This window comes from Pelophylax lessonae (genome assembly GCF_965119305.1).
Source record: "Pelophylax lessonae genome assembly, chromosome: 7".
Taxonomy (NCBI): Eukaryota; Metazoa; Chordata; class Amphibia; order Anura; family Ranidae; genus Pelophylax; species Pelophylax lessonae.
Window position 1 is genome coordinate 194,715,737 of NC_138774.1, and position 105,665 is coordinate 194,821,401.

The 105,665-nt window shown below is 43.3% G+C and overlaps 2 protein-coding genes across 2 annotated transcripts; one reads left to right on the top strand and one right to left on the bottom strand.

The window, feature by feature from the left end:
- The first annotated feature begins 9,282 nt into the window (after positions 1-9,282).
- LOC309560756 (vacuolar fusion protein MON1 homolog B-like) lies at positions 9,283-44,573 on the top strand. The gene is made up of 6 exons (XM_082264406.1): positions 9,283-9,418; positions 27,226-27,309; positions 33,543-34,592; positions 36,812-37,610; positions 39,194-39,341; positions 44,024-44,573. The coding sequence occupies exons 1-6, from the start codon at positions 9,412-9,414 to the stop codon at positions 44,249-44,251; spliced, it is 2,316 nt and encodes a 771-aa protein (XP_082120532.1). The 5' UTR covers positions 9,283-9,411; the 3' UTR covers positions 44,252-44,573.
- Positions 44,574-45,895: 1,322 nt separating this feature from the next.
- On the bottom strand, positions 45,896-83,912 carry LOC309559822 (uncharacterized protein). Its single transcript, XM_082263256.1, has 6 exons — positions 83,782-83,912; positions 78,915-79,015; positions 70,394-70,553; positions 65,837-65,929; positions 49,200-49,300; positions 45,896-46,041 (listed from the first exon to the last, which is right to left on the bottom strand). The coding sequence occupies exons 1-6, from the start codon at positions 83,909-83,911 to the stop codon at positions 45,964-45,966; spliced, it is 663 nt and encodes a 220-aa protein (XP_082119382.1). The 5' UTR covers position 83,912; the 3' UTR covers positions 45,896-45,963.
- Between the last annotated feature and the right edge of the window lie 21,753 nt (positions 83,913-105,665).

Here is a 105,665-nt window from a genome sequence, read left to right on the forward strand (position 1 = left end):
TCAAAAATGTCAGTTAGGGGTCTGATCTGTCTGCTGCAATGTCACAGTCCCGCAAAAAATCACAGATCGCCGCCATTACTAGTAGAAAAAAAAAAAAAAAACAATAAAAATTACAAATCTTTCCCGTAGTTAGTAGACACAATAACTTTTGTGCAAACCAATCAAAATACGCTTATTGCGATTTTTTTTTACCAAAAATATGTAGCAGAAAGCAAATTGGCCTAAAATGTTAAAAAATGTTGATGTTTAAATTTTTTTTTTGGGAATGTCATATAGCAGAATGTGAAAAAAAATTTTTTTTTTTTTTCAAAATTGTCGCTCTTTTTTTGTTTATAGCGCAAAAATTAAAAATTGCACAGGTGATCAAATACCACCAAAATAAAGCTCTTTTTGTGGGAAAAAAGGACGTAAATTTCATTTGGGTACAGCGTCGCACGACTACGCAATTGTCCATTAAAGTAATGCAGTGCCGAATGACAAAATAGGGCCTGGTCAAAAGGGGGCAAATCCTTCCGGGGCTGAAGTGGTTAAAGAGGAATTTCACCAAGGTTTGTAAAAAATTAAAGGACAAATACTGTAGCTGCTAACGTTTATTAAACTTAGCAGACTATGTAATGACATCAAGCTCTCCTAGGTGAGGATTGAGGAAGCGGGAGCAGGTACCTGTAAAAAAAAAGGAACCCACTCTCAAAAAAACAAGAAAAAAAGCTGCAAACTAGTTAGAGGCTGGGGGAGGAAGAAGATGAGTGATACTTTGATTTTAGGTGAAGATCCACTTTAAGTTGATACTACTTAAATAAAAGCTAACCAGACATTAAAAAAATAACCTCAGTGGTGTCTGCCTTTTTTTCTTGTTTATTACTACAGTGTATTAATACTCTACACTCTGACAAAAGAGTTCCTGAAAATTGAAGCAGGAAGTACAGTTAAACCTTGGATTGCGAACATAATTGGTTCCGGAAACATGCTTGTAATCCAAAGCACTCTTTTATCAAAGCGAATTTTCCCATAACAAATAATGGAAACTAGTGATGGACCAGTATCATTTTTTCATTGCCGATACCGATATTTTGGCGATCACATATCGGTATCGGCCGATATTTTTGTACATTTCAAAACTTTGCAAAATAAACACAAATTTCGACACAAATATGTTTCTGAACATGTAAAACTTTATTTATTAACAATTTTAACATTAAAGGCACGTTCTTCACACCTTAACTGCATGAGAACTGATAGGAAAACTTAAATTGCAGGGACATTTAGTTTCACATCATTCTGATTGTCCATTAATGCATAACAAACTGCTGCAGTAGTGCACTCACTCACTGCAATCATTTTAAATCACTACTGCAGTGCAGTCAGTGCAAAACTGCTAGAAAAAAAGCTAGACAACAGCTAGACAGTGGATTGGAGTCAGTGGACTACCTCTGCAGTAGGGCACTCACTGCAACTACTGCAGTCAGTGCTAAACTGCTAGAAAAAGCTAGGCAACAGCTACACAGCGGATTGGATTGGAGTCAGTGGACTACCTCTGCAATAGGGCACTCACTGCAACTACTGCAGTCAGTGCTCAACTGCTGGAAAAAAAGCATGGCAACAGCTACACAGTGGATTGGATTGGAGTCAGTGGACTACCTCTGCAGTAGGGCACTCACTGCAACTACTGCAGTCAGTGCAAAACTGCTAGAAAAAAAAGCATGGCAACAGCTACACAGTGGATTGGATTGGAGTCAGTGGACTGCCTCTGCAGTAGGGCACTCACTGCAACTACTGCAGTCAATGCTAAACTGCTAGAAAAAAGCTAGGCAACAGCTAGACAGTGCATTGGATTGGATTCAGTGGACTACCTCTGCAGTAGGGCACTCACTGCAACTACTGCAGTCAGTGCAAAACTGCTAGAAAAAAGCTAGACAGCAGCAAGACAGTGGATTGGAGTTGGACTGGAGTCAGTGGACTACTGCTGCAGTAGTGCACTCACTGCAATGATTTACTGCAGTCGGTGCAAAACTCCTAGAAAAAAAGCTAGGCAACAGCTAGACAGTGGATTTGAGTGGACACTACTCTTTTCAATACTCCCAGTTAAGTAGAACAATATTATACTGCAGAAAGCAGAACATTTCAGGATGTCCATGGTCACCTGTTAAAGGGCTTCTCTTTTGTTCATATAATGCTGCCACTTCATAAACATGCTCAGGAGGAGAGGTGGACAGAGGAGCAGAGAGAGAGAGGTATCTTCTAGCATGGGAAGCAAGTCTTTTGCCTCATTTTCTTTCCACCACTGAAGAGGATCACTTCTTCTTGCTGGTTCCTTCAAATAGAGATGAAGTTCATCATCCAGGCTCATTATTGCAGATTCAGAAGAAATTTAATCCTCCGCATGAGGCCCCAATAAAACACTGAAAATGTCCTGATCAATTCGACCACAATGATTAAAATTCTCTTCTGTTTGTTGTTGTATTTTTGGAAATGTTTCCGTTTTTGCAGCATGTTTCTCTTTCATATTATAAAAATAGTGATCTAGACTTGTCTTTTCGGCAGGAACCTCCTGCACCTCCTGTTGAATATCTTCTGTCAGCCATTGTTTTGCCTTTGCCAATACATCATCAGAAGAGAAAGCATTGTTCTTGTATTGAGGATTCAAAAAACTTGCAAGCATAACATTTTTAATCTGTTCATGCTTCTCAAAACATATATCAATCAAAGCTCTTTGGCTTAACAGACCATCATTTGAAAGTTGGAGGGTGTTGTGTGCCATGACACTGAGGTATGACATATCATCAAGACTCATTCCTTTCCGCAGGTTTGCTCCACTGTCTCGAAGTTGCACAAGCATCACTCGGTCTTTGTTAATTCCCCAGTCTTCAAGCATGCCTAGAAACATTTCTCTACTGTACTCAGTGTGGGATCCTTGCATCACTTTTGTATTCAACACAAATTGCCTTTTTGTCCATCCGCTGTCAATGAAGTGGCATGTAAGAATCATTAGTGACTCTGCCTCTGCTTGTCCTGACCAGCAAGCAGTCAGTTGTGAATGAGAGTGAGTTGCCAGCATTCTCTGGTTGCAGCATAGCCTTTACTTTGTCATCAACCTTTTGATGAATCTTTCCCAGCATTTCTGTTCGATAATACTTCTCACTCTTCAGTGTGTAGCTTGGCTCAAGTATGGAAATCAACAGTCAGACACCTGAGTCAGACACCATTGTAAATAACTGATTATCAGTGACAATCATCTCTTTGATTACTCTGTCCAGCAGTTGGGATCTTCCATCTGAATCTAGACAGTGACACCTGTTTTTTTTTTCCAGAAACATATCTGTTATTGTGTCCTGGGATAGTGGAGGAGGTATTTCAAAATCACATTGATATTCATTTTGTTTTTTCTGTGCTGCATGATATAATTCAATATGATGAACTCTTAGATGGGCCCAAAGATTTTACGTATTTTTGTTTTTTGCAGTTACTGATCCCATGCTTATGTTGTTTGTACATGTGTTGCACAGTGCTGCTTTTCCTGGAGAAGGTTGAGACGAAAAATAGTCCCAGACCACACTTTTACTTTTTCTCTCCTCATCCATCTCCATTTCAATTTAAAAGACACAAAAAAGATTTAAAAAATGGCTTGCTGAAGTTGCTGGCACCCTGTTGTGGGTTGGTGGCTGACGTCTGGCAGTGTGGATTGCTTGCTGGCACCCTGTTGTGGGTCGGTGGCTGACGCCTGGCAGTGTGGGTTGCTTGCTGGCACCCTGTTGTGGGGTGGCTGGCTGCTGGCACCCTGTTGTGGGTCGGTGGCTGACGCCTGGCAGTGTGGGTGGCTTGCTGAGTTGCTGGCACCCTTGTGGGTCGGTGGCTGATACCTAGCAGTTTGGGTGGCTGGCTGGCACCCTGTTGTGGGTCGGTGGCTGACGCCTGGCAGTGTGGGTGGCTTGCTTGCTGGCACCCTGTTGTGGGGTGGCTGGCTGCTGGCAACCTGTTGTGGGTTGGTGGCTGACGCCTGGCAGTGTGGGTGGCTTGCTGAGTTGCTGGCCCCCTTGTGGGTCGGTGGCTGATGCCTAGCAGTTTGGGTAGCTGGCTGACACCCTGTTGTGGGTCGGTGGCTGACGCCTGGCAGTGTGGGTGGCTGCCTGCCTGCAACCTGTTGTGGGTTGGTGGCTGATGCCTGGCAGTGTGGGTGGCTTGCTTGCTGGCACCCTGTTGTGGGTGGCTGGCTGCTGTCATCCTGTTGTGGGTTGGTGGCTGGCGCCTATCAGTGTGGGTGGCTTGCTTGCTGGCACCTTGTTGTGGGGGGCTGGCTGGCATGCTGGAACAATGTGGTGGGTGGCTGGCTTGGTATCACCCTGTTGTGGGTGTCTGGCTGGCAGAAACAATGTGGTGAGTGTCTGGCTTGGTGTCACCCTGTTCTGGGTGGCTGGCTTGCAGGAACACTGTGGTGGGTGGCTGGCTTGGTGTCATCCTGTTCTGGGTGGCTGGCTTGCTGGAACACTGTGGTGGGTGGCTGGCTTGGTGTCACCCTGTTGTGGGTGGCTTGCTTGCTGGAACACTGTGGTGGGTGGGTGGCTGGCTTGGTGTCACCCTGTTGTGGGTGGCTAGCTTGCAGGAACACTGTGGTGGGTGGCTGGCTTGGTATCACCCTGTTGTGGGTGGCTGGCTAGCAGGAACACTGTGGTGGGTGGCTGGCTTGGTGTCACCCTGTTGTGGGTGGCTGGCTTGCAGGAACAATGTGGTGGGTGGCTGTCTTGGTGTCACCCTGTTGTGGGTGGCTGGCTTGCTGGAACACTGTGGTGGGTGGCTGGCTTGGGGTCATCCTGTTGTGTGGGTGGCTGGTTTGGTGTCACTCACTCACCCTGGCCTGTTGTGGGTAGCTGGCTTGCTGGAACACTGTGTGGTCACTGGTCATGGTGGCGGGTGGCTGGCTTGGTGTCATCTGGGTGGCTAGTTTGCTTGCTCGCTGGAACCCTGTTGTGGGGTGGTTGGATGCTGGCCGGCTGGCACCCTGTTCTGTTGTGGGTCGGGTAGCTGGCACCCTGTGGTGGGTGGCTGAGGCCAGGGCCTGTGGGTGGATAGCTGACACCTTGAGCACCGTGACCGGAACGGACTGCAGCTGGCTGCCCACGAGGCTGTCCGAGGCGGTCTTAAGGCCTAAAACGTGTGCAGCGCGGTGAAATGACGTCACGTATGGGCCGCGCAGGCGTGGGAGGTGGTGTTAGAAGGCAGAACGTGTGCACGCTACATACGCAATGACGTCACGAAAATATCGGCAATATCGGTAAATCTAATGGTCAATTCCGATATATCGGGGAAAGTGCATATCGGCCCCCGATATATATCGGTGTTGCCGAAAATCGGTCGATCTCTAATGGAAACTCAGATGATTCATTCCACAACCAATTTATTTATAAGTCCTTCAGTTTATAGTCCATACAAAAAGATTATAGCAATGTGATAGGTTGTGTAACCACAAAATGTCCATCCACAAATGGCAGCCTCCGCAAAGGGGATTAAAAGCAAAATCCAGCAGGAACTACCGTGTATAAAAGAGAAGAGAGGCTCCTCTAAGTGTAGTAATATGGTTACATTTAATAAGGGTTCAACATTTAGAAACTCACATGGTTGATGATTAAAAGAGGCACATCTAAGTATGCAGGCATCCGGATAAAGCTGTCCACATAGACCATCCTCCTCACTGCCGACTCTCACCACTGTCAGTCTGCAATCGTACATGGGAAGGTACATTCTATAGGGTCTCTGTTATAAAAAATATATATATAATGTTTGGGGGTTCTAAGTAGTTTTCTAGCAAAAAAAAAAGTAGATTTTTACATGTAGGAGCGAAGTTTCAGAATAGGCCTGGGAAGGAGGTGGTTAAAGGATTACCTCCCCTTTACCAAAATACTGCCTATGCCGGTAAGCGTCTATAGATAAAAATAAATTGTGCAGCTTTGACTTAAGTTGAATAATGCTTGCAATGGTACTCACCGTCATTTGGAGTGGAAGCCAGATACATAATGGTTTGGATTGCTTCAAATGGGTTCTGTGTTTCATTTTTATGATAATGTGTATTGAACTTCAATGTCAGAGACAGGCTCTCCCTATTGTCTATGTATTGAGGTGTGATGTGTATTCTGTTAAGCCTGTCTGTTCCATTGTTAAATGTTAATTAACTCACATTGTTTCTGTCCAGATGGCTAGATAATTAGTTCAGGTTAATTCTATTTCTGTATACAATTTCATCTGCATATGATAATGTAATCAGGCAACCCCTGACCTGTGTGTGGTAATCTGATCAGGAGGGGGATGTGCTCATGTGTGTATAAAATGAGTGTTAAACTGTTCAATAAAGTTGAAGATTCCAGTACAAGCTAAGTTGTCGGCTAGCTTTGTATGGGGGCGGCTGGAAAATCTGATATCTATGTTCATGACTGGGAGGAAGCGGTATACTGACATAAGTCCACAAGTACAGTGTGGGTTGTGGTTCAGTTACAATGCCCTTGTTATAGGTTTAGGCCATTTACTAACCTCATGAAGCCTGACTGGAAAACTCCAAGGACACTGGTATAAGGTGCCCAGGAGTTACTGTTCACCTTCACCATCACAGGAACAAGTTCTCAACCTTGATCAGAGGAGAAGAAAGCACATGTGAGGGGGTTTGAACCAGAGAAAGAACTCACTCCTGTGATGGTGAAAGTGAAAAAATTTACAAACAAAAGAAAAGGCTACAGAAAAGTGCCTCGTCCATATATATCGCTACAGAAGACAAAATTGTGGTTTTGGACTTTACTGGTACCAAAGGAGGAATGGCCACATCCCGTTAGTATAAAATATCAACGTTTATTACAAAAGTTAAAAAAATCCATAAAAACAAGAAAAATTGCTATCATGATATACATAGTACGATATAACATTTAAACCATCTTTGCTAATTATCCAAGAGGTCGATGCGTTTCACATTTAGTCGCTTCCTCAGGACCTTATACCTTGGCAGCAAAGAAATGTACCATATCAACTCAATAGCGATGGCGGAAAAACTTGCGATGCACAACGAGTGAAATGCAAGAATATAATATGCTTTGGCGTAAAACAGATGGGCCCTTTAACCATGAAGTGGCAAAAAAAAGATATCAAAGCAACTACAATGATTAATGACCATGATTAAAGATAAATCCCCAAGAAGAAATTAAGCCAGCCCGTAATAATGTAACTAGGGATAGATCAATATGTTTCTTTCGGTGCCGATAATGATATTTTGGTCACAATATATCGGTATCAGCCGGTATTTTGTATTTTTAAAGTTTTGAAGAACAAAAACACATTTTTGACACAAATCTGGTACTGAACATGTTAATGTTTGTTTAATGCTTAATGGCTGGCTGGCTTGCTGGCACCCTGTGGTGGGTGGCTGGCTTTCTGGCACCCTGTGGTGGGTGGGTGGCTGGCTTGCTGGCACCCTGTGGTGGGTGGCTGGCTTGCTGGCACCCTGTGGTGGGTGGGTGGCTGGCTTGCTGGCACCCTGTGGTGGGTGGCTAGCTGTCTGGCACCCTGTGGTGGGTGGCTGGCTGGCACAGGGGCTGTGGGTGACTGGCTGGTACAGTGCCTGTGGCTGGCTGGTACAGGGCCTGTGAGTGGCTGGCTGTCTGGCACCCTGTCTGTGGGTGGGTGGGTGGCTGTCGAGCACCCTTGGGTGTGTGGCTGGCTGTCTGGCACCCTGTGGTGGGTGGCTGGAACAGGGGCTGTGGGTGGCTGGCTGGTACAGGGCCTGTTGGTGGCTGACTGGTACAGTGCCTGTGGGTGGCTAGCTGGTATGGTGCCTGTGGGTGGCAGGTACAGGGCCTGTGGGTGGCTGGCTGGTACAGGGCTTGTGGGTGGGTGGCTGGCAGGTACAGGGCCTGTGGGTGGCTGGCTCACTGGTACAGTGCCTGTGGGTGGCTGGCTGGCTCGCTGGTACAGTGCCTGTGGGTGGCTGGCTGGCTCGCTGGTACATGGCCTGTGGGTGGCTGGCTGGTAAAGTGTGTTGGCTGGCAGGTACAGGGCCTGTGGGTGGCTGGCTGGCTCGCTGGTACAGTGCCTGTGGGTGGCTGGCTGGCTCGCTGGTACATGGCCTGTGGGTAGCTGGCTGGCTCGCTGGTATATGGCCTGTGGGTGGCTGGCTGGTAAAGTGTGTTGGCTGGCAGGTACAGGGCCTGTGGGTGGCTGGCTGGCTCGCTGGTACAGTGCCTGTGGGTGGCTGGCTGGCTCGCTGGTACAGAGCCTGTGGGTGGCTGGCTGGCTCGCTGGTACAGGGCTTGTGGGTGGCTGGCTGGCTCGCTGGTACAGGGCCTGTGGGTGGTTGGCTGGCTCGCTGGTACAGTGCCTGTGGGTGGCTGGTACAGGGCCTGTGGATGTGGGTGGCTGGCTGGCACTGGGCTGCTGTGGGTGGGTGTATGGCTGTCATACACTCCTGCGAGACTAGACCCGAACCGAGATGAGGCTGTCCAAGGCGAGGGAGGCGGCCTAAGAAGGCAGAATGACATCACAAAAATATTGGCAATATCGGCCAGTTCCTGGGCCGATTCCGATATATCGGGGAAAGTGCATATCGGTCTATCTCTAAATGTAACACATCTATCAGCGTCCCAAAGGAGGCAATGTGGTAGATTTAATTGCAAAGCAAACACATTACTCCCATATGCCATAAATACTACACCAGGCAGCCTCCAACAAACATCTTCCTGCCAATGGGATGTGGCCTTTCCTGCTTTGGTACCAGTAAAGTCTAAAACCACAATTTTTTCATCTGTGGTGAAAGTTAAGAGTAACTCCTAGGCATCTCTTAGTAATGTCCTAGGAGTTTTCCAGTCAGGCTTCATGAGGTAAGTATATGGTCTACTGTCTATAGCATGGATAATATTCAACTTCGGTGAAAGCCGAACAGTCGTTTTTTTAATCTACAGACCCCTCTTATCTGCATAAGCAGTTTCAATATAATTTCAGAATGAAGACACAGACTCTTGTAAAGCTGTGACTGGTTTCCTATAAAGAGAACCTGTCAGGTGCATTAGATACCTATACGTATACATTCTTCTTCCTCATAACGCTGCGCTCAGATCTATACTTCCCTAAACAAGTTCTCTTATTACAGGAAGCCTCAGAACCCAGCACTCCTCCCTTCCTGTGCTTTCATTTAGTCTCCAACAAAATGGCTGCTTTCGTAGACCTTCTGTTGTTGTTTTCTCATAACACGATTATCCCCCAGAGCGCCAGTATCCGCTCTGACCATCGGCGTGTTTACATTGGATGGGTACTCAGCGTCATCCGAGGTCTTGGTTTCTGGTTGGCTGGTTATGTTACCTCCCCTCAGCTGGCTGCTTCGGGTTCTGTGGGTGTTGCGCGTGCCCGGGGCAGAGCTGAGCGGCGGAGCGCGTGCACGGAGGGCCCATGTCTGGTATGAGTAGGGATAGGAGGGTGTGCGGGGGCTCTTCTGGGTTATAGAACTGCAACTCCCAGTATTAATGCTAGGCAGGAACTACAACTCCCGCCGAGACTGCTAGACAGGGGCTGTTCAGGGACTACAACTCCTAGCTAGAAACTGTGTAGGAAATACATCTGACGTCATTGCTTCTAGTCAGGAACTCGCACTGCCAGTCAGGGACCAACAACCATTACTGGGATAGTGCTGGGACTACCAGCCACGGCCATGGTTTCCAGGGACTACAACTCCCAGCATTACTGCTAGGCAGGTCCACCTAGAGATTTGTGCAAGGACTACAACTCCCATCATTACTGCTAGGCAGGTCTAGACAGAGATTATGCAAGGACTACAACTCCCAGCATTGCTGCTAGGCAGGTCCACCTAGAGATTTGTGCAAGGACTACAACTCCCATCATTACTGCTAGGCAGGTCTAGACAGAGATTATGCAAGGACTACAACTCCCAGCATTGCTGCTAGGCAGGTCCACCTAGAGATTTGTGCAAGGACTACAACTCCCATCATTACTGCTAGGCAGGTCTAGACAGAGATTATGCAAGGACTACAACTCCCAGCATTGCTGCTAGGCAGGTCCAGCCAGAGATTGTGCAAGGACTACAACTTCTAGTATTACAGCTATGCAGGTCCAGCTAGAGATTTTTGCAAGGACTACAACTCCCAGCATTACTGCTAGGCAGGTCCAGCTAGAGATTTGTGCAAGGACTACAACTCCCAGCATTACTGTTAGGCAGGTCTAGACAGATTATTCATGGACTACAACTCCCAGCATTGCTGCTAGGCAGGTCTAGACAGAGATTATGCAAAGACTACAACTCCCATCATTACTGCTAGGCAGGTCCAGACAGAGATTGTGCAAGGACTACAACTCACATCATTACAGCTATGCAGGTCCAGACAGAGATTGTGCAAGGACTACAACTCCCAGCATTACTTCTAGGCAGGTCCAGACAGAGATTGTGCAAGGACTACAACTCACATCATTACAGCTATGCAGGTCCAGACAGAGATTGTGCAAGGACTACAACTCCCAGCATTACTTCTAGGCAGGTCCAGACAGAGATTGTGCAAGGACTACAACTCACATCATTACAGCTATGCAGGTCCAGACAGAGATTGTGCAAGGACTACAACTTCCAACATTACTGCTAGGCAGGTCTAGCCAGAGATTGTGCGAGGACTACAACTCCCAGCATTACAGCTAGGCAGGTCCAGCCAGAGGGTGTGCGGGGACTACAACTCCCAGCATTACAGCTAGGCAGGTCCAGCCAGAGGGTGTGCAAGGACTACAATTTCCAGCAGTACTGCTAGGCAAGTCCAGCCAGAGGGTGTGCAAGGACTACAACTCCCTGCATTACAGCTAGGCAGGTCCAGCCAGAGATTGTGCAAGGACTACAACTCCCAGCATTACTCCTTGGTAAGTCTAGCCAGAGATTGTGCAAGGACTACAACTCCCAGCATTACTCCTTGGTAGGTCTAGCAAGAGATTGTGCAAGGACTGCAACTCCCAGCATTACTCCTTGGTAGGTCTAGCAAGAGATTGTGCAAGGACTGCAACTCCCAGCATTACTCCTTGGTAGGTCTAGCAAGAGATTGTGCAAGGACTACAACTTCTAGTATTACAGCTATGCAGGTCCAGCTAGAGATTTGTGCAAGGACTACAACTCCCAGCATTACTGCTAGGCAGGTCCAGCTAGAGATTTGTGCAAGGACTACAACTCCCAGCATTGCTGCTAGGCAGGTCTAGACAGAGATTATTCAAGGACTACAACTCCCAGCATTGCTGCTAGGCAGGTCTAGACAGAGATTGTGCAAGGACTACAACTCCCAGCATTACTCCTTGGTAGGTCTAGCCAGAGATTGTGCAAGGACTACAACTCCCAGCATTACTGCTAGGCAGGTCTAGCCAGAGGTTGTGCAAGGACTACAACTCCCAGCATTACAGCTAGGCAAGTCCAGCTAGAGGTTGTTCGAGGACTACAACTCCCAGTTTCCCAGTTGCTGATCCACAGAGATGAATGAAGAGTGATTGTTGCTGCCGATTTGGCCCATAACCTGAAACGCTATTAAATCTTAGTAGGCATTGCATTAAAAATGTAAGAGTTTGAATTTCCTAGTTAGAACGCAGCCGCTCATGTTGCGGTAGGATGACAGCTATGCGGATACATTGCTTCCTGTGCTTCACTGATTTATTATTTTAATGCAAACTGTATCACACTGTCACAAGTTGAGGTTGTATTAAGTTCTTTTGACCATAGTGTAGTGTGAGGAGGTGGATTGCATGCCATACTTTAAGGGCGCACAACAGCAATGTTTTGGTGTGAACTGGCCTGATTGCTCAGTCTTGCTGCGCAGTCCCAATACATCTGGTGTGAATGATCCCTAAAACAATACAGGATGGGGAGAGAGATAATAGTTGTAATAGATCATCCATGTGACATCTGCTGTACTGAAACAAATAAACAAATGCCAGTCAACATTCCAGTTCAAATATATTTATTGTGTTTGTAAATAGAAGTGTTCCCTGCATACAGGATGACAGTTAAATGTTTCCAAATATCATTACTCCACTATCTCTCTCTAGAAAAAAATGGGATTCTGGACAGTCTGATGTTGGTGTGGACAACTATCCATCTGTGGGGAAATACAGTATCTCACAAAAGTGAGTACACCCCTCACATTTGTGTAAATATTTTATTATATCTTTTCATATGACAACACTGAAGAAATGACACTTTGCTACAATGTAAAGTAGTGAGTGTACAGCTTGTATAACAGTGTAAATTTGCCACCCCCTCAAAATAACTCAACACACAGCCATTAAAGCGGTAGTATCATGCTTTTTTTAAGGCTTACCTGTAGGTACAATAATAAGGCTTACCTGTAGGTACAATTAATATCTCCTAAACCGGCACGGTTTAGGAGATATTTGCAGTGCATGCAGCCGCTCACGAGAGCGGCACATGCGCTCTGAAGGTCCGGGGGGACCTTCAGTTTTGCTTGCCGGGAGCTTGCCGGAAAATCACTCCCGCGCGCATGCGCAGGAGTGACGTCAGCGCGGCTCCGGCCAATCACAGCGCCGGAGCCGCCGAACCCGGAAGAGACGCCGAGGGATCATGGCAGCGCCCGCAGCCATGTCCGGGGGTCTATGTCGGGGCTTCGTTCTAAGGTAAGTAATACATAATGAGCTAGTATGCGATGCATGCTAGCTCATTATGCCTTTGTCTTGCAGGTTTCTTTTTTCTTTTGCTAGCGTTTTTTGGGTTTACAACCGCTTTAATGTCTAAACCGCTAGCAACAAAAGTGAGTACACCCCTAAGTGAAAATGTCCAAGTTGGTCCCAAATTGTCAATATTTTGTGTGGCCACCATTAATTTCCAGCACTGCCTTAACCCTCTTGGGCATGGAGTTCACCAGAGCTTCACAGGTTGCCACTGGAGTCCTCTTCCACTCCTCCATGACGACTTCACAGAGCTGGTGGATGTTAGAGACCTTGCGCTTCTCCACCTTGCATTTGAGGATGACCCACAAAAGCTCAATAGGGTTTAGGTCTGGAGACATGCTTGGCCAGTCCATCACCTTTACCCTCAGCTTCTTTAGCAAAGCAGTGATCGTCTTGGAGGTGTGTTTTGGGGTTATCATGTTGTAATACTGCCCTGCGGCCCAGTCTGCGAAGGGAGGGGATCATGCTCTCCTTCAGTATGTCACAGTGCATGTTGGCATTCATGGTTCCCTCAATGAACTGTGCCAGCAGCACTCATGCGGCCCCAGACCATGACACTCCCACCACCATGCTTGACTTTAGGCAAGGTACACTTGTCTTTGTACTCTCACCTGGTTGCCGCCACACACGCTTGACACCATCTGAACCAAATAAATTTATCTTGGTCTTATCAGACCACAGGACACGGTTTCAGTAATTCATGTCCTTAGTCTGCTTGTCTTCAGTAAACTGTTTGCAGGTTTTCTTGTGCATCATCTTTAGAAGAGACTACCTTTCTGGGATGACAGCCATGCAGACCAATTTGATGCAGTGTGCGGAATATGGTCTAAGCACTGACAGGCTGACCCCCCACCCCTTCAACCTCTGCAGCAATGCTGGCAGCACTCATACGTCTATTTCCCAAAGACAACCTCTTGATATGACGGTGAGCATGTGCATTCAACTTTTTTGGTCTACCGTGGCGAGGCCTGTTCTGAGTGGAACCTGTCCTGTTAAACTGCTGTATGGTGTTGGCCACCGTGCTGCAGCTCAGTTTCAGGGTCTTGGCAATCTTCTTAAAGCCTAGGCCATCTTTATGTAGAGCAACATTTCTTTTTTTTTTTTTTTGATTCTCAGAGTTCATTGTATGAGGTGACATGTTGAACTTGCAGTGACCAGTATGAGAGAGTGAGAACAATAACACCATATTTAACACACCTGTTCCCCATTCACACCTGATACCTTGTAACACGAACGAGTCACATGACCGCGGGGAAGGAAAATAGCTAATTGGGCCCAATTTGGACATTTTCACTTAGGGGTGTACTCACTTTTGTTGCCAGCGGTTTAGACATTAATGGCTGTGTGCTTAGTTATTTTAAGGGGGACAGCAAAGTTACACTATTATACAAGCTGTACACTCACTACTTTACATTGTAGCAAAGTCGTTTTTTCAGTGTTGTCACATGAAAAGATATAAAATGTTTACAAAAATGTGAGGGGGTGTACTCACTTTTGTGAGATACTATGTGTGTGTGTGTGTGTGTGTATATATATATATATATATATATATATATATATATATATATATATATAATGTATGTATATATATGTGTGTATGTGTGTGTGTGTGTGTGTGTGTGTGTGTGTGTGTATGTATGTATGGATGGATGTATGTGTGTGTGTGTGTGTGTGTGTGTAAAAACACATATATACATTTTGGTTTTTTGGTACTGCCTCCAGGGTGCCCTCATACCATTGGGTAGGTGCTTTTTTTTTTTTCTAGTCACTGACTTATGATGTGTGTGTTTCATTCGGGATTTTGCAGTACAATCTAACTGATTATTTAACATTTTTGTTTAGGTTATGTACACTAAGTATAGGCACAGTGAAGAACTAAGATAACCATTCTTTATTCACTATGTACATTGTCTGGTAAGCATATTATGTAGTAAGTTAGATTTTGATCTGCAGGTCAGTATGCCATTTTGCTGGTACCCGGACGTGTCACTGTGCCTGTCCTGGGCCCTGAAGGTGTCATCGTGTTGGGACCCCTAGATGTTAGCGTGTATTTTTTATGTTTCCCCCAAACATCTGTACATAATTCTAAATAATACACAGTGCAGCGCAGTAAATAAAAGTATATTTTTCTTTCTTTAAAACTGTTATGGACCGTCATGAGCACCAATAAGAGTAAAGCCACAGTAGATGACGTCACGTGATGCTATCCCGTTCTGCTGACAGAGGATCGGCGCTGTACTGTATTGATTGGTGTGCTGCTATTCAAGAGGATCGTTGTGTGAGTGTATATTTAATAAACGGTTTAAGTTCTTAATTAACAGTGAGCACTTAGATCCTTTTGTCTATTTAAGTCCCTGGTATCTCTTACAATATCCCACTGATGAGGGTAGGAGGTACCGTTTTCCCGTTTATACAGGGAGCTCCTACCTAAAGAGTCTGGGATTGAGTTGAGGTCCAAGATTTCATCACCGCTGCCCTTCCTGTGTATTCCTTTATCGGGACAAAGCGTTTAAGACCTGCTAGAAATACAGAGGTCATTGAAGAGAGGTGAACACAAAATTTGCCCTGTGATTATCACCTGAAGTAGATCTTTCTAGTTTTCCTTAACAGATTGTATGGATCTGTACCTGCTCAACAAGGGACATTTGGGCTTTACCCTTATTAGTGCTCACGACGGTCCATAACAGTTTTAAAGAAATAAAAATACACTTTTATTTATTGCGCTGCACTGTGTGTTGTTTAGATTTGTAGGTGGGGCTTAGTGATGTACTTTTTAGTGTTCAGCTTGCAATTTGATCCTTTGTATGGGGAATTGTATGCCGCAGATTGTATTTTTGTATCTGTACATAATTGCCTGGCACCCTCAAGGGTCTGCATGTCAATGTCCAGGCACCCTTTATCAATGCTTCATTGTGTTGAGGCTTCAAACGTCAGCCTTGTCCTGGTACTCTTTACTTACAATTATGCAGGTCTGTTTGTAAGATTCCTAAAAAGGTCCTTTTTCAAATGTGTGTCTGTTTCACCAACAAAATAATGTGCCATATTCTAATCCTCTTTTCCACTGAAGAGAAGGAATAAAAGCAACGGACTCTCTGCGAGTGAGTGCTTCTTATTCGGCAGATTGACTGAAAACCTGCTGGAGTCCCCTTAGGAGTGGAGGGCACATATTTTATGTTTTTATTTTATTATTCTATGCACTGAGAAGTGTCACTATCGGAGGATGACTTTAATTTTTAACCACTGCAATAATCATACACCTTGTGGATTCTTTGATTTGCATGGGATTCCTTTTTATAGACCCTGTGTGATCATGTTTGAGGTTTATTAAAGGAGTTGTAAAGTCAAAAGTTTTCTTTACTTAATTCATTCTATGCATTAAGATGAAAAGCCTTCTGTGTGCAGCAGCCCCCTAATACTTACCTGAGCCCCAGCGACTTCCATGAGTGTCTAAGCCACCCGAGACTCTCACTCCTTATTGGCTGAGACACAGCAGCGGCGCCATTGGCTCCCACTGCTGTTAGCCAATCAGAGGAGAAAGGGGGCGGGGGCAGGCGGTCACAGCTCCGTGTCTGAAGGACACAGGGAGCTGTGACTCGGTTCAGGTGCCCCTATAGCAAGCTGCTTGCTGTGGGGGCACTTGACAGGAGGGGGAGGGGCCAGGAGCACAGAAGTAACCAGAGAAGGGGAGAATCCGGGCTGCTCTGTGCAAATCCACTGTAACAGAGCAGGTAAGTATGTTTGTTATTTTTATTGGAAAATAAAGAACGAGACTTTACAATCACTTTAATTCATTTATTTATATTTTTTAATTATTATTTTTTTTTTATGAAGTTTTGTAGAAGCAAACCGTAAGAAATACATAAAACGATTAAGTGACAGCCCAACCGTAGGCCTCACACTAGAAGCATAACAAGACCTCAGCACTAGACTCTCGGTATAAATGCAAGGCTGGGACCTGAACATAGTAATAACAACTTACACTGCATATATATATATATATATATATATATATATATATATATATATATATATATATATATATATATATTTAATGTAAGTCCTTACATAATGACAAATATTGGCTCCACCTATTACCAATCAAGTGTCATCAAATACATCAACAGACCCAGATAAACAGTGTATAGGCCTACACTCATCCCCATGGAAGTTCAATGCCTAATCTCCCCATCTCCAGTACTGGCTTCATACATAAAAAATATTACATACCATATGTATCAAATAGGGCTGGGCGATAAATCGATTTTTTAGTTTGAAACTATTTTTTTTTTAAAACTCGAGTTTTTTTATACAATTATTTTCTCCTCCTTTTTCCGCTTGCCCCCGCGTATACACACACCTGGGCTCAGCCAGCTACTAGTCCGCCGCACATGAACCGAAATCTCCCCAGTATCGGACCACCTGGATGTGACGTCGGCTGCGGGCGGTGCGTCGGCTGCGGCGCGCTGTGATGGGTACACAGAGAACTCCCCGGCCTGGATGTGACGTCAGCTGCCGGGAGAGGAAGGGGGCGGTGCGTCTGTACAGGCCAGGGGCTGTGATAGGATAGGTACCCCTGGCCTGTACAGACGCACCGCCCCCTTCCTCTCCCGGCAGCTGACGTCACTAGTGAGTGAACAGATCCAGAACCGTACACACATAGCAGCCTTGGAGGGGGAGGGGGGTGACTCACAGTAGCAGAGGAGGAGGAAGAAATCCCTTCAGATAGCTCCGATGCCTGTGATGAAGCTCTGAGCAAGCTGTCACTGCTGCTTCTACTCCTTGCTCTGTCCTCCACACTGCTGAAGCTACTCTATATTCACTCACTGTACCAGGACAGCCAATCCAATCTCATGCTCTGCACAAGGGGGAGGGTGGAGGAGCAAGAGTGGAGGTGGGAAGAAGCATGTACAGTGAGTTAAAGCGCCCCCTGCAATATCACAGCGCGCCACAGCTAGTTCTGCAGCGCTCTGCATTCTAGTTCTGGGTCAGTGACACAACATACTAAAATCACTGGAACAGCAAATAGCATTTCCAAAAAGAGGTCTGCAATGGCACCCCTTGTATGTCTCAAGAATTTTCACTTAAAATTAATAATCTGAAAATTACGCGACGCCCGCAGCTGACGTCACATCCAGGCGCGGCGCGGCGGCCCGTTACTGGGGAGAGTTTGGTTCCTGTGTGGTGGACTAGTAGCTGGCTGAGCCCAGGAGTGTGTAGTTATGCGGGGGCAGGCGGAAAAAGGAGGAAAAAGGCGGAAAGAAGCAGAAAAAAAAAATTGTAGAAAAAACTCGTTTGAAAAAAAAAATCGTTTCAAACTAAAAAAAGCTGGCTGAGCCCAGGTGTGTGTAGTTACGCGGGGGCAGGCGGAAAAAAAACAATTGTAGAAAAAAATCGGTTCAAACTAAAAAAGGTGGCCGGTTACTGGGGAGTTCTCTGGCAGCGTGTACTTTTTGTTTTGGGATTCTATGCATTTTAACTCTTGAGTTAAAATAGCAATAAAGTTGCACTTTTGACACTATATCTGATGTCTGCAGTCATTTTTTAAGTGCATTGGAAAAAAAATCGAATCGAAACTCGAATTTTTCTTTAAAAATCGAAGATTTATTTTTTTAGGCAAAATCGCCCAGCCCTAGATCATAATACAAAAGTTCAATTGGACACGTGGATACTTTATTGAACTTATAAGGGATTCCCCTACTGGCATATGTAGCTTTATGTAAGGGGAGGGCTTTAATGAGTGCCTTCCATGCAGCCAGGGGTAGACTTTTTCCAGGAAGGCACTAATAACTTTCTAGCATAAAAAAGTCAAGAGTATGTATTACTTTCTTAGGGGCTAGGGCATCAACAAGTCCTAGGAGATACACCTCAACTGCTGGCCATACACAGATTGTAGTGACCTCCTCCACACACTCAACGACAACCCCCCCCCCCCCCCACCAGAAACTTTGAATAGCCACACAGTGCCAAATACGATTTTTTCACTTTTCTTATGCTTACAGTTCTTATATGAATTTTCACGTTTCGTTCCAGTTGTGCAAGGTTCTACCACAAAATTAGGCAATTAGGCTTGTCCAGCAATACACATTCATACCAGCTAGTTGTACCCTTTTCTTTCACTGGGTAGCCACGACTCTTCTATTTCATGGTGGCAATATCTTCTCCTGTGTCAGCAAAACTCAGAATATTACATAGCAAGTTAGTCTTCAGTCCACAGGTGTCACTGTGCCATTGTGCTGGCACCCAGAGGTGTCACTCTGCCTGTCCTGGAACCTGCAAGTGTTGCTGTGCCATTGTGTTGGGACCCCTAATTGTTAGCATGTCATTTTTATGTTGTTCCCAAACATCTGCAGGTAATCTGGCGCCCTCAGGGGTCTGCCTGTCAACGTTCTGGCGCCCTCAGGGGTCTGCCTGTCAACGTCCTGGTGCCCTCAGGGGTCTGCCTGTCAACGTCCTGGTGCCCTCAGGGGTCTACCTGTCAACGTCCTCTGCCTGTCAATGTCCTGGTGCCCTCAGGGGTCTACCTGTCAATGTCCTGGTGCCCTCAGGGGTCTACCTGTCAATGTCCTGGTGCCCTCAGGGGTCTGCCTGTCAATGTCCTGGTGCCCTCAGGGGTCTGCCTGTCAATGTCCTGGCAGCCTTGAGGGTACAGTGTGTCATGGTCCTGGCACCTTCAAGGTTTCAGCTCTTGATTGTCCTCCCTCCCCTAGGCATCAGTGCATCATTGTGCTGGGGCTTTAAACATTAGCAAGTATCAGCATTGTCCTGGACTTAGTGTTACTAAACCCAGGAGCCTGCATTCACTATATCTGGTCTCCCACAGTACACAGAACATGGAAATGCAATTCTTTAGTAAATATAAACTGCTAAATCCCATTTCTCCTCAGCAGTATATAGCAGTTTTGTCACTTCTATCAGTGTCTGCTTAAGCCTAGGTTCACACTGAATGTGGGTTTGAAATTGTGCAAATTTAGCTGAACTCGCACGATTTTAAACCGGCATTTCAGTCCGACTTTGGGGGCGATTTGAGAGAAACCTGTGCAGGTTCATGCACAGATGTCTATTGAAATCGCCCCAGAAGTCGCCAAATGTTGTGCAGGAACTACTTTTGGGAATCGGGGCAGCGGTGCTGTTGCCGGCAATAGGCGGCGATGTGACATGTCAAATTGCCCCGATGTGAACGGGGGCTATAGCTTGTACAGCCGGGGCAAAACGTTTTGAGAATGACAAAAATTTATTTTTACAAAGTCTGCTGCTTCAGTGTTTTTTTAGGGTGGATAAATCAATGATTTAAAACAAAAAACTGATTTTTTTTTTTTTTTTTGATTTTTTTATCAAATTTATTTAATAAAATGCTTTTGGAGTAAAAATCTAAAGATAGTTTTCTATTTAAGATACATTAATAATTTATTATTCAGCATGAAATGGAGCTTAGGTATGTAGCATAAGGGTGTATATTCTGAAATATTTACATTTACATTTTTGGTAAACACATTTAATGAATCTAAGCTCTGCAAGCTGAGATAACATGCGCTGCATTGACGCATTCACACAATTTCACAGTAACCATGAAATAAAATAAAGTTCAGAAATATTCCTTTATCTCATTGTTTTGCAAATCTATGTACACTACAAACTGTATGATTGAATTGGTTCTGATATCGCTGTTTTACTAACATGACAGCTTATTATTCTAAATAGGAAACCTTCATTTTGTTTGCAAATATTAAATACTCTACTAGCAAGAATAAGTCCTTACATTTAACCACTTAAGCCCCAGAGGATTTTCCTGCTAAACGACCAGGGGGTATTTTGCGATTCGGCACTGCGTGACTTTAACGGACAATTGCGCGGTCGTGCACCGCTGTACCTAAACGAATTTGACGTCCTTTTTTTCCCACAAACAGAGCTTTCTTTTGGTGGTATTTGATCACCTGTGCGATTTTTACTTTTTGCGCTATAAGCAAAAATAACAATATTTTTCACATTTTTTTTATATGAAATTCTCCCCAAAAAAAATGTAAAAATCAAAATTTTTTAACATTTTCGGCCAATTTGTTTTATCCTACCTATGTTTGGTAAAAAAAATCGCAAAAAGCGTATTTTTATTGGTTTGCGCAAAAGTTATCGCGTTTACTAACAAAGGGAAAGATTTTTGTCACTTTTGTTGTTTTTTTTTTTAACGCGTAATGGCGGCGATCTGCGATTTTTTTTTTTTTTTTGCGGTACTGCGACATTGCGGCGGACAGATCGGACCCTTGACTGAAATTTTTGACACTTTTGGGGTTACCAGTGACATTTCTACAGTAATCAGTGCTATATATATATACACTGTTACTGTAAAAATACACTGGTAGTGAAGGGGTTAACTTTATTTGGGAGGGAGGGGCTGTGTGTGTCCCTAGGGGCGTGCTTTCTACTGTGATTGGCTGTGGCTTGAGGTGAAAGGACACTGATCAACAGATCTACATAGTAGATCTGTCTGATCAGTGTTTTAACACCGAGGAGAATGACAGGCAGCTTGTTTACACTAGCTGCCTGACTTTCTCCCTCTCCCCCGACGATCGCCGAGTGAGCGGCGGACATCGTGACCGCGCGGGAGCGCGCCTCCGGCGGCGCGCGCTCGCTCCCCAGACCCTCCCAGGCAAGTGACGTTAATTAACGTCCCTCTGCCTGGCAGGGGCTGACCGCCGCAGTAAATTTACTTGCGGCGGTCGGCAAGCGGTTAAAGAGCACCTGTCATTTCAGATTCATCATAGCATCGCCTGTTGGTGGGCATTCACTCACCTGCTGCCGCCACATCCCTCACCTTGTTGTGTCACTGCCGCATCAGCAGCTGTCCCATTAAAGTGAATGGGACTGTCGGTGAATCAACAGCAGGTCGGAGAAGGAGCCACTGCGGGACAGAGTTGCTTAAAAAATATGTATTAAATCGAGTTGATTTAAATCAAGCCTTTTTACTAGTGATTTAAATTGGCTTAATTTTATATCAAATCCACCTTGGTGTTTTTAGATCTTTTTGTCAGATGTTACTATTTAATACTGAAGTATAATAAGGCCTCTTTCACACGGGCGTTCCGTATGTCCGTATATCACCCCATCCGTTTGCAGGTGATATACGGACATAATGCATGTCAATGGGATTGTGGATGTCAGCGGATGACCATCCGCTGACATCTGATTTGCGTCCTTTCAGTTCTGTTCCGTTTTTGGGAACAGAAGAGAACTCTATTTTTCTTCCGTTTTAAAAAACGTAAAGGACTCAAAATCGGATGTCAGCGGTGTCATCCGCGGACATCCGCAATCCCATAGACATACATTATGCCCGTATATCATCCGCAAACGGATGGGATGATATGCGGACATACAGACTGGATGACACATCCGTGGCCGTAAAAAAAAAAAAGTGCCGGAGCGGATCGAAATGCGGTCCGCTCCGTGTGAAAAAGAGGGCTTACAAGCATTTCATAAGTGTCAAAAGCTTTTATTGACAATTGCATGAAGTTTATGCAAAGAGTCAATATTTGCAGTGCTGACCCTTCTTTTTCAAGACCTCTGCAATTCCCCCTGGTATGCTGTCAATCAACTTCTGGGCCACATCCTGACTAATAGCAGCCATTCTTGCATAATCAATCCTTGGAGTTTGTCAGAACTCATGTTGTTTTTTTTTGTTCACCCACCTCTTGAGGACTTACCACAAGTTCTCAATGGAATAAAGGTCTGGAGAGTTTCCTGGCCATGGACCCAAAATTTTGGTGTTTTGTTCCCCAAGCCACTTAGTTATCACTTTTGCTTGATGCCAAGGTGCTTCATCATGCTGGAAAAGGCATTGTTCCTCACCAAATTGTTCTTGGATGGTTGGGAGAAGTTGCACTCGGATGATGTTTTTGTACCATTCTTTTTTCATGGCTGTGTTGTGTTTTTAGGCAAAATTGTGAGTGAGCCCACTCCCTTGGCTGAGAAGCAACCCCACACATAAATGGTCTCAGAATGCTTTACTGTTGGCATGACACGGGACTGATGGTAGCACTCACCTATTCTTTTCTCATCAGAGAGAAAGACTCTAACTCAGTCCTCGGCAGTCCAATCTCTGTACCTTTTGCAGAATATCAGTATGTCCCTAAAGTTTTTCTTAGAGAGAAGTGGCTTCTTTGCTGCCCTTCTTGATAGGGGCAATCCTCCAAAAGTCTCACTGTGCATGCAGATTTACTCACACCTGCCTGCTGTCATTCCTGAGCAAGCTCTGCACTGGTGGTGCCCCGATCCCGCAGCTGTTGCAACTGTAGGAGACGGTCCTGGCGATTGCTGGACTTTCTTGGGCACCCTGATGCCTTCTTCACAAATGCCGTAGAAATTTTTTTTATGGGATTGAGTTAATTATCATGGCAAAAAGGGACTTTGCAGTTAATTGTAATTCATCTGATTACTCTTCATAACATTCTGGAGTATATGCAAATAGCAAATCGCCATCATAAAAACTGAGGCAGCAGACTTTGTAAAAATTAATATTTGTGTCATTCTCAAAACTTTTGGTCACGGCTATAGGAGTTTTTATTCTGCACTGACTGTCCTATGAGGCTGCAGGACCCCTGACCCTTTTCCTGGACAGCGCTGATTGGCCCTGTGCTGATCACATGGACCCTCCTAAGAGAAATCTGAGCATGGACAGCTTGTCCTCTATTATCAGAAAACGCACTGCTCAAAGAAAATTAAAGGAACACTTATTAATCAGAGTATATAATCAAGTCAATTAAACTCCTGGGATATTGATCTGGTCAGTTAAGTAGCAGATGGGGTTGTTAATCAGTTTCAGCTGCTTTGGTGTTAATGAAATTAACATGTGCACTAGATGGGCAACAATGAGACTATTTCCAAAACAGAAATGGCTTTACAGGTGGAGGCCACAGATTTTTATCCCTGCTCATTTTTTCTGACTGTGTTTCACTAGTTTTGCATTTGGCTAAGGTCAGTGTCACTAATGGTAGCATGAGGTGATACCTGGCTCCTATAGTTGTACAGGCAGTCCAACTCCTCCATGATGGCACATCAATACGTGCCATTGCCAAGGTTTGCTGTGGCTCCTAGCACAGCCTTAGGAGCATAGTGGAGATTCCTGGAGACAGGCAGTTACTCTAGAACAGCTGGAAACGGCCGTAGAAAGTCCTTTACTCATCAGCAGGACCGACTTCTGATCCTTTGTGCAAAGAGGAACAGGATAAGCACTGCCAGAGCCCTACAAAATGTCCTCCAACAGGCTATTGGTGTGAATGTCTCTGACCAAACAATCAGAAACCGACTTCATGAGGGTGGCCTGAGGGCCTGACATCCTCTAGTGGGCCCTGTGCTTACTGCCTGGCACCGTGGAGCTCAATTGGTATTTGCCATTGAACACCAGAATTGGCAGGTCTGCCACTGGCACCCTGTGCTTTTACAGATGAGAGCAGGATCACCCTGAGCACATGTGACAGACTTGAAAGGGTCTGGAGAAGACATGGAGAACTTTATGCTGCCTGTAACATCGTTCAGCATGACTGGTTTGGTGGTGGGTCAGTGATGGTCTGGGGTGGCATATCTGTGGAGTGACGCACAGACCTCTACAGGCTATACAATGGCACTCTGACTGCCATTAGGTATTGGGAGGAAATTCTTGGACCCATTGTCCGAGCCTACGCTGATGCTGTGGCCCTGGGTTCCTTCTTGTGCACAACAATATCCGGCCTAATGTGGTACGCTGCCAGTTCCTAGAGGGTGAAGGAATTTAAACCATTGAATGCCCCCCCATGCTCGCCTGACCTAAATCCAATAGAACCCTTTAGGGACGTTTTCTCGGTCCATCCGATGCCGCCAGGTTGCACTTGTTAAGGAGCTCAGTGATGCCCTGGTCCATATCTGGGAGGAAATACCCCAGGACACCATCCGTTCGTCTCATTAGGAGCATGCCCCGATGTCAGGTACGCATACAAGCACATAGGGAGCATACAAACTACTGAGTACCATTTTGAGTTGCTGCAATGAAATTTCAGCAAAATGAACTAGTCTGCTGCATCATTTTTTCACTTTGGGGTGTCTTTGAATTCAGCCACACTCTGTAGGTTGATGTTTTTCATTTCCATCAAATGATGTGGCATCCTTTTATTCCTAACAAATTACCCAGTCCATATCAGTATAGATATCCAGCATGAGGTTTTTCCCCATTGAGGTCTAAAGTGTTTTCAAAGTGTTCCTTTAATTTTTTTGAGCAGTGTATATTGGGGACAGTGGAAGGAGGAGAGGATCAGAGAAGACAGGATCAAACAGCCTTTTTACACAATGCGGAGCATTAACCCCTTAGATTCCACAATGAGTATACCAAGCATGCTTTACTGCATATACACACTGATTTTACTGTTGTAGATTTAGTAACACTTTAACTCACAATGCTACAGGTCTGTTGTCAAGATTCCTTCCAGTTGTGCAACTTTATACCACAATATTAGGCAACCATGCATGTCGAGCAGTACAACCTTCATGCCAGCTAGCCGTACCCAGTTTTTTCGCTGGCTGCGGCGCTTCTGCTATTTCAGATTGCCATTGTCTGAACCCCCCCCCCGTGTCAGCAAAACTAATTTGGGGACTGTAAAAGGGTTTGTTTTACCAAGCTATGTCTAGTGTAGTTACTGGTAACATCTTGCCATCCCACTGTGTTATTGGAACATGAGTCATATTGGCAGCACAAGCCAGGGAATATCAGATAGAAGGGTTTCTTGTTGCCCAGAGCAAGTGGCAAGCCTCACATGACCCCTGTGTATGGCTGTAAGTGGAGGAAGCTGACAAACTCTCATGTGGCTTCTATTACCTCCAGGGACCCATTTCCTGTTTTTGAATATTAAATCATTGTTTGCTTTGAAAATGGGCTGTTACCATGATCTCATTTTATCTCCTTCAGTAGTTTATTAAAATATTGTTTTCTTTGTGAATGTGATCGCCCAAATGATCTTATCAGTGCTATTTAAAAAACTTTATTCTGTGTGTACTTTTTGAATGTATATACAGTTGTGCTCATAAGTTTACATACCCTGGCAAAATGTATGATTTCTTGGCCATTTTTCAGAGAATATGAATAACACACAACCTTTTCTTTCACTCATGGTTAGTGTTTGGCTGAAGCCATTTATTAGCAATCAACTGTGTTTACTCTTTTTAAATCATAATGACAACAGAAACTACCCAAATTACCCTGATCAAAAGTTTACACACCCCAGTTCTTTATACCGTGTATTGTCCCCTTCAACATTAATGACAGCTTGAAGTCTTTTTGCTGTTTGTGGATGAGGCTATTTTTCTCAGATGGTAAAGCTCCCATTCTTCCTGGCAAAAAGCCTCCAGTTCCTGTAAATTCTTGGGCTGTCTTGCATGAACGGCACGTTTGACATCTCCCCAGAGTGGCTCAGTGATATTGAGGTCAGGAGACTGAGATGAAGCCAATGACAGGTCGACTTGGCCTTGTGTTTAGGATCTTTGTCATGTTGGAATGTTCAAGTACGTCCCGTGCGCAGATTCCGGGCTGATGAATGCAAATTTTCCTCCAGTATTTTTTGATAACATACTGCATTCATCTTGCCATCAATTCTGACCAAATTCCCTGTGCCGTTTGTAGCTCACACATCCCCAAAACATCAGCGATTCACCTCCATGTTTCACAGTAGGAATGGTGTACCTTTCAATATAGGCCTTGTTGACTCTCCAAATGTAGCATTTGGTTGTGGCCTAAAAGCTCATTTTTGGTCTCATCACTCCAAATCACTTTTGTGCCAGAAGGTCTGAGGATTGTCTCTGTGCTGTTTGGCTTATTGTAAGTGGGATACTTTGTGACATTTGCGTAGTAATGGCTTTCTTCTGGCGGCTCGACCATGCAGCCCATCTTTCTTCAAGTGCCTCCTTATTGTGCATCTTGAAACATCCACACCACATGTTTTCAAGTGGGAGTACTCAGCAACTTAATTTATTTACCTGCTGTTTATAATTTGGATTTCCCTTCTGTCTGACATTAAGAGTGCAGCAGGTGTGAGATTCCCAAAAAATGTAAAGGCTTAGGCCAGGTTCACATTTGTGAGAATTGGATACGAGATTCCCTGCATCCAATTTGCATGACATCGGAATGTGACTGCCTCTCAATAAAACCGGTTCCCACGGGTCCGGGGCAGCCGCAGTCTGCATTCCAAAAGGGTCCTGGGCGTGTTTGGGTCTGGTTCAGGTGCGAATTCAGACAAAAATTCTGACCTGATTCGCTCCTAAACTGATGAACAGGAATGCACAGGACCCCATGCTGGGAACCGCAGCCACGCATATGTGAGCCCGGCCTTTAGGCTCAGCAAGGGGTTGCTATCACTGGAGTTCTTTAAAAATTTCAAACAATGGATGCTATAACCTACCAACATAAGTGAAATTTAAGTTTTGACTGGAATCTGGATTGACCCTGTGATCCTCCCTACATATGTGGTGAAACCTGAACTAATCAGTGGATGCTATTTCTAACCTTGTGTTTTTATCGGTTTATTTCTTCAGGAGGCACCAGAGATGTGGGGATGATGGCTGAAGAATCGGAATTGCCAAGTCTGGAGCAGCTTAGAGAAGAGGAGCAGCAGAGAGGTGAAGGATCAGAAGTTAAAGGTAAAGCCAACCTTTTTTCTTTTTTAGTTTTGGATGGAGTTGAATGGTTAAAATCCATCGGGATTATTGTATGCTGTCTGTGTCCCCATTACAGTGATTCTCCTTCACTTTTATGCTTCAGTAACATAACAGGAAGCCCTGCTTGCATTAAAAAAAAATAACAAATTGCTCCTTTCCTACCTGAATTCCTCACGCTTACACAATTCTTCACACAAATGAATGTGACAAAAAAAATTACAACTTTAAAAAACTCGCCAAGCCTCTTACTAAATACCTTGAACTGTCTACTTTCCGAAAAACTGTCATTTGAGTAGTATTTGTACTGTCTTGGCATCTAGGGCCTCAAGAATTGAGATAGGCAGCCAGTGCATCAGGACTGATCAATTTTCAAATATATACAGTACGTTCCTAAAGTATTCAGACCCCTTCCTTTTTGTCAATTTTGTTATGTTGCCGCCTGATATTACAGTTGTTTAAATTTATTCTCATTATTCTCCGCTCAGTACCACATAATGACCAATGTTTGCAAATGTATGAAAAAGGAAAAACTGAAATATGTCATTGGCAAAGGTATTTAGACCCTTTGCATCGACACTTGAAATGTAGCTCAGGTGCCTCTCATTTCTCTTGATTGCTGCAATGTTTCTACACCTTGATTGGGAGAAGGGCATTAGTAAGAGAGGTGACCAAGAACCCGATGGTCACTCTGACTGAACTCCAGAGATACTGTGTGGAGATGGGACAAAGTTCTAGAAGGATAATACCATCCTAACAATAAACCATGGTGGCGGCAGCATCATGCTGTGAGGGTGATTTTCAGCAGCAGTGCCTGGGAGACTCTTCAGGGTTGAGGGAAAGCTGATTTTAGTAAAGTGTAGGCTCAATAAAAACCTGTTCCACGGCACTCACAACTTCAGACTGGCCGAAGGTTTACCTTCCAACATGACAACAATACTAAGCACACAACCAAGACAACACAGGAGTGGTTTGGGGACAACTCTGTAAATGTCCTTAGCCAGAGCCCTGACTTGAACCCTATTGAACATCTCTGGAGACCTCAAAATGGCTGTCCATTAATGGTCCCCATCCAACCTTACTGAGCTTGAGAGAATTTGCAAAGGAGGACAGAAAATCCCCAAATCCAGATGCGCAAAGCTTGAGGCTGTAATTGCTGCCAAGTACTGAGTACAGGCTCTGAATACTTGAATACAGTATTTCCTTTTTAATAAATTCAGAAATTTCTAAAATTCTGTTTTCACTCATTTAAAATAAATTAAAAAAATAAACAACTGTACTATCAGGCTGCAGCATTACAAAATTAAAAAAAGTGAAGGGGGTCTAAATACTTTAGGAATACACTGTATACTATAGTTTAAAGACTATACGTTCACACAGACTGAATAATATATACTGATTTTGGTTCTTTTAATCCAAAGAAATGTAGCACAACATACTTGGTCTCAAAGTTTTGAAGAAAGATTATTTGCTAAATTTTAAAACTAAGAAAACCGACCTCTAGAAGATTTACCCCCCCCCCCCTCTTCATGACCAGGCCATTTTTTGCGATTTGGCACTGCCAATTGCGCAGTCATTTGGCACTGTACCCATATAAAATGTCCCCCCCCCCCCCCCATACAAGTAGAGCTTTCTTTTAATGGTATTTGATCACCTCTGCGGTTCTATTTTTTGCGATATAAACAAAAAAAAAAATACAATACTTTTACTTTCTGCTATAAAACACATCCAATAAGAAAATGGAAAAAATCTAATTTCTTCATCGATTTAGGCCAATATGTATTCTGCTACATAATTTTGGTAAAAAAAATAATCCCAATAAGCGTAAATTGGTTTGCGCAAAAGTTAGTGTCTACAAACCTATGGTATATTTTTATTTATTTTTAGTTTTTTATACTAGTAATGGTGGCAATCAGCAGGTTTTAGTGGGACAGCAATAATACTGAGGACAGTCGGACAATACCTAACACTTTTTACACTTTTTTGGGGACCAGTGACACTAATACAGTGATCAGTGTTAAAAATATGCACTGTCACTGTACTAATGACACTGGCTGGGAAGGAGTTAATATCAGGGGCGATCAAAGGGATAAATGTGTGCTTTGTGAGCTAGTGTTTTTATTATACTGTGGGAGGTGCTCTTACTAGGGGAAGGGTCTTGATCCATGTTCCTGCTTTGCAGGAACACAGGATCAATGCATTCTCTACTGACAGAACGGCAATCTGCATTGTTTACGTAGGCAGACTGCAGTTCTGCCTGTGTAACTAATATTCACTGGGTGTCGGTGGACATAGAATCCGCAGTACCCACCAATTAGCTCCCGCTGTGTACAATCAAAGTGGGAGCCTCCGCGCCCCAACCCGGAAGTGCTGGATCACGTACTATAGGTACCTGATCCAAAGCAGAAGAGTCGCCTTGTCGCCGTATATCTAAGTAATACAGTCGGCAAGCAGTTAAAAAAAAATTTCTATATAGCAAAAAACCCAGTGGTAAATAAATACCACTAAAATAAAACTCATCCGTTTAAAAAAAATTATAACTTTCATTAGTGTTGCACGAGTAATTGTCATTCAAAGTATATCAGTGCTGAAAAATGGCCCGGACTAGAAGGGGTGAAAGTGTCCATACTTGACGTAGTTAAAGCCAGCATCAGTCAAAAAAGCTTTTGCCAGTTGCTGATTGTTCTGTCATGATGCTTTTTGCAAGGTTGCTATACAGCGAGGAGCGTGAGACTGTAGTAGCTAGTAAGAAGCACCGTTTGAAACACTTCTGTGTACCACAACATTTCTATGTAAAAATAAAAAAAAGCAGTATCGGCAAACTCTGTGTGGTGCAAACACTTCCTTCAATGTCTTGTGAGATGGTGAAACCACTTATGTTGCCTGCCAACAGTTAGCTTTGCAAAAAATGTGAAAGAAATGAAAATTAAAGATTACATCCGGACAGACAACTAACCAGTTACGTAACCCATGACATGCTTGCCATTTTGTTTCTCAACACACAGATGGCCAGAGCATTCAGAGTTGTAACCCTGATTTATGTCCGTATAGGTGAGATAAGCAGATCTTTTGCAGACATCTGTCCAAAAAATATGATATAATGTATCATATAAAATGGTGATCTTTTATTGTATGCGTTATTTTAGGCCTCTTATGTAAAACAGAATAAAAAAAAATACCTAGGTTCTGTATATAAATTGTAACTAGGTATGTACATGGGGGGCAGTCATATACTGGCTGTGTAACTTCTTTTTAGTGCTTCACAATGGTTGTGCTTTATTGGCCTCCTAATTAAAGTCTAAGTCAATCAATTCATTCAAACGTCCTCCCTATGTCTAAATTATCACAACAAGAGCACTGAAACCCAAAGAGCTCCCTTTAGGGACTAATCTGCAAAACTCTATATTTAATATTAAGAAAATGGAAGAGTAAAATTGTAAATCTGTGCATATGATATCTGAAATTAGATGAAGCAATAGCAACTCAAAATATGTACTCTCACCACTTGCTGACCGACTTAACTGTAAATATACGTAATTAGTTTGACATTAAATACTGGGGTTATGGCTGCAGCTAGACGCCATAACCCTGGTATCCTTCTTCTTCTTTTTTTTTTTTTTTTTTTTTTTTTTAAATAGGCGGCCAGCTTTCTGACAAAAGGGGTGGATTTGCCACGAGGTTACATTTACAAACCGCGGGAGAGGTGCCCCCCTCTTTTAGACACCAGATCTCTCCATAAAGAGGACCTGTGGACCTGTCATGCTGTATTGTTATCGCTAGGGATGTTTACATTCCTTGCGATAACAATAAAAGTGATCAAATTTTTTTCTTTTTAAAGGGATAGTGTAAAAATTATATAATAAAATAAAAAAAAAGTTTTAAAGCACCCATGTCCCTTTGCGCAGTAGTGAACGCATATGTAGGTCACGCCCACATAAGCAAACAGTGTTTGCACCACACATGAGGTATAGCTGCGAACATCTGAGCGAGAGCAATAATTCTAGCACTGGACCTCCTCTGTAACTCCAAACTGGTAACGTGTAGACATTTTTTAAAGTGCCACCTATGTAGATTAAGAACCGTAGTTTGGCGCCACTCCATGAGCGCTCACAATTTTAAAGCATGACATGTTGGGTATCCATTTACTCAGCGTAACATCTTTCATATTATACAAAATAATGGGGTATATAATGTTGTGTTTTTTTTTCTTTTTTTCTTTTCATGAAATCTTATTTTTCCCAAAAAATTGCGTTTAAAAAACTGCTGCGCAAAAAACGTGTGACTTAAAAAATTTCAACGACCGCCATATGTTTTTTTTTTTTTTTCTTTTTTAGTAAAGACCCTGGAGGATAATATATATACTGTATTTTCTGGCATATAAGACTACTTTTGAACCTCAAAAATGGGGGGTCGTCTTATACACCGAGTATAATATCTCCAAGGTAACCTATGTATAAGTATTACCGGTAGATGTAATCTCTCAAGACGCTGGCTGTGTGGGAATCCTGTACCGGTATACCGTATGTACCGTAGCTTCGGCTACATACAGTGTACCGCGCTGAGCCAATCAGGGGGAGCGATGTATTCTATTATTGAATGCAAAGCCTGCTCGGATTGGCGGAGTAACATCAGCCCACCTCTCTGACTCTGCCAATCTGAGCAGGCTTTGCATTCAATAATAGAATACATCGCTCTCCCTGATTGGCTCAGCGCAGTATACTGTATGTAGCCGAAGCTACGGTATACCGGTACAGGATTCCCACACAGCCAGCGTCTTGAGATTACATCTACTGGTAATACTTAGCGTACCTTGGAGATATTATGAGAGATTAAATGTATTACAGTACTAGGGTACCTTGGAGATCTATGAGAAATCTGATGTTTTTCAATGGTGTTGCCTTGCTTCGGAAGGGGGGTAGTCTTATACGGCGAGTATAGCCCAAAACCTATGTTTTAACTTGAAAATTAGGGGGGGTCGTCTTATACGCCCAGTCGTCTTATACGCTGGAAAATACGGTATATAAATATGTGTGTGTGTGTTTGGTGGTTCTAAGTAATTTTCTACCAAAAAATACAGAATTTTTACCTTGTAAGAAAAAAGTGTCAGAAAAAGGCCTGGTTAGCAAGTGGTTAATAGATATAGTGCCTTAAGCTGGATACACACTATCCAACTTTTGTGGTTTGATTTCCTTCAGATTTACCTTTTCTATGTAGTGCAAGGGCCTGCCTGATTGCATACAAATAGAAAGTGTTTAGCTTTGACCTCATATTAATTGGTTTTGGTAAGTCTAAAGGAAAAAGTCTTCAGAAAATCTTATAGTGTGTATGGCCCATTAGTAGTCAATTCTAAGTAGTCATGTGATTTAGCTAACAGGCTTTGCATATAGTGATGGGTTTGTTTAAAAACGTGAGGGGAATTTGGAGGTTTTTGCCCATTGGGCTTGAGCACTATATGGCCATATGGTGGCACCAAATCCCCATTTTTATTTATGGATTATCTTCAAATTTGGTAATTTCTTTTGCATGTGTGCGCTATTCTTTTTTAATATACATGTCTTTTGGTTCATAGCTGCACCAGCTTTAGAAATACATGGGTATGCTCCCCCAAATTTTTTGCTTGGTTATATTTTATATCTGTTGAGGAGAGAATGAAACCTAAATGATGTTAACTTCCACATATGCTTTTCTCTTATTTTTTAAAATTGCACCCAAAAGTTCCTGAAAATATCACCTCTATCCCCTGATTTTCTACACTGCTGGAGCATATCTAGATTAACAAACTCAATGGTTGCTGCTGGCATCTGTCTGTTCCTGAGTCCAAACAACATGACACAGATACAAAACAAAGATGTTTATAAGAATGTGGACTGTTGAGCACTTCTCACAGCTTTTCATTGCTGTCTGTGCCTTTCTGTCCTGGTGACAGCTGTACTCTCCATTTCTTGTACAGGACACAAGGAGAGAGAATTCCCCCCCCCCCCCATGGGGTTGTAGATAGAAAAAATGATTTAAAAAAAAAATGGTACATCTTATCCTCTACATCAAAAATAATGAAACATGCTTGGAGTTTAGCTTCAAGGCATTGGAGCCATTGGAATCCCATGCAGACCAGGCATCTAGTATTTGCAGAAGGATGAGTCTAATGAAAATCTCTGAATGCTGAGTTGTATAACTAACTGATTTTATTTTATTTCCAGCTCATCAAGAGGACAAGAGGACTCCAGTTAATTGTGTTGATCCACCTGTACCATCTCCCCTTGTCTGCACATTAAAGGAGGTGGTCCCTGATAGCCAACAAACAAGTTTTGCCCAAATTGAGGCCCAGAATTTAACTCTAGGTTCAGACAAGCAGTGTCAGACTGTAAATGCACAAGATGGGGCAGCTCCTCTGCCTCAGGGTGTCTCCGAAGAAGCACTCCACTGTTATTCTGTAGAGCATAGAGAAGACCCCAAAGCAGCAGGCATTACTTCTCAAGAACCTTTAGACTCTAGTAGCAATTTTACTGCAGATAAAGAGGAGCAGTTTGTAAACACTCTTGAGCAATGCACTTTATCGGAGAAATGCTTGAAGAAAACACCTGATGGTCTTATTTCAAAAGATCATGAGGTGGGCAGTGTAGACAGTGACTCAAGTAGGGCAGAAATACATGAGGAATTAGAGCACAACATCTCCTCAGTAATGGGTGATATGGACAAGGAAAATGGAAAGCCTAGTATCGTTTTTGAGGAGAACTTACCTCCACAGTCTGCACTAATTACCTCAGACAGGAATTCAGAACTGGATGACATGTCCTTAGCACATTATAACTTGAAACAGTCTTCTGACGTTTCCAGCGAGTGTTCTAGAGAAACATCAGTTGTGGATTCTGCTGATGTAAGATTTGTTGAGGATCAAGAAGCTGTAAATGTAAGTGCAGAATATGAGAGCGATCTCAAGGAATTAACTGATTCAGCTTCCACTGACATTATCTTGGCGGACTCTGTCGATTTCCCAGGCATTTCTTCAGTGGTCGAAACTGTCACTCCTGAGGTATCGCCACCTACCACCCCAGTTCAGCGCGAGGAGGATGTCACTGCAGAGAGCTGGCGAATCAAACGGAGGCATGTCTTTGTCCTGAGTGAGGCGGGAAAGCCTATTTATTCACGCTACGGTAACGAAGAGGCCCTGTCTTCCACCATGGGTGTCATGATGGCGCTGGTCAGTTTCGTCCAGAGTGGTGATAACTCAATCAGGTCTATCCATTCAGGTAGATGAAAACCTTGACCCTGTATTTTAATTGCCATTAAGGGAAACCTGTCAAGTATTTTGTGCTAAATATTGATCCTAGGACATCTCCTCTTACTATGAGTAATGAGTTTGTTGAGTGGATTAGGCAGTGGCTGAGTGACAGACAACAGAGGGTTGTAGTCAATGGAGAACATTCAGAACAAGGTCATGTTACCAGTGGGGTACCTCAGGGATCTGTACTGGGACCAATTCTGTTTAATATCTTCATAAGTGATATTGCAAAAGGCCTCAATGGTAAGGTTTGTCTTTTTGCTGATGACACAAAGATATGTAACAGGGTTGATGTTCCTGGAGGGAAACGCCAAATGGAAAAGGATTTAGGAAAACTAGAAGAATGGTCAGAACTCTGGCAACTGAAATTTAATGTGGATAAGTGCAAGATAATGCACCTGGGGCGTAAAAACCCAAGGGCAGAATATAGAATATTTGACACAGTCCTGACCTCAGTATCTGAGGAAAGGGATTTAGGAGTAATTATTTCAGAAGACTTAAAGGTGGGAAGACAATGTAATAGAGCAGCACGAAATACCAGCAGAATGCTTGGATGTATAGGGAGAGGTATAAGCAGTAGAAAGAGAGAAGTGCTTATGCCGCTGTACAGAACACTGGTGAGACCTCACTTGGAGTATTGTGCGCAGTACTGGAGGCCATATCTCCAGAAGGATATAGATACTCTAGAGAGAGTTCAGAGAAGAGCTACTAAACTAGTACATGGATTGCAGGAAAAAACTTACCAGGAAAGGTCAAAGGACCTTAACATGTATAGCTTGGAAGAAAGAAGAGACAGAGGGGATATGATAGAAACTTTTAAATACATAAAGGGAATCCGTTTTAAATTAGAGGGGCAAAGGTTTAAAAGTAATATGAGGAAGTATTACTTTACTGAGAGAGTAGTGGATGCATGAAATAACCTTCCTGCAGAAGTGGTAGCTGCAAATACAGTGAAGGAGTTTAAGCATGCATGGGATAGGCATAAGGCTATCCTTCATATAAGATAGGGCCAGGGACTATTCATAGGATTCAGATATATTGGGCAGACTAGATGGGCCAAATGGTTCTTATCTGCCGACACATGCTATGTTTCTATGGTTTGGTAGAGGCAGCAGTGGTGCCCCTTTTTGGGCATATTGACACTTTTTAGTTTGAAGTTTTGTCAGAAACCTTGCCTGATGACTGTTCATGAATGTCTGCCTCTTATGTACAACATTGCCTTGCCTCATTGATATAATAATAATTAAATATTCATGATGTTTGGCATTCTTTAGATTAAATAAATGTGAAGATGTTGCTTTCATCAGCCAAACAAATTTTGCCAGTGATTAGAGTGCACCTTATGATTTTTTTTCCTGCATGGACAAAGCAAAGATTTTCTATTTAAGGCAATGTGAATACGTATCCCACAATATTAAAAAATGAGCTCTCCTTGCTGTTAAATCTGCTTTTGTCCTATGCTTGCTAATGTGACCATTTATGAGACCATTGCTAGAGGATTTTGGGGGACCAGTGATAAGTCTTTGTTTGGCAAGTTCATGTGCCATGTGTCCATATTCAGGCTGTGCATGAAAAACCACTTGACTTTAAGATTATTCTCACCAAGGGGTCCATTCACAAAGTGTTAAATACTGCAAGAATTTTTGCCTTAAAATAGTTCATGAGGTATTCATCTCAAAAACAGTCAATTCACATTGATATGTCTCCTGTTTAATTCTAGTAAAGCCTGCACTGCAACCACGGGCATTGCAGCATAATTACAACCCTGTGCGGTTGCCTTTGCCCATAGTGTGCCTTCAGGCACTAAATGATCCCCATCTGGTACAATGTTACAAATTATTCAAATTATTCACATTACTGAGCTAACAGCATTGCGTCTTCACACTGATATATTGTTTTCTTGTCCCTTACTGGCCACTGTGGATTTTTCCGGGTTGTCATTTTCTACATTCCTAAAATATTGAATGCCTGTACCATGCAATAAAATAACTTTTTATACCTTTCTGTGATGTTTTAAAGAGGCATCTCATTTAAATTAATAGTGCTATAATAGCAATTTCAGAAGGAGAGGTCAGCAATGGCAGCTTTACATGTTTTACCCACTGTAAGTTTGTAAATATTGAGGGTAGAAAGGGGAATGTCTGTATGAAGCCACACGACTGACTCTCGTAATGTCTCTTTTCACAGAGAATCAGAAAGTTGTCTTCCTGCAGCAGGGGCCCCTGGTATTGGTGTCAGTATCCCGTTCCCCTCAGTCGGATGAGCAGCTAAGACGGGACCTCCTGTATGTTTACTACCAGATAATTAGCATGTTAACTCAGGCCAGCGTAACTCGAATCTTTGAAAAGAAGAAGAATTACGACCTGCGGCGTCTCCTTGCTGGCTCAGAGAAAATCCTGGACAGCTTGCTGGACTTGTTAGACACTGACCCTGGTTTTCTGTTGGGTGCTGTGCGATGCCTGGCCTTACCCAGCCACCTCCGTGATTCCTTGAGCTCCATACTGACTAAGGCCATCACCACCAATCTGGTGTTCTCCATATTGGTGGCTGACCATCAGCTGGTTACTGTAGTACAGGAACGGACTGTCATTGAGGACTGTCGCCTGGATCCCGCTGACCTTCATCTTCTACTGAACTTAATTGGGGCCTCCTCAGCCTTCCAAGCCGGTGAGATTTGGACTCCCATCTGCCTCCCACGCTTCAACCCTGATGGCTACTTTTACGCCTATATCTCCTACTTGGATCCCCAGTGCACAGTGTGTTTGGTGCTGCTGTCCACTGACAAAGAGTCCTTCTATGCTGTCTCTGGCTGCAAAGCAAAGATCCAGGAGGCCATGAAGGCCCAGAACTCTATGCAGGCTCTAGCTGGTGCGCTGCTGTGCTGCTCATATAGTGTCTCTCTTGTGGGTGTGCCAGAACTATTGCACTTTATCTATAAACCCCTGGACATCCCAGACACCTACCGACAACTTCCTCAGTTTACCAGGTATTCTATAAAGCAGCTGTGACATGACATGGAGAAAATAAGAAAAGTTAATATCCGTTCATGAGATAAATAATGATGTGCAACTTCTACTTGTTGGCTATAATGCTAATCCTAGTGGCTTCAATCCTTAAGTCTCTGACTTGGCTATTGATGTGGATATTTGTTCTGGGTCAGTGACTCAGAAATGTTATAAATATTGAGAATTAGCATGGTAGCCAGACAACTAGCATTTTCACAATGCACTCAGCAGTGGCAGACACTGTTTATTTAAAGGCTGTTTTTAGTGAGTGTTGGTTCAGATAGAAGGCAACTTGGCAATTTGTAGGAATTTTTACTTCTTTTATGATGCTGTTTGGGTCGTTGAGCTAATTGCACCAGGGAGGAGATTACTCGAGGTAAATTGTTTCTGATATTTTGGGAAACCAATATGTGTTTTCAGTGGTTATTCCTTCTAAATTTGGCTTTTAACATATGTTGTCTATAATGTTATATGCTTTTCTAGAAGCCGTACTGTCTTTTTGTTAGTATAGTCGGCTTCCCTTTCAAACCACTACCATGACAAAGGAAAGAATGATCCACCTGGAAACCGTATTGTTTTTTGTTACAAAGTATCCCTAACGCACCTTGAGCTCTCACCAATGGCACTTGTTTTGTGTATCTTTACCAAGCAAAGTAAATTGCGCCTATGAGACAGTAATGTATGAGGTTATCTGTAAAATATTCTCTATTGGTGGAGCTGGAGGACAGGTTTGGGAAACAGTAACAATATACTTGCACCAAAATGAGAGTACATTGGCATGAGCAGGGGGTTTGTATGGTCAGTGTCCTAATGTGCCAAATATTTCATGCTATAGGTATACATATCCCATATACATGTGAGTTACAAATATGTTTTGTCTAAATACAAATTTAAATAGCTTGCAAAGTGTTTCTCTACATATTTAAAGCTGATCATTTCAGCTGTGGGTTAAGCCTTTTGAATAACCCTTAGCTGTAGCTCACACCAGTGCAGCTTTGAAAACGTGCTACTTCAGCAGAATTTTAAAGCCGCACATCACTGAATTTTGCACTGCCGATTTCATTGTGGCTTGCAACTTCATTTAACAGAAGTCTATGCAAGTTGCAATGAAATCGGTAAAAAAGTAGTGCAGGAACCTTTTTCATCATTGCTGCGAGCGGTTCAATTGCTGGCAATGGGGTGCAACTTGTCATGCGATTTAGAACTATCAAATCACATGACAAGGTACACCAGCGTGAACGAGGGCTGGTGAGATTTCCCTGTTTTAGTTCTTAGCTCTGTTCTTGACCATCTCAGGTGTTCCCACACCTCCTGTTGCATTCTTCAAGCTAATATAAATGAAAACACCAAGAGAAAATTTGAGGGCACCAAATAATGGCTGAAGCAGAGCCAGGACCTCAGTTTTGTCATCTGAGTTGCTGGGAGAAGTAATAAGGTGTTGGATGTTCAATTCTACAACATCTTCTTGCAAAACCTGAAATATATGCCTTGTGTGAACGAGCTGTTGTGCTATCCAAGAACAACCTGCTGTATTTTACAAAATGCTTCCTTTGTCTCTCTACAGTCCTGAGCCTGATGGCCCATATTCCAGTGAGGCGGAGAAGCAGAGACTGTTTGACCTCTACCGTTATCTTCATTGCCGTATCCACAGCTCAGTAAGACCACTGCGCCTGATTTACCACGTGGCGGAGAAAGAAACCATGCTAGCATGGGTAAATAAATGTCTTATTATGGGGTGTCAATAGGAGGTTAAAAGGGTTGTAAACCCTCGTTGTTTTGTTTTTAATACAAATAACAAAAATGCCTATACTTGCCTGCTCTGTGCAATTGTTTTGCACAGAGCAGCCCCATCCTTCTTTTTCTGGGGTGCCCCGCTAGCGCTGCAGGCCCCTCCTCTTCATTGGTGCCCCCACAGAAAGCCGCTTTCCCTGGGGGCACCCATGCGGGCTCACTCCTGAGTCCCGCTGCTGCATCAGTTGACACAGGCAGTGGGACTTGGACCCCGTTCCCGTGTCACTGGATTTGAATTGCTATCACTTTGTCCAATGAGGAGAGAGACAGCGCCTGAAGCCGCTGAATTTGTGCACATCGCTGGATCGGATCAGGCTCAGGTAAGAAAAAGGGGTGGTCTGGGGGGGGGAAATACAGCAAAGAAGGTATTAGGGTGAAAAACCTTGAGGCTTTACAACCACTTTAAAGTGAACTATATTCAATTGCAAATGTTAATATAAAGCCACGTTTAGAATTTTGATGGGATCAGTGACCAAAAAATAGAAGGGCTGTAATACTTTTTCTTCTTCAACTGCTTCTTCAGACTCTCTTCGGGGGTTGTCCCATTACCAAAAACCTTGCTGTTAGTTTACATGATATCTGTGAGAGCATCATTCACTCTGAACTTTTATCTTCTCATTAACCACTTGGCATCCAAAGGCGATTTTTAAAGGATAAGTTTACCTTTGGGAACATGTTACATGTTCCACTCGATTTCCGGGTGTAACATGTTCCCAGTGCTGCGTAATTTTTATGCACAGCTTTGTGTGTCTGAAAGAACTTCAAGCCCTGACAACCTTAGCGGCTGTCGGCTTGTAGTTCTCAATAAACAACTACAGCGCTGTGGGTGGCTGTGGTGGTTCATTGAGTCTTCCTGTCAGCGAGTGTCTGCTTACCCGTATGGGATGGACAGGGAAGCAGATACCATGACAATGTGCAGGAAACCTGCATGGCATCAACAATCTGCTGGTCGCTGGTGCAATGCTTTATATGCTCCTACAAAAAGAAAAATGCATATTTTTTTACCTGCAAAAAAAATTGTGCATTTATTTGTTTTAAAGTGAACTTATCCTTTAAATTTCCTGGAACTCTGAGTTAAAATAAGCTCACAGCTGTAGTAGCAGATTGTTATTATTTTGTTTAGCCAGATCTTGGCTACCAAGGAAAAGGGATCTGGGCAGCTGTAGAGCTACCGAATCACTGTTATTGGGCTGTGAGGGGGCAGCCCACCCCACACCTGCTTTGGTTCCCAGGCTTTTCTGGTTCTCTTGTGAACTTAGGGCCATGGTAGTTGTTATCTGATCTACTGTGTTTAAAATGTGTTTGGAATTGTTCAACTATCAGCATTTCTGGGTTTAGAGTGTCAGATTCCTGGTTGAAATACCTGGTAAACAGCCCCGTTGTCTTATCTGCACAATACTTTTCAAATGCCACTATGGGCCACGATCAACCTCGTAGATTCTCACCCGATCCCTCTCTCCTCAATACCTTGGCTCCCTCCGAAGCACCGTCCGACGAACCTACGACCGTGCTTACTTTATTCTCTCCGTTTGTGTGACTCTGGTAAATATTCGGCCAATCTTATCTCCTCCCATCTGCCTCTACTGCGTCTCATCCCTTGCCCCATGTTCCAGCCTGGCTATGTTAACCCTCTGCAATTTTCTTGGTGGACGGACCACGGTTTCGTGTTTTCGTGAATTCACTATTCACCCCTACTAAAATACTTCCCTTTGGCGCTCTTAGATCTTCTCATGATATCCCCTTACGTGAACATTATAGCTATCTTCAGCTCCGACACTTCCTCCAACAACTTATCAAATCCAAACCTTTGCCCTACACGTTGACACCCTTTGAGAGCCTCTGTAGGGCGAGACCTCACTCGCCGGGACTTGTATCGCTCCTTTATGCCTCTATTATCTCTTGTGACAAACCTCTGGTTTCCACTTATCATTCGCAGTGGGAAACAGAGTTGGGGAGGCAGTTAGATAAGGAAGATTGGCAACATATGACAGCTGCTCTTTCGAATGTTCTCGGAATGTACTGATCTTGGAAAATGCCTATAAGGTGTTCTACAGATGGTATTACACCTCTGCTAGGTTGGCCAGGTTTATACCAACATATTCCCCCTTGTGCTTCTGGGGATGCTCCCAGGAGGGGACTATGGCCCATATTTGGTGGACATGCCCCACGGTTTGTAGACTATGGATCAGGGTCTACGCTCTGCTTCGCAATATTTTCCATATTAATTTGAAGAGAGACCCCTATGAGGACCTTTTATGTAAACCAATAATTGAACTGTCTGGTCAACAACACCAATTGGCTCAGCATCTGTTTACTGCTACAAAATTGACTATTGCCAGGTCTTGGAAGACCCCACTGCTCAGCTTCGAGGCAGTCAAAAACCATATGAATGACATTCTGACCAATGAAAAATTGACCACTATAGTTACTGATTCCCACAATAAATTCCTTAAAGTATTGGATCCCTGGACGTCGTACATTACTCCGTCCAGATTCCATGTGACACTCCTTTCCATTTAGCTGACCCCCGGGCGCTTACCCCGCAGGACTCACCCTTCCTTTTCCCCTTGCCCCCTCTTCTCACCCTCCTCTCTGCTCCTTCATTCTTTCTTTTTCCTTTCTCTTCCTTCTTCTCTGTGTCTCATCTGTGTTGACACGCATCTGCGTTCTATTCCGTATGAACATGTCCACCTACAATCAATGGAACCTATTCTAATATTGTTGCTTTTTCCCCTCTTTTTTTTTTATTGCTCTTTAAACCCATAGAAGGGAATGGGCACATTTATGCAATCTGCATATGGGAGACTGTTCGTCTCCATTCTATTGACTTTCTTTATACTTGTACACCTACTTACAATAACTCATGTATTGTTATGCATTCTTGTTTGTTCTTCTTTATGTTTTCTTGCTTATGTGTTCCATTTTTCATTGTATTCATTCGTATAGCCTTGTATACTTATGCTCGCTATACAATAAAAACCTTTGTAAAAGAAATACCTGGTAAACATCCAATCAAGCATAGTCCTGTGCTTGATTGGCTAGAGTTAAGGGAAGGAGTGAATTGCATTGATGACCGGTACTGTTGTGGAAACATTTAGTGCCAGTTGGTGCGATGCAGGAATCCTACGAATCCACTGCGGGTTCCCGCATCGCAACAAACTCACGGGCAGTTCATCACAGTCCGACAGGAATCGGATCGCATGGGTGTGAACGCCCATGCGATCCAATTCTGGTGCAGACCAAAAAAAGGGTGCTGGACGACTTTGGTCCAAATGCGATGTGAATTCAGCCATACAATCTGTATGGCTGAATTTGCATCACACAGACATGTGATTTGCAGAGCGGTGCAAATGCAATGTCTGACATCGCTATAGTGTGAACCGGCACTTAGGGTTCACACTAAACAGACAGCTTCTAAACTGCAGGAAGGTAAACTGCAGCTGTTTCTTCTGCAGTAGCCGTCCATTCTGACTGCAGAAGGCGGGCAGTGTTGTGCACATTTCAGCGCTACACAGCTCCTTTTCTTTTTTCTACACTGAACTTTATTTGAAGTGTACAAAACTACACTTCATTCATATCACTGTATAGCAGCACAATGCTTGATTCTAACAGTTTTCCCAAACCGTTACATTAAAGGAATGCCATGATAACTGTCACAGTTGATTGTAGTTTAAACTGAACTATCAAGTGACTGGTTTCATTGCCGGATCCCCTGTGCAGGACCAAGGCAACTGCAAAAAGATAAGAGACTAAGATGGCAGCTATGGGTGTTTTTAGTTCTGATTTAGCATTAACTTAATGACCCGTGTGCTCTTAAAGCAGTATTAAACCCAAAACCAAAAGTGTAATATATTGCAGTTAACCAATCATTAGATACGAGTTTTCTTTTCCTATGGTTTTTTTTTTCCCCCTCTGTTTTCACCTGGTGATCTTGCCAGTAACACACCTCCTGTATTGAGTGTCCCCACTCTGGATGAATGAACACAGGGGCACCTTTGGACAGCAGCATTGTCGGTCTGGGGGAAGGGGAGATGTCCTAGGAGATTTGAATACACTAACAAATTGAAGCAAAACTCCAGCTAATACTTTATAGGCAGTTACAGCAAAATGTGTTTTTTTTCCTTTTGGAATAAAGGCTTAACATGAATGAAAGCTGACTCCCTGCTCTCTGCTCACTGAACTGAGCGATAGGCGGTCTTTGATCGCTTGGATCTCAGTTTTAGATGAAGTGGAGGATAGATTCAGCGTCAGGCCAATGCTGCATCTATCTAGGTGAGTATAATTTTCTTTTACTTTTGTTATTTTACAGAACCCCATAATTCTCATTTAACATGTTAAAAATGTTTTAAAAAATGTGACCAGCCCTTTAGAGAGATTGGAGTAGCAAATTTTGTTGGGAAGTATTTCAGCCCTTCTTTCACTCTTTGTATGTATCCACCCTAGCACTGTGGGGTTCCAGAATAATGGGGGTGAATAAATGATTTTGCATGCTGGGATTTGTAGTTCCTTAACAAGTAGAAAACTGTAGATTTAACAAGATAGCTTTCTGTGGTTGGGACTAGTTAATATTGCATTTAGAGCTTGTGTTTGTTGCCACCTGCAGGTCACCAGCAAATTTGAACTATACACAACCTTCAGCTCTTTAGTGACTAAAGTGGGCGCCATTAATGTCATCACCAAACTCCTCCGTTGGATCAAGAGAGAGGAAGACCGCCTATTCATAAGATATCCGCCAAAATATTCCACGACTCCTCTACCCGGGAAAGGTGGGAAAGCAAGCCGAACAGATAGGACTGACCCTTCCCAGAATGGCTTCTTCACTGGTCTTTAGTGACTAAGAAACCATTTTTGTTTAGGTGCACCAGCAAGGATTGACCCCGGTTGTGCTATGTACAGTGTCACCTGACATGCACACTGAGACTCTCCCATTGTGGCACAGATGAACTGGGGTGCTCAGTATTTTTCTAGGTGGCCTAACTTTTGCAGCAGAAGGGTCACTTCATGCAAAACTAACCTATGGGTGAGGGTTGTAGTGTTGAACTCCACCCTCTGGATCTTATATCGCTTTGGGACTTTAGGATCCTGTTTCCAGCTTTGACTACTTTGCCCTATTCCCCCAAAGTCTTGCTCCCTAAATTACATCCTCCATAGATAAATAATTCAAACAGGTAGAGTGAGACAAAAAATACACAATGCCACTCTAGGTCTGCTCAGATACCAGGTGCTAGTCCAGCTCGTAACTGAAGGAATCGTGAAGAAAATTGTGGATGACTGCACTCCAGTTACAACAACTTCTTTAGTGTAATACATCCATAAAAACAAATACACTGAAGCAGGAGCTGTAAGACTTCTAACGCGTTGAATGCTGTAGAGCACTTAAAGTGTTGCTAAACCCAGGACCCTGCGTGCACTATATCTGGTCTTCCACAGTACACAGAACATGGAAATGCAATCATTTTAGTAAATCTAAACTGCTAAATACCTTTTCTCATCAGCATTATATAGCAGTCTTGTGACTTCTATCAGTGGCTGGTTAAAGCTTGTAGGAGGAGTTTTACTCTTGGCTGTCTGGCTGGCTTGTAGGAGGAGTTTTACTCTGGATGTCCTATGAGGCTGCAGGATCCTTGATCCTCTCCCTGGACAGTGCTGATCACATGCACACTCCCAAAAAAAAAAGGAAATCTAGCAATACACACCAAACTGAGCATGTACAGAGTAGCTCCAAAGGCTATGTCGTATAAGGAGATGGATTGGGGACTGTGGAAGAAGGGTAGGATCAAACAACCTTTTTACACAATGCGGAAGAATAACTCCTTAGGTTCCACAGTGAGTATAATAAGCATGCTTTACTGCATATACACACTGATTTTACTGTTGTGAGTTTAGTAACACTTTAATCACTCTGTTTAAGAGCGCTATAGCATGAAACGCGTTGTCTCACCTCTTCTGCTGTGATGTATTTGTTTTATGAATGTACTACAATAAATAATTTTTTCTCTTATCAGAGTGCAGTCATACACAATTTCTACAAAATAGAGTGACCTTCATTGTAATGGCAGCAACAGGTAGGCAAAGGAAAAAAGTTTTTTTTAACGTTTTTGGGTACTCCAGCAGTGAGACCTTCAAGCTGAAGATTCCGGGCCCCTACACTGCTTAGGATTGCAGCTTTATTCTATGTCATGTAAACTGAATAAAAATCCAGCAGAGAAAGCAGTAATGGCTGTGGCAGGATGGGCAGAAGCTAAAACTTGGATACAGAGATCTTGCTAATGGATCCCCTGAGAGATGTAAGAAGGTGTGGACTTATTCAACTAATCTGCATTCACCTAAAGCCAAAATAACAGTTTTACACAGACTGGCTTTTTAAACCAGGACATATAGGAGGTCAGTTATCCATTCTGCATTTACCACAATGTGTTTTCCTCTTATATAAGATAACTCTCAGAATAAAGCTGCTCCAGACACCACTATATCTTTTCTTGTTTTATTGACCTAATTTACAAGATGCATATAGTCAATTAGTCCATTCTGACACAATGGCTGTCATAACATGGCTGCCAGGTCTTTCCGTTTCTCTAGAAGTAGATCAAACAGCCGTCCAATGGTAGCGTCTTCCCTCACCTGCACGAAACAACATGAGAATACATTAAAGTGTAACTCAAGCCCTTTTTTAGGAAGAAGTGTGTGGGGGGGGGGGGGTCAGATACTTTTTAGAAAGGGTATTAGCGCCTCTGTCTGGGTTTATTCATGGTCTGGATTATTGATGGGGAGAGGTTTGCTTACTTCCTTTGCCTGTGATTCCTGTCACCAAACCAGTGAGGGGACAGACAGTAATTAAAGATTCACAGAGGTTCTAAACCTTTCCCACTATGGTAAAAAAAAAAAAAAACATGTTTTTATCACTAGATTCACAAGAATCTATGTCCATGCCTTTTTCTCTTACGTCCTCCGACAGTCGCCGCCTCCTCTAAGTCATCACTGTTGGGTATTGACTTCCGCTCCGCAGGAGTAGCTAGGCGGCGACTGTCGGAGGACTCAGAGAAAGGAATTTTACAGGTAAGATTTTACAAAAATTCATTTTTTTTCTATTTCTCTTTTACATGCTGCTTTGGTGAAGCATGACACCAGTCATTCAAATTGACATCAAAATAAAACCTAGCACCTCTCCAGTATCATGTGCTAAAATGTAAATAAATAACATTCTAATCCTTAACATGTATGTATGTATATTTAGCCCAGTATACAGGTTCAGCAGGAACAGGCTGATTTTCTGCCCGTGTGTATTAAAAAAGAATAGCGCGCAAATGCAAAAGAAATTACTACCAAATCTGAAGACAATCCATAAATAAAAATGGGGGTTTGGTCCCACCATATGGCCATATCGTGCTCAAGCCCACTACTGCGTCAAAGTACCCCATTATCAGTGGGTCCTACACTATCCATGAAAAAGAGATGAATCCAGCCTTTCTAACTCTTGGAGATAATACTCCTTGCTGGGAAAGCTGTGCAAATGCACTACAGGGGACTCCTCCTATATCCACTTGATGGTGGACACTGATTGAGTACAGGTGTGTGTGTGGGGATTTTCTGCCCGTGTGTACAGCCGGGACAACGGGTGGGAAAGAGGGGACAGCTGCCCTGGAGCGCAATTGCAGGGATGTGCGCGCCCTTACCCTAACCCTAAGGGAGGGGGGGGTGCAGTTTGGCATCTTTGCCCTGGGCGCTGGATTGCCTTGTCCCAGCACTGTGTACAGCTGCCTGTTCTACAGAAGCTGGTCTCACAACTGGTTTCTGTCGGATGGGCATGCTGGAAAATCGCCACCGGATCAGCGCTCAACAGCCATTGTGAGCGCTGATCATTGTATTGTGGCTGGGGAATCAAAATACAAAGACACAGCAGCAAAGATCACTGCATCAACTTATGTATACGATCTTGAGAAAGTTCACAAATAACAAAATGCTGTGATGAGGAGGGACTCAGCTGGGACAGCTGCAGCATCAGACCAATGCTGTAGCAGGGAGATAAGTAAGTATGTATGTTTTTTTTTTTAAACTATGCCTACATTTCTTCTATAATTCCATTTTGGCACCTGACTTTGAAGGAGATGTGCTAGTTTTTGTTTTATTGACGCCTGTGTCCCTATTAAGAGGATCTCCTGCCTTGGTAATTGTGGAAGAGCAGGTAAGCATAATCTCTGCAATAGTAAAGCAAATAAACTAATGTCATGTTACAACCAAAAATGTAATTGTATTTTTTTGGGATCTGATGTAATAGACAAACACAGTGGCACATATTTGTGCAGTGGGAGGAAAATGATAAATGGTTTACAAATATCTGAGAAGTGTGGCGTGCATTTGTATTCAGCCCCCCTGAGTCAATACTTTGTAGAACCACCTTTCACTTCAATTACAGCTGCAAGTCTTTTTGGGGATGTCTCTACCAGCTTTGCACATCTAGAATGAGATTTTTGCCCATTCTTCTTTGCAAAATAGCTCAAGCTCTGTCAGATTGAATGGAAAGCATCTATGAACTGCAATGTTTTAAGTCTTACCACAGATGAGAATTGGATTTCGGTCTGGACTTTGACTGGACCATTCTAACACATGAATATGCTTTGATCTAAACCATTCCATTGTAGCTCTGGCTGTATGTTTAGGGTCGTTGTCCTGCTGGAAGGTGAACCTCCGCCCCAGTCTCAAGTCTTTTGCAGACTCAGGTTTTCTTCTACAATTGCCATGTATTTGGCTCCATCCATCTTCCATCAACTCTGACCAGCTTCCCTGTCCCTGCTAAAGAAAAGCATCCCCACAACATGATGCAGCCACCACCATGTTTTACGGTGGGGTTGGTGTGTTCAGGGTAATGTGCAGTGTTAGTTTTCCACCACACATAGCGTTTTGCTTTTAGACCAAAAAGATCAATTTTGGTCTCATCTGAGCAGAGCACCTTCTTTCACATGTTTGCTGTGTCCCTCACATGGCCTCTCGCAAACGGAACTTCTGATGGCTTTTTTTTTTAACTAGCTTTCTTCTTGCCACCCGTCTATAAAGCCCAGATTTGTGGAGTGCACAACTAATAGTTGTCCTGTGGACAGATTCTCCCACCTGAGCTGTGGCTCTCCACAGCTCCTCCAGAGTTACCATGGGCCTCTTGGCTGCTTCTCTGATTAATGCTCTCCTTGCCCAGCCTGTCAGTTTAGGTGGACAGCCATGTCTTGGTAGGTTTGCAGTTGATCCATACTCTTTCCATTTTCAGGTGATGGATTGAACAGTGCTCAGTGAGATGTTTAAAGCTTGGGGTATTTTTTTATAACCTAACCCTGCTTTAAAATTCTCTGCAACGTTCTCCCCAACCTGTCTGGTGTGTTCCTTGGCCTTCATGATGCGGTTTGTTCACTAAGGTTCTCCTAACAAACCTGAGGGCTCCACAGAACAGCTGTATTTTATACTGAGACACACAGGCGGACTCTATTTACTAATTAGGTGACTTCTGAAGGCAATTGGTTCCACTAGATTTTAGTTAGGGGTATCGGAGTAAAGGGGGCTGAATACAAATGCACGCCACACTTTTCAGATATTTATTTGTAAAAGATTTTGAAAACCATTCATTGTTTTCCTTCCACTTCATAATTAAGTGCCACTTTGTGTTAGTCTATCACATAAAATTCCAATTAAAGACATTTATGTTTTTGGTAGTAACATGACAAAATGTGGAAAACTTAAAGGAGTATGAATACTTTTTGCACTGTATATGTGCTTTTTGGAGAACGCCCCCTTACCTTCCAGTATGTGAGCACCTCATCTGCTGGATTTTCTTTCTGTTGCCACGAGCTAATGTATAGAGGTGGAAGGTCTATCTCCCTCGCCAGCCACTTCCAGTCTGTAGAGGGAACATAAGTAGTGGTTCTGACATCCTTCTATTATTTGGGAGCAATATGTTCATGTTGTCAGAACTATCTTTAAAAGACTCGATATGTGAAAGGGACTAAAGCATAGGGTGCTCTCGTTGTCCCTAGCAACCAGACTTTGAGGGTTGCAGACATGTATTACTTTAGGCACATCAACATGAACAATTACAATTTAAGAAAAAAAAATATATATTTTAATTTAAATTAAAGTGGAATTTCAGGCAAAACCCAACTCCTTGTGTAAATGCGCCATCCCAACTCCAAACATCTATTTTAACCTGTGAACAAAAGATGTGTATACTTATCTGTTCTCAGTTTACTCCAGTCCAGTTGTGATCTCCCGTGTCAGCCAGTGCTCACTACAGGGGGGAGGAGAGAGCTCTTAATAGGTGCTCAGAATACCTGAGCGGTGACGTCATCCATAGGCTTACCGTGGTCCGGTTGATGTTGGTGCTCCCTCCTCTCCCCTGCAGATGCCACTGGCTGACACAGAGTCGCAGCATTCCTCCTGGCTGACAGCCCCCCTATTTCAATGGACAGCAGGATCTGTCTGAAGCGGTGCCCACCTGGTTCCTGGTATGTGAGTAGCTGTCCCCTCTGCCTCTGGACGTGGGCCTCTCTTTGGGATAGTCGGACCCCGGATTTCCCCTTCTTCCTGAAGGCACCCCCCCTCTGTTTTCCTGAGGCCCTCAGCCTGCCCCCCCCCTACATACACTGGGGCTGTTTGGGTGGTCTGGTCACTGGCCTGGGATGGGGGCAGGGCAATAACTGGTGATGGAGGCCCGGGGGGTTCACCACCGGCCTATGGACGATTGACTGTGCAGGAGTGGGGTTTGAATCTGGTGGGGGCTTCTGTCAGGGCCCCCTGTCCTGCCTGGATCTGTCCTTGAGGCCTGGCTCCCATTTCTGGGTCCCTGTATACCTCGTGGTGCTGCCATTTTGTTGTAGCCTGTGTTTGCCTATACAGGAAGTCCATGTTTGTGTAGTCCGGCGGCCATTTTCTTGTGGTTTGCATTGCAAATAGCGGCGGCCATGACAGCTGTGGGTGGCGATTTTGGCAGTGGGAGCCCCTCCTTATCCCCTGGTGTTGACTCTTGGATCATTTAGCTTCCTGATCGGCGCACGTGTAGTGCAGATTCTCCTGGTGGTTGCAGGTGCCTGTGTCGGCAGGGGGTGAGTCTAGTGGGGTCGTCTCCCTTTCTGCTGAGGATCGCTCTGTGCCTTGTGCTTAGTGACAGGGTGGTGCCAGTGTGGTGGGGGTCGTCCCTTAGCAGTGTGTTACATTTTTTTGTGGGGTCCCCCTAGTGACTCATGGAGTCTTTGGAGCACATTTCCACACCTGATCCCCTCTTTGAGGCTGCGGGGCTCTCTGGGTCCCAACCAACCATCCATGTACTAAAGGCTGTCCTGGAGTCCCTTGTGTCCTGCGTGGAGGCAGCTTGCGGTCAACGGGCTAGAAAAAAAGCACCCCCTGCCTCATCAGATCCTGAATCTGATTTGGCCGCCACAGACGTGGGTCAGCCTTCTGGGTCTGCAACCACGCGCCTGGAATCCTCTGATAATCAGGATGATTCCTCCATGTCTGCGTCCGCGCATGAAAAGGCGCTGGTGGATGCACTGATTGTATCTGTGCGTGAGACCCTGAAGATGGAGGATGCAACTGAAGCTGGGATGGAGGCGCAGGTACCCTTTGGCTCTCACAAGCCATCCAGAAGGTGTTTCCTTTCCCTGCTTGTTTTGACAGAATTGTCGCAAAAGAGTGGGGAGGACCAAAGCGTCCCCGTGGGGTTCCTAAGCGCTTTACTAGGCGTTACCCCTATGAGGAGTCCCTTTTTAAGAAGTGGACTGTCCCAGCGGTGGTGCACCCTCCGGTTTCCAGATTAAACAAGGCAAAAATTATTTTAGGTGAAGAGTCCCCGGCCTTTAGGACTGGAAGGCAGAGGCTGTGGCCCGCACTATGTACACCCTAGCTGGTTTGGCAATGAGGCTGGTATTTACCATTGCCTTGGTGTCGCAAACTCTGACCGAATGGGCTAAGCTCCTACGCCGTGACCTGGAGGGAGAACAGCTTCCTCCTGCCTTTGGTAAGCTGGCAGACCAGATGGTTGAGGTGCTGCAGTTTATTTGTGATGCCTCTTTTGGATGCGGCTCCCCTGATGTGGCTCGCCTCTCTGTTTTGGCAGTGGTCCTTCGGCATGTCTTTTGGCTTAAATGCTGGTCTGCGGACCGGAATTCTAAAAAGGCCTTGACTGATCTTCTCTTTCAAGGAGATCGCCTGTTTCGAGCTACCCTGGATGATCTAATTTAAGGTCTCACGGGGGGGGGGGGGGGGGGGGAGTGCCTTTCTTCCGCAGGCTACTAAGGGCAAGGAACCTCGTCGTAGCCGTGGACCTTCCTTCTCGGCTCATACATTTTTTTTCTTCCCTCAGGGGCGACTGACAAGCTCAAAGCCTTTCAGGACCTCCTCTGGCGGATCCAAATGACCCTGGTCTGGCAAGCCAAGAGCGGGCTTCTCCAGACCCACGGACAAGGCTCCTTCTGCATGAAGGTGCACCCTCACCCGTATCGGGGGTGGGGGGAGCATCTTCGCTGGTTTCCGGACCCATGGACTTCCCTGGTACAAGACAAGTGGGTCCACAAAGTCATTCAGTCCGGCTACAAGATCGAGTTTCCCCCAGCAAGGATTTTTCCTTCCAACCTGCGCTTGTCCCCAGACAGGTTACATGGTCTGTTTGGGCGGTACAAGACCTGTACCTTCAAGGGGTGATTGTTCCGGTTCCTACTTCATAACATTTCAGGGTTTTTACTCAAACCTGTTCACAGTCCCCATGAAGCAAGGCAAAGTGCGTCCAATCCTGGACCTCAAGGCGCTAAACTGCTTTGTGCGGGTACAGTATTTCAGAATGGAGTCAATTCGAACGGTGGTGGCATCCATGCTTCAGGGGGATTTCCTCGCCTCTATAGGTATCAAGCATGCCTATCTTCACATTCTAATGTTTGCCAATCACCAGCGTTTTCTCCGCTTTGCTTTGGGAGAGGAGCATTATCAGTTTGTGGCGTTACCCTTTGGTCTCCTTGGGTCTTCACAAAAGTGTTGGCTCCAGTGTTAGCCTTACTACGCCAATGTGGGGTCGCAGTACTGGGCTACTTGGACAATTTCCTTCTGCGAGTGGAGTCTCCCCCTGCTCTGGTGGAGAACCTGGGGATCACAATACGAACTCTGCAGGAGTTCGACTGCATTCTGAACTGATGAATGTGCTGGAACTCTGAGCGATCAGACGGTGTCTGGATCATTGGACGGATCGTCTTCAGGGATGCCCAGTGCGCATTCAATCGGATAATGCTGTGGCTTATGTCTCACTAGGGGGCACAAGAAGTGCTCTGGAGGAAGCCAAAATTCGAAGGTGGGCAGAACGGGCTTGTTCCAGCTCTCTCCGCCGTACACATTCTCGGGGTGGAAAATCGGCAGGCGTTGGACCACGGGGAGTGGTCCCTTCATCCGAAGGTGTTTCATCAGTTGTGTTTCTGGTGGAGCACTCCTGAGGTAGATCTGTTGGCGGCTCGGCTCAACAGAAAGGTGAAGAGATTTGTGGCTCTGTCAAGAGAGCCATTGGCAGATGCTACAGATGTGCTGGTGGCCCTGTGGGGTCAGTATCGTTTGATTTACACCTTCCCTCTCAAGCTTCTGCCCAGACTCCTACGCAGGATTGAGGCAGAAGGGATTCCAGTCTCCAGTGGCTCCAGACTGGCCTCGCTGGGCTTGGTACGCCGATCTGGTGCGGCTGGTCGCTGACGTTCTTGGAAGCTTCCTCTCAGGGAGGATCTGCTGTCCTAAGGACCGATCTTCCATCCTACTTTACGGTCGCTGGCTTTGACGGCTTGGCTGTTGAACGCCAGGTGCTAAAGGATAGAGGTTTGTCTGAGTCGGTGATTCCTACGTTGGTAAAAGCTAGGAAATCTACTTCAAAGAAGATCTACCATTGTGTGTGGAAGACGTATTGCGTGGTGTGAGTCTCTTTGGGTGCATCCTCGCTCCTTCTCGGTGGCTCGGAACTTACCTTTGCTTCAATGGGGGGTTGAACAGAAATTGGCCTTGAGTACCATCAAGGGCCAGGTATCGGCCCTGGCGGTCTTTTTCCAACAACCTTTGGCCACACACTCCCTGGTGCGTACTTTTCTTCAGGGTGTCCGACATTTTGGTTCCTCCAGTGCGGGCTTCATTGCCACCTTGGGATCTTAATTTGGTGCTTTCAGCTCTATGCAAGCCTACCTTTGAAAATATTTGGGAGATTCCCCTGCTTACGCTGTCCCAGAAGGTGGCGTTTTTGGTGGCTATTGCCTCTGCACACAGGGTGTCGGAACTGGTGGCGTTATCCTGTCGTTCACCTTATCTGGTGATTCACAAGAACAAGGCGGTGCTTCGTCCTTGTCTGACATTCTTTCCTAAGGTGGTCTCTGAATTTCATTTGAATGAAGACATTGTGTTGCCTTCCCTGTGTCCCAGGCCTAAACAGCTGAAGGAAATTGCCTTGCATGCCTTGGATGTGGTCCAGGCAATTAGGGTGAACCTGGCAGCTATGGAGCCTTTCAGGAAGTCAGACTCTCCATTTGTGCTCACAGATGGACCTCGCAAAGGGTTGTTCGCTTCCTCTGTGACCATTTCCAGATGGATCAGACAGACGGTGGTTCAGGCCTATTCCATCAGGGGTCAGGTTACTCCTTTCTCTGTCAAGGCGCACTCTACTAGGGCGCCTAGTGCCTCCTGGGCCTTCTGTCATCAAGCGTCAATGCACAGGTCTACAAGGCGGCCACCTGGTCGTCAGTGCACACTTTTACAAGGTTTTATAAAGTGGATGTGTTAGCATCTGTGGATGCTTCCTTTGGCCGCAAGGTTTTGCAGGCTGCTGTTTAAGAGGATCTGATCCTCTTTGAGGGTGTATTGTTTTTTTCAGGTGGGCTCCAGTTGTTTTGGTTGAGCCCTTGTTGCCTGGTTGGCTAATGTTTAGCCTTGGAAATTTTTTTTCTGTTTCCCACCCCTCATGTTTAACACTGCTTTGGGACGTCCCAATGGTCAAGAATGACAGGAGCTGTGTCCGTCAATGAATGAAAGAAAATGGGATTTTTGACTTACTGTAAAATCCATTTCTCTGATTTTGATTGACGGACACAGCACCCACCCCTCTGTGGAGTTATAATTCTTCTGACATTGCTTGTAACAAAAGTGAGTGACTATAGCAGGGAGAGACTGCCCATGGGTGTAGCCAGAAGTTTTTTCTGCCTAGTGTCCTACTCCTGTAGGGGGCAGTATAACCAAATGGTCAAGAATGACAGGAGCTGTGTCCATCGAACATCAGAGAAATGGATTTCACGGTAAGTCAAAAATCCTATTTTTTTTACTTCCTGCTCTTAAACACATCCTGTTAAACTTTCAGTGCAAAATAGAAATACATTTTTATTATTACAGGTCAAGAATTGTGAACTTTGAGGCCTCCATTGACCTTGCTACATATTGAGTCAAAACTCTTTCAGTTTGAAACACACATTGCGTCCATTGTTTGAGATGGTTTTGTTTGCCTGTACTTTGAGATGAGAAACTGTGTCATCTGCCCGAAAGGAAATTGTGTTTGTTAAACTTTGAATAAGAGAAACCAGAAAGATCATAAAACTATGTTCAGGCCATGGGACATTTTATCACACAATGGCCGAAACTCAATTTCAGGATAACACCTGTGTTCACCCATCCACAAGCAGGATAAGCTATTGTCTATATCATGAGGAGACAAACAAACGGAAACGGACAAAGGCTAGAATCTATCATTCATTTACCTATAAACCAACAAGGGGGTAGGGTTGTTGGAATCTACATGGAGTCAAATAAACATTGTTACTTAGAATGACGAGAACTGCAAATCTCAAAATGAATTTCAGAAAATCATAAATTGATATCTCTGCCCCATCATATACAAAAGGTGTTATGGAACTATGATGTTATGACAACCTCCTACTGAGAAGTACATTATATTCTATCATATAGTAGTGTCAAATGGTCAGAAATTTCACCCATATTTTATCATCCAGTCCAAATCATAAATGTACTGTTGTTAACATAATAATCCCTTAAATGGATAATACTCCAATTGGAAACAAACCATGTGTAGAAAAAGTTACATATACAAGCTGTTGTGTATCAATATATATAACTGTATGTATCTATATAATTCTTACTGCTACTAATTGAAGTCTTGGGTTAAAAAGTAAAATCCAATATATATGTATTACATAAGAGATATTAAATATGAGAATGGTGGTATCCAGATTAATCTTTATTCAGATACCTGGTGGATTAAATGGACGTCATAGATGAGAGCATGATTACATTTTATGTTTTTATAATAGTCTTAAATGGAGGAATCTTTATTTAATTTTAATATACTGGTTAACCAAGAGGTGTCACCCTATGACATCACCAGTTAATGAATAAGATGTTCCAACCAATAGGAATAATGTTCCTCCCACTGGGTTTGGCTTATGATAATTTTTACTGCCCTTTTGTTCAACACAAAATAAAAAGAAATGAGAGATGTAATAGGATACACAACAGACACACACAAGACACAAGACACATCACACTTACAACATACACACTACTAACAGCCATGCATAGACTCATCTACACAGACGCCATATTGGTCCACCATGTATCTGAACCTTTGAGGGACGCCAAAAGAAGCTCCTCCCTAATTGGCCACCATCTTGGAAATGCAGCCATCTTAAAGGAACCTGGTAACTACTATTCTAAGCTAAGCGGCCATTTTAAATATGGTAATTATGCCTTGCTGTTATTTGATTATTATTCAATATTGTTTATGTACTTCCTTAAATGTTTTACATTTCCTATTTAAAGGGTAACGAAAGTACAATCCCAGCCGTATAAACCATATGTAGATTTTTCTCTAAAGAGATGATTTTTGTTTTTATAACATTTTTTAATATCAGATTAAGCGCATTATTTGCAATTTTACGTCTTCCGTTTTGCATGGCTTATTCTCACTTCATCTGCAGTGGAATGACTTTCGGCCATGTGATTCGCAGACTATTGTGGTCTGATTATATAGAATATTAATGTATGGTTCATACTACACCTGGGAAAAACATAATCTTGTTTTATTTTACTTCATCGTTTAGCTAAATATCACATTGCATTTATCGTTTTAAGTTGGTATTTTATGTAAGGTTATCTCTTTGTGTCACTCAAGTATGATCATTTATGGTGAAAATATGTCTTGCGAATAAATATTCTTATATATATATTCCCTATTGTAGACTGTTTCACTAAGATTGGTATATGCTTTTAAAAAGAAATTAACTGATATAAAAAAAGAACTCGGGAAAATTACGTGGTATACTATGAGTGTCTGAACAAAATTGATTGGGTTTTGTTTTTAGTTATTAAATTATTTGCCGTAATCGGCTGGAGGCACTGCGTCATAAATTCTATTGATAGTTCAGACATCGCCTTTTAGTAATAAATTAAAAATAGTCAAATTTTATACCAAAACGCACAACATATTAAATGGAGGCACTGCTGAGATATCATTAATTTCTTACATATGCCAATCATAATTTTGATCATGGTGACATAATTAATAACTTTGCAAAAAAAAAAAAGGGAAATTTTTTTTTTATAATAATTTTTTTTTAATTATTTAATTGTGAATATTGATAGTAATGCCCTAAAATGTCTACATAAGGTAAGGTTCACGCTGCCAACTCTGGCTAGATGTCAATCCCACAGCCCCAGTAGATTCGGCACAGATCTAGAATATGTAGAGACACCTCTCTGAGTCTAAAATGGTGGTATATGTATAGGCTAGTTGGAGTCATACCAAAATCCTCAGTAAAAGTCGGGCCAAAAATGGGCACCAGACGTGGGTAGAGGAAAACCTGATGTATGAACTCACCGAAAGCTTCTCTAACCCCAAAGACGTCAGGAAGCGTGATCACATACTTTTAGAATCATGGCCAATCTTACTGTATCTCTGTGAGGAACTGCACCATAAGGCTCAGCAAAAAGGAATTTAGTAAAGTTCTAATCTCCACTCCAAATAATAAGAAGTGAGATAAGGAACCTCCTTGAGCAGGTGAAAGTGACCTCTATTGGGACACATAGGTTAAGAGAATGTAGCACGAAACTGTAGGAAAAAGTAGAACTGTGGCAGAAGTTGTATTCAGAAAGCTGTAATATAAGCAACCATTTGAAAGAGCAATGTAAACGATTAATGCAAGAAGTAGGAAGTTTTGAGCAAGGAAATGTTTTTTTTTATTAGTGGAAGTTGCCGAGTAACCAGCAGTTGAAAATTAAGTTGCCGAGTAACCAGCAGTGGAAAATGTATAAATAAATAAATAAAAATAAAAATGTAAAAGTTCCAGTAAGGACAGGAATTCATAAATAAATAAATAGGAAAGTTCAAAAAGGTTATGGTGTCCATACAAAAGGGTACTGCTTATCAGTCCTGCATTATAAATAAAATGAAGTAATTAATTAGACCCAGATATGACTCCCAGTCTGATGGTTATGACCCAGACAAGGGGGGGAGAGTCAGGCAAAGAGTCCACGTCCTACCCCAGCCATATTCCTAAGATAGGAGGGCAGAAATTGGGCAGCCATACATAACTAGGTATGAGTCATATCAGGTCACCGCAAAAAGACTAGCACCCCTAAAAAGATACCATACACCTCCAGAATTTAAAAAGTTTGTTTTAAAAGAGTACTGTCCCGATTTTTATTAAGACAGGGTCCTTAGATATTACTAATCATTTTGAGGCCTATGAAAACAGCCTTTCTGTGTTGTGCCTCAAGGATGTAATTTAAAAGTCGGCCCACACATAAAAAAAAAAAAAAATCCTTAACGCTGCTAGAGCTGCTATATATAATTTAAAATGTACACAGCACCAAAGCCCACTGAATTTTTGCTGTACTGTACTCAAAAGTGCCTAACACCCTTCAATGGAGGAGCCTGAGTACAACCATCCAGAATTTAAAACCCTGTGCTTTGAGGCATCGGCCAGGTACATAAAAATAAGTTTGGCCAGGGACTACAAGTTGGGGTGTTCACTGGAATGGTTGGCAAGAGAGCGACAATTTGCACTCCATCCAACAGACCAGTGAATACAAAGAAAGGCGTGAGCCTGTCACCAAAATTGTGGCAGGAACACACCTTTCTCCTCAACCTTAACACTAAAAATAAATAAATAAAAATAAAAAGGAGCAAGATTTTATACCGGATACCTCAAGGAGGACACCGGACACCCCACAAATAAGGAGGGGGGAACAGAGGCCATTTTAGGATTTCTTTCCAAGGGGACAGGACCCAAGGGTTCAAAGAATCTCCAGGGAGCATCCCCAAAGAGCCCAATTCACCCTTGAGGATGGAAATCCTCGCTATGCCAAATATCCTCAACAAAAGGGGGGACCCCACAAATAAATAGGGATTTGCCCCATCTTAGGGCTCCCCAAAATCCTCGGGAAGATGAAGAGACATTGAGGCCCAGACCCCGCCAGAACCGAGCAAATGGTTCTGATGGGGATCTGTCCCATCTGTCTGTACCCGAGAGACAAAGGCACCGCAGGAAGCGGAGCCAAATAAAAAAAAAAAAAAAAAGCCAATAATTCTATTTCTGAAAAGATTTTTCAGCAGAGTAGATGCCAAGATGGATCGGATGATCACTTGGTTCACTCAGGGCACTGTAGCCCGAACTAAAATAATTCCTCTTTAGGAACAAATCTTGTGGCCAGCCAAAGGCCACAAAATCCTTAAATGCCCAAATAGCAAGGGATCAGAGGGACACACTGAATGGATGCATAGGAGACAGAGGTTCTAACACCATTTTATCCCCAGGTCACAGTATTGAGGATCCTGAAAATCCCTGCCAGGGGGATCTTGGTTGTTAGATAATAACTACTCTCCTATTTTTCAGTGGTCACTTCATCCCTCTGACTCAAACAGGTCGCTCAAAGCGGGCACATTTCGAAAAATCGCCAATGGCGGTGATACAAGGAGGATCAAACCCTAATGACGTAATGAAGTCAAGAGGTTAAAGGTGGTATTACGGTAACCAAGAAGAATCCTCAATGTCAGGTAGTTTTGTTGCCTACCATGAATTGCATTGATGCCCCAAAGGGGGGATATTATATTTTTTTTTTCCTCCCAAGTAGAAGGTAAATTCTAACAAAATAGTATATCACTGTTCAATTGTTCAATGTGTGGTATCCATGGTGATGAATACGTCCCCATGTTAATGAGCCCCAGAAGTCAGTCTCCCCTGGGAAGGGTTGCATATATAGTCTCACCGCCCATGGTGGTCAGATAAAAGGCTGATCACACGATGGAATAAAGGAGGACTCTGAGGAAGCTCAGGATACTAACCTTACATTGAAATCCCAACTAAAAGTTATGGCTGAAAACTGTATGTATCATTTTCTCATGGAATCCATTTCCCTTTATAGGACTAAGAGATCCAGGAAGTAAGCAGGAAACCGAGAGTCTGATGTGTCTGAGACACCCAAAGGGGGGTACAGTGTGAAGGACCCGGGATACCCCTGATGGCCGGTCTACCAAGACGAACCCGTCAAGACAGCCAAAGGCAAAAGTGCCCGGAGAAATCCACATTCCACTGGCCAACAGATGATAACCCTTGGATCCACACCTCACTCGGAGTCACCATGCTTGTTTACTGAAGTCACTACACCTACTTGCAGGTGTCTACACCCCATTCAACTATTCCATACCTATCTACAAAGCTGTCAAAGTCCGATTTAAGCCCTATTTCTTCAAACGTTCTGCCTTGGAAAAATGTTTCAAACGGCTACGGCAATTTTCACAATTTTTCCAAGAGGGGGGATTTGTTAAACTTTCAGTGCAAAATAGAAATACATTTTTATTATTACAGGTCAAGAATTGTGAACTTTGAGGCCTCCATTGACCTTGCTACATATTGAGTCAAAACTCTTTCAGTTTGAAACACACGGAGGTAGGAGTCCAGGACAACCTGGGCTCTAGCGATCACAGGATGATCACATTTAGTATAAATAACAATATAAAAAGGCAAGTGGGGAACATAAGAACCCTAAACTTCAGAAGGGCAGACTTTCCAAAATTGTACTCATTGATGGAAAGGGTAAACTGGGACCAAACCCTGGGATCACTGACCACAGAGGAAAAATGGGAATGCTTTAGAACAATATTAAGCAAAGGCATCTTGCAGTGCATTCCTATGGGGAATAAATTTAGAAGAGACAAAGCCAAACCTGGCTGGCTAAACCGTAGCGTTAAAAAACTTATTAGGGGAAAAAAATTGGCCTTCAAGAAATATAAATCAGAGGGCACAGTATCGGCCTTCCAGCAATACAAGGAGGAAAATAAGAAGTGTAAACACGAAATCAAGATGGCTAAAATCAACTTTGAGAGACAAATAGCGGAGGATAGTAAAAAAAACCCAAAGAAATTCTTTAAATATATCAACAGCAAAAAAACTAGGGCAGTGCATATTGCACACATAATTAACGATGATGGGAGGATGGTTACAGAGGACACTGAAAAAGCAACCGTGCTGAATTCTTTTTTCTCGTCAGTTTTTACGCAGGAAAAGGAAGGGTACACTGACCATGACTGTATGGTTAGTAGTAATACACAGGACTTGCCACTATGGCTAACAGAGGGGGAAATCAGGGAAAGACTGGATAAACTTAACACAAACAAATCACCAGGCCCGGATGGCGTACATCCGAGAGTGCTCAAGGAACTCAGTATGGTTATATCTAGACCACTGTTCCTGATCTTTGCTGACAGTATTAGGACAGGAGATGTACCAGGGGATTGGAGGAAGGCTAACGTGATTCCGATATTCAAAAAGGGCCAGAGACATATCCCGGGAAATTATAGGCCTGTCAGTCTGACATCAATAATATGTAAACTTTTGGAGGGGATGATAAGGGACTATATCGTAGAGTATGCTAAAGACAACAACATCATCAGTAGTAACCAGCACGGGTTTACAAATGGGCGTTCTTGTCAAACCAATCTCTTAGCATTCTACGAGGAAGTGAGCTGTGAGCTAGATAGGGGGAGACCAGTGGATGTGGTGTACTTGGATTTCGCTAAGGCGTTTGATACAGTTCCCCACAAGCGCTTAATTTATAAAATAAGGTCTGCAGGTATCGACAGCAGGGTTTGCTCTTGGATACGGAATTGGCTAAAAGGCCGTGTCCAAAGGGTAGTAATAAACAGCGCATACTCAGACTGGTCTGAGGTAGTAAGCGGGGTGCCCCAGGGCTCAGTCCTGGGACCAACCTTGTTCAATTTATTCATAAACAGCATTGAGGAAGGGATCAGTAGTTCGTTATCAGTTTTTGCAGATGACACAAAATTGGCCAGGGCAATAACTGCACAGCATGAAGCAGATATCCTACAGAATGACCTGGACAAAATTACGGAGTGGGCAACGACATGGCAAATGAGGTTTAATGTGGAGAAGTGTAAGGTTTTGCACTTGGGGACCAAAAACATAAAAACACAATACACGTTAGGAGGGGAACCCTTGGGGGAATCAAAAATGGAGAAAGATTTGGGAGTCTTAGTTGATGATAGATTAGGCAACAGCATGCAATGCCAAGCGGCAGCTTCCAAAGCCAACAGAATATTAGCATGCATAAAGAAAGGGATGTATTCCAGAGATAAGACTATAATCCTTCCACTTTATAAAACTCTGGTCCGACCGCATCTGGAGTATTCTGTCCAGTTCTGGTCGCCAGTCCTCAGGAGGGATGTGTTGGAGCTGGAGAAAGTCCAGAGAAGGGCAACTAAACTGATTAGGGGGTTGGAGGACCTTACCTATGAAGAGCGGCTGCAATCGCTCGATTTATTTTCCCTGGAGAAAAGACGTCTGAGAGGGGACATGATAGCAATTTATAAATATCTTAATGGGGATCTCAGCTTAGAAGAAAAGCTGTTCATTCGAAGGAATTGCATGAGGACTCGAGGACATACAATGCGATTAGAGGAGAAGCGTTTTAACCTCAGGCAACGTGGGGGGTTCTTTACTGTTAGGGCTACAAGATTGTGGAATTGTCTACCACAAGAGGTGGTTTCTGCGGGTAGTATGGTGACTTTCAAAAGACTCTTAGACTTACATCTCAAGGATCAGGAGATTGAGGGCTATGTTAGATGATTACAGTCACACACACCTACACAGGTTGAACTGGATGGACTATTGTCTTTATTCAACCTCGCCTACTATGTAACTATGTAACATTGCGTCCATTGTTTGAGATGGTTTTGTTTGCCTGTACTTTGAGATGAGAAACTGTGTCATCTGCCCGAAAGGAAATTGTGTTTGTTAAACTTTGAATAAGAGAAACCAGAAAGATCATAAAACTATGTTCAGGCCATGGGACATTTTATCACACAATGGCCGAAACTCAATTTCAGGATAACACCTGTGTTCACACATCCACAAGCAGGATAAGCTATTGTCTATATCATGAGGAGACAAACAAACGGAAACGGACAAAGGCTAGAATCTATCATTCATTTACCTATAAACCAACAAGGGGGTAGGGTTGTTGGAATCTACATGGAGTCAAATAAACATTGTTACTTAGAATGACGAGAACTGCAAATCTCAAAATGAATTTCAGAAAATCATAAATTGATATCTCTGCCCCATCATATACAAAAGGTGTTATGGAACTATGATGTTATGACAACCTCCTACTGAGAAGTACATTATATTCTATCATATAGTAGTGTCAAATGGTCAGAAATTTCACCCATATTTTATCATCCAGTCCAAATCATAAATGTACTGTTGTTAACATAATAATCCCTTAAATGGATAATACTCCAATTGGAAACAAACCATGTGTAGAAAAAGTTACATATACAAGCTGTTGTGTATCAATATATATAACTGTATGTATCTATATAATTCTTACTGCTACTAATTGAAGTCTTGGGTTAAAAAGTAAAATCCAATATATATGTATTACATAAGAGATATTAAATATGAGAATGGTGGTATCCAGATTAATCTTTATTCAGATACCTGGTGGATTAAATGGACGTCATAGATGAGAGCATGATTACATTTTATGTTTTTATAATAGTCTTAAATGGAGGAATCTTTATTTAATTTTAATATACTGGTTAACCAAGAGGTGTCACCCTATGACATCACCAGTTAATGAATAAGATGTTCCAACCAATAGGAATAATGTTCCTCCCACTGGGTTTGGCTTATGATAATTTTTACTGCCCTTTTGTTCAACACAAAATAAAAAGAAATGAGAGATGTAATAGGATACACAACAGACACACACAAGACACAAGACACATCACACTTACAACATACACACTACTAACAGCCATGCATAGACTCATCTACACAGACGCCATATTGGTCCACCATGTATCTGAACCTTTGAGGGACGCCAAAAGAAGCTCCTCCCTAATTGGCCACCATCTTGGAAATGCAGCCATCTTAAAGGAACCTGGTAACTACTATTCTAAGCTAAGCGGCCATTTTAAATATGGTAATTATGCCTTGCTGTTATTTGATTATTATTCAATATTGTTTATGTACTTCCTTAAATGTTTTACATTTCCTATTTAAAGGGTAACGAAAGTACAATCCCAGCCGTATAAACCATATGTAGATTTTTCTCTAAAGAGATGATTTTTGTTTTTATAACATTTTTTAATATCAGATTAAGCGCATTATTTGCAATTTTACGTCTTCCGTTTTGCATGGCTTATTCTCACTTCATCTGCAGTGGAATGACTTTCGGCCATGTGATTCGCAGACTATTGTGGTCTGATTATATAGAATATTAATGTATGGTTCATACTACACCTGGGAAAAACATAATCTTGTTTTATTTTACTTCATCGTTTAGCTAAATATCACATTGCATTTATCGTTTTAAGTTGGTATTTTATGTAAGGTTATCTCTTTGTGTCACTCAAGTATGATCATTTATGGTGAAAATATGTCTTGCGAATAAATATTCTTATATATATATTCCCTATTGTAGACTGTTTCACTAAGATTGGTATATGCTTTTAAAAAGAAATTAACTGATATAAAAAAAGAACTCGGGAAAATTACGTGGTATACTATGAGTGTCTGAACAAAATTGATTGGGTTTTGTTTTTAGTTATTAAATTATTTGCCGTAATCGGCTGGAGGCACTGCGTCATAAATTCTATTGATAGTTCAGACATCGCCTTTTAGTAATAAATTAAAAATAGTCAAATTTTATACCAAAACGCACAACAATCCAATAGACAAAAAATTTAAAAATCGAGTTTCTTTATCAATTTATGCCAATATGTATTCTGCTATATATTTTTGGTTAAAGAAAATCCCAATAAGTGTATATTGGGCAAAAGTTACAGCGTATACAAACGATGGGATTTTTAAAACATTTTCTTTTTACTAGTAATGGCGGTATCAGCGACTTATAGCGGGACTGCAACATTGTGGCGAACAAATCTGACACCTAACTGACTTTTTGGGGGAGCACTGACACTAATACAGTGAATCATGCTAAAAATATGCACTGTCACTGTACTAATGGCACTGTTTGGGAAGGAGTTAACATCAGGGGCCATCATAGGGTTACATCTGTGCCTAGGGAATACTTACTAACTGTGGGGGAGGTGCTTTTCCTACTGGAAGATATAGATCAGTGTTTCTGTTTGACAGAAACACAGGCTCCATGTCTTCTGTACTCACAGAATGACAGTCTGCCTTGTTTACATAGGCAGACTGTTATTCTATCAGAATAACGAATGATCGCTGGGTCCCAGCAGACATCACGGGACCTGCTGATTTGCTCCCGCCCAAAACCCAGTAGTGCAGAATCGCGTATATATACACGTGATTCTGCACAGAGAGGCCACCCTGTGGTTAAATATGTATTAATGCTGTATATACAGAATTGCATTCATGTCGTGACATGTTGCCCTAATAAAGAAAGTAAATAATTACCTCTTCTGCCCCATGCATCTGTAAATGCCTCTCAGAAAGTGTGAGAGAGTGTGTGGATTGGTAACTCCCACCAACCCCAATGTCCCTATAGGATGTTGCAGTAACGTAGGGAGAGCTTTTATTGGTGCTTTGGGTTTGGTGACAGAGTTGCTTTAAGAAAACCTGTGCTTTGTCTATTCAGCATCACTACTGCTCCAGTATTTTCCAAGTCACAGACCCACAACAAATATGCAGATAAGACTTTCCAGGTCAGTGATACAAAAAGTATTGAAGCTTAAGAATGAACATGGCAGCCCCTGTCACTGGCTAAGAACAAGTATATACAAAATGACTTTTGAGTTCACTTTCCTGATCTGTGTGTTTGTTCCAGATCAGTGTAGTAAAAGAATAAAGCCAAGAGCAAGTTGCTTCCACTGGCCCCTGAAGTACAGGCTCTAGGTTTCCTTCACATATCTCACCTTGTACATGAGGGGCACTGAGCGCCACTGTTAGCGGCACCCACAGAGAAGGAACAATGTCCCGTATCGGCATCTCTTCTGGTAAAACTGGACCTGTAAACATAGGAAAATACTAGAGACTGTTAATCCATGGAATCCCCCTAACCTGGTTGTAAAAGTCAATTCTACAATGAAGCTCAACAGGAAAGCACAACAGTTCACTGTTATACTCCCTGGACACACCCGCCTTCCTTACTACACATAGAATCAGGTCCTGACTCCCTACAATCTTAGCAAACGGATAAGACCAAAGTCTCAAAAAACACAGTCTCGCTCTTGAGTGCCTGTGGCGTAAGACTAAGTTTTAGCAAAATTTCTACCAATATAATCTTGCCCTCAAAAAATAAAATTCCTGCCTCTACTGCCAAGAAGACCTACTTTATCACTCTCATTAACTTCTCATCCAGTCCCTCATCAACTCTTTTCTACCTTCAACTCTACCCACTTTTAATACCGTACCATAGCTGAAAGATGGCTACAGCGCGGCTCTGTTCTGGGAGGGCATCCATGGGCATCCAATCACAGCAACCCTTTACTATGTGATCAGCTGTGTCTAATCACAGCTGACCACATGTAAACAAACTTGTTGGTTATCAGCATTTCTTTCCTCATGCGCTGTCACAGCATGAGGAAAAGAGAGCCGATAACCGGCAAGTGTGACGGGACTTATGGCACTGATCATCAGTGCCATGATAATCAGTGCAGCACCAACAGTGCCCATTAGTGCAGTCTCATCAGTGCACATCAGTGAAGAAGAAAAATTACTTATTTGCAAAATTTTAACCGAAACAAAGAAAAACGTTTTTTTTTGTTTTTTTTTCCAAACGTTATGGTCATGTTTGTTTAGCAAAAAGAAAAAAAAAACCCAGTGGTGATTAAACACCACCAAAAGAAATCTCTATTTTTGTGAAAAAAATGCTAAAAATATCATATGGGTACAGTGTTGCATGACCACCCAATTGTCATTTTAAAGTGTGACAGCACTGAAAGCTGAAAATTGGCCTGGGCAGGAAGGGGAAAAAATTGTCCGGTATCTATCCTCCACTGCCTCCAACCAATAACTCCCTCACTGCCCAGGAGATCGCCAATCCCTTAAAAAAATAAGATTGATACGAACTGTGATGAGATCTTAGCTGTCAACTCTATGTCCATGGGTAAAATCATTACTTCCTCATTCAATCCCACTACTATACACAAGGTTACTAAACTTTTTTTCTAACCCACCTTACCACCTGCTCCTAGACCCTGTTCACTCTCAAATGCTACGGTCACCCTCTGGCTCTGTTCTACACTCTCGAACTCACATCTTCAATCTCTCCCTCTCTTCCCAAACTTTTAAAACCTGGATTTAAACATTTAAAAGCCCCCATTGCACCCCACCAATCTTAACCTACACTCATCCTCCTTGCTCCTCTTTTCCTCAAAACTCCTTGTACACCTGATCTACAACCGACTAAGGAGTCCCCTCACTGAGCATAACCTTCTTGATAGCCTTTAGTCTGGATTTCACCCTCAACACTCCACAGAACCTGCTCTCCTAAAATGATTGGTTAAAATCAATGGGCCCTATTCCCTATACTCTGAAGCCCCGTACACACACGCAGATCGTCGTCATACAAATGTTCGTCTTTTCTCCCCGGGATGTCGGTGTCTGTTGAAAAGTGCTAAGACAGCATAAGGACAGCACAAGAATTTTGTCCGCAGACTTCAGCTGACTGCAGAAGTGATGTCATGTAATGGTTAACTTTCCCTGTGTTTTTTATTTTCTGAGCATGCCCAGTCTTGCAAATCTGCGGTCTGTCGGCTGATTTCTGTACTGACAGGCGAACAATCGTCCGTTCTGGTGTCTGCAGACAAAAATTTTCATGTTTGCAAGAAAGACTCTTGTCCGCGGATTGTGTGCAGACATCTGTCGGAGGCACCATACTAACACGCATACAATCGGCAGATCTTTCGTCCGCCGACGTTTGTATGACGACGATCTGCGTGTGTGTACGGGGCTTTACTCCTGGACCTCGCTGCTGCCTTTGACACAGTTCACCACTCCCTCCCCAAAAAAAACCTCTTTGGTCTTCATGACTGTACTCTTGGCTGGTTCTCATCCTACCTATCCCACCGTACCTTCAGCACCACTTCAGTTTTACTTCCTTCTATCTCTGTCGGGGTTGACCCAAGGTTCTGCTCTTGTACCTCTCCTATTCTCCATCTACACCTCCTCCCTGAGTTAGTTGATAGTCTAAAATGGCTTCCAATACTATTTCTATGCTGATGACATATCCTAACCCTCAGCTCACCCATCACTAATTTACTAACAGACATATCAGATTGGACGCCACACAACTTCATCAAACTCAATCTCAAAGTCGCTCATTGACAGACGCAGTCCTCTTTGATTAATATCAGTAGGGTTATACTGCCCCCTACAGGAGTAGGACACTAGACAGGAAAAATGTTCTGGCCACACCTTAGGGGCAGTCCCAGAGGGTATATCCTCTCTCTCCCTGCTACAGGATGTCAGTTTTTTTTCTGCCTAGTCAGGAGTAAGGACCTAAGTTCCTTGCTGGGATCTCTGGTCCTGGCAAGCGTTTTTAGATAAATCTTTTTTTAGTTAGCTTTTTTCTCCAGTTGTTCCTGTGAGATCTTCAAGCAAATATGCTGGAGCTGGGCGACGGGCTGGATGTTGAGATCCAGTGGTCACCCCAGCCGGTCTACGAGCGCGTGCAGGCCCTAGCTCCGCGCTGGGTCGGCCGCGACATAGTCCCATGGACGGGGACTGGCCCCGCGAGTTAAACGCCTCCCCAGGTCGCCCACGACTAGTTTGAAACGGAGTCGCGGCGTCCTTGTTGGCCGACAGCCCCCCACCTCGGTGGAGAGGGGTTCTGTCAGGAGTTGGTGCCCGCCTGTTCCGGTATGGTAAGTAGAATGTCCCCTTTCCCTACTGTCAGGTGGACGCGGGCCTATCCGTGGGATGGTCGGACCCTCATGACCGGGTTCCCTTCTATCCTGTAACACACTCCTCCTAAGATGGGGTGGTCGCAATCCATCCCTGCGAGCTCCCTCCCGCCGGCAGGCCGAGCCGAGTACCACTCGGGCCCAGGCCGCCCCTTCCAGGACAGCAGGCTTGGTTTGGGAGCTGACAATCCGGTAAAATCTATTACTGCTAGCTGCATTATAGATTGAGTGACTAAGATGGAGTGGAGCGCCGCAAGTCATGCAAAGCACTTCTCGATCGGTCGACTGCAGCCGCATGGAGTGCCGTTGCGGGCACACGAGGCCTCTCTCTCTCTCTCTGTGGGGGTTCCGAAGCAGGTGGCACTGAGGGGCGCTGTTGCGCTGGGGGATTACATACAAAAAAAATGTCGTCGGACATTTCAGATACAGATTCTGAGCCTGTCGCTGCGGCTGCAGGTCCCTCTTCTGGGGCTGGTGTCTCGTATCCCATCTATTCGGATAGCGAGGAAGACGTTTCTGCCTCCGCTATAGCGCAAGATGAAGCGCTGGTAGATGCACTGATTGTGTCTGTGCGGGAAACCTTAAGACGGAGGCAGTTGATACAGAAATTGCTTTTGGTACTCGCAAGCCTACCAATATGGCGAAGGTGTTTCCTTTGTCCAAGTGTTTTGAAGATATAATTAAGGAAGAATGGGTCCGTCCAAAACGAACCCCTGGTATTTCCAAACGGATGCTAGACGCCATCCGTTTGAAGAATCCCTCCTTAATAAATGGACGGTACCACCGTCGGTGGATTTGCCGATTTCCAGACTAAATAAAGCTACTGTTATCCCGGTGGAGGACGCTCCATCTTTTTGGGGGTCGGTGGACCGTAAGGCGGAATCTATATCCCGCTCTATATTTTCCCTAAGAGGGTCAGCCTTTAGGCCAGTGTTTACCATTTGCTCTGGTTTCACAAACATTGACAGAGTGGACCAAGTTGTTACGCCGGGATCTGGAGGGGAGGAGTCTCCCCCCGGCAGTATCGGATTTGCTGGAACAGATGGTACAAGGGCTACAGTTTGTCTGTGATGCCGCCCTGGACGCTGCTCCGTTAATGGGGCGCGTATTGATCTCGGCGGTGGTCCTTAGGCGTATGCTGTGGTTAAAATGCTGGTCGGCGGATCAAGCTTCCAAAAAAGCTTTGGCTAATCTCCCCTTTCAAGGGGATCGCCTGTTTGGTGCCACCTTGGATGAGATCATCAAGGGTCTCACTGGTGGCAAGAGCATTATATGAATAATAATATTGCTGTATGTGTCCCACTTTCTGACATTTCCCCTTACTTGCTGTAAGGACAGTAGTAGTTTTAGTGAAGAAGATTTAGAACCTTTCATGGAGTTCTTATTGCTGGCCGTGTCTCACTGTCCTGGTGACAACAGCTTCTCCCCATTTCTTGTACTAGTTTTACAGGGAGAGAAATATGTCTCTCGTTATATAATGTCTTTGTTAGGTTTAGCATCACTGCATGGAATGTAGCACACAAGTCAGAAAATGGTGTTTGAGTCTTCTCATGTTTATGTTCTCACCTAGCCAGCAGTGGGCTTCTCTTTGTAGGTGCATAGCTTTCACCACATCTGCTCTGCCCAATCTCTTCAGCTGTTTGGTCAGACTTCGAAACTGATTTTGATTTTCTGGCATACTATAGAAGGCCTCCAGGTAATCCCTGACACACACCGGTTGGCTACCCTGCAGAGAGACACAGCTATGTAGTTATGCAGAGCTATTGGCCACATGCAGCAGACTTAGGCTAAGCTACTACGCATAGGGAATGGAGAATGAACCTATGGTCTGTGCATCGATTTATAAAGACAGATACTCTGGGGAATGTAATGTATAGCACAGCAATTGTATATACATAGTACAGTGTGTGTGGTGTGCCATTATCATGGTGACAGATAGTCGAGAATTGTGGGGCTGTAGTGGTAGTCAAAAGTGTAGTTGATGTGAAGGTGGTAGTCAATACAAAATTGAGTGGGTGGGTACAGTGTTTCTAGACAGAAGTGCGTGACTCAAGTATCTGACATTGAAATTTGTATGGGTGAAGTGTCAGTCGGTGGAGGAATGCATGTCATTGCAGCGATGGCCAAAAATCACCCTTTGGCTCTGTATTGCTGAGGACACATTGGGATTGATTTCCTAAAATTGGAGAGTGCAAAATCTGCGGTAGCTCTGCACCAATCGGCTTCCAGGTTTTATTTTAAAGCTTAATTGAACAAGCTGAAGTTAGAAGCTGATTGTTTAGAGATGAGAGTAATGAACTAATGCGCTAACCAATAAATAGATTCAGGGTGGGAGTATGTGCATAAAGAGCAATAGCAGCCAATTTCTGTATTGTCACCACATACAATAAAAGGAGAAAAAATCAGCGCTAATGCAAAAAAATAATAATATTTAATAATAAGGACCAACATATAAATGTTATCAAATCCAATAATGTGCATACATAAAAAACATGCTAAAAGTGGCAAACACAGGTGAAAAAAAAATCACACATGAATGGTGCAATAAATGTGAGAAAGAATAATCTCTAAAAAAGTTTATATTAAAAGTCCATAAAATTGTGAAGAAAAGTATCAGAATTGCTGGAAGTCCACACATAAGTAACGACAATCAATAATAAAGGGGTGTCTTCTGTGCAAAATCAGAAAACAAACAGGCACTTATCCACCTATAAGTGCAATGGCTGCTCACCTCAATGAAGGATAATATGCGCATTCAAAATAATCCCAAGATGGAACAAATCCTACACAGCGGTGTATAATCGGCTCACGAAAAGCAAGCAGACATCTCCATAGTGTAGTATTTCAAAGCAGCAATTTATTAAAAAAATAGGAACTTACATTTGGATATAAAATTACAGATGGGCAGTAGATGGGACCGCGGGGTCCCCGAATCAAGTAGTGTCTCTGAATGTGACAACAATACACAGAAATTCCCTCTGACTGGGATTTAAAGGGGCAGGAGTGGATGAAGTATATAGATCAAGGAGGTGAATTACAAATAATTATCGAAAGTACTTTATTACAACAATTAATTCAATACAAAAAGACATGAATTGTTAAAAATATATGTGGTTCAGTCGGTCAACGTTCAAAAAAAACTGTTTACATAAGGACAGCAAGGACCCCTGGATTTTGGGTCTTTGCTGTTTTTTTTTTTTTTTTCAGCCTATTTTAAAACAACTGTATGTAAGTTCGTGTGTCCATGCAACCATAGGCATTTACATGGTATTAGAAATAAGTGTTTTCATTTTGCTTCAGTTTGTACCAATGTTTTTGAAGCCTTTGTTTGCTTAATTATTTTCAATAAAGCTTTATATTGGTAAAAAAAAAAAAAAAAAAAGAAAAAGTAGAATTGTTTTCATACTTACCGTAATTTTCCTTTCCTGGATCCTCCTCATGTCAGCCTACTATGGGTCAGCTCTGCCCCTCTGACCCCTTTAGGACAACCTCTAACTAGTCTTTAAAGTGCGGCTGTCTCCCCTAGGAAACTGTTCCCTTACAAGCCCTTCGCGACAGAGACCTGGGTGGGAAATCCTCGGCTAAAATGAGGAGGATCCAGGAAAGGAAAATTACGGTAAGTATGAAAACAATTTTCCTTATTCCTGGACCTCTTCATGTCAGCCTACTATGGGACGTACCAAGTAATATTTCAGGAAGGGAGGGAATAAAGACTACAAAATAACTCACCCTGCTGTCTAAACCTATTTACACGAGAGACAGCCGCAGAAAATCATATGAAGAAGTTCCTCGGAAGGCAGTAAGGTCAGGACCATTCTTTAGTGGTGAATGAAAGTGTTTACCAGCATAGCCCGATGCTTACACTCTACTTCTGCCAACCCCCTGGCCTATATGCTTAAGGAACTGCCCTAATTTTGTGCAACGTGCCGTAATTTTTGAAGACATAGGAAGCCGCAGGGAGCTAGTCAAACCAAACCATCCTGACTGTTCAGGAAGGACTAACCCCTGCCAATGCCATGAAACTCCCCTAAACCCACTTGGGACACCAAGTGGTCATTCCCCTTGAAAAGACCATACTGATCCCAAGTAGGCTGAAGGGGAAGAATCAGATTAAATTCCTTTTCATATTCTCTCCCTTTCATCTTCTGAAAAAGCAAGAAGAGTGGTTTCTCAGTTCACTTAGAAAGTAGTCCATGGAAAGTTGGAACTTGGGAAAAAGCCATCTGGCCGAAAAGACGGAAAGAAGACTTTTTTTTTTTTATTTACAAAAACGCATAATCCTGATACTCTCTAGAGAAGCAAGTATCCATCGCCACAGGATGTAGGGTTTACAATGAGTTCAATGCTACATCATTCCCTAACCAATTTGGTGGCATACAACAAAATCTTAAACCTGAAGGAGACAAGGAATCCTAATTCTTCCGTGAAGAATCGCGCAAGAAGTCTGCCACCTGTGGTGATAAGTGGAATAGCCAGAATTTCTTGATTCTGCAATATGGAGCTTATTCTCCCTCTGGCAATATAAAATGATCACCGATATCACATTTCAACCTACAGACCATCCATTTCCGCCTTCCAAAATCTGGATGGAAATATTAGTCCCCTGGAGTATGAAATCATGGAAGCACAATAGTCAAAATGGCCAATGAATCTTTGGAATCATCCTGAAAATCAGCAGAGCTGGAGGGGAAAAAAGCACACCAGGTGGAGCTTTCACATCTTAGCCAAGGCGCCCTGACCTATGGTCTGAGAGTCCCAGGACCAGGAAAAGTAGAAAGGACAATGGAATATCTCTGCTGACCCTACCAGACCTATGGGCAGCGTAACCTAAAGTTTTAAGAAGAACCACACTTGTTCCAGGTTGAGAGTCAATTCACAAGGATCTATGATTTTTCTGGTCAATCAGACTGGTAAAACTCTGACCCTGGAAGATTTAATACCCTCCAAGATAAAACCTACACTCGGGACAAAGGATAAAATCAGCACAATACCCTCTAGAGTGGTAGGCTCCTGACTCCCTCTTGGTGAACTAAGAAAATTACCATGGTAGTTGTCTGAAAAACACCCCCAGACCTCCTAAAAGAGACCGAATTGCTATCAGAACAAAACAGACTGCCTCTGGTTTCAACAGACTTAAACTGAGTTTGAGTCTTGCCATCTCTAATCCTTGGCATAAAGACCCACACACTGAGCACCCCAGTCCCAAGAACTGCCGTGTGTAGACACTAGTTTTGAGTGGCAAGACAGAGATCACAACCACAAAACTGTCAACCATACTCTCCTTCCCAACTCCATCCAATAGAAAAGGAGGTGAAATTATGCTCCAGAGACAAAAATCTAAACCCCAACAATAGGCAAGTTATTTGTTCCAAGACTGAGATTCCCTGTCTACCGAAGAAACCGAGGCGCATGCATTGCCTGGGTGTGCAGGAACTGCCCCACCTGACATTACCCTAGGACTAAGGCCTGTTACAGAAAAGAGCAGAACCAAGAAGAGACAGAGCTATCAGTAAGAAAAGAGCCCCTGTCCTGAGCAGTGTGCAGGAATATCCAGATATTCAAAAAGGTGAGTTAGTCCCAGAGATGATCTCTGGAGGTTCTGGCCCATCCAAATTACTGAAATGCCTGAAAGATCTTTTTAGGTCTGTCAATAGAGCCCATGCCAATTGTAACCTAACAAGAAGTCACCACAAGATCACACAAAGACTTTAAGGCTAGTATTGGGCCTAGCCTCCTAACGCCCACAGCACTGGCGAGAGGCAGAGGGTCAATACAAGTGGGCTAATGGAACTGGGAAGAACCACCTCTCAGAACTGAAGAATGGCATTCTCATTGTCGAGGAAAAATAAATTCAAGTCATCTACTTCACCGTTTTCCCCTTGCCAGCCCAAGCATGGTGGAGGATAGGAAGACCAAGCAAGAAGCACACATCACTTGCTAATAGACAGGCTCTGTCTATTAGCACACATCACTTGCTAATAGACAGAGCCTGTCCTCCACTTTCCTCCTGCATAAAATGCTCAGGATCCCAGGCCCCAGAAGGATGGGCCTGGCCTTAACTAGCACTGAACAGCGATCCAGGACTAAGTAGACTGAATTTGATTCTACTAAAAATTGACCAGATGAAAGCTCTCGAGGGTCCTGCAGGCTAAAGCGTTATCTAGCAGCAGCGCTCCTACATAGCTATAAGCAGGATATCACTGAGGAAATGAATGCCCTAAGGATAGATAGTGCCTCCAAGAGGGTTCTGGGGCAGGTGCGATAATCAAAAAGCATACAAGGACCCAGAAGGATGGACATGACCTTTGCTTGCAATGAACAGCAATCCAGGACTTAAGTAGACTGAATTTGAATCTACTAAAAATTGACAAGATACTCCAACATCCAGAGGGTCCTGCAGGCTAGAACATTACCTAGCCGCAGCACCCCTACTTAGCTATCAGCAGGATATCCCTTGAGGAAATAAATGCCCTAAATATTGATAGTACCCTCAAGAGGGTCCTGGGGAGAATGCCAACCAAAAAACATACCATGACCTAGGCCAAGCCATCGTCTGCTAGAAAACCTGAGAAGTGCTGGCGAACCCAGACTATAGGAATATGTAGACTAGCGTCTGCTAAGTCCTAGAAAAGGGCACCGGTCTCCCTTCCTCACCACCAGAATAATGGCTTTCCAGGATTCTGTCATGAAGACAGGAACCTTCATAAACACATCCACGTGCTTAGCACTAAGATAAATCCAAAGCCCATCCGATATTTGCGACCCATGAGAGGGAATGAATATTTGTGCTCCACCTCTGCATCTGTATCAAAAGAATGCCCTGAGCCACAAATCACTCCTTTAAACTGTGACAGATTGGTGGAGCATGGGAGCTATGGCAAGGAACAGGAAACTGCTGCAGGGATGAGAACATTTAGCTATCATTGATACTCAAAAAGTAAAAAGGTCTCCCAGGGTATGGGAGGCAATGCAAATATTGTACACTGCTTTTTAAAACCTGCATTTGACCGTAGCCCTAGAGCAGTGATAGCGAACCTCGGCACCCCAGAACTACACCCCCACGATGCCCAACTACACTGCAGAGTGCATGAGCACCATGGGAAATGCAGCCCCAAAACATCTGGGGCGCCAAGGATCACAACCACCGCAAGGTAAACTGGGGTAGCCAACCATGGCCCTGCAGCTAATTTGAAACCACAAACCCCCTGTTGCCTCTGCCTTCAGGAGGCATGCATATGGCTGTAGAGTTTTGCAAAGCCTCAAGATGCAGAACATGTAAGGGCCCCCATGGGCTTAGAGTGGTGAACTGTCCCCCACAGCACTGGGGCAGCTTGACCCAGAAACCTAGAGAAGCTGTAGGAGTGCACAATTATCAGTATTACTGCCCTCTTCTGGTTAAGAGGTATATGTGCTGCAGTACAGAACCTGGTATTCCCAGGTGGTCCCCCATCCATCTGCTAACCAGGTCTGATCCTGCTTTGCTTCTGAGATCAAGCACAAACAGGGTGGTGTGGTCTGATCCTGCTTAGCTTCGGAGATCAAGCACATACAGGGTAGGGTGGCGTGGCGTGGCGTGGCCACAGGCTGTCTCCACAGGCTGTCTCCACTAAGCCAAATTTGATGCTGTAGTTCTGGGCCATCTCCCGGAGACACTGTCTGCAGCCAGGCAAACAAACTGAGAAAGCTTAACACAAGCTTCCCAACCAGAGTCCTTTCTCTTCTACTCATGGAGAACCTCCTCTGTCCTAAGCAATAAGAACTAATAGGATAGCCATAGCTTATACTGTTGTCCAGGGCTGGCCCAAGACATTGTGCTGCCTGGGTCCAAGAATGAAATGCCCCCCTCCCCCAAAAAAAAAAATTAAAATAATAATGCCCACCAAAAGGCCCCCACATCCATTATTTTATATAAATATAAAATTTAGAAGATATTATATATACTGTTATCTTCTTCCATAACTCACCACCAGACCGGTCCACCAAACACCCACTGTCTGTCCTCGGTCCTCCTGTCACTCCCGTGTCTGCCGCAAGCCACCGCCCTAGAAGTTCCAGCCTGCTCTGCGTGAAATGGAGTGCGCTGGTCTCTAACCTCATTGTGCACACCATGATCACTTGAGGGACGTTCTCCAGAGGAAACGCTCTGCCTCCTCATACTCTTGCACTACAGATGGCAGTATGAGATGAGGAAATGCCACTCGTAACGCGCCGCACGACCCAGCGGGACCCATGGTAGGGCCGGCCCTGCTGTTGTCTGTCGCCTGCCAACAGAAGAACTCTTGTTGTGGGAGGCTATCTGCAGCAGGTAGCCACAGTATTGTAAAGCAGCGCATGCTATATGCCAACAGTTGGGTATGGTAACTACAGCCAGTGTTCACAGCAACTTTGAGGCTATAAATAGTGGACAGAAGAACCTCTGATTACCCCATTAAGGAATAGACACATTCTCCTTCCTGGCAACGTAGCATTCTAGCACCTCATTGTGCTAAGCATAATGAGAGGAAGATCCTTGGACTACCTCCTTAAGGTATTGCTGACAGAACCTCCAAATTAGTGATAAGATGAAAGTGACAGCATTCACAGCCGTTTCAATATTTCAGTATGGGATCTACTGGGGAAGTGAACTTAAGGTCGCAGAGTGCATAGCTCACATTCATCCCCACTACACCATGGAGCGAGTCTTGAAAGTGATCTTTTACATATTCTCCATCCTGACCACGCAACAATTGAATGTGGTTACACACAATGTGAGGGAGATCCTGTCTGCCTCTTTAAAGCAGCTCTAACATTCCTCCAGCCAGCACACATAAATTCACACACAAGACAGAGTCAAACTGACCCCACTTGATCAGGTCTATTCGAAGTGACCAACTGATGAAAATGTATTCCGTCCTGGCCACATGCATTGCTCTCTTCTTTTAAAAATAAATAGATAAAAAATAAAGAAAAACAAAAATTCCTTCTCAAAAAATCTTCAGTGCTTTGAGGCTGGCGGCAGCTTTAGACAAAAATACCCCAAGCTTTAACACAGGCAAAGTAGACCTGGATGTGCATGTACTCCCAGTGAGGGCAGCAGAGACCCAATTACACACAGTGAGTGTATTGGCCACAGAGGAAAAGGAAGCCAGCCGCACCTGGAGACTGCCCCCACTGATTAAAAGCGTCCCAACAGCTCCATAGTTATCAGAGGAAGCCTGGGCTGGCCCCCTCCCCCCGCACTAGAGCATGCAAAACCACTATCTCTAGCGAACTATAAGAGCCAGCAAGCATGTTTAGGGGGGAAAAATACAGCAAAAAATCACCAGCCAGCTTCATTATCATCAATCATACTGTAACAATAACTGGAATACGGCATATGTGGCAGTTTTTAACTGTCAAGTAATGGTATCAGTATGAAATGCAGTAATTTATACTGCAATGTAACTTACCCCCAGCACCAAGGGGAACCCACCATCGAGGGGGATTTACAGTCCATAAGAGGGGGTCTTCTTGCCTAGGAGAGGCTGAACCTCGGAAGGCCACAAGGAAAGGTACATTTTTATTTTTTTTTTAAGGTGTGCGGAGCGAGGACGAAAAAAGAAAGGTTTCCTAGAGGAGACAGCCGCACTTTAAAGGCTAGTTAGAGGTTGTCTTAAAGGGGTCAGAGGGGCCGAGCTGACCCATAGTAGGCTGACATGAGGAGGTCCAGGAAAGGAGCGTTTACAGGCAGAAAAAAACCCCACCAAAGGCGCATTTTTGAGAGTAGAAGCAGAAAAACGCTAGACTCTTTAAGCGTATGTGCGTTATTGCATTCCAATGGCCAGAATAAATTAATATTCTGGCCAGTAGAATGCATTTTCGCTCAAATGCTGTATGCACCAAATGTAATACACGGCTTTTAGCTTATTTTTTAAGCTGCATTTTAATGCCAGCAGTTCTAGTGTTTAGAAAGGCTTTTACAGACGCCCTGTGTGCATGCCTCAAAGCAGTGAAGCCAGAAGTTCAGCATAAGAGCCAGGCAACAAGTCTGTTCAGGAGAACGTTAGCAATGGCAGACTCTTTAAAAGGTTTACTTAATTAGTTGAACTGTGCTAAGAGGGCTACTTACCAGTGGGAAAACAAACACCGAGATCAAGTGTTCAGCTTGTTCAGGGCTAAAATCTGGGAGCTTGTCAAAGGCCTCAAGAACCTCTTTGGACCATTGAAAATCTTTAAATAGGAAAAATATTTTTTTTTATAGTTTCCTTCAGAAATAAAAAACATCAAATTGACCTTTTAATTGCTAGTAACCGGTGCATGTCAAGATGGGGGTCATTTTTCCAACTTCAGTTTTATTTAGGCATTTGACCAAAATGAATGAGTCCCCTTCTTGCAACTGGACTACCTACGTTTTTGTTTACTGTACAGTATAAAGAATCTGCTATATATATATATATATATATATAGAGAGAGAGAGAGAGAGAGAGAGAGAGAGAGCCCGCAGAAATGCTGTGACACCATTAACACTTTGTACTTCCCTTTATACTTATAATTATGGTACTGAGATTTCTGTTAAAAATATCTCATCAATGGAGACTCCCTAATGTGCAAATAGGAAGCCAGCTTGCAATCCAAGCTGTTTTTGATAGCATTGGCCGTTACAGGATTAGTACACTTATTCTTTTTGCCCCCTGAAAAAAAAAGTTTGGCTGCCCAAGATCAGCTTTCATGAGAAAAGCTGGCTGCACACAGTACAGTATAATTGTTCAATTTCTTCATACTGTTTTACTAATGCAAATGTGAGGACCTGCCTTAAAAATCTATTCAATCTTTAGCCAATCATGAAAGCTTTTGCACTTCATACAATACTGTTCAAACATTTTAGTGACTTTAGAAAAAAAGGCGTAAAGTAAAGCTGCTTTCAAAAAGAATGAGACAGTTAAAGGAGTCGTATGGGTTTTTTTCCCCTTAATGCCCCTTTCACACTTGTACGACTCCAAAGTTCCGCCAACTTTTACCCAACTTTGGATGGGAGCAACTTGGGTACGACTTTGGCTTTGACCAGTTTTAATGGACAACTGTTGCACACAAGTTGCATTGTAAAAGATTCAGGTACAACTTTCACGCAACTTCTGAGGGTTATATTGAATTCTCTGGCCCTCAAGTTGCCTGAAAGTCTGACCAAAGTAGAGCATGAACTACTTTGAAGTTGCTGCAACTTTAAGTTGCGCATATATGAATGGTATAATGAAGAATAATCCGTGTTAAGGATGTATATAGTTGGCTGCAGCCCACCACCTATATATAATCCTGTTAGGGATATATAATAGATATAGTATTGAGGGGGAGGTGAGTGGCGCTGCCTGGTGGTCCAAAAAACGGAGTGATTGGTAATAAATGGTAGTTAATTAATGGCAAAAATAAAATAAAGGTTAAAGGTGTCCTCATACAATAAATCTATAGTAGCAACCAGATAAATAAACAACACCTTGTATCAACTCAATGATGCATAAATTATAAAGTGACCAATGTGCATACAACCTTGGCAAAAAAATATATCACCCCACAATAGCTCGATAATAGACTCTTGATCATCAAAAAATGTTGGAAATAGAACAGTGAAAAACTGAATAAGGTGACTAGTGTTAAAGTGACTTAGTGCAAATAGTTCAATAATCCAGAGAAGAGACACATATAAAGGTGACTCAGTGCTAATACAAAAAATTCATATAAGTACAGGGTAGGATCTGCACTGACTGGCTCCCAGTGGCAGATGTGTCCCTCATCACCTCTGCAGACAGGAATTCTGGTGTGCATCAGCGGATACCTACATAAGCCACATCCTCTAAACTACGGAAAGCTTATTACCTCTGCTGGGGTTACCATATCCGGTGAGTGCGGTCCTGGGAGTGAGGGGAGCACGAGTGATCTATCACTTGCACCAGCCACGTTTGGAGATTATCAAGAACTTTTTATATGTGCACTTATATGGACATTTTTATATAAGCATGGAGTCATCTTTATTTGTGACTGGTTCCTGGATTTGCACTGAATCACTTTTTTTTATATTATTCCTATATGTACATATGCACTTATATGAATTTTTTGTATTAGCACTGAGTCACCTTTATATGTGTCTCTTCTCTGGATTATTGAACTATTTGCACTAGTCACCTTATTGAGTTTTTCACTGTTATATTTCCAATATTTTTTGATGATCGAAAGTCTATTATCGAGCTAGTGTGGGGTGATATATTTTTTTGTCAAGGTTGTATGCACATTGGTCACTTCAATTAATGCATCATTGAGTTGATACAAGGTGTTGTTTATTTATGTGGTTGCCACTATAGATTTATTGTATGAGGGCACCTTTATTTTATTTCTGCCATTAATTAACTACCATTTATTACCAATCACTCCGTTTTTTGGAACACCAGGCAGCGCTACTCACCTCCCCCTCAATACTACTGCATATATGAATGAGAATCATTGGAAAACATGGAGAAATACATGTCATGCAACTCTGATGTCCACAGTTGCATGACAAGTGTGAAAGGGGCCTGAATCATACTTACCTAGGTGGATACATCCTCGGTTCCCTAAAGGAGTGATCTAAACGAATGCACTACCAGGTGTGTATGATGATAAAGTGAAACAGATAACAATAGGAATAAAAAACAGTGCAAAGAATTATATAATAAATAAGTACACAATCGGTACATAATTCAGTAAATGGAGCGGAGCTAAATCCCTATATGAGGATAAAATACAAATGTGTAAAACATCACATAATCAATACAATAAAAAAAAAAAAAACTGGTGTCTCTTCCCCAAAAAAACATTCACCATATCAATACACATGTACAAATACAGTAAGCATATAGTGTAACACGTGAATATAAACCGTGAATAATTTTATGCAAACAACATAAGTAATAAAAGTGAGAACCACTTTGAAAATTTCACACAATATAGTGTTATAGAAATTCTGTGTAGAAATGGTGAATCAACATAGAAAAAAGTTAACAAATGAAGAACTGTGATCTGGTGATATTCCAAACAAAAGTGCAGTCAGGTGATCAATCTAAACAATCCACCACCATGTGCAATGGCCGCTCACCTTAAAGTAGAAGATAATGCGCTTTAATAGGATCACATAAGACCTCATGAAATGAATGTCACTCAGTGACAGATAGTAATCACGAGTTATGAAACGCTTGTCACAGCACTTGATGCAAGTCCAGATGATGAACTGACATTGGAATATGTTAAGGGCAAGCTTGTGGATGAATATATGCGTAAAATAGAAAGCATTAAAAGTGATGGTGCTTCTGTCGCAGACTTTATTTCTGGACATGAAATCCTTCTCTTCATTCACTTTCTATCATCCCCTGGACACCAGCTAAAAATCCAAACAGTTGGAGGTCCGCACTTCACAGGGGATAGTTCCATAAACAGTCTGCTTATGGGACTATCCGACTCCTGTCACAGGCGGAATGATACCAAATGCACTCCGCTTGTGATAGGAGCAATGCAGGAAGTATCGGCTCTGCAAGCACATGCTTCCATTAGCATCGGCTCATGTCACACTGATGCTTGGGAATGGTGGGTTGGGAACCAGCCAGCAGTACCCAGCCATACCTGCCTGGGAGGACAGCAGTAGCCAATACTAGGCTTTATTACTGTGTTAACTGGCACCAATACTAGGCTTTATTACTGCATAAACTGGCACCAATACTAGGGGTTATTGCTGCATAAACTGGCACTAATACTAGGGGTTACTTCTATGTAAACTGGCACTAATACTAGGCTTTATTATTGCTTAAACTGGCACCAATATTAGGCTTTATTGCTGCATAAACTGGCATCAGTACTAGGCTTTATTACTGCGTAAACTGGCTTTAATACTAAGCTTTATTACTGTGTAAACTGTCACCAATGCTAGGCTTTATTACTGCGTAAGCTGGCATCAATATTAGGCTTTATTACTGTGTAAACTGGCACCAATACTAGGCTTTAATATTGCGTAAACTGGCACCAATACTAGGCTTTATTACTGCATAAACTGGCAACAGTACTAGGCTTTATTACTGCGTAAACTGGCATCAATACTAGGCTTTATTACTGCGTAAACTGGCACCAATGCTAGACTTTATTACTGCGTAAGCTCGCATCAATACTAGGCTTTATTACTGCATAAACTGCCACCAATAGTAGGGGCTATTACTGCATAAACTGGCACCAATACTAAGGGTTATTACTGCGTAAACTGGCACTAATACTAGGGGCTATTACTTCGTAAACAGGCACCAATACTAGGCTTTATTACTGCGTAAACTGGCGCCATTACTAGGGGTTATTACTGCGTAAACTGGCACCAATACTAGGGGTTATTACTGCATTAACCGATGCCAATACTAGGGGTTATTACTGTGTAAACTGGCACCAATACTAGGGGTTACTACTGTGTAAACTGGCACCAATGTTATGCTTTATTACTGCGTAAACTGGCACCAATGCTAGGCTTTTTTTACTGCGTAAACTGGCACAGATACTAGGAGTTATTACTGCATAAACTGGCACCAATACCAGGGGTTATTACTGCGTAAACTGTCAACAATACTAGGAGTTATTACTGCGTAATCTGGCATCAATACTAGGGGCTATTACTACGTGAATTGCTTTAAACTATAAAGAAAAGCTTTTGAGAGTTTTCCTCTTAAGGAATGAAGCAATACCTGAGGAAGAAAGGAAAACCGTTGAAAGATTACTTAGTCTTACTTTACTATGTACATACTTGTCTTGCATTACTATTGTATTTTGTAACCTTATTTATATATATACTTATTTCGTTTTTTCAGTGTTATGATTTAGTGGTGAAAATTATAAGTGCCCCCCCCAGTTTTGACTGTGCCCCCCTATATATGTCCCTCCCCTATATATTGTTCCTAGAGTCGACAAAAGATTTAGTTACATTTCAGAAAAGCAGACTTTACCTTGTTCAAAAGGTTGCAGAGATATGGAAATCTGGAGTTCAGGAAAAGAGAACGTGTCGGTCTCGTCATACTCTACTGCTGTTCTAAGATAAAGGCCATGGTGGTTCTCATCATCCTCCACTGGATTCATCTTCACTAACAGGAATAAAGTAGCATGGAACAACTCATTTTTTTAAAAAAATCGGTATTGTATTTTTTAAGACAGGTGAAATAATATGTTTACACATTTCATCTGTTTTTATAATATTTAGAGGTTCTTCAATGTTTAATTAGAGGAATATGTAAACGATATCAGTTTGGTGTTGAGAATTGTATCAGTGTGTATTAATGCTTTAAAAACCTTGTTTTTAGTATTAATTTATGTACATGGAGGCAACCATCTTTACATCATTACAAAGGGTCTGCTTCTTGTTTAGTGATGCTTTAACGGTGCTTTTATGCTCCTTTCCCCAGTCCAATTCTATAAGTCAACAATTCCCATTAAAAACAACACACTCCCTGTGTGGCAAATATCCTAACACTAGATAAATTGAACCTGTTATACAGATTACTTGCCAAACCTACTTCTTTTGCCTTGTAATATTCACGCTCACTGTGGTTAAACTTAACCACTTTAAGACCGGAGGATTTTCCTGCTTAACGTCCAGGCCACTTTTTTCAACTTGGCACTGCGTGACTTTAACTGCGCGGTCATGCAACGCTGTACCCTAACTAAAGTTACGTCCTTTTTTTCCCACAAACAGAGCTTTCTTTTGGTGGTATTTGATCACTTCTGCGCTTTTCATTTTTTTGCAATATTAATAAAAAAGTGTGAAAAAATTTACATTTTCTACTTTGACAGTTAAAAAATATTCAATATATTCAATTTTTGTCATATATTTAGACCAACATGTATTTAGCTACATGTCTTTGACAAATAAATTCTCAATGAGCATATTTTTAACCACTTTAAGACCGGAAGATTTTACCCCCTTCCTGACCAGGCCATATTTTGCAATTCGGTACTGCATTACTTTAACGGACAATTGTGCGGTCGTGCAACGCTGTATCCAAATTAAATTTATGTCCTTTTCCCCCCCCCCCACAAATAGAGATTTCTTTTGGTGGTATTTGATCATCTGTGCGATTTTTAATTTTTTAAAAAAAGAGTGACAATTTTGAAAAAAAAAAAAACAATATTTTTCACATTCTGATATATAACATTCGCCCAAAAAAATATACAAATCAAAATTTTTTAATATTTTAGGCCAATTTGTTTTCTGCTACATATTTTTGATAAAAAAATCACAATAAGCGTATTTTGATTGGTTTGCGCAAAAGTTATCACGTTTACTAACTACGGGAAAGATTTGTCATTTTTATTGTTTATTTTTTTTTACTAGTAATGGTGGCGATCTGCGATTTCTTAGCGGGACTGCGACATTGTGGCGGACAGATCGGACCCCTAACTGACATTTTTGACACTTTTGGGGGGACCAGTGACATTACTACAGTAATCAGTGCTATAAATATGCATTGTTACTGTAATAATGACACTGGCAGGGAAGGGGTTAACACTGTTGGTGATCAAGGGGTTAAATGTATGCCTCATGCTTACTGACGTGTGTGGGGGATGGGGGTTGTGTGACACAGAAACAGATCGCAGGTTCAGCTGTGCTGAATCCTGTGATCTGTCCCTGCCTGTCACAGAGGAGATCTGCCCTCTTTGTTTACACAAGCGGGCGGATTTCCTCAGTCTTTCCCCGACGATTGGGGAAGAGAGGCGGTGATCAACGCCTCTCCTCCCCTGGCCCGACTCCCGCTGTGTCTAAACACAGCGGTAGCGAGCCTCCAGCGCCGCGCGCGCCGCCGAGAGAGGGAGGTATCTGGCAACGTAGGCCTACGTCGCCAGACCCAGCCGAGCCGCTCTGCTGCAGTAGCAGCAACGTGAGTGGTCAGCAAGTGGTTAAAGAATAACTCCACTTTTGTTGAGAAAGAAAAACAATCTCCTCTGGGTGATCTATGTACATTGAAAGGATTCTAACAAACTTTGTTTCAGATTCCTACCTTTTGTTAATCTGAAGAAATAGCTGTTTGTCTGTGTCCATGTGCAAACGTAATGTGAATGAGAGTGACTTTATATGTAACAATCACCTGCTGCACTTGCAGGATTCTAATGTGTAAAGGGGCATGGTCCCTTTAGACTTGATTTCCCTTTGGGAGCATCACACCAAAACTTTTTGTTGTAGAGGATGCTTAAAATCTGACTTGTATCTTAGTGCAGACTTCTGGAAAAATCAGTAGGCCAATCACACAAGCAGGAAATTACATTTCTGTGTACACCATCTGTGTATTTCTGTGTACACCATCTGTGTACAGAACACCTCAAGATTTTCAGATTTGAAAAGAAAAGGTAATTTTTAATAACATTCAATTACAACAAGACTTGTGTAGCAATTGTATATGCTACATTATTTTTTTTTATTAGCTATTTTTTTCCCCATGAAAGTGAATTTACTGTAATCTAGCCATACACTGATAGATTTTGTTTCGTTTAGCTGGCCAATAGTATTCTGATTACCCAAACAGAGACTCCATCTGATTTATTGCAGCCACTGATTGACCAGCAATTTTTGGCCAAGGTCCTTCAATTTTTTTTAGTAGAAGGAAGTCGGGTGGGATGGGGACATTAGGGACCCCACTTAGTGAATTTCTATCAGTTCACCAGGAACTGGACGCAGTTCGATGAGTGTAGGTTTCTTAGCTTCCTACCTAAGTTTGGCAGGTCATATACCCCAAAGATAATGCTTTGTCCTAAAGAAAAAAAAAATGTATACAGTATCTCACAAAAGTGAGTGCACCCCTCACATTTTTGTAAATATTTTATTATATCTTCTCCTGTGACAACAGGATAGGGGAGCTGGAGCTGCTGATGTTTGAGGAGGACTTAGATTTTGTGGGGATAACTGAGACTTGGTTTGACAGCTCTCATGACTGGATGGCGACCATTAATGGGTATTCCCTTTATCGCAGGGATAGATAGGGTAAAAAAGGGGGAGGGGTATGTCTGTATATTAAGAACAGTATACAGGTAAATATGAGGGATGATATTAATAATGGAGCTATGGACGAGGCAGAATCCCTATGGGTAGAGCTTCAAAGGGAAGGCACAGTGGGGAAGGTAATATTGGGCGTATGCTATAGGCCCCCCAACCAGAGGGAGGAGGGTGAGGCGGACCTCATGTTACAGATAGGATTGGCAGCAAGGATGGGAAATGTCATTATAATGGGGGACTTTAATTATCCGGATATAGACTGGGCAGAAGGAACCGCGCACTCAGCCAAGGCTCGGCAGTTCCTAAATGTTTTGCAGGACAATTTCATGGGTCAGATGGTGAATGCACCGACAAGAAACAATGCGGTACTTGACCTACTGATTACCAACAATACAGACCTGCTCACGGATATAGAAATACGGGACAACTTAGGGAACAGTGACCATAGGTCAATTGGTTTCAGTATTAATTACTGTAATAGGAAACACAAGGGTAATATAAGGACACTGAATTTCAAAAGAGCCAATTTCCCTAAACTGCGCTCGCTGCTAGAAAATATCAAATGGGATAGAACCCTGGGAACAAAGAACACGGAGGAAAAATGGGAGTGCTTCAAGAGCATACTTAACAAGGGGGTGGGCCAGTGCATTCCACAGGGAAATAAATTTAAAAGAGCAAAACTAAACCCTGGGTGGCTAAACTCCAACATATAAATGTATATTAGAGCTAAAGAAAAGGCTTTCAAAAAATACAAGACTGAGGGTCATTGGCAGCATTTAAGCACTACAAAGAGTGTAATAAGAAATGTAAAGATGAAATCAGGGCGGCTAAAATAGAACACGAGAGACATATAGCGAAGGAGAGTAAAAAGAATCCCAAGAAGTTCTTTAAGTATATAAACAGTAGGAAAGCGAGGCCAGAGCACATTGGCCCCATAAAAGATGATAAAGGAAAAATGGCCACTGAGGACAGAGAAAAGGCGGAAGTGTTAAATAATTTCTTTTCTTCAGTCTTTACAAAGGAATCGGGGGGCTACACGAACCTTGCTTGTAAGGCCGAACTAAATAATACACCTCAGGAAGTGCCGCTATGGCTAACAGAGGATAGACTTAGAGCTAAACTAGAGAAACTTAACATAAATAAATCCCCGGGACCGGATGGCTTGCACCCGAGGGTTCTTAATGAGCTCAGCCAGGTGATTGCCAGACCATTATTCTTGATCTTTAAGGATAGTTTACAGACGGGTATGGTGCCATCTGATTGGAAAAAAGCCAACGTGGTACCAATATTTAAAAAGGGGCCGAGATATATCCCGGGTAACTATAGGCCAGTCAGCCTAACATCAGTAGTCTGCAAAATTTTGGAGGGGATGATAAGGGACCACATACAAGACTTTAGTAATGAAAACGGTATTATAAGTAGTAATCAGCATGGATTCATGAAAAATCGTTCGTGCCAAACCAATCTATTAACCTTCTACGATGAAGTGAGCTGCCACATAGATAAAGGTAAGCCTGTGGATGTGGTGTATCTGGACTTTGCAAAGGCCTTTGACACCGTTCCCCACAAACGCTTACTGTACAAACTAAGGAAGGTAGGTATGGACCATAAGGTGAGTACCTGGATAGAGAACTGGCTCCAGGGGAGAGTACAGAGGGTGGTGATTAATGGGGAGTACTCGGATTGGGCGGGTGTGGAAAGTGGGGTCCCCCAGGGTTCTGTCCTGGGACCAATCCTGTTTAATTTATTCATAAATGATCTGGAGGAGGGGATATCGAGTACAATCTCAGTATTTGCAGATGATACTAAATTAGGCATGCCAATATCTTCTATGCAGGATGTGGAAACCTTGAAAGCGGACCTGAACAAAATAACGGGGTGAGCAACTACATGGCAGATGAGATTTAATGTTGAAAAATGTAAAGTAATGCACTTGGGGGCCAGAAACCAGAAAGCAAGCTACTCACTAGGGGGGGAACCTCTGGGTGAGTCTAGGATGGAAAAGGACTTGGGGGTACTGGTAGACAACAGGCTTGGCAGTGGCATGCAATGCCAAGCCGCCGCAAGCAAAGCCAACAGAATACTGGGTTGTATAAAAAAGGGGATTCACTCCAGAAATAAAGAGATTATTCTCCCGCTCTACAAGACTCTGGTCCGGCCACATCTAGAGTATGCTGTCCAGTTCTGGGCACCGGTCCTCAGGAAGCATGTGCTGGAACTGGAGAAAGTCCAGAGAAGGGCAACAAAAATAATTAGGGGAATGGAGGACATCAGCTATGAGGAAAGACTACAAGCACTGAACCTATTCTCTCTGGAGAAGAGACGATTGAGGGGGGATATGATATCAATGTACAAATACTGTACTGGCGACCCGAGCATAAGGAACAAACTATTCAGAGAAAGGAGATACAATAAGACACGTGGCCACTCACTAAAACTTGAGGAAAGGCGGTTTAACCTTAAAGTGCGTAAGGGGTTCTTCACTGTAAGAGCGGTAAGGATGTGGAATTATCTTCCACAAGCATTTGTATCAGCAGGGAGCATTGATAGTTTCAAAAAATTATTAGATGGACACCTTAAAGACCACAACATACAGGGGTATACAATGTACGGTTAAAAGCAAACACACACACACATCATAGGTTGAACTGGATGGACTGATGTCTTTTTTCAACCTCACTAACTATGTAACTATGTAACTATGTAACAGTGAAGAAATTACACTTTGCTACAATGTAAAGTAGTACAGCTTGTATAACAGTGTAAATTTGCTGTCCCCTCAAAATAACTCAACACACAGCCATTAATGTCTAAATCGTTCTCACTCTCTGATACTGGTCACTGGAAGTTCAACGTGGCACCTCATGGCAAAGAACTCTCTGAGGATCTGAAAAAAATAATTGTTGCTCTACATAAAGATGACCTAGGCTATAAGAAGATTGCCAAGACCCGGAAACTGAGCTGCAGCACGGTGGCCAAGACCATACAGCGGTTTAACAGGACAGGTTCCACTCAGGACAGGCCTTGACATGGTCGACCAAAGAAGTTGAGTGCCCCTGCTCAGCATCATATCCAGAGGTTGTCTTTGGTAAATAGACGTATGAGTGCTGCCAGCGTTGCTGCAGAGGTTGAAGGGGTGGGGGGTCAGCCTGCTAGTGCTCAGACCATATGCCACACACTGCATCAAATTGGTCTGCATGGCTGTCGTCCCAGAAGGAAGCCTCTTCTAAAGATGATGCACAAGATAGCCTGCAAACAGTTTGCTGAAGACATCAGACTAAGGACATGAATTACTGGAACCATGTCCTGTGGTCTGATGAGACCAAGATAAACCTATTTGTTTCAGATGGTGTCAAGCGTGTGTGGGCAGCAATCAGGTAAGGAGTACAAAGACAAGTGTGTCTTGCCTACAGTCAAGCATGGCGGTAGGAGTGTCATCAGGGCCGGCGCCACCTGTAAGGTGACCGAGGCAGTCGCCTAGGGCGCAACTCAGCAGGGGGCGCTAGCATCCTGCTTGCTGCACCGTCCACAATGAGTATGCTGGCAGGGCGGCGCCCCTCTTGCTATGCTAACCTGTATGTGACTGTCGGCTTGGTGACGCCTCGGCTCGGCTACGTCATCATCATGTCTGTCACAGTCTGTGTTGGTGTGTGACAGACAGCGTGAGTCTCTCTCCTTCCTTCTCTCTGTCTCTCTGCCGGCGCATGCGCACTAGGTTTCCCCTGCCGATGACGCCACCCGGTGGAGGAGACGGGGTGGGCGGGCGCATCGCATCCAGCAGGACAGCAGGAAGGAACATTTTGAATCAGCGCAAGAAGGACCCCAGTCCTCAGATCCAGGAAGAAGGTAGATCCAGCTGTGCAGGTGACAAGTGCTGTGGTATCTCTATTCTCTAAATGGCAGACTGCCTATGTGTCCTCTCCTCTCCTGTGTGACTCCTCCTTCCCCCGCCGCCAATTTCATCCTTACACAGCAAATAGAAGACAGAATGTCCGAGCATTTTCAAAAAGCTTGAGATTTGTTACTATGGGCGGTCCTAGCAACCAATCATCTGCCTGTTAAATGGAAAGTTGGACAGCTTCTGCCCTCTGCTCGGACATGCTGCATCCTCGGTCTTCTACCTGCAATGTAAGGTAAGGGACTCAGAAAACCCATTCACCTGCTCCTCTCCTCCCCCTCCCTCCTTCCATGGCCTCTCCATTCTCTGCTCTGTGTCACTGTGCTAAGGTGACAGCTCGGGAAGTGAAACTGTCCTAGGTGGAGAGGATCCATTCCCCTCTGTTCTGTCCTCTCCACCTTCAGCATGTTCTCTCTCTCTGTCTCTGTCCTCACCTGGCTGCCCCCCCCCACCTTCTGTAGCTGCAACCTCCCCCTCTCCTATCCACCTGGCTCTGTCTCCCCCCCCCCCACCTGGCTGTACCCTCCCCTGTCCACCTGGCTCTGTTTCTGTTTACCGGGCCCTGCTATCCCACCTGTGGACCCAGGGCAGTCATGGGGGCCCCTGGGAAGGATGGTGGGAGCTCCACGGACATCCATCCGCTGAGCCTCCCTCCTAGGCAAAGACCAGGAAGTGACGGACGTATATGACGTCACTTACTAGACCGGCGCTTTCATTCTACAGAAGCTGTGCTCAGGAAGCAGTTTTAAACATTTAAAGAGCCACATATAAAAGCAAAACATTTTAGAGCCCCCCCCAGACCCCCCCCAAGACACACATACAAACAAAAATGCATGCGATTGCCCTGCACATGTTATGCATCACCGCGCACGCCAGAGTGGAAGCAATATTTCTAGCATTTCTAGCATCAGAACTACTGCATAACACCTGATGTCCTGTAGGATTAGGGTACTGAAGTTTTTCGCTGTTTCATGGGTGCACACACGAAAAGACCCTATAGGTCATCAGTTTAATGTAATGCAGGGGTTCTGGTGCTAGAATTTGTGAATTTATTTTGATATTTGCTTTTTTTTTTTTTTTTCTTGCCTAGGGCGCAAAATAGTCTAGCACCGGCCTTGAGTGTCATGCTGCCAGCACTGGGGAGCTACAGTTCATTGAAGGAACCATGAATGCCAACATGTACTGTGACATACTGAAGCAGAACATGATCCCCTCCCTTCAGGGACTGGTCCCCAGGGCAGTATTCCAACATGATAACGACCCCAAACACACCTCCAAGATGACCACTGCACTGCTAAAGAAGGGTAAAGGTGATGGACTGGCCAAGCATGTCTCCAGACCTAAACCCTATTGAGCATCCTCAAACGGAAGGTGGAGGAGTGCAAGGTCTCTAACATCCACCAGCTACATGATGTCCCCATGGAGGAGTGGAAGAGGACTCCAGTGACAATCTGTGAAGCTCTGGTGAACTCCATGCCTAAGAGGGTTAAGGCAGTGCTGGAAAATAATGGTGGCCACACAAAATATTGGCACTTTGTGCCCAGGTTTGAACATTTTCACTTAGGGGGTGTACTCACTTTTGTTGCCAGCGGTTTAGACAATAATGGCTGTGTGTTGAGTTATTTTGAGGGGACAGAAAATTTACACTGTTATACAAGCTGTACACTCACTACTTTACATTGTAGTAAAGTGTCATTTCTTCAATGTTGTCACATGAAAAGATATAATAAAATATTTACAAAAATGTGAGGGGTGTACTCACTTTTGTGAGATACTGTAAGTACAGATTTTATGGGCGACCATGTGGAGGAGTTTAAAGCCCAAGTTTGGGCTTAAAGCTGACAATCTATTCTTTGTTACATTGTGTTTCAACTATCCCCCTTTGTATCAGAGTGATAGATCCAATCACATCCTGCTAAATAATCAGCATGGCCTAGCTATGAGATTGTATTTCTGGAAAGAGATGGGAGGAATGGGAGCTAAGCAGGTACGGTCTGTTTAGTAATTTGCTCCCTAAATAGAATACCGTCTATCATTTTAGTAAATGAAAAACCTATGAAAAAAAACTTTTTTCCACCATACCTCAAACTGCCTGCAACAAATGTCCAATTTTGAGTTTAGGCTCTTGTATGTATCTGCCCTAATCTGCATGAAACCTGAATAGGATATTTCAGAAGTGACTATTTAGCACCTACATTCTTTCACCTCCCTGTTGTCTCCTGTGCCGTTTACTAACCTTGCTGATGATTTACCGCAGTCTTTGATTCTTCAGTCTGTCTCCTTTATAGAAGTGAAAGAGATTTCTGAAAGTGAAAGTCAGTTTTGTACATGATTTAAAACAGGAACTTCCTACATGGTGAATGTTCTGTCACAATAACTCTATTTACAGTTCATTTAGCTATTAAACTGAAGGCCAAACTGAAAATGTCAACATTTGTAAGTCCTGTCTGCAAGTTCTACTGTGATTTTTTATTTTTATTTTTTACACTGAAAACCAGCATAACCAGATCTTAGCTGTTGTTTTAAACGAACGCTGTAAAATATTCTGAAGTATACCTGTGTAATGACAGGCATGGATAGTGTGGAGTGGGATTAGAATACTTGTTATTGAGTCATTGATTAGAATGATTATCAATAAAAGTGAGAGTAAAGGAAAATCACAAATTTTGGGTTGTCCCCAGAAAAGTAATAGAGGGGAAATTTTCCATTGAGGACACTAGTTCTGGTAACCTCAGGATTTCGAAGGAATTCCCCTAATTTGCAGATGTAGCACCCTCCAGGGTAGGTGCTAGGTAAACTATAGTTGGGCCTTGTCTGCTTATCAGCATAGCCATAATTTTCAGCTAGGTTGTCATGGTTCCCAGGTGTGGCTGTTGAGACTGGGGAGTCTCCCCACTGTGCTCAATGAGGGCTCTCATTGGGCAGTGGAGGAAACCCGGCCAATGGCACACCCAGGCTTGTATCTACCCCAGAAAGGCAGATTCTGCCGCACAGCATTCTGGGAGTGGGTATAAGTTTGAGGGGAGCACATGACGCAGCATCTTTGGCAGGAAGCAGAGTCCCAGGAGGGAGGGTATGGCTGTCTCTACTCCTGACAGGAAGGATTGGGTATCCCAGGCAGCATGGCTGAGGGGGTACAGGGCTGAGCTGAGCTGCAGAGAGGATCCAGTGTGCCGAGGACCAGCGGAGCTGAGAGGGGACGAGTTTCAGGAAAGCTTTCCCAGTCAGAGGTACTGCAAACTGCCCCTGGGGGGTCTGCCTAGTGAGAGGGGACCACTCCAGTGAAGGTCAGAGGGATCCGGGAGCTAGCTAGCCAGTGCAGGAGCAAAGTAAAGGGGGTGCCAGTGTTGACCCTGAAGAGTAAAAAGGGGTGCCAGTGGTTGGGCCCTGAAGTGCAGAGTGTACAGTGCAGTGTGTACAGTGTTAAAAATTGCAGCAGCATTACAAGAGGCTACCTCCGTCAGGAAGGACTGGAGGGAGCAGTGTCAAAGACTTTTGAGCTAACCAGACTGTCAGAAGTCAGTTTTCGACACATTTCCGCAAGTCAGTGATCTCAAGTGCCAGCAAGCGTTGTTCGGCATCCAGCCGGCGTCAAGTCAGAGCTGAAAGGCATTTTTCTCAAGTGTCATAATTTGTACCTAGTTGAGCCAGAGGAGTATCCCACTCATTCCCTTCTCCCATCCCCATATAAAATAAAACAAACCAAAGATGCCGGACTGTTCATTGTCTCCTATCTCACACTTGGGCAATCAGCTTAAATGTGCTGTTGGTGTTACCAGTGACCATGGCGGACCCACATCAGGCCCAATGCCTGGAAATCCTGCTACACAGGGATTTTCTGTATGGCTATGGGACAGAAAGTGAAGGGAAATCTCCGCAATGGGACACAGATGGCAGAAAAAAACCCGATAGGGGTTATATCTAGGGATCGACCAATTATCGGCAAGGGCCGACATTGACTTTTGCTGATATATCTGTATCGGCCCCGAAACTGGCCGATATTGCCAATATTCCAAAAATTGCTCATGTAAGGGTAAAATTATGTCACATAGCATAATTCCGTTTACAAATGTTATTAAATATGCCACTCACATATATACAAAAAAGATATATGTGAAAAAACAAAAATTAAAACCCGCGCTACACAACGTGAAAATTTAAGAATAAATGCAATAATGGGCAGCTGCTGCAGACACTAAGAAAGTCTTAGGAAAAATGATGAAAAACGAATTTATGCAGCGCTAGCTCAAATAAAGTGTAAAGTGCTGTGATATAAATACAATATTCAATATTTTATAAAGTGCACACTGTATGATCAAATATACAAAAAAGTGCTATGTGCTAAAAAAATCTCTAAGCAATAACAAATAAATATATAGATAAATATATTAGTGCACAATAAACAAAATAGGTGGTTAGAAATAGTCCAAATAAATATTCAGTGCTTGAAAAGAGTCCTTAAAGTGATCCAATTAAGGTGCCAAGGTGCCAAATAATTAAGGTGCTTGCAGAGTGATATGGTGCCCCTCAAGGTTCCCCACTCACCAGATTGCAGATAATAATAGACCTTCAAAATTATTGCACATTGCCCGGGATCTTTACAGGACCAGAACTTCTCCTATGTAGCCTTGGAACTTTTTGGGTCAGCTTCCGCTTACACAGCCAGGAGAACTCGAGGCATAGCAGGTGGTGCTATGCCTCGAGTTCTCCTGGCTGTGTAAGCGGAAGCTGACCCAAAAAGTTCCAAGGCTACATAGGAGAAGTTCTGGTCCTGTAAAGATCCCGGGCAATGTGCAATAATTTTGAAGGTCTATTATTATCTGCAATCTGGTGAGTGGGGAACCTTGAGGGGCACCATATCACTCTGCAAGCACCTTAATTATTTGGCACCTTGGCACCTTAATTGGATCACTTTAAGGACTCTTTTCAAGCACTGAATATTTATTTGGACTATTTCTAACCACCTATTTTGTTTATTGTGCACTAATATATTTATCTATATATTTATTTGTTATTGCTTAGAGATTTTTTTAGCACATAGCACTTTTTTGTATATTTGATCATACAGTGTGCACTTTATAAAATATTGAATATTGTATTTATATCACAGCACTTTACACTTTATTTGAGCTAGCGCTGCATAAATTCGTTTTTCAACAAAAAAGATATAAGCAATGAAGTGATGTCATGACATCACTTCCGGGTACTGGCGCCAGGTTCACACAAATTACAAGTCAAGTGACAAAAATAAAAAATATATATTTTTTTAAAAAGTACGAAAATATCGGCCCATATTGGCCGATACCGATATGCAATGGCCAAAATATCGGTATCAGTAACGAAAAACCGATATTGGTCGATCACTAGTTATAACCCTCCTTTGCTCTATCAAAAATGGAAAAATGTTTTGCCTTTAGCTCTAACTGAATTGGATACATTACAGGTGGAAGCTATGTACCATTGGTAATCAAATTGACTGTAAACTTTGCAGCCATAAAATGTACAACAGACATAGAGAGAGAGAAATCAGTAAGCAACGTCATAAAGTTTCAGGTTTTTCTGGTTTTGCTAAGATCATTTACACTTAATTTCATCTAGTTTTGTTTTTGCTTTTGATTGAATGAGGAAGGGTTACAACCTCTGTCAAGTTTTTAATACTGTCCAGTCACTTCTGAGATCATTTTCCCTCACTTTCTGCCCTGGTGACCACTATAGAAATAATGTGCAAAGCCAAGGAGCAGTATACTGTTGACATAATTTCCTCCAAACAAACTTTATTAAGCCAGACAATACATATTGCAAATGAATGAGCACTCTCTAACATGTCTCACTGATTTGGGCTTAGTCTCACTCTAAAATTAAGCCTGTATGGATGAAACACATTAGGGGCGGTCTCAAGGCGAGGATTGGCAACTTGAATTGCCTGGCTCAATAATAAATAATAAATAAATAATAATAATAATAATCAATAAACCTTCACACTACCTGCAGAGAAAAACTTTCAGTTTTTCTCTCTGGGTAATGATCGCAGCTGCCAGCAGAGGGGGAACAGTGCCTTGTGTTTTTACAAGGCAAGGCACTCTTCCCCACTTTTTTTTCCCCTAAACTTTATTGAATGTCACTGTGACATTCCATTCATTTCTATGTACAGCTGCTCAGCTGAGCTGAGCGCCACACATAAATATGTAAGCTTGAGTAGAAGCTTGAAGCAGTTTTCTGCACCGCTCTGCCCCGCAGGTGACAGCTGTGGGGAAGTGTGAACATGGCACACAGAAAACCATTGTTTTCTGTGTGCCCTTGCATAGAGCTGCATTTTTCTTATGCTGAAAAATGCAGCTCTCTGCTCTAGTCTAAATGGGCCCTTAAGTTTGTTGGGCAAAGTTATGTCACTGGTATGTGGCTTCTTGTCTTTGCAAGTTGCTTGTATGAAGTAGGAAAGGGCAGCAGGCTGCAGTGCCTTGCACCTGGCATACTGACAGTGGAGGGAGGCTGTTGGAGCTTGGGAGTTCCTGGCTCCTCTCACTATGGAAATAAGTTGAAATTTCCTCAGTGGGGCTACAGATAGCTAGAACAATACTCATGGGGTGTTTAATCGTTCCTCCCGCTACGTAAAAGTAAAAAAATGATACTCTAGTATTTGGTGGTGTCAGGTGGGCTTGTCATATTCGTTGAATAATGCAATACTGAGATTTCCCTTCCATAATTTCTTGCCACCTGGGAGTTTTATGGCCCGTACACACGTAGCGATTGTCGGCCGTAAATATTCGGCCGCCGTCCGATCGGCCGATTGTCGGCTTGTTAGTATGATGCTTCCGACAACCGACTGCGACTTTTCCGCCGAACAGAATCGGGTGTGCAGCCTTTAAAATTTTTGTTGGCCGTCACCAGAACGGCCGATTGTTCGCCAGTCAGTACAGAATTCGGCCGACAAACAGCAGATGAGCAAGACTGGGCATGCTCAGAGAAGAAAAAACACACGGAAAGTTAACCATCACATGACATCACTTCTGCAGTCGGCTGTTGTTGGCCGACAAAATTCGTGTGCAGTCTTTTGCACTTTTCAACCGACAGGACAGCACCAGACAAAAGACGGCCGATCGTTCGGCCGACATTCGGTATGTGTGTACGGGGCTTTACCCACCTTTGTGTGTTTTAGTATTTCTGGTTACATTCTTCATAATATAAGTAACCCCATAATGCGGGAGTTAAAACAAAGCTTATCACCGGAACCCAGTTTTGAAACTTTGGCATTTGTTAGTAAAACTGTACATTTCCTTGCAAATGCATAGTGTATCTGGCTGAATTGCACCTTGTTGTTTTCACAGCAAAATGGGCCTTTATTTGGTGGTAAATGTTAATAAATATCGCCTTATTGTGCTGCATTATCAAACCAAAACTGTCCCAAAATAGTAAAAAATATATTTTTAAATAACCACATATATGCAAACAGATGGTAGGAAGGAGTTAAAAAATCCAGTAGGGGATGGTGGAAGCTCCTCTTAATGACCACTGAAGGTGTGCAGAGCCAGGAACTTCATGCAAAGATTTCATACTGAAGATTCCTAATGCCCAACCTGCTGCCCTTTGGCACTTTTTGTGTAGCCCTCAGAGCCCCTGTAGACACTGATCTGTGTTCCCATATTGCCCTGTTTATAGCAGTGATTTCTATCAGTCTCATGCAATTTGTCTCCAGTCAAATAATAAATAAATTAAAAAATAAATAAATAATGTATATAATAAATACTATATTCTATAGTGAAAAAAAGTGTAAAATGTCTGCAGCTGCTGTGCACAAAGTGCTAATCACTTCTAAACATGAAAACAAAACAATACAGTGCTTGCAACCATACACAACATATACAAAAAACAAACAAAAAGTCCAAAAATGTCCAATAAAAATAAATATCCAAATAACATCTCCATGTAAAGTGCTCTTGTGCTCCATCTTCTTATAAGTGCTAAATTGCTCCAAATAATAGGAAGATTGGAGCACAAGAGCACTTTATATGAAGATGTTGTTTGGATATTGATTTTTATTGGACATTTTTTGGACTTTTTATTTGGTTTTATATATGTTGTATATGGTTGCAAGTACTGTATCATTTGTTTTTTCATTGTCTCCAGTCAGTGACTGTTTCCTGAAGTATGTCCTCAGGATCCAACAAATTGTAAGATGGCGCTTGTTGCGCTTGTTAGGGCCATGGTTGCAAGACGACCATACTACAAGATATTGACAATGAAAATGTTAGCTGATAGGGGCAGGTGTCATCTTTCCTCCATGTTTGTCCCACTTTACTTGTTTGGTGCCAAAGTTGTGGTTACATTCAAGGATCTTCCCTGGGTGTTGGTTCTCCTGGGCTACGCTAGGCACTTAAAACAGGGTCTGGCTCCTAACATCCAGGCCTTGGGACAAGGCTGAGGCCACTGTGGGGGAAATTCAACCTTAAAGTGTCACTCCATTTTTGTTGAGAAAAAAACATTCCCTTCTGGGTGATCTCTGTACATTATAAGGATTTTAACAAACTTTTTGTTATTCTGAAGAAATCATTGTTTGTTCCTCTGTGCTGAGTGGCTCAAATGGGAGTGGTTTCATAATTATCTATCAGCTGTGAGCGCTGCAGGGCTCTAATGAGGAAAGGTGCTGGGCCTGCATCCCTTTAGACGTGTTCCTATTGGGAGTATCTCACCAAAAATGACATTTTTGTTGCAGGGGATGCCAGAAATCTGACTTGTATCTTAGGAAACCTTCTGGGAAAATCTATGAGCCAATCACACAAGCAGGAAATGATGTTTCTGGGGGGTGATCAGTATACATTCTGTGTACAGAACAGCTCCAGGTGGCCATATTGCATTGCATTTTCAGAAAATTACAACAGCTGTAGATTGAAAAGGAAAGGTGATTTTTAATAACATTCAATTACAATATGATTTGACGCACTTGTATACGCTATATTGTTTTATCTTTATTTGCTATTTTTTTCCCCCACTAAAGTGGAGTTACCCTTTAAGGCGGGCCTCCAAACGGGCGATGAGCTATGCACAGTGTACACATAACTGTTTTCCAGTAAACTCTCCTGTTCCTGTGAAAATTTACATATTTCCAAGTAGTTTTCAATTAAGTGGGCAGTGCCAAACATGGACCACAGCCATCTATCTATTAGCAGAACGGAACCCCACCATGTACTTAGCGCAGGTTCCAATGTGCACTTGTCTTTAACCTGTTCCCACCTGGCCCACGGGCGGATGACGCCTGCACAAACCTCTCGTTGATCTGGGTGGACGTCATATGACGTCCTCCTGCTGGGCTGCACAGGTGCATGATCTGTCACCACCTGCGTCCACCAATGACTAATCACTGTATGGCCTGACGGGAGTACCATGTGACCTCTGCAACCAATCACAGCAGGTCACATAACAGTTGTAAACAATGGATGGCTTCCTTTGAAGCTATCCATTGTATACAATTTTGTGTTGTTAACTGTGATTGGTCACAGTGATCACATGGCACAGACTGGGCCAATCACTGCTCTTCTGTGCCATGTAAATCAGTTGTGTCAATCATAACAAAACAAACTGAATGAATCGATTTCATTTAGTAAAATGCTTGAATATAGAAATGCAATTCATTGCTATATGCAAACATAATATGTAAAAAAAAAATGTAAATACTGATCACTTTCCCAGAGTAGTACAATATTACTATGGTAACATTATATTGCTCCGGTCAGAGTGTGTTTAAAAAAAAAAATCGTAATGGATAAAAAAAAAATATTTTTTTTTTCCATACTGTCACAAGTCAGAGTCCCTGATCACTGCCATACCAGTTATATGAGAATTCTGTACTGCACTGGTAAGAGTATGTAAATTTTATAACAGAAGCAAAGAAAAACATGTTTTCTTTTCAAAATTTTCTGTCTTTTTCATTTATTTAGCAAAAAATATAAAAACCCAGGGGTGATTTAATACCACCAAAAGAAAACTTTTTGTGTGAACACAATGATAAAAATGTTTTCGGGTACAGCAATTGTTGTTTAAAGTGTGACAGCCCTGAAAGCTGGAAATTGGCCTGGGCAGGAAGGGGGTAAAAGTGGCCAGTATTGAAGTGGTTAAGTTTTGTCCCTCCGTACCTCTGTGCAGGATAGGGACCTCTGCATAGCGGTTCTGCTCCGGTTGCTGTGGGAAACGGAATGCAGCGTAGCGAGTACCGACAAAATCTTCCTCATGGCTAGAGGCAAATCCATCCACAACAGGTACACGCTGTAGACATTCTGCTTGCTGACTGTAACATCTGTTACTAGTGGCAAACATTTGAATAACTTGCATTAACCACTACCGTAAAATCATGTACCTGTACGTCATTTTGAGGAAGAGGTTGTGCCAGGGTGATGCCTGAAGCTAGAGGCATCACCCCAGTACCACTTTTTAGAGAGGACGGTCGGCTGTCATGTGATAACAACCAATGCAGCTAATTAGCAGCTCTGTCATTATCACAAGCAGTGGAAGGTGATGTCCCTGCCCCATCCTGCAGCTCCGCCTGGGTCTCCCATCCAACCGGTATTCCCGGGCGTCCAGCTGGCATGTCCGCCGGCTGGCTGGAGACCTGAACAAAGCTGGAATGGACTTAGATTGGGTCTCCAATGTAGTAACCCAGAAGCAACGTCACAACATCACTTCTGGTTTACTTGGCAGCCAAACAGCGGCGATTTAAAAAATATCCAAAGTATTCCAAAACGCTGATTGGCATCATGAATACTTTGAGGCGCAGAGGAGGGTGTTTGAGGACCCCCGATCCCCCCATAAAGAGTACCTGTCACTGCCTATTGCTGTCAAAAGGGATGGTTACATTGAAAGCAATAAAAGTGATTCAGTCAATGAACATCAGAGAAAACGATTTTACGTAAGACAAAAATCCAGCTTTCTCTTTCGTTCATTGACAGACACAGCTCCAGATCTTCTTGACCCTTGAAACATCCCAAAGCAGCGTAAACATGAGCTGTGGGAAGAACACAGCAAGAAAACACACTTCCCAAAGGCTGAATGTAGCCAACCAGCTAAAACAGGAGCTCAACCAGTAACAACTGGAGCTCACCTGACGAAAAACACCCTCAAAGAGGACTAATCCTCTCCAACAGCGGCCTGCAAAACCTTGCGGCCAAAAGAAGCATCCGCAGATGCCAACACATCCCCCTTACAAAATTTAGTGAAAGTGTGCAGGGACGACCAGGTGGCCGCCTTGCAAACATGCACTACTGATGCCTGATGAGTGAAGGCCCAAGAAGCACTAAGCGGCCTCGTAGAATGCGCCTTAACAGGGAAAGGAGGATCCTGACCCTTAATGGAATAGGCCTGCACCACTGTCTGTCTGATCCATCTAAAAATGGTTGCAGCAAACGCGGCCAGCTCCTTACAGGGTCCACCGGTAAGGACAAAAAGGGAATCCAATTTTCTGAATGACTCAGTCGCTGCCAGGTACACCCTGATTGTCCGAACCACATCCAAAGAATGTAAGGCATTCTCTTTAGTATTCTTAGGCTTAGGACACAAGGAAGGCAACCGTGTCTTCATTTATATGGAAACCAGAGATGACTTTAAAAAGGAACGACTGGCAGGGACGAAGCACCACTTTGTCTATGTGAATCACCAGATAGGGTGAAGGACAAGACAACGCAGCCAACTCCGTCACCCTGCACGCAGAAGTAATAGTCACCAAGAAGGCTACCTTCTGTGACGGAGTAAGTAGAGAAACCTCACGAATATTTTCAAAAGACGATTTCTGGAGAACCGACAGCACCAAATTGAGGTCCCACAGAGGTAACGAAGATCTCACCGGGGGGAGCCAGGTGGCAGACCCCCTAAAAAAGGTGTGAACCATGGAATTCGTGGCCAACAGTTGCTGAAAGAAAATCTCCAGGGCCAAAATCTGGCCTTTGATGGTACCCAAGACCAAATGCTGATCTACACCTCTTTGGAGAAACTCCAAAACACAAGACATCAAAAAGGAATGGGGGGGGGGGACCCCCCGAGACTCACGCCAAGCAATGTACGCCCTCCTCCAGACTCGATGACAAATCTTCCTAGAAGTAGGTTTTCTAACTTTTAACAGTGTAGGAATCACCGATTCAGACGCCCCTCTATCCTTCAGCACCTGGCTTTTAATAGCCAAGCTGTTACAGCCAGCGACTATAAAGTAGGATGGAAGAACTGTCCTTGAGCTGGCAAATTTTCTTTGAGAGGAAGTCTCCAAGGGACATCGGCGACCAGCCGCACTAGGTTTGCATACCAGGACCTGCGAGTCCAGTCCGGAGCCACTAGGATGACAGGAATCTCTTCTGCCTCGATTCTTCGCAGGAGTCTAGGCAGAAGAGTTATGGGGGGAAATGTGTACATCACACGATACTGGCCCCAAGGAGCCACCAGAGCGTCTGTGGTGTTAGCCATAGGATCCCGAGACCGTGCTACCAACCTCTGCACCTTCCTGTTGAGATGAGAGGCCAACAGGTCCACATCGAGAGTCCCACACCGGAGACACAGTTGATGAAACACCTGAGACCATTCTCCCTGATCCAAAGTCTGCCGACTGAGGTAGTCCGCCTGCCAATTTTACACCCCTGGAATATGCACAGCAGAGATGGCTGGAACAAAGCTTTCTGCCCACCTTAGAATGCCGGCTACCTCCCGGGCCACTAGGACACTCTTTGTGCCCCCTTGATGATTGACTAATGCCACAGCCGTGGCATGGTCCGATTGAATCCATACCGGGTACCCCTGCAGACAATTCGTCCATTGGGTAAGACAAAGTCTGATAACCTGAATTTCAAGGATATTGATCGGCAGGCTGGACTCCTTCAGAGTCCAAACCCCCCTGAGCACAAACCATGCCCATGACACCTCCCCACTCGGGCAGGCTGGCATCCGGGGTGACCACCGTTCAGTACAGGGGGAGAAAGGATTTTCCCTGTCAAAACGCCGGAGAGCAGAGCCACCAGATTAGGAATCCCCTCGTACCCTGGCTTAACAGGATCAGATTATGTAGAGACTGTGGGTTCTTGTTCCATTTAGCAAGAATCTCTTTTTGCAGAGATCTGGTATGGAACTGAGCAAACGGAACCGCCTCGAAGGTGGAGACCATCAAGCCCAGCACTTGCATACAAGTCCTGAGAGATGACCGCCAACTGGACAATAAGAGCTGTATTGCATCCTGCAACTTCTGGAGTTTCACCTCCGGAAGAAACACCCGGATTGAGGCCGTGTCCAGGGTTAGGCCCAGATAGTCCAGCTTGTAGGACGGGACCAGAACAGATTTTTGGAAATTCAGTTTCCATCAGAACTCTTGCAGAGTTTGCACTGAAACGTCCAGACTGTCTTTTAAGGCATTTGAAGACTCGCAGAAGGAGGTCGTCCAGGTACCCCAGTACTGCAATTCCCTTTTGCCTTAGTAATGCTAGCACTGGGCCCAACATGTTTGTGAACACCCAAGGAGCTGAGGCGAGACCAAAGGGTAACGCCACAAATTGATAATGTTCCTCGCAAAGCGAAGGAAACGCTGATGCCCGACATATATTGGGATATGAGGGAAAGCATCCTTGATATCGAGGCCAGGAAATTCCCCTGATGAAGAGATGCCACTACCATGCGAATGGACTCCATTCAAAATTTCTGTACCTGCACAAAGTGGTTCAAGGCTTTGAGGTCCAGAATTGGACTGACCTTGCCTTCCTTCCTAGGAACAGTAAATAGGTTTGAATAAAACCCCTGAAAACGTTTCGATTCCTGAACTGGTACAATGACCCCCTGTGAATGCAGATCCTGTACCACCCCAAAAAGAACTCGTAGTTGATCTGGGGACAAGCACAGGTTGGAAGGGAAGAACCTTGCCGGAGGCAAGATCCCCAGAGCTTGATCTTGTAACTGGACCGAATCAACTCATGGACCCATTTGTCTTGATTTAAGGAGGTCCACGGATCCGGAAAGAAGTGAAGATCTCCCCCCATCCCAGATACGGGTGAGGGCGCCCCTTCAGGCAGAAGAGGGCTTGTCTGCGGTTCCGAAAGAGCCCGCTCTCGACTTACCAGGCCAGGGCCTCTTGGAACCCCCTGCGGGGTTACGGGCTGACTTTGATCTGATGGGATGACTTGAGAAATTGCATATTTTTTATGTTTTTTCATGCCGATGCCTTTTCTTTTTTTTTTTTTGTAGGAGAAGGAGACTGAATTTTATAGCTAAAACTCTGCCAAAAACTCACTATAAACATACTTACATGTGTTTACACACTTTTTTGGTGCGTTTCCATTGAAGTCTATGCGGCCAAAATCATGCTACACCAAAGTAGCACCTGTACCTTTTCGAAAAACGTGCTGCACTGATGCGACGGGCACTATTAAAAATAATGTGATTTCCATTATTGTGCGATGCTAACAAGTGATACCATGATTCAAAATAAACTTCCACATCAATTGTGCTTCTAACTTGTTTAAAATCCAACAATTAATTGCACAAGAAGATTCAGAAAGTTGCAAAATAGGTGGGAATACCTTCCTCATATATAAAAGGCTTCACTGAATCTTAAAATGATATTGGACACTTAGTTTTCAAGCACTTTTAGAAGCTGATTTAACCATTTAATGAATATGCAGCTATCTTTCAACCCTTGCCTCTTGTTTAAGATGGTTCCAATGCCACTGTCCCAGGTTTCCTGTTTCATTTTGACTCCTTTCTCTTGCAGCATCCTATGGTGTCAGCCTTGCATGTAGATATTAGAGTAGTATCTCCCTACACTGTGTGCATCCATAGAAACACACAGATCTGTAGCCTAGGATAGCAAGATGCTTCCCTGCTTTGCTGTTAACTCTTTCCCATTGAAGGTCGGAAGTTCAAAGAAGCAGCAAGGAATTGAACTTTGCAAACTGCAAATGCTGGCGTAAGAACTTTAACAAATACTTTACATGATGAAG

Bases quoted from the DNA above. Each gene is read 5' to 3' on its own strand.
- LOC309560756 (XM_082264406.1), top strand. The intron at 27,310-33,542 runs GTGAAGGATCAG...TTTTATTTCCAG, and splicing joins AGAAGAGGAGCAGCAGAGAG to CTCATCAAGAGGACAAGAGG. The intron at 34,593-36,811 runs GTAGATGAAAAC...CTCTTTTCACAG, and splicing joins AATCAGGTCTATCCATTCAG to AGAATCAGAAAGTTGTCTTC.
- LOC309559822 (XM_082263256.1), bottom strand. From the start codon at position 83,911: ATGAATCCAGTGGAGGATGATGAGAACCACCATGGCCTTTATCTTAGA. The intron at 79,016-83,781 runs GTAAAGTCTGCT...TCCTATTTAAAG, and splicing joins TCTGCAACCTTTTGAACAAG to ATTTTCAATGGTCCAAAGAG. The intron at 46,042-49,199 runs GTAAGGGGGCGT...TGTTTCGTGCAG, and splicing joins AGGTGCTCACATACTGGAAG to GTGAGGGAAGACGCTACCAT.